Source organism: Meriones unguiculatus, chromosome 3, assembly GCF_030254825.1.
Source record: "Meriones unguiculatus strain TT.TT164.6M chromosome 3, Bangor_MerUng_6.1, whole genome shotgun sequence".
NCBI lineage: Eukaryota > Metazoa > Chordata > Mammalia > Rodentia > Muridae > Meriones > Meriones unguiculatus.
Genome location: NC_083351.1, coordinates 18,855,882 through 18,986,584, shown reverse-complemented (window position 1 = coordinate 18,986,584; position 130,703 = coordinate 18,855,882). Strand labels below are relative to the sequence as shown.

The window sequence follows — 130,703 nt, the reverse complement described above, 5'->3', positions numbered from 1 at the left end:
TGCCCTCTTCTGGTGTAAATGCAGCTAGAGCACTCCTCTATATTAATCAAGTTGTAGAACAGCCCGTGCTACACAGATACCCCGGTTCAAAGTAACAACAACAAAGTCAACAACGTATAATGTGCTGGGTTTCATTATGGCGTTTTCATAAACATATGTAATTTACTTTGCTCTTATTCATGGACCTTCCCATTTCTCTCTGTGTTTCTTTTCTGTTCTCCTATAATGCTGGGAACATATTTTGCACCCTCAAGCGTCTTTCCCACTTACACACATCCAGACCTCCCAGTCAGGAGTTCACAACTGCGCTCTGGATATGAACCTTAGCCATCATTTTTCTTTCTTTCTTAAAAATATTTTTTAAAAGATCTGAAACTGCCAGAGCAGTGGGGTTTTGTTTTGTTTTGATTTATTTATTTATTATTTATACAGTATTCTGCTTGCATGCCAGAAGAGGGCACCAGATTTCATTGTGGGTGGCTGTGAGCCATCATGTGGTTGTTGGGAATTGAACTCGGGACCTTTGGATGTACAGCCAGTGCCCTTAACCTCTGAGCCATCTGTTCAGCCCTCATCTTTCATTGTACATACTCCATCCTCTGGTCCAGCACATATACCCCAGGGGTCATGGTGCACATCCCTCAGGCAATGTGCTGGAAGCTTCCACCTTCTGTGAGGGGAAAAGGCGAAGTGTCATAAAGTAAGATGAATACCAACATGGAGTTTCTTTTGCTCTACTTCCCTAACATCAGTTCCCACCTGCCATATAACATGGCCCCTCCCCCCTGCCAGACAACGGTTCGCTTGTTGTGCTGTTTTTATTTTAGAAAGTCTCGCTATGTGGTTCTGGCTCTCCTGGAGCTCAGCCTGTATCAGGCCGACCTTGAATTCATAGAAATCCTCCTACCTTTGGCTTTGGAGTAGTGAGTGACATTAAGGACATGTACCACCTTGCCTCAGTAATTGCAAGGCTCTAAAAGTATAAAAATAGGGCTGGGGAAATGACTCAGAGGTTAAGCGAATTGGCTGCTCTTCCAGAGGTCCTGAGTTCAATTCTCACCAACCACACGGAGGCTCACAACCATCTGGTGCCCTCTTCTGGCCTGCAGGTGTACATGCAGACAGAAAAGGAAGAACATTGTATATATACATAAATAAATTTTTTAAAAGCATAAAAATAGCTGGAGCGTGTTTTAATCCCACACTTTGGGAGCAAGCAGAAGCAGGTAGATCTAGGCCAGCCTAGTCTATGCAGTGAGCTCTAGAACAGTCGGGGCTACACAGAGAAACCCTGTCTTTTAAAAAACAAGCAAACAGGGCTGGAGAGATGGATCAGTAAGCGTGCTTCTACTGGCTGCTCTTCCAGAGGTCCTGAGTTCAATTCCCAGCAACCACATGGTGACTCACAACTGTTTAGATGTGGTCTCCTCTTCTGGCACACACGAAGACAGAGTATTATATACATAATAAATAAACATTAAAAAACAAGCAAACAAAGCAACAACAAATATTAAACACAATGTATTCAAGCAAAGAGGGGCAGGCAGGGAGATACAGTCTTGGCTTCTTGAGTGGAGGTGCTTCAGATGTGAGCTCAGCACACAGCCCTAAGGATGTAAAATGAATAATGGGAGCCAAGGCTCATATGAATAGAAGAGCGGTGAGAGATTTCTAACCTGGAGGTTTGGAAATGTGTTAGTGCAGAGCCAGTGAGGGGTCCAACATGAAGCTTCCAGCGTTGTGGGAAAGTGGGAAACAAGTAGAAGAAGGGAAGTGGGGAGGTCATTGACTAAGATGACTTATATGTATGCAAATGCCGTAGTGAAACCATCAGTCTGTATGTGATTGCTCTTCTTGCAGTTGTTTTAAAGATTCATTTAGATTTAGTCCTATTTCCTGTAGATGAGTGTTTGCCTGCATGTATGGAATGGTGTGCTCAGAAGGGTTTTAATGCGCGTGGAGACCAGCAGAGGGCACTGGATGCCCTAGAACGGAACCTGGATCGTCTGGAACAGCACCAAGTGCTCTTAGCCACTGAGCTTCATTTCCAGCTCCTAAATCCAGACCGTTTAAAAATAAACACACAAGCAGAGGGTGGAGGAAGGGAGGGGTTGGGATGGGAGAAGGGAGGGAACCACAGGGGGGGTACAAAGTGAATAAAGTGTAATTAATAAAGAATTTAAAGAAAGAAAGAAAATAAAGACACATTGTTTTATTTATTGTTTTGGTGTGTGCCTGCATGTAAGGATGCCATGGCCCACACACAGAGGCCAGACCACAACTTTAGCGCTCTCCCTCCTGCCTCTGAAGTCACCATATGACAAAGGTGCAGGCAGTGACATCACCTGCTGAGCCATCTCAAAGGTGCTTCAAACTTTGCGTCTTTCAATCTTCTAATCCAGGTGTGAGATACACATTTGGGGTCCCAGGTAGCTGAGAGCATGAAGACGTTGGAGCCCACCAGGTACAGCGTCATGAGAACATGCCTCAAAACAGGAAAAGGCCGGTTGGTACAGTTCCTGTGCTGCAGGTACCAGGCCTGTGGATCAATGCCAAGCACCCCATAAAACTGGGTGCTGCTAACCCAGCACTGTGAGGCCTGGTGAACTGAAACAAAGAGATGAATCCTCGCCTGAGCAATGTTGTCGTTCAGGGCAACTAGGGATCTTGGGAAATGGGAAAAAGCGGGAGGAAAAGAGAGGGAGGAAAAAAGAAGGGCACGTTATAATGTGTGGGACATAGGCCTGTCAGTCCAGCACTTTTTTTTTTTTTTTTTGCAATTTTCATGATTTCCTTGTTTGTTTTCGGTCCAGCACTCTTGATTACTATATATATATATATATATATATATATATATATAGTAATATAGGCTGGCCTCGAACTCAGAGATCTGCCTGCCTCTGCCTCCTGAGCGCTGGGATTAAATGCATGCCACCACTGCCCCGACTTTAATTTCTTGTGGAAAGGAAACAATCCCACGAGGTTCTGCGCGACTGGTGCGGTGAGTCTTTCCGGGGTGCAAATGGCAGGTCACAACCTAGCGGCGACCTCGCAAGGCGACTCCCACCACAGCGCCCGCCGTTCGGCTTCGCCTGCAACCCCGCAGCTTGGCGGGAACGGGAAAAGCAACAGGCAACGGAAGTGACGTAAGAGCTGCGCCCCGGCGGCGGTGGCGGGCGGGAGGCACATGGCCCCGGAAGTGTTTTGATTGGCGGGTTTTAATGAAATTCCATCCGTCCGGGGTTCGGCTCTCGGGCAAGGGGGCCGCTCAGGCTTCCGTCCCTTCTCGGGACGAGCGTCTTTCCGAAGCTCGGCCTCGATTCCGGAACAAGCCTTCGCTTCGTGAGTTCTGATTGGCTGAGGCCAGGGCGGCCCCGCGCGCTGATTGGCCCGCTCTTCGCGGGAAGGCGTTCGTGGCGCCAGTGTTAAGCGTGTACAAGGCGGCCGCGCCGGAGCGGCGGACGGTCCCGGGGTTTCCGTGTCGCCGATCCGTGGGCCTCTCGGGAAGACCGCGACCAGGATGTGGAATAGTAATGGCGGGGGGGCCGGAGTGGGCGAGCCCCGCGGGGGAGGGCAGGGCCGCGGCGGCGGCGTGGTGGTGGGGGTCCCGGGCGGCCGGGGCGGCGGGGACCGGGCGCGCCGCGCTGGGTCGCTGATGGCCGCCCTTGACCTCCAGGCGGGCTCGACAGCTTCGGCAGCTCCACCTACGGCGGAGCGGGCGGCTACACGCAGTCCCCCGGCGGCTTCGGGTCGCCCACGGCCACGCAGAGCGAGAAGAAGTCGGTACGTGGGGCGGCTGTTCCGTCCTCGCCGGTCTCCCCCGCGGCCTGGGGTCCCGGCCGTGAGGGGGCGAGGTTTGGGGGGGAGGGTGGCACCCCGGAACTGGTCCGGATTGTCGTTGATCTACTCTGTCACTTGTGTATTTTTTTTTCCTTAATTGCTTGGCGGGCTCCGCTGCCCCGGTCCTACCGCGCGAAACTAGTTAGCGGTTTCGTGTCGCTGCCCTCGGGCCACGGTTGGGGCTGCAAAATCCCTCAATAGCAGGAGTCCTCTGTGTCCAGAGCAGAGTTTTGAGCTATTTCCTGTTGATATCTGGCAGGAAGAACACTGTGATCCTTCATCTGCTGGGTTTTTTGTTCTGTTTTGTTTGCCTGTGCATATTGCCTGTGTGAGGCCGAGTTTTAGGGGATTTTGTTTCAGACAGGTTCACAGTGAGCCCTGGCTGCCCTGGAACGCAGATAGCCACCTGTCCCGGCCTCGCTAGTACTGAGATTAAAGGCGCGAGCCACCAGTCTCATCCTAACGGGGCCTAGGGCGAGCAGTCCTTGGATGAGACTGAGTATTTGCCCTTTATCTGTAGTGACTGTTGACTGTTCGTTCGTTCTTTCTTTTCTTTTTTTTTAAGAGCTTGGTTGTGCCTCTGCTGAGGAGGCTGGCTTTGAACTGACAGGGCTGGAGTGATCCCACTGCCTTTCTGCCTCAGCTTCCCTGATAGCCGGAAAACATCCAGTCTGTGTGTTTTCTGATGTTTGAAATTGCCAGTAAATGTTCCTGGGATCCCAAAAAGCGCGTTTGTTCTATAATATTTCAGGACAAGGTCTGCTGTTTACATTAGTACTTCTGCTAAGGAAGAAATAATGAAGGCATGCGTTTTGTGATGTTTTGTTTTAGTTTTGAGGCAAGTTTTCACTATCCAGCTGTGGGGCGGCCTGGAACTTTTTACTCTGTGTAGACCATGAATTTGTGGGGATCCTGCTGCCTCTCTCTAGACTGACATTCGTTGTGAACCCACAGTATAATATAAACATCTATTCCCCTGGAGTTCTTGGATCAGAGCAGTGTGGTTGGTATCTGCCATGTGTAGTGACACATACTTTGCATCCTAGCGCTCAGGAGGCAGGTGAATCAATTGCAGCTTTTCTGGCCTTGTTTTCTGTCTTTCCGAAGCAAGGAGAATTTGGTTTTGAAAATTCAGTGTGTGGTATATCCAAAGTGCTTGGCATGTAGCAAATATTAAACGAATGGTTGTTATTCTCTTGTTGACTTCACGCATTGTCCTTTTCAGAGAGTCCGCGCCCAGCACATCGTGCCCTGTACCATATCTCAGCTGCTTTCTGCTACTCTGACTGATGAAGTGTTCAAAATTGGGAATGTTGAGATTTCACAGGTATGTGAGATTTTGTGGAAAAACACCTAAGGGGTTGGGGGAAAATGGTGTGCAGGCCTGAGGACCAGAGCTTAGAGCATAGTATTCATGTCCAAAGCCGGGCTTGATTACCCTTGTGGCTGTAACTGTGGGGGACAGAGACAGGAGGGTCTGATCCTTAAGGGGAGGCTGCTGCCTCCAGGTTCAGTGAGAGAGAGCCAATAGTGCTAGACCTGGACACACACTGTCCTCCAGCCTCCACAGGGGTTACACAGCTGTCTCTCACATGCATTCAAGCGAAGAAAAAGGAAAGATGAAGCTTGCTAAGTTAGAAAGTATAGCCAGTAATGTGCTCTGTCGGTAAAAGTGGGATTTTTGTACAAGCCAGTGACCTGAGTTTCAGATTCTATGTTAGAAAAATAACTAGCATCCTAAAATATCCTCTGACATCCGGGTCATGGCACATGTACACATAAAATTAATAACTATGTTTTTCTGAAAAATTAAAGTATATGAGGGTATTCTTCCCTCAGCACCTCTCTTGCTCTCGGGAGTTGTTGTGTTTTGTTGTTGTTAATGAATCTGTTTGCTCTGCTCAGATAAATAAACAAATAGAAATAGGTAAATTTTGGCCTGGGCTTGGTAGCTCACATCCATAGTCTCTGCACCCAGGAGGTCGGCGTGCATGATTACCGTAAGACCAGTTGGGCCCATGAAACAAGTTCTAAGCCCATTAGGGCTGCATAGCAAGATTTTTATAAAAAAAAAAAACTTACGTGAATTTTGTACATATGTACACCCTGCTTTGATTTCCAGGGAAATCAGACCTTTTTTGTTTTCTTTTTCTCATCTAGGTCACTATTGTGGGAATCATCAGACATGCAGAGAAAGCTCCAACCAATATTGTTTACAAAATAGACGACATGACTGCTGCGCCCATGGATGTTCGGCAGTGGGTTGACACAGACGTAAGAGTCTCCCGAAGCGAGTGGGGTTTGCTTTGGGGCTTTGCTGAGAATACATAAGACACCAAACATAAAAACCCATAAAGTCACAGTGTAACAGATTTGACCACATAAAAATTTAAAACCAGTTTTTTATCCTTTAAAACAGTATTTCGTACTGTGTAAGATTGAAAGGTGCGTGACAGAACAGAGTAGAAAGTAAATTCTATGAGAAAGAATTTTCTCTTGGTCACCACTGTCCCCAATACCCAGAATAGTGCCGGTCACACAGTGGGCCTTGAATAGATAATGTCTAAATGAATGAGAAGCATGCAGGCCCTAGTCAAACACCTCAGTAAAAAGCTCGGCAAGGTAAAACAAGTGACCTTATGGAAACGGACAAAGAAAGATATGTAGGTCATTTATAAATAACCAGATGAAAGTGGCAGCGGCGATACAGGTCAGACTTGGTAAGCATTGCAAACGAATGAGAGTTTGTAATTTCTGTGAGAGAGCACCTAACCCAGTGCTTGTGATATCTGGAAGACAACCGTTTGTTGGCTTGTTATTTTTTTAAATAAAGAAATGGCTGCTGGGGGCTGGAGAGATGGCTCAGTGGTTAAGTGCACTGTCTGCTCTTCCAAAGGACCTGGGTTCAGTTCCCAGCACCCACATGGCAGCTCACAACTGTCTGTAATGCCAATTTCAAGGGATCCGATACCTTCACACTAAACATACATAAAATAAAATTTTTAAAAAAAAAATTAAAAAAAAAAATGGCTGCTGGATACCCTTGATAGTATGAGTAGGAATAAATTCTGGTGTGCTTTCCCAAAATCATCATGTATTGAAATCATCAATTTAAAAATACTGGCTGGGGCTGGAGAGAGGAGTTGGCTGTTAGGAACACTGGCTGCTCTTCCAGAGGACCAGGTTCAATTCCCAGCACCTGCATGGTAGCTCCCTACTGTGTGTAACTACTTCCAGGGGAGCCAACACCCTCACATACACATACAGGCAAAACATTGAGTATGTAAAGATAGATAAATCTTTTTTTAAAAGATTGTCCTTGCTGGGCAGCCCTCAGAAGACAGGCATGTGGAGCTCTGATTTCCAGGCCAGGTTGATCGTGCAGAGCGAGTTCCAGAACCACCAGGGCTATACAAAAAGAAAAGGTTGATGTACAAATCCACTGCCAGGGGTTTACATTGAGGAAACAATTAAAGATGCGTACCAAGCTTTAGTTTAAGGGTATTGACCAGGCAGGCTGAGGAATAACTCGGCAGTTAAGAGCGTTGGTTGCTCTTCTAGGGGACCTGAGTTCCATTACCCACCATCCACCTGGCAGCTCACAGCTGTAACTTCAGTTCTAGTGGGTGCGAATCTTCTGGCTTCCATGGCCACCAAAACCACAACTGGTACGCAGACATACTCATATAACATAACACATAAAATGAAGGGAGAAAGAAGTATTGACCGGGGCCAGGAAGGTGGCTCAGTAGGTAAACTAACGGCACTTGATGCGGAGCCACGTAATAGGAGAAACGATCTGTCTTCTGACTTCCATACATCCACCGAGGCACATACATGCGCACACAAGCATAGGGGGAAAGTGATTGAAGACTGTTAACTAGCTGGGTGTGGTTGGCTCCTGTCTGTTATATCGCAGTCAGGTAGCAGGGAACCAAACCCTGAGCCCTCAGATTCAAGCTCAGAAGCCTTATCAGTTGCGCTATCCATGCCTTATACTGAATTCAGGAAGCTTAAAGCAGAAGGATTTTGGTGTAAGTTCCACACCATTCTGAGTTACATAGTTCTTGGACACCTGGGATGCATTTAGAAGTCTGTCAGGCTCAGTCTCTCTTTCTCTTTCTCAAATGCACACCTTTTTAAAAGCAAACAAACCAACAAAATAGGAGTTCTGTCTCCCACGCCAAATAAGGATTTTTTGTTTGTTTGTTTGTTTGTTTGTTTGTTTTGCCAAATAAGTTTTGCATGGTGACACAGGCCTGTAAATCCAGAACTTGGTAGATAGAAGCAGGAAGGTCAGAAGTTAAAAGTAATCCTTGGCTATGTATTAAGTTTGAAGATGAGCTTGTGTTACATGAAACCCTATCAAAGAAATAAAAAAAAAAAAACAACAGCGATATGTGTGTGTTTATATTTTATCTGTTAGGATGCCAGTGGTGAAAACACTGTGGTTCCTCCAGAAACGTACGTGAAAGTGGCTGGCCACCTCAGGTCTTTCCAGGTAATGTTAAGTACAATGGCAGCTTCAGAGCTGGGGGATGGCTTAGTTTGGATCTTTGTAACCAAAGTTAGCCAGCCTCACTAGACTTGGTATAACACCTTTAACCTCGGAGCTCCTATGGAGAGAAAGTTCCTGGAAGCTCACAGGCAGGCTGGCTTGACGTACACATTAGTGAACAAGAAGAGAACCTGTCTCAAGTTGTAGAAGGCTAGACCAACACTCAAGACTGTCCTCTGATTTCCACACTGAGCTGTGGCCCACAAACACCTACATACACAAACATACTTACTTGAGATTTTAACAGATGGTTGCCTTTGCATGAAGCAGGACATTGTGAAAACAGGCAGGTGAGTCTCTAGACCTGGTCTACAGGCCCCGGGCAGCCAGGACAACACAAAGAAACCCTGTCTTGAAAAAAAACTGAAGGGGAAAAAAAAGGAAGCAATTGCTGGATTTTTATATTTTATTAGAAGAATGAGTAATTCTTAATAATCAAGTCTGTATTTTAAATGGGAAAGCAATTTTGTTTTCTTTATTGAAAGGGAGTATCTAGGTTTTATCTTAAAACAGACATTGAAGCCATGTGTGGTGGTGGCACATATCTCTATTCCTGGGAAGCAGAGGTAGATAAATTTCTGAGGTGGAGGCCATCCTGGTAATGCAGCTCTGGGGAGCTGGGAGACAGGATCTCCAGAAACTCTGGGCTGCCTCATTGGGTATATATGGTAGAAAAACAGAGAACCTCTGTCTTAAGGTTGGAGGTGAGGACCAACACCCCAGGTCTACCCCCTGACTTCCACCATGTGTACATGTGCCCACATTTACATGTTCATTTTTTTTTTATTGTACTTTTTTCCATGCTGAAAATATAACCAAGGAAAAAGCCTTTATTTTACACAGAAAGTGAATTGACTATGTTTGTCTTTTACTTGCATTTTCCTCTTTACTAGAACAAGAAGAGCTTGGTGGCCTTTAAAATCATCCCCCTGGAAGATATGAATGAGTTCACCGCACATATTCTAGAAGTGGTCAATTCACACATGATGCTTAGCAAAGCCCACAACCAGGTGAGTAGCCGCCGTCAACTTTGAAGATTTGTGTTTATGTACCTGTGTTTGTGTAAATGCATGTATTGTGTGAGGGTACCTTCAGAGGACAGAAGACAGCGTGGGATTCCCTGGAGACTGGATTACAAACAGTTATATGCCACCTGCCATGCATTGGGAACCAAATTTGGGTCCTCTGGAAGAGCTGAAAGGGCTCTAACTGTGAGACATCTTTAGTTACCACTTAGGTCTTCAAATCATTTTCCTGAGCTTTGCAGTTGTGTTTTAGTCTAAGTGAAACACTAATGTTTCTCACAATTTTGAGTTTTTCTCACCCAGTACCAAGATGGCGGAATGAAAATTCCCAAGCCAGACAATATTTTGCTTCCAACTGTACATTCTAGAAGTATCTCAACAGTGGACATTTAATGAATGTTTGTTGACTGACGATATGCTAATGGGATAGACTTTCTCCCACTGTGTTTCCACGCTGCTTTAAGCCTTAGAGGGTATCTGTGCTCCTGCCATTCAGTACAGTAGATACAGCATTCACCGTGTAGGGTTCGTCGGGCATTGTGCAAAGATGAATGGTGCTGAGGAGGTGCGGTTTGAGGAAGCAGAAAACCAGAGGATGGTGTGAAGAGGCCTGGAAGGGGGCACATTTGAGGGGAGTGGCCATCGTCTGCTGCTGAGAGGTCAGGGGTTGTGCAGACTTGAGCAGCTGATTGAGAAGTCACTGACTGTAGTAGAACTCAGTTTAGAGGTGTATTTGAGATGATCCAGATTGTGGTGGGCAGAGAAAGAGTGCCTGAAAAAGGATGGAGCACCTGTGTTCCCTCTCGTCATAGTGTTGCAGATTGAACTGGTGGCCTCATCTATACTAGGCCTGCCTTCTTTTGGAGATCTGTACCTGCAGCAAGCCTATGCCTTTTTCTCTCCCAGAGTCCCAAGGAAACCATGATAGCGTGCACGTGAAGTCACAGTGCCAGAGCATCCTTCTCAGGGGACAGGAAATGTGTGCTTCAGGAGGCTATATTACTTTCCTCTCAGAAAACTTCACTGGTATAGCTTTCCTATAGAACAGTTACTAGGAAAACTGATTAAGTTGTTTCTTGCTGTTTACCTGCAAGTTGTTTGAAGTAGGCTTGACTTGGTGGCTTTTCTAATGTTCTGAACTTGTTCTTAACTCACTCAGGCCTCTGTAGGGAGACCATCTATCAGCAACTCAGGAATGGGTGAGCCAGGAAACTACAGTGGGAATAACTTCATGCCAGCAAATGGCCTCAATGTGGTCCAAAACCAGGTAAGCTGCCTATTTACAGATGCAAAGCACAGGCAGTCCTGTATTTTGTTACTTCCCAAATGATCTAAAGTAATCTTGGTGCCTGCTTCACACCAACCCCCCTTTAATATATGTGTGCCTGTTCATAAGCCTGATAGCAGTGGAGGCTGGAAAGCATGGAAACCCAGGTTTTCTGCGAGTGCTCTTCCTGAGCCATCTTTCCAACCCCCCCTTTTGCTTATAAAGTTCTCATAAGTAAACTGATCCAGAGTAGTTCCTAAAGTCTTTATGATTTGAACTGTCAGGTACTGAATTTGATCAAGGCTTGCCCAAGACCAGAAGGATTAAACTTTCAGGATCTCAGGAGCCAGCTCCAGCACATGCCTGTCGCCTCAGTCAAGTAAGTGGCCTAGAGGTCTAGATGTCAGCAATCTGTCCACAGTCTCCTCAAAGTGAGCAGTGAGTGTAAAAGGGAAAGCTGGATCTGGGTTTGGTAGTTCCTGTTTGTAATCTCAGCACTTGAAAGGTAGAAGCAGGAGGAGGCCCTACCAGGAGTTAAGAGCCACCCAGGACTGCATGAGACCCACACAAAAGAAAAAAAAGTTATTAGGTGCAGTCCACTTAGAGGGAAGTTGACCAGCTGTGAAGACAGGTGGCGCTCTTGCTCCACTTGCTGATCTGTTCAGGACCTGAAGGCATGGGGCCTTCTTACATCTGCGATGTGATTCTGTTTTAGGCAACAGACCCCTGATTTCATTGCAGTGAACTGAGATGGACTGTATAAGTAGATGGTACTCATGGTACTGTAAGTCGAGGCCAGTCTGGTCGACGTGGCAAGTTCCCGAACCACTATGTATAAAGATCGTGTCTCAAACAAAACAAAACAAAAAACATTTAGTAATTGTAGGCCTAGATAGAAAAAAATGCCCAGGTCAGCTTCCCATTCCTGTGCTATGAAATGGTGGTAGATAATGCCCAGCTTACTGGTGGTGAGGTATATATCATTGGGTAAATTCAAGCTGTTACTAAACATGTTACTGTCTCTGAGGACCTGAGGATTTGAAGGAGTCACACTTTCCCTTCCTGCTGCTCTACTACCCACAAGCAGAGCAAAAAGCATTTCAAGATGTGATTCTGGGGCCTGAATCCAGGGAAGGGAGACTTAAGATTCCTATATACAGTAGGAATTTCATGTGCAAGTTGATTGTGGTGTCAGGTTCTTAAGTCCTTTGTTTTTTCAAGACAGGGTTTCTCTGTGTAGTCTTGTCTGTCCTGGAACTCTTACCAGGCTGGCCTTGAATTCACAGAAATCCAACTGCCTCTGCCTCCTGAGTGTCCTGAGTGCTGGGATTACAAGCGTGTGCTGCCAGGCCTGGCTTAGATTGGCACTTTAAGTAAGGCCCTGTTCTTTTGAAAACAGGACCCAAAGCAGCCCTGGTAGCCCTGCTCTGCATGAATAACTCAATCCTTAGGTTTTGTTGGCATTTTTCTGTAAGAGACTTCAATTAACAAAATGACTGAATATTTCATGGCTAGGATAAGAAGTGCAGAAATGAGTGGTGTTTGCTTACTTGACTATATTTAAAAGACACTGTCCCCATCCCCCCACCCCTTTTTTTTCCTCCCTAGGCAAGCAGTGGATTTTCTGTGCAACGAGGGACATATTTATTCTACTGTGGATGATGATCACTTTAAGTCTACAGATGCAGAGTAACTGGATCTCGTTGGGTCCTGAAACTTTTCCAGCTGGACCTGTGTGCATCATCTGTCGTCTCCAGCTCTGCAGGTTTTGGCCAGTGGCTTCTAGGACAGAAGTTTCATATAGAAAATCTCAGCTGAATCCTCTTGAAACTCACTGCTGTTGTTTTGTTGTTGTTTAGAGCTTCAAAAGGAGATAGTTGAGAAGGAAGTAAACCAGGGTGGGATTTCAGAACAGAGATTTCGGGAAGTTAGTCAGGGACCCCAGGTTGGATGGTCAGAGTTTAAAAGAGGAACACCACCGAGAGAGGAGGGCAGAGCTGCCTCCTCCCGCTTCCTGTTGAGGTGATGGACAATATTAGGGCCAAAACAACCCACTACCTTCTGCCTGTTTTGTTTCCCATTCTGGGTCTGTGGTGTTACTTTCGAAATTGCACTTTTCCTTCCCCTTGTTTTGCTTGCAGCTGAGAGTAGGCTTAAGTGCGCGTGAGGTTCTAGTGTGGTCTCACAGGGCAGAGAGGAAGAAATGTTACCGCATTGTTTGTAATATAAATGTCCATATGTTTAATAAAACAGTTTAATTGTAACTTCTGAGATGTTCTTGGTTTTATTTTCACACTGTGTGAGTGTTTGGAAGTCAGGACAGCTGGCTAGAGTCTGGTTTCTCTTTCTACAGTATACAGTCAGTCATCTGCCGTCATGTGTATTCCAGGGATCCAGCCGAGGTCATCAGGCTTAGCTTATTTCCTTCAGGGCTTTGTTGTAATTGTACAAAGCATGCGGCATTGCCGTAAAGGATTCTGAATAGACCTCGGGCTGGGGTTATAGCTCACAGTGGTGGAGCATTTGTCTGCCACCCAAAAGGCTGGTTGAGGTACCGGCCTCCATACCAGGTACACGCCTGTAATCCCAGCCCTCAGGGAAGCAGAGGCAGGTGGATCTCTGAGTTCCAGGCCAGCCTGCTCTACAAAGGAAGGTCAGGACAGCTAAGGCTACACAGAGAAACCCTGTCTTGAAAGATCAAAAAGAAGAATGGGCCCTTTCATGTTGGTGCTGACAGTATGATCATGCAACTGAGTTGGCCACCTACCCAGAGACTTCACAGATGCTGTTTTTGTAGTAAAGGAAATAAGCTCACAGGTATCAAAGGTAGATGTCTTGAATGAAAACTAACTTGGGGTTAAAGTTCATAATGTGGATGGAACATGCAAATAAGAACAGCTTGCTTCTAAATGAGCCGATGCCCTGATTGCTGTTTTTAAACATCTGGCTGTTTGCTAGACAGAGTAGCTCTCTCTGAGGAACCACCTGCAGGTAAGGTTCGGCTAACCAGTTACATTATTAGTTATGTGTCCATTCTTAGACAAAGGAAATGGCTGAGAACTAGAAAAACTTGTTCCAGTATGGGTTGCATGATAGGGTACTTGCATAGGTTCCTGATTTCCTCTAGTTACAAGGTAAGCAAAACTGTGGTTTTATGTAAAAAATCTTCATAAAATTCAAATAACTGTTTCAGGAATCAGAGGCAGGTGGATTTTTGAGTTCTGAGGCCAACCTGGTCTACACACTAGGTTCTAGGCGCCAGGACTACAGAGTGAGACCTTTGTCTCCAAAAAGAGATGGCTCCGGGGCTTATGAGCACCTGCTGCTCCTCCTGATGGCCTGAGTTCAGCACCCATGTCAGGCAGCTCACAACTGTAACTCCAGTTCTAGGGGAACCAATGCCTCTGGCCTCCTGGCACCTGCATTTGCTTACACACACCCACACAAGGTGTTAATATCTACTGGATACCAAAACGGCTAGTTAGGTACTAGCAACAGGAGATTAGCATCAGGAGGCTTGCACCAGACCGCCTTGACTCCTTGTCCGGGCTCTCAGGGTTCACACAGTTCCTGTCCACTGTGGGAGGCTGAGGCTGAGCTCAGGCAAGAGTGCTGTACACTCGGTCCCTGGAACCGCTGCCCTGCAAGGTGGAAGAGCTTGTGTTTCGGCATCCAGGACACGGTGCTCAGCACGTGGGAACACTAACAATGACCCACGCTCTGAGAAACTCCTCAGTGTCACCTGGGTTCAACTTGCTCTCAGGAAAACTTAGTACTGCAGATGTGAAGTGGAGCATCATGAAAAAGAAAGACTAACTAGAGAAAGGGCACTATTCAGTCTAGTATTTAGTGTGGGTTAATGGCTTTGTTTTAATGCAGTTGATTTCATAAACCAAAAAGGAAGAAGATAATGTTGCTAGGAGGAACCTTACATTGGTAAAAGGTTTGAACACACACTCTATTTTGTTTAGCGATGTTTACAGAAGTTTACCCTATTAATATACCTAGCATTATAAAGCATGCAATAAAAATGAGCCAGGAGAAGTGACAAACACCTGTGATCCCAGCACTAGGGAGGCAGAGGCTGGCGGATCTCTGCAGTTTGAAACCAGCCTGGTCTACAGAGCAAGTTCCAAGTCAACCAAGGCTACACAGTGAGACTTTGTCTCAAAACAAAAAGTGCTGACACCTATTTTCTGTTCCCTCACTCACTGGTGTGCATTCATCCCTTGGAAGGCCACTGCTCAGGAGGCACCCCCAGCCCCACTGTAAGGTCCTTCCCACACCCAGCTTGTTCCAGAGAAAGCTGCAGTTGCCGAGCATACTTTGTGTGTGTGTGTGTGTGGTGTGTATGTGTGAGGTACTTCAGCTGCTTGAGGACACGGACCCACGTGGGCACGAACGGCCAGTGGGTTAACACCAGGTATCTCCAACAAACGTGGGGTTGAGATAAGGTCCCTCACTGAACTTAGAACTTGCTATTTCAGCTAGACCAGCCGCCCTGCAAGCCCCTGGGATCTGCCTGTCTCTGGCCCCATCTCCCAGTGCTGGGGTTACAGGTGTGTGCTAGGCCTGGCTTTTATGTGGGTGCTGTGGATCCAAACTCAGCTGCTTCCTTTTAACAAAGAAACACCGAGCTAAGAAACTGCTGCCTTTCCCTACACTGAAGCGTCTGATCACTCACAAATCCTTTGTTACTTGTTATGTGTCCCAGCACTTTGCCTACATGTATATGCACCATGCTCGTGCAGAGGCCACGGAAGCCAGAGGAGAGCCTCAGAATCCCAGGAACTGGATGACAGCTGTGCACAGCAGGGTGGGAACTGAATCTGGAACTGAACCTGGGCCCTCGTAACTGCTCAACCACCTCTCCAGCCCCAGAAATCCTATTTCACAGGAGCAGCAGAGTGCTCTTAACCACTGAGCCATTTCTCCCATCCCTCCAACTTTGTAACTTAGCTGCCTTAGTTCCACTAACAGATTTGGAGAACTAAATCCTACCTGAGATTTTGTTCTTGGAGGCAAATTTCCATATTTACTCATACAAGCCCATCTACCCGGTACTGGCCATGAGCTGGGTTCTCCCGATATGAGGACACTGTCTGTTTCCAGGTGCAGCCTGGACTGCAGACGTGGCAGAGCGGACAAAGGGGATGGCAAACACGTAGCGGTGCAGCAGGGACGGAGTTCCCTTTACTGACAGGCAGGTAACAGCGAAGCTAGCGGCCTTTGATTCTCTGAGCCCGGGAGTGACCAGCACCTGAATGGCTTCTCTGGACACCACAGCTCTAAGGCGGAGGGTGTCACGTGCAACCTTCTGGGACCAAGCAGAGGCAAGGAACCAAAGAGGCAGGAGGAATAGTGTTGGTTCTGTGCCTGTCTGAGCCTTAAGTCGCTTGAGGCTCTGCCCTTCGTCCCCCAGCGCTTAGCCGGCGCCCCAGTCTTTGTGCGGGAGCAGCGGGGAAGTGTGGCTTCCCTGAGACCTAGGTGCTCTTCTGAAAAGTGCTCAGATTTCTTCATAGTCGTGGTCATCTATGTCTGGGTCAGGCAGGACATGTGACTCGGGGGTAGGGTATATGTCGAGCACACTCGAGGATTTAGGTTTCACATCCAGCGCTGAAGAAGAAAAGAAAGTCCAGGTCATTCAGAATCTCTGTCTTTGGACAAGTTCTTTCCCATCATCAGTTTGGTGCCCTGAACAGGGGAGGGCCTGGCCTAACTCTATGGCCGGCCTAGAAACCACGATTCATTTTTTTTAAACACTGCAGCCATTTTACTGTTCTGTTTGTCATAGGAGGACATGGTGTCTGGGACAGGACTTAGGGTCTGGAGTCCAAGGAAAAAAAAAACTAGAGACCTCTCCACCTGATCCACTCCATACAAGCTTGGCTCTCAAACTAGGACCACAATAGTGTCCCCTGTACAGAGCCAGCAGGGGTGGAAGACGGCCTTTGGGCCAGACTCACCTGAATTCTGTGACTTGGCCTTGGACTTGTGGTCTTTCTTGTGGGTGAAGACCTTGCTATACAGGTTGGATTTGTTTTGGGGGAGGTCTTCCAAGCTCTTCACCTTGCGTTCAGGCTGTGGGCATGACTGCTTCGCTCCTATAACTTGAGGCTGAGCAGGAAAACAAACAAACAAACAAACCAGGAATCAGTAAAGGTACAAGAATCAGCTGCTGAGCCCACGAGACAGAGTTTCCCTGGCCATTTGCTTTTCTGGGTCAGGCTTCTCATGGGCAGGAGTCCCTCATGGGACTGAAACTATTTTTAACTTTCACTGCCACAAGACTACATGATAATAAATTTAGGCCTCCAGAGGTCCCCAAACAGTATGCCTGTTGAGTTCACAAAGCCATGTGTAGTCAGGCCTGATTTCAAACCCAGCCCTGCCATCCATCCTCCTAGCTGTGTGAACCCAGGTGACTTGCCTCTGTTAACTCAGCTGTAAGGACAATGCTGGTGTGTGTGTGTGTGTGTGTGTGTGTGTGTGTGTGTGTGTGTGTGTGTGTGCCTGTGCCTATGTGCATGTAGGGGAGGCCATGAAGAGTAGTGGGGGTCAGCCATCGAGTTACCATGCTATAGACAAACAAGAAGTAGCTAAGGAAGGGGCTTGTGGGTGAAGTCTTCTCCTGTGTAGCACTAAGACAGACAGATGCTTAAAGGGGGTAGTAGCCTGTGCAGTGGAAGTTTTGGGTTCTTTGTAAAGTCAGCTATGTTATGTATATATGTTTCTGTTTTAATCCCAAGTGTGGGGTTTTAGTTGGGCTACAGTTTGTCCACGCATGTTAATGGTCTTGTGAGGAGAGTGGCGTTTGCCAGCTGGTAATGGCCTTCCACGTGCAGCATGGAGAGGGGCGTGGTCTAAGGCCTGGAGAGTCTAAATATGAGAGCAGAAACAGCAAAGATGTGGCATGTAGTGGAGAGACCAGAGGCCAGAGAAGGCGGGGCAGTTTGGAGCAGACAGATGAAGAGAAACACTTTGGGGCACAGCCCATGGCGGAGCCTGCTGGCTGTGTCTGCTGTTGACGGAGATTGGTAGAGAGCCCTAAAAGAACCCCTGACCCTACCTAGAGGGAGAAGTAAAGGGGTCTGGGCCCTCTCTCCCCATTAACCTTTTCTCTCTCCTACTTTAAGGTTGGGTTAAAAAAAAAGAAAGAAAAGAAAAGGTTGGGTTGTTGGCAGAAGGGAGGTAATGGCCTAACCACCCCAAATAAAGTACAGTTTTTAAACAGAGCACCACCAGTGAGTGGCCTTCCGCTACAAGCCTCAGCCCGGATCCCCACTCTCCATCTCTGATTCCCCTTGGCTCATTCAGCCGTGCCCGCCAGTCTTGGAGAGGTGGAATTTCTGCTCTCCACACCCCCACCCCAACCCCATATCCTTCCCAACTCTGTTTTTAGGTAGAGAGACTACATGTCTCCTGGAAGATGACACGTCTCCAAGCCACGGACACAGCAATGAGATGACAACGAAAAGCAGGCTAGCTCTGCGAGGAGTCAGGGCCTCACGTCTCCCCAAGCCTGAAGGAGGGACAATGGTGCTGGCCATGGGTCTGGTAAGCTGCAACAGCCCAAACCAGAGCGTTTCTGTGGATGGAGTGGGGAATACAAAGTGACAGGAGGAGGTGGCCCAGCAATGCCAGACTGGAGCCAACTCATAAAGGACCCTGATGCCACGTAGAGTCACTGAAGGCTTTAACAGTGTCCAGCAGGTGACCACGGAAGGATGCGGGGCTATGCTGGCTGGCTTTACCTGTCAGCTTGACGCAAACATAGCATTACCTAGGAAGAGAGTCTTAATGAGGAATTATCTAAGTCAGGTAGGTATATGGGGGGCCGTCTTGGCTGCCAACCATTATGGGACAGCCATGTGGACAACACCATTCTCCACGCTGCGCTATGAACGGAGTCAAAGTAAGAGAGCCTGCAGGCGACATGCTTGCACCTGACTCTCTGTCCGCCCTTGGGGCGCTGTGGCCTGCTGTCTCAAGGCCCTGTCTGTCTCTGTGACTTCCCTGCAGTGAATGACTGTAACCCGGAATTGTGAACTAAAATCCTTCCTCCTTCAGGTTGCTTACGGCTTATCACAGCAGCATAAAACACAAGAGGACAGAGCTTGGGGGAGGACTGAAAAAGGTTGCGTGAGAGCAGATGACAATCCACTTAGAGGTGGAGTCAGAACATCCACGCTCAGGTTCAAGCCTTCCGTTTAGTAACGGATGCGGAAGCCTGCTAGAGTCTCAGTAACTACACCAACCTTAAGATCATGAGGCCCAAGTGCGAATAATGGGCACAAAGAGTAGAACTTAATGAGCTGCAACTGAAAGAGAGGGTCATGGCCAAAAGCAAGGGGAGGACGCAGGGTGAGCCCGGAAGGTGACCCGTCCATACCTTCACAACGTCCTCCACGTGGCTCTGTGTGCTTGGCTTCCGCTCGCAGAGACCCTGGCTCTTTGGGGGCCTGGGTGGTGGGGCTTGGCTCACAGAGGCTGGCAACTTCCGGAGGCTGTAGTAAAAGGACTCTGACAGTTCCTCCACTGCTTGGACAGAACTCGGCCTGGCCGCCTGGCCTGGCTCTCCCTCAGCCTCCATCACTGTCAGGTCCAGCCATCGGGGCGGAATCTCAAAGCACGTTTCTGGCTGGGAGTCCAGGCCTACCACCAGAAAGGGTTCTGAGAGCTTCTCCTCCAGCCGCAGGCTGGGGAAGGAGACCAGAGGGTCACTGGGGTGACGGGGATCCTTGGCCACCACCTTAACCTCAGAGGGCAGGGAGAACTGCGCAGTGAGATCCGCCAGGCTATAGCGTCGGCCATCGTTCACCTCCTCCACAAAGCCACCCGAGAGGTAGAGGGGTAACAGAATCTCTTCTTTGTCCTCCACCACTTCCTCTTCCTCCTCCTCTTCCTCTTCTTCCTCCCGGGCCTGCTCACTCAGCCGCTGGCATACCAAGACGTCTATGTCCTGGCCCTGGGACCCACAGACCTGGCCTGCCCTCAGCACTTCCAGCCGATCGCCCACGCCCAGGAAAGAAAACCCAGGATTCTCCTCTTCATTCCCGTCACAGTCTTTTGTGGCCACCACCCGGAGAGGCCTGCCCGGCTGGAGAGCACCCAAAAGGTCATAGGCTGTGGGGAAGTCCCGTGGCCTCCGCCTGAGCTTGCCCTGGTAGCCCCCAGAGAGTATGAAGTATCTGGGCGCCCTCCGGCTCTTGCTTGATGCCACCACTTGCCAGGGGGGTGAGGCTGGGCCGTAGATGCAGAGCCTCTGGCCTTTGCGTAGGGAGCCCACCCACGGGCTGAGGAAGATGGGTAGGCCTTCAGGAACCTGCAGGATCTCCGCGGACAGAGGGAAGGGGCCTCCCCGGGCCAGGATCTCGCTCAGCAGCAGCGGTTTGATGAAGTGGATGTGCTGGGAGGAGGCAGTAACATCTTCTACTTCCACCTCCAAGGTGGACGGGATCTTGACAAGGCTGCTGCGCACTGGAGGGAGAAGATCGGCTCAGAGGCCCGCACTCATCAGCCAGCGGCAGCCCCCACCCAGCTCTGACTCCTGGTCCATCTTTCCTTTCCCACCACACTAGATTTTTCGGCCCAACGTTTATTCAATTTCTTTTTTTTTTTTATTTGTAAATTTTAATTTGTTGATTTTAGATTTTATATTTGTTTTCATTAGCGTGAACTATGTGTAGGTATGTGTATGTGACCGCGAGTATGTGCGCGTGACCACGGAGGCCCAAGGAGTTGGATCTTGCAGGGGCTGGAGTTACAGGAACTTAAGAGCCACCTGATATGATAACTCCAGTTCCAGAACGCCCTCTTCTGGCCTCCACAGGCTCCAGGCATGCTGCACAGACACATGTGCAGCAAAAACACCCATTAGATTAAAATAATTTAAAAAAACTCCGTATTAAAATAAAAACAAAACCCACGAGCCAGGCGTGGTAGCGCACCATTACACAAGAGCTTGGGAGAGGGAGGCAGAATGGTCAGGAGTTCAAGGCCAGCCAGGCTGCATGAGATGCTGTCTCAAAAAAACAAAACAAAACAAAACAAAACACGGGGCTGGAGAGATGGCTCAGGGGTTAATGAGCACAGGCTGCTCTTCCAGAGATGACCCTGGTTTGATTCCCAGCACCCACACGGCAGCTTACAACTGTCTGTGACTCCAGTTCCAGGGGCTCCAACTCCCTCACACAGACACACATGCAGGCCAAACACCGAAGCACATAAAATAAGTTAACAAGAAAACAAAAGAACATGCTAAGGAGGCCATAGTACTGCAGAAGGGTGTGTGCTATGTTTGAGGGAAACACTGACACTAGGATGGAGAAGGTGACCATGGTAGGGATGCTGTGAATCCTGGCAGAGAAAACGCCTGTGGTGGGAAAACAAGACAGCTAGACCTCAAGTTTGCCTTTTCAAGAGTGAGCTGGAGGGCATTGCCTTTTCCTTTTCTTCTCCATGAAGAACACAAAAACCTACTCTTTCATGCCATGGATATGCATCTCCTAAAAAATGGGGAACTAATTTTAAAGGCGTCTTTTCTTAAACCACGTGTGGTGTCACATTCATCTGCTCCAGCATTTGGCTTGGGAGGTAGCAGCAGGAAGATCAGGAGTTGGAGAGCAGCCCAGGCTACATGAGGCCCTGTCTCAGGGGGGAAAAAGTTGCATTTAACAATTTTTTGTTGTTGTTGTTGTTTTATTTCTTTTTGGCAGTGCTGGGGATCAAGTGCTAGCATAGCAAACACTACCACTGAACAGACTGCAACCTTTTTTGTTTCTTTATTTTTGTTTTTTGAAACAGGGTCTCTCTGTGTAGCCCTGGCTGTCCTTGAACTCACTCTGTAGACCAGGCTGGCCTCAAACTCACAGGGATCCATCTGTCTCTGCCTCCCTGAGTGCTGGGATTAAGGTCTGTGCCACTCCTGCCCCTTTCCCCTTTTCTGATTTTACTTTTCTTTTTTTTTTTTTTAAAAAAAAGCTTTTGGTTTTTATACTCATTCGTGTGTGTGTGTCCAGCATATACATATGGGTGCGTGTTCATGCCATGGTGTGAGTGTGAAGGCAAAGGACAACCTGCAGAAGTCAGGTCTCTCTTCTACCATGTGGGTCCCAGGCGAGAAACATGGGTTTGCTGGTGGCAGTGCCTTTACCTGCTGAGCCATTTTACTCTCCCACCCTGCTTCTCAAAAAATAAAATAAAATAAAAATATATGTATGTATGTATATAATTTTATTATTTGCATGTGTGTGTGCACATGCCAAAGGGAACATGGAGGTCAGGGGAAAATTTTTGGAGCTGCCTTGCTGTTCCCCCCCCCCATTAATTAATTAATTGTGTTTTTCAATTTGGAGGCGGCGTCTATGTGGCCCTGGCTGTCATGGAACCTAACCTAGGTAAAGTGTGGGGACCTTGGGTGTGTTTATCCCATTTCCCTAACTCTTTTTGTATGGTATTTCCCGTTTCGTTGAAAATCTGTACTCTGTTCCACTGCAGACACTGGGTAAGCAGGCCGGAGCCCGCAGACCAGGCACAGAGTCAGGGAGCCGCCCAAACAGTGCTGCCCTCCCGCCTGCCCGGGTAACTCACTGTGCATGATGGCCTGGAGCACATACTGAGGCTCCAGGATCACGGAGGGCCAGGGTAGGTCTGGACAGGTGAGCTTAAAGTCCTTCATAGCCGGGTCCTGCAGGATCTGGAGCAGGGTTTGTGGGGCGCTGGGCTTCAACCTCCAGAAGGGCCCCTTCTGGGAAAGGGGCAGATGAAAGGTGACCTTTTGAGTCTTTGATTCCTGGACACAGCAGGCATAGTGGGTCCCGTGGTTCGTTTCCACAGCCTCGAGCCTCAGGGGCTGGTCCTCCCGCACGACACAGGCCTCTGTGACAATTCTTCGAGTTGACCTGAAGAAAATGGGCCACTGTGTAGGCTGGGGCATGGCAGAGATGAGGTCCTCCAGGGTTCTGTAGCTATGCAGGCTGGTGAGTGTGCTGAAGAGACCTGTGGGATTCCACAGAAGGAGGAAGAATGCAGGGGTCCAGCCTTTGCTGAGCCAGGCTCTGCTCCGGCCCTGCAAAGCCTGTCTCCGTCTTGAGGCAGCACCATCATCTCTTTCTCCCAAATTAAAGCCCCAGAAGCGGCTGGCCCAGGTGCCCTTTGACACCCACCCCTCAGTGGGTCTGCCAGGACTAACAGACTGCCCTCCTGCCATTCCTGTATCCTCCAGGCCAGCCCAATTGTCCAACTTCTGGAAACGATGGTTTCTTGTCCCAAAAGTCATGACCCGAATCTAATCATGGAAATACCACAAAGCCTGGACTGAAGGACATCCTCCAGCAATACTGGTCTGGGACTAGGGATATATATATATAGTTCCATGATAGACTGTTTGCTTAGCATGTGAGAGGCCCTGAGCTAGACCCCAGTGCTAGGAAAAAAAAAAAAAAAGTGTTGACAGTGCCCCAGTGCCCCAGTGCTAGGAAAAAAAAAAAGTGTTGATCTGTATTCTAAAAAAAAAAAGTCCTCCACCACCACAGGGCATGATGGCACACACCTGTAATCCCAGCACTCAAGGAGGCAGAAGCAGGTGAATCATTCTGAGTTTGAGGCCAGCCTGGTCTACAAATCAAATCCAGGACAACCAAGGCTACACAGAGACACTCTGTCTCAAAACAACAACAATAATAATAAAGTCCATTCAAAGACAAAGAAAGCCTAAGGCCACATTCCAGCCTGAAACAGACTAAGGACAAGAAAGCAGAACAGGACTGTTATCTGAGCTTGCACTAGGAGTGCAGGGGGCGCTTCGCTGGACGGCTGGTGGACTTTGGATATAAATACAGTGTGGGTTAGACAGCAGCACCGTATGGAAATTAAGGCCCCTGACTTTGAATGGTGGCCGATAAAGTGGTTCTGTGAGCAAATGTTCTCTAGGGGGCATGGTGGATGGAAAGAGGTCCCACAGCGCCAACCTACTGCCAAAACGCCCGGGGTAAACATGCCTGCACATGTATGTATGTGTATGTGTATGTAGTTGTTGGATCTATTTGCAGGTATTTCAGAATTCGAAGAAAAATCTTCTGTAGAAAATCATAAGCCCTCAAAACACAGGAGGAAACGCCTCATTTGAATATCTGAAAAGCCCCAGACCCCTCAACACTTTCACAAGAGAAACTTGAGGCAGTCCAGCCTCTGGAGGACCAACTTCTTGCCTCCCACCGCCCGCTGCAGGCATTACACCTGTGTGCGTATGTATGTGTCTGTGTGTGTTCGAAGCGTGCCTGCTCTGTGCCAGCCCCTTCTCCACTCTGTACATACATGCTACCTCTTCAAATCTCACATCGAGACCGAGGGCTCAAAACGGAGGAAGCTGAGGCCAGCAGATCGGGCTTTCCACCTAGGCTGCTCCCAGCCACACACAACAACACGCCCCCTGTTTTGCAAAAACCAAATCCCTTGGGCTTATTTTTTTCTGCGTGGCTTGCTTGCTTGCTTGTTTTTTGAGACAGGGTCTCACGGATCTCAGGCTGACACTAAAATCCAAAGAGATTATTGGAATTTATATTTTTTATTTCATGTGCATTGGTGTTTTGCTTTCATGTATGTCTGTGTGAGGGTGTTGAATCCCCAGCAACTGGAGGTACAGACAGTTGTGAGCTGCCATGTGGGTGCTGGGAATTGAACGTGGGTCCTCTGGAAGAACAGCCAGTGTTCTTAACCACTGAGCCATCTCTCCAGCCCTCCAAAGAGATCTTTAATTTTTTTTTTCTTTAAGTTTAAAAAAAAAAATCACATCTAGGGGCTGGAGAGATGGCTCAGCAGTTAAGAGCACTGGCTTGAAGTGGATGGCTGCTCTTCCAGAGGTCCTGAGTTCAATTCCCAGCAATCACACGGTGGCTCACAACCATCTATAGTGAGATCTGGTGCCCTCTTCTGACACGCAGGCAGAACACTGTATACATAATAAATAATAATTTTTAAATATTTAAAAAAAATCACATTTAAGCCAGGCGTAGTGGTATACACCTCTAGTCCCAGTACTCAGGAGGCAGATGACCGTGAGTCTGAGGCCAGCCTGATTTACATGGTGATCAACCAAGGCTATCCAGCAATACCTTGTCTCAAAAAAAAAAAATCCCACTTATCTAGTGTGTGTATGCCTGTGCATGCTACGGCATGTGTGTGGGGTCACCGCTCGTAGGAGTCACCTACCACGGAGGTGCCAGGACTTGGAACTCAGATCACCAGGCTTGGCAGCAAGCATCTGCTGCTGATATCTCCAGGGCATGAGACCTCCTCCTGCTCCTCCTGCTCCCACAACCTAACTTCAAGGATCACAAGCATGTGCCTCCACCACAGCTGGTTTATGTGGTGCTGGGGAACGGGCCCAGGACCTCGTGGACACCAAGGAAACAAGGAACCAACCGAGCTACATCTTTAGTCTCCCACACTTTCAGAGACAGTGTCTCACTAGACTGACTTCCTATGTAACTAAGGCTGGCCCGCTCTTCAGCCCCTACCTCTCCTGTGCTAGCATCCAGGCATGTGCCAACACACCTGTTTCCCTTGGCACCAAATGGGCATACGCCATGCCACACTTCCTTAGCCTGGGACCCCCTCATGCTTGCGGCTCTGCAGTCCCTGGTGGGCAGGCCGCTCCATCGTGAGCCAGTGCCTGCGTCACGGACCCTTGCCTTCTCTCACTGCCTCTCCAGGAGGGCCTAGCTCATCCTGAGTCCACACACCCGGCTCCCCATAGAGCCTGGCACACACGGGTGGCATGTGATGAATGAGTATGTGAGCAAACACAGGGACCAGAACCTGAAGACCCAGAGGCAGCTGCGATCAGGAGGGGGCAGGGAGAAGCCAGGATTGGGGCATCCTTGAGGACATACTCTGGATGTGCCCTTGGCCATTCGGCTACATGAAAGTAGATCTGTCACCCTTATATGCAGGGCCAGAGGGGCGGGAGTGACGCTGGGAGTGGCAAGGCCCCCACAATGGGGGGGGTGAGGTGTGCACGCCTTACCTGTGAAGTTGAGGCTGAGCTCCAAGGTCTGACCCGTCTCCGGGTTCTCACACAGCACCTTCTGGAGGTGGACATGTGTGACCTTGATCAGGTCCCCTGTGGAGAGGCAGCACTCATTTCCAAAGAGCTCATAGATGGAACCTGTGGAGACACAGACTCGGTTTCTCCTTTCGGCAGAGGCCTGGGTGGCCTATGCCCTGTTCCCTGCAAACTCTGCTCACTGCTCCTGAGACCTTGAGTGCCTTTCTTTCTTTTGAAGTACTGGGGACTGACACCCCCCCCAGCTGCAGCCTCAGGCTTCTTCCTTGACTCGCCCTGCTAAAGGGCAGCTGGCTCAGCCATCCATCCTCAGATAGCATCCAGTGTCTCCACCGACTATGGGAGGCAGCCACGGCGCCCACTCTTCCCTTTCCCCCAAGTCTCTTAGAGCAAATACAGTCAGGGCTGGCGCATTCCAACATCTCTGCAGCCTCTGCCGGTGTGTTCTGCCCATCGATACAGCTCCCCTGTTAGCTACAAAATCAGACTGTGGTGGGTGGTGGGTAGGAGGGCCAGGGGCATGCCTAGCTCTTCTGACACCCTGCTTTCTACTTCAGACAAGCAAGCTGCATGTCTGCTTTCTTCTCTCTCTCTCTCTCTCTTTCTTTTTTATTGCAACAGGTTCTCCTGTGTAGTTCAGGTTGGTCTGGAACTCTTTTTGTTTGTTTGTTTTACCGAGGATGACCTTGAACTGCTGACTCTTCTGCTTCTACCTACTGAGTGCTAAGATGACAGGTGTATGCCACCCTGCCAAGTTCTTTGCCCTGCTAGGAGTCAAAATCCAGGGTTCTAGGCGTACTAGCTGAGCGCCCTGCTGCTCCACTTGAGCTACGTCCCCGGCCCGGATGCGCTTTCAACCCTTTTTTTTTTTGTAAATCATGTTTATGTTGAGTGCATTCCACAGCGCGGGTGTAGAAGTCAGGAGACAAGAGTCAGTTCTTTCCTTCCACCACGGGGGTGGGGTGGGGGAGCCAGGGATTGAATTCAGGCTGTTAGGATTGGCGGCAACCACGCCCCCACCCTGTCGCCCACCAGCCAGCTCACCCCGCCCACTCCGCCCCCCAGCCCAGGGAGTTGTTTAGAAGTTGGGGAGGTTTGGAGTCTAGGCACCAACTCCCAAGTTCAGCAGCCCACTTGCCTGACGCAAAGTGCTGAAACCTTGGAGAACACGGGGAGAGAAACAGAAAAAAATAAAATAAAAACTCCCGGTGCAGTGTGCAGAGTCCGAAAGCAGCGGGCAGAGGCTGGGAAACGACAGCCGCCCGGAGCCCCTCCCCCGGGGAACGCTCTAGTGGGGCCTCCGGGCAGGGCCGTGAGAAACTGGTGTAAACCTCACTCTGACCAAAGAGCACACAGTTGCGGAACTTCTGGCAGAGGAGCTTGCTGGCCGCGGAGTTATATATACCTGGCCCGGTGCTAAGGGTGATGGATGCTTCACTGCCCTGAAGACACGTGTCTGTGCTTCCGGGAACAGGGGCCAGCACTTTCAAGTCAGCAAATAAATAGCGACAGCGGTTTCTCTTTCCTAAAAGTGACAGCTCAGAGGGGTGGTGTCAGCGCTCCCAAGGATCAGCAAAGAGGAAGAGCGGGAACTCAGGGTTCTCCTCGGCTAAATAGGGCGTTCCGGGCCAGTCTGGGGCTTCCTGAAACCCTGCCTCAAAAATACCGAGAAAGGGCCATCAAGATAAAGACCCTTTAATCCCCAACTGATTCCCAAATCACGTGCATATGGTGGCCCCTACTGGCTCCCCACCACACACAAAAAACAAAGAAATGGAAACAAAGTTCGGAAGGCCAGTTGTGGCGGCACACATCTGTGACCATAACCATTTAGGACGTTTAGTCCAGAGAAGTCTAGGCTGCCCAGGAACAACAGACTAAGGATGTCAGCTAAGTTCTAGAGTGCTGGTCTAGGATGTATGAAGGCCCAGGTTCCATCTTCAGCAGGGGTCAAGTCCCGGGTATTCACCTCCAGAGCTGGAATTCCTAGCCACTCCATCACACCCTGCCCTACACATCTGCCCTCTAGGTAACCTCATTTGCATACTGGCACCCTGTGACGTTAGTCTCCAGTCACGTCACCCCAAACATCTGCCACTTCACTGCAGGTCAGAGCAAATGAGGAAACTCGGGTGTTGTGACATCGGTGAGCAAGAGACGCTGGGAGGATGTTCTGGGTTAGAGGAAGAGCAAACGGAGCCAGGCCCTGCTTCCAATGGGCCCGTGGGACCCTCCTTAGTCTAGAATCCATTTGGCCATCAGAACACTTTGCTGGCAGCTGCTGTGGCGTAGGCAGCCAAGTCCCCTCACTCCAGGGAGCAGGATGAGGCAGGCGCCCCTGAGAAGCTTGCTCTCTGAGGAAGAAGCCCTGCACCCCAGGATCTCCCTCCACTCTCTCCTCTGCCCCCCTCTTTTCACTGGGGACTACGGTTCTTCCCTTCATAGATCCACTCCATCCTTTCTCCAACCTCCCTTACCCATGCAGCAGAGAGCCAGAGAGAAGGGAAAGCGAGGAGCACAGAGCGCAGTGGGAGGCTGATCTGGTGCTGAAATAATGAACTTGGGCTGCCTCTCAGAGGCTGGGGCTCCTCAGGGCCCTGGGTTGGATCCCCGGAGAAAGGGAGAGAAGATGAAAAAGGGGGGAAAGGGTCAGGAGAGAGAAAGAAAGAAAACGAAGCAACAGTGAGCCAGGTATGGCAATTTCAGGCAGAAGCACAAGAATCACTTCACGTTTGAGGCCAGCCTGGGTTATAAAACAAGAGCCTTTCTCTCTGGGGAAATAAATAAATAAATAAATAAATAGATAGATAAATAAATAAAAGCCGGGTCTGGTGGCGCACGCCTGTAATTCCAGCACTCAGGGAGCATTTACTCCGGATCTCTATTTCTTCTTTGCCCGCTCACTCTCATAACTGTTCTTGTTGCTTGAGACGGGATTTCCTAGGCGGTTCAGGTAGCCCTTGCCTCGCTCCCGCCAATTTCCGTTAGAATTACCTAGGAACCGCAGATGAGAAAACGTCTCTGTGCTAATCTCGCCGACTTCTCATCACCCATGGGAAAGAAGCTGAGGTGGAGGGAGGTGGCTTTTGGTGCTCCGGGCAAGGAGCAGCGTCCGAATCCAAACCCCAGATTCCTCGGGGTCTCCCTCGGTATCCCAGACTGACCTGGAACCGCTGGGTAAACCAGGCTAGCCTCCATCCTCCTGCACCAGCTCCCCAGGGTTGGGATTAGGGCACTAGCCACCATGCCTGGCTGCTTCCCCTCGTCCCCCGGTGCCTGCTCACCCTCAAGGTAGACTCCGGAGCAGACCCGCAGCACTCGCGGAAGGGAGGCAGGGTCCAGGCCTCTCACGAAGTCCTGCAGTGGTACCGGCTCCATAGTCCCGACTAGAGCTGCTCAGAACGGCTTGCCTCTTGCAGTAAGCGGAGCCGGAAAGCCACGCCCACTGAGACCACGCCCCTCGAGTCAGCCGGCCAGAGCCTGGCTGTGTTCACTGACACCCCAACTCTTGGATGAGGGTTCCCTCCTCCCAACCTGCTCTAAAATTGAAGCATTTCTTAGGGCTTCATGATAAAACCCCATGATCAAAAGCAACTTGGGGAGGGAAGGCTTTAATTTCGTCCTACGACTCTGGGACTACACTCCAATCACGGAGCAGGAACTCAAGACCAACACAGATACAGGGACTGGGACTGGGACTGGGACTGGGACAGAAGCCATTAACACACACACACACACACACACACACACACACACACACACACCACACACACACCACACACGCACAGCTCACCCGTTTGCTCAGCTTGCTTTCTTACACGAGCCAGGACCCCCCTCCCCCCACACCCTGTGGACCAGATCCACCATGGCAACCCTAAAGGTGAAAACGCATTCTGGACTGGACTTGCCTACAGGCACTCTGATGGATGTTTTTTTCTCAACTGGAGTTCCCAGGCAATTTGAGCTTGAGTCAAAGTGGCAAAAGAACAGCCGGGACAATTCCTCTACCTTCCCTTACTCTGGCTCCATGGGGTACAGCTCTAAGATCAAGACTCAGAAGACTGGTGAGTGTGTGTGTGTGTGTGTGTGTGGGTGTCCTGTAGCACAAATTGCACTCAAACTTACTGTGTAGCTGAGAATGACCTGCCTCCAGCACTAAAGTGTGTGTGGCCAAACACACTCACTTCATTAGGTGTTGAGGTTGGAACCCAGAGCTTCGTGCATTTAAAGTGAGCACTCTACCGAGTGAGCTGCATTTTCTCTGCCTTGTTTGGGGCTTCTGAGGCAGGATGTCACAAAGCCCAGACTGCCCTCAAACTCACTGGGTAGCTGAACTGATTCCCTTGCCGTCATGATGTAGAGCTGGCTACCCACCTCCGACTACCTAGCTAGGACAGCCATGTCCTCTGAATGTAAAAACACCTCCTTGGGCTGGGCACAGCGCAGGCTGTGATCCCAGCACCTAGGAAGATCAGGAGTTCAAGCCATCTCTGTGTCACAAGGGCCAGCATGGACAACACGAAGCCCTCTCTCAAAACCAAAACGAAATGCAATTTCTCCTAGCGCCCTGCCTCCTGTTTTAGAAAATAAGATGGAATGGAAACTGACTTCCTTGTGGCTGAAAAAAAAAAAACGTGTAAGTGGGAAAAGAGAAGTGCTCGCAGCTCCTGGGAACCCTGCTGGTGAAAGGCCACCGTCTGTCTCTTACCCGTTTTCTAGAGTTCCCCATAATGGGTTGAGTATTTTCATATTAACAGATACTATGAGCAGCTCCTCAACAAGGATTGTGGGACATGGAAGAGACCATGAGAAAGACCTCCATCAGCACAGTGTTAGCTGGGAGGAGCAAGAAGGAAGGGTGGAGGAAGGGAGGTGGGGAGATTGAGAAGGGGGGGTATAAGGGAGAGAAAAGGAGAGGAGGGGAGGAAGGTAAAACAAAGAAGGCAGAAAGGAAGGGAGGCTCCCCCACTCAGGGATGCTTAGGAGATGATGAAACTAAGAACGACAGACTCCTGATTGCTTATCTTTTTGCTTTTAGAGTCTTTGTGTGTGGCGTATGTGTGTGTGTGTGTGTGTGTGCGTGTGCATGCGTGACAGGGTTTCTCTGTGTAGGCTTGGCTGTCCTGGACTCGCTTTATAGACCAGGCTGGCCTCAAACTCAGAGCTTGTCACCCAGCTGGGATTAAATTATTTTATTATTTTTGAGAATTGCTTTGTAACTCAGGCTGGTCAAAAGTTCATGATTCTCCTGTTTCAGTCTTCCAAATGCTAGGATTACAGGCATGTGTCACCCCATTCAGCTTCCAGCTTTACTTAAAAAAATAAAATAAAATTTAGGAGCTGGAGAGATAGCCCAGTGGTTATGAGCACTGGCTTCCCTTCCAGAGGACCCAGGTTCAATTCCCAGCACCCAGGTAGCAGCTTACAACAGTCTGTGACTGGTTCCAAGGGATCTGACATCCTCACACAAACACACACGTGAGCAAAACACCAATGCACATGAAATAGAAATAAGTTAAAAATAAAATTATTTTCAGATTTACTTATTTTACTTTATGTGTACAAGTGTCTGGCCAGCATGTGTCTCTTGCATCATGTGTATACCTACAGAGGTTAAAAGAGGGCACCAGGCCCCTGGAACTGGAGTTACAGGCAATCGTGAGACATCATGTGGTGGCTAGGAACTCATCCTGGGTCCTCTGCAAGAGCAGCAAGGGCTCCTAACCACTGAGCCTTCTCTCCATCCTTCCCTGGCCACTGTTTATGCAAAGCAGAAGATTTAAGATTAATCTTTAATCCTAGCACTTGGAAGCAGAGGTACCTAGATCTCTATGAGTTCAAGGCCACCCTGGTCTATGTAGAGCTCCAGGCCAGCCTGAGCTACATAGTGAGACCAAGCTAACCTCAAACTCAGAAATCCTCCTGCTTCTGCCTCCTGAGCGTTGGGGTCAGAGTCATGTGCCACCACTGCCAGGATTTCAAACAAACAACACTGTCTCTCAAAACAAACAAACTCCAGCAAGTTCTTTTTGAAGATTTTGGAATGAAACCCAGAGCCTCATGCATGACAAGTGAAACTGGGATATGGTTCAAGGTGAAATGCTTGCTTAGCATTTCAGAGGTCTCCAGTCTGCTCCCCACTACTGCAAAAATAAACAACTAAACAGCATGTAAAGCTCTCACTTGAGACTACTTGCTTTTAGGTGATTTTTTTTTTTAAAGATTTATTTATGTACACGTGCTCTGGCTGCATGTACACCTGCAGGCCAGAAGAGGGCACCAGATCTCATTATAGCTGGTTGTGAGCCACCATGTGGTTGCTGGGAATTGAACTCAGGACTTCCGGAAGAGCAGCCAGGGCTCTTAACCATTGAGCCATCTCTGCAGCCTGCTTTTAGGGGATTTTAAAAACCACCAGGTTTAGGGGCTACAAAGATGGCTCAGCAGTTGATGTCTGTATGGTGTTCTTGCACAGAGGACTTGATTTCTGTTCCCAGCACCCGTGTTAAGGCTCAGCATGCATGCACACACACACACGCTCACAGACCCACACACATATACATAATTAAAAAGATACATCTTTTGAAGCCACCAAATTTGGAGACATAGAGAACACTTTCCATGGTGCCGAGAAGGGACGATGAGGCGTGTGCTCATACTAACCAATGACTTCCTGACCATCACCTTTCCCAGCCAATCCCCTCAGCGTCCCTGACTCTCCCCTCAGCTCTGCTGTGTTTCCACACTTAGCTGTCACCTGCCGTCTGCTTTTTTTCCAGAATGTCCTTTGGCTAATCAGCATACTGTAATGGTGGTGAAACATCAGTTGGGTATTTGAGTTGAGGGGGCCAGGCACATGGCTTTCGGGATGCCCAGCAAAAGCCTTAGGGAAGTGCAGAGCTGAAACCCCAAAGTGAAACCTATGATTGTGAGTCTGGGGAAGTGGGTCAGAGTGCAGAGAGTTTTTTTTTTTTTTTTGTTGCTGTTGTTTTTTTTCCCTTCTCTGTGCGGTGGTGCCTAGATGAGTGCCAGGCACTACACCCTCACCCGGCCCAGGGGCCTCCTTGCACCTGTCCCTTGGTAACTGGAAGAGGACGAAGCCACAGCCTGCTCAGCATGCCAGGTGCCTCTCCCAGGAAGGGGCCGCCAGCACCAGTCAGCGGGCCCCATTCTGGGAAACGGGGGTTAGACTTTATTTTTCCCTCCACCACAAACGTCTCTGTCATTTCTGAGGTTCAGGGAGACAGCTGTGGCTCTTGTTTCCTTTAGAGATTAAATTTAAAAATAATAACTTCTTGTGGTCGAAAAGATGGCTGAGTGGGTAAAGCGCTTCCCTGGCAAGCCCGACAGCCTGAGTTCAATGGACCCTGGACGAGGGCAAGAATCCGCTGAGCAAAGCTGCCCTCCACACATCACAACAGTGCTAGTGCCTCCTCTCCCACCTTACACACCTCACGGTTACACACCTTACACACGAGATTGCTATTGGTAAAGATGCCTCAGGAGCCAGAGTTGGCGGCACACGCCTTTAATCTCAGCATCCCGAAAGGCTGGGATAGGAGTGTTCGAGGCCAGTCCAGCTGCAGAGTAAAACCCTATCTTTAAACAACAGCAAAGGGACGACTGTGACTCGGTGATCCCATCCAGGTGGATTCCCAAAAGAATTAAAAGTAGGGAAGGATGGAGAGGAGGCTCAGTGGTTAAGAGCACTTGCTGCTCTTGCAGAGGACCTGGGTTCAGATCCCAGTACACACACGGTGGCTCACAACCATCTGTAACTCTGGTTTTAGGAGATTTGATGCCCTCTTCTGACCCCCTCTGGCATCAGGCACATTTGTGGTACGAAGCACACACACAAGCAAAAAGGTACACACATTAAGAATAGAATAAACACATCTAAAACGGAAGAATTGAAAGAGATTCTCCAGAGACCATTTGCATACCACGTTCACGGTGGCCCAGAGAAGAAGCCGGCACGTAATGGACGGGCCAAGAGCAAAACGTGGACTTCGCGTGCCGTGGTAAAGGGCCTGTTGAAAGGGAGACAAAGCTGTAGATTAGGTAAGCCTCACAGATAACTATCGTGGGATTCCACTCGCATGAGGAAGCCACAAGGCCCAAAGCCACAGACACCGAGAGTGGAGAGAAGATGAACAGGGGCCGAGCGGGGGCCGGGTGGAGCACCGCTCTGTGGGGAAGAATCTCAGTTGTGCAAGACCTGAAGGCCCTGGAGATGTGTCACACAGAGAGAGAGCACTGTCGCACAGAGAGCACTGTATTTTCTGCGCTGTTGCAGGAAATAGCTCAGCTGGAGTGCTCTGAAGCTCTGGGTTTCATCTTCAGCTCTGGAAAAAAAAAATCATACGTTTTGTCTTATGTGTAGTTTACCCTACTGAAAGAAATTAATAAAACTTTATAAAAGTCCCTTGAAAGCCTGGAGTGGTGGTGATGCCTTTAATCCCAGCCCTCAGGAGACAAGGACCGCCTGGTCTCCACAGCCTTGTCTCCACAGCAGCTTCCAGGTCAGCCAGGGAGGGATACCTAGGGGAACAAGTTAGCCGGGAGGAAGTTAGCCGGGGAGAGCTGGCTGCTGGCACGGAGGACTCAGGCTCAGTTCCCAGCACTCTCAACAGGAGGATCACAGCTGCCCAGAACCCCAGCCCCAGAGGCTCTGATGGCTTCTCCTGCCTCAGGAGACCCCTAACCCCTAACGAGGGCATCGCTCCCCTTCCCCCTCCCACCCCCACCCCACCCCACCCCTGCCTTTTCACTTTTTTCACCTTTATTTTTATTTCATGTGTACGGTGTTTTGCCTGTGTGCGGTTTGTGTACCATGTGCGTGAGGTGCCTTTGGGTCCCCTGGGACTCGAGTTACATACGGCTGTGGCCGACGTTGCAGAAATGACGCTACACCTACGGGCTGTGTTTAAGAACAGTCTGAACAGCGGGGTGTCCCAGCACTCAGGGCGGCAGAGGTGGCCGAATCCCTGTGAGTGTGAGGCCAGCCTGGTCTACAAAGTGAGTCTAGGACAGCCAAGGCTACACCGAGAAACCCTATCTGGAAAAACAAACAAACAAAACCAAACAACTTTAGTTAGTTTTGTTTGTTTGGTTTGGTTTGTGGTTTTGGTTTTTTGAGGCGAGGTTTCCCCTGTGTAACCCTGGCTGTCCTGGAACTTGCTCGGTAGACCAGGCTAGGCTTGAATCTTAGGCTCTACCTGCCTCTGCCTCCCAAGTGCTGGGACTAAAGGTGTGCGCCACCCTGCCAGCTTCGGTAGTTTTTAAATGGGTGGCTGAGGTGGGGGTGGGGCTCGCTGAAGAGATGACCCTTCAATTGAGAGCATTTTCGTTTTTTTTTTGCAGAAGTCCCAGGTTTGATTCCCAGCAATGGTGACTCACAGTTACGTTCAGCCTTATGTTAGCTGTATATTTAACCTTATGTCATACTGACTAATGTTGATCTTTTTAAATTTTTATTTATTTTTACGCATATGGGTATTTTGCCCATATATGGGCATGGGTATCTGGGTATCTGTGTGTGACATGGTACCTATAGAGGCCTGAGGAAAGCACCAGGTCCCCTGGGACTGTAGTCAGACAGTTCTGAGCCGCCATGTGGTTGCTAGGAATTGAACCCAGGTCCTCTGGAAGAGCAGCCAGTGCTCTTAACCTCAGACATCTCTCCAGCCCCCGTAATTATGTTTCTTAATGTTCCCCACAAATTTAGACAGCTATGACCTCCTATCTAAATGTACTGGATCTTTGCTAACTGTTAAGTTTTATCACAGTCCCTTGGATGAGCCCTCTTCTGAGGCATTGTAACTGCTGTAGCCCTTTTTGGCTTTCCGTTAGCCTCTAAAAGCAGTTTGGGTGACCACTAAAAGGGAACCAATGGGCCATTTGGCCACCAACTCATCCCTCTTCTTGCCACCGTGGACATTGCTTTTGGGGCTTGGGCTGAAACAGCTGTGCTGAAGCCTTTAGATATCAGTGAACCTCTGTGTCTCAACAGGTCTCCAAAGAACCGTGGCGGACGCTCAGATCAGCCTCCGCTCCCTGGCTGCTACAGGATGGCATCCGTGCCCTCCTCCGTGAACAATGCTGCTTCCACACCAACAAACTCTGACTGGTTTGAGATGGAGCCTAGAGACAGGGGCCAGAAAAAAAAAATTCAATCACAGGCCTCCTGTGTGTGGGCTTCTGGTTCTCTCTCCTCTGGCTCTCTCCTAGATCACTCTTTCCTCATTAATATCCTCATACTCATTTTATTAAATGTTTTACCTACTGAACTTCATCCTATACCCAAACGGAATGTTCCTTGTCAGCCCTGCCCACAGCTCTCACAGCGAGACAGCATTGTCATGATCACCTTGTTATGACCACTTTGCAACTGTCTCTCTATTTCAGGAGGTCTTTATGACCCCCTTGTGAGGCTTATGTTCAGTCAATAACCCTGACCATTTCCTCACCAACTCCCCCAGTTGGAAACCCTGTACCTCTGAACGATGAAAGCCCTTATCTTCCCCATATCCAGTTCTGATCTCTTGGACCCCACCTTAAAGCAGAGACAGCACCATGTAAACACATTTAAAAAGCTTGCTTTCTCTGCGGGGCAGAGGCAGGCGGAGCTCTGGGAGTTCGAGGCCAGCCTGGTCTACAAAGGGAGTCCAGGACAGCCAAGGCTACACAGAGAAACCCTGTCTCAAAAAACTGGGAAAAAAAAAAGCTTGCTTTAATAAATTAGGGTGTAATGATTTGGGTCAGTAATTTTTCTCCAAGTACCTGGTATCTGCGTGATTAACCAAAGCCACACAGGGCCAAGCCAGAAGGGTTCCTATCTCTAACCAAAATGCTATCTCCAATTGACATCTGCTGGCAAAGGACACTTTAGTTTTCTCCAATGGACTGTCACCAGCCAGGAGTTAATGGCCAATATAAAATGGTTTTGTTTTGTTTTGCTTTGCTTTGTTTTGTTTTTTTAAGCCTGAGTTGGATTCCTGGAACTCACGTGGTAGAAGGAGAGAAGTGATTCTTGCAAGTTGTCCTCTGATGACCTGCCCCACCCCCAGCAAATAAATAAATAAAGAAATAAATAAAGAAATAGATGCACTAGGAAACATCTTCCTCGAGCTGGCAAGACGGCTTAGCGGGTAAATCTCGACCCTGAGTTTGATGCCTGGATTCTCCGTGGTAGAACTGATCCCTACAAGTTGTTCCCTGACCTCCACATACCTGTTGCGATACGCATGTGCACATACACACAAAGCAAATAAGTGTCAAAAAAATTTTGGGTGGGGCTGGAGAGATGGCTCAGCAGTTAAGAGCGCCCTCGTGGCAGCTCACCCTGTCTGTAACTCCGGTTCCAGGGGCTCCAACACCCTCACACAGACATACATACATACACGCAAAACACCAATGCACACAAAATAAAGATTCTTTAAATTAATGTGTGTGTGTGTGTGTATGTGGGTGGGTGTTTTCCCTGCATTTAAGTTTGTGTACCTGGTGCCCCAGGATTCCAGAAGACCCGCTGGGACCGAAGTTACAACTGGTGGTTTTAAGCCACTACGTAGATGCTGCGAGCCAAACCCGGGTCCTCCGGAAGAGCAGCCAGTGCTCTCAACCACTGAGCCATCTCTCCAGTCCTTTAAAAAAATGTTCTTTTAAAAAGAAATATCTTGTTCCCAGCACTTGGGAGGCAGAAGCAGGTGGATCTCTGACTCTGCAGCCAGCAGCCTGTTTACATAGCAAGCTCCAGGACAGACAGGGCTACACAGAGAAACCCTGTCTCAAAAAATGAGAGAAAGAAAGAAAAGAAAGAGAGAGAGAGAGAGAGAGAGAGAGAGAGAGAGAAAGATCTTCATTGCCAGGTATGTTTCTATAGTCCAAGTGCTTGCAAGGATTACTTGAGCCCATTTTTTTTTTTTTATCCACCTGGCATTGTGGCAGAACTGGGGAGGCAGAGGCAAGTGGCTCTTTTCACCAGTTTGAGAACAGACTGGTCTACACAGTGAGTTCCAGGACAGCCAGGGCTATGTAGACAGATTCCGTCCAAAAATGGAGTCTCATTTTGAGACAAAGCAACAACAAAAAAGATTTGTTCTATTTTTAATTGTGTGTGGGGTGTGTGTGTGTGTGTTATGTGTGTGTCTGTATTTGGGTATGTGCGCGTAACTGCAGGTGTCCACATTAGCTAAAAGCGTTTTCTTTTATAGGCTGCTTGACCTAGCTGCTGGGAACCAAAGTTGGATCCCGTAGCAAGAACAATACGGAGTCTTATCAGGAGTCATGGCTCCAGCCTCAAGGCCAGGAGTTCAAAGCCAGCCTCAACACAGTGAGCTCATGTCTTAAAAACAAAAAACAAACAAACAAAAAAACCCCCAACAAACTCACAAAACAAGACCGAAAGTTTCCCTAGATAGAAGATGCAGTTCCTGTTTCTCGTTCTCACTTGGGACTGGGGGTGGGGGTGGTGGAGGAAGGGGTGATTTTGGAGAAAGAAAGGAAATGTCCTCCAAGCTCCTTCTTGAAGGCAAGCTTGAGGTCTAGGTGGCCTGTTTTCCCAGCATGGGACTTACGCATCGTCTTTGCTGGAATTCATACCCTTTTTTATCCTTACAGTTTCGACTTGAGCATCATGCTCTGACTTCCCTGACCCTCCAAGCAGAGACACCCCTTCTCTCGGCCCTGCCCAGCATTTTAACGTCTCTCCCACGATCTCCTCAGTCAGCATGTGTGTCTGTGGGTTCTCTTTCCACTCCACTGCGGGCCACTGAGGACTGCACTTTGTTTACCCTGAGGCCCGCAGAGCCTGGTGTTTCTGAATAGTGGATGGGAAGATTCTAGAAGACGAGGTTCCCATCACTCCTCCATACCACACTCTTGGGGCACCTGTCCTGTCTCCCACCATCCCTTTCCCAGAGGCCCAAACCAGGCCCCAAGCAATGCTTAGGTCCAGTAACAGCCACGGTTCCCTCTCAGACTCAGTTTCCCCAGCAGCACACAAAAGGTTTGCTGAAAATCAAAGGTCCCTTTTGCTCTGTTCTTTAGGACTTCCCGGTATAAGTGAAGGTATAGCAAACCCATCAAAACAGGCCACTCCAGAGGTGCAAAGAAGGTTTATAGGGGGAAGTTCCAAGTTTCCATGGCCACCTCTGCGGGGCAGAGAGAACAGCTAAAAAGTGGGGGGTTGGGGGGGAGACCTTGACAGGTGGAAAGAAAACAGGCTGAGACGGAATTGACCCTGTCAACTGGAACAGATTAGAGCCTGGGTGTATTACAGGTGCAGTAGAGATGGCCCCCACTTGCCTAAGGGAAGGGAAGACAGGGAAGGGTGGTTCTTTCAAACAGAGGGATCTCTAAGGATGGCTGGGTGTGAGATTTGTCTGTCCACCAGCAGTCCATCTGTTTACCCTGCCAAAGTCTATCCGGAGCTCATTCAGGACATGGTGAGTGGCTCTGCCACCATATTGAGGGTTTGAAGAGGGTTCTTTAGACTTAACACACAGTGTTGGGCTTCCCCTTTCTCTGCTGGGGCACCCCCCCACCCCGTCTCGGTCTCTCTGTCTCTCTCTAGCTCTGCCCCCAGGGCTCACTCAGGCCCAGCTTCCACTCTTTCCTATAAGGTCTGTTGTGTGCGTGTGTCATCATTTTGAAATCCTGACATCCTCCACCCCCACCCCCTCCCAGGAGCAGGGGCTTCCCCTTCCCAGAAGCTCAGCACTGTATAATCCAGACATTTTGGTTTCCCTCTCTTTCTGCGCTCTTCTCTCTCTGCTTTTCTTCTTCTTCCTGCCCCCCTCTCTCTGTGCATGGACTTTCTCTCTTAACAACTTTCTCCCACCGCCTGGCTTTTCTGTCTCCTCCTGACCCTATTCTCTGGGACCAGGGAGCCAGCTGAAACTGGAGGGCTGCCCCAAATAAGCCTGCATTTATAAGCTCTAACTTGGCTTGAATTGGCTCATTTCACCAGTGGAGGAATGCTTGTCACCCTGTGCCAGGACCAACTCCACGGGCAGCACATCTGTTCAGATGTCCTGTGTTCCTGTCTCAGGCAGCGTTGCCTGGGTATCACACACATTTGAATCTTTTTTGCTCATTTTGCTCCTGGCAATCCTTGGACATCCTGCCTGATCAGAAAAACCTTACTGCAGAGTCTCATAGCTGGCGTTGGAGAGGCCCACACAGAATTCCACAGGTCCTGGCTGTGCCTGGGAGTGGAAAGGCCTCTGTCAAGTTCCCTTTTCCAGACCGAGAATGCCTCCAACAACCCTTTTCTCTATTTCCTGATTATTCTTACTTCTCCCAAGGGCCCAAGTTTGGTTGAAATGAATCTTCATGTGTCTGTGTCTCCTCCAGCGTAGCCTGGATCACCAAGATCACGGTTGAGACTGTGGGTAGCACAGATAAAGGCCTCTCATTAGGTCCAAAGGGGCTGGTTCCCTACACTCCAAAAGGCAGGCCAATGAACTCAACCTGGACTACAGGAGGACTTCTGTAGATAAAAGCCAGTATACCTCAGGAACTTGAGAAACTGGTTCTCATCTACCAAAAGGAGTCATTTACTTAAATCTGGCAGATGGGACACATGGCCACCTGCGGATCCTATAACTACACCAAAGCTCATGCCGGCCTCCAGGTCCCCTCGGTCCTCACAAGTACCTGTTACACATCTCAGAGTCCATGCTAGCATCCTAGCTCTTCTCACATCTTCCCCTTCATGAACAATCCCGCTTCCATTTTAGGCCTAAAAGACATCTGATAGTAAAGGCAGAAATAGGGGCATGTATGATTAGATCTGTTTCTTAAGGACTGGGCTACGCCACACCTGTAAGCTTAGCTACAAATGGTTCTACACTGCCTGTTTCGGGAAATAGCAACCATGTCTTTGTTCCAAAAAGCTGTTTATAACCATTCTGAATCACTGCCTTTGTTTCAAAAGGTTGTTATCACTACCTGCTGTTATGACCACCTTGTTATAACCACCCTGCAATCATACCTTTGTTTCAGGAGGTTGTTATGACTATCCTGTTATGTTTATGTTTTGCTCCTATAACCCCATCTATTTTGCCTCCCAAATCCCCCATTTGGAAACGCCCTACTCCTGAGCTATAACAGCCTGGTCTTTCTTGCATCCAAGGCTGACCTGTTTAAGCTCACCTCAGGAGAAGGCAGCCCGTGTACACAAATAAAAAAGCTTGCTTTAACTGATTATTTGCCTTAATTAATCGCCCGTGATGATCTGGGCTAGTGGCCTTTCTCCTGCCATTTTTGGGATTAAGACCCATAACCCAAATTCAAAATTTCAAAAGCCAGACCCTTCTTCCTTCTGGCCCTCTGGGACTGAAGAGCTGCTCTGCAGGGGTGCATGCCTTGGAGACATTCCAAGGTCCCAAGGCACCCCTTTGGGTCTGCAGACTGCCTGAGTGAGTGGCCACACTGAAAAAAGGAAGATAGCAAGCCTTTTTTTAGCATTTGTTTGTTTATTATGTATACAATGTTCTGCCTACATGTACGCCTGCACACCAGAAGAGGGCGCCATGTATCATTATAGATGGTTGTGAGCCACCATGTGATTGCTGGGAATTGAACTCAGGGCCTTTGGAAGAACAGCCAGTGTTCTTAACCTCTGAGCCATCTCTCCAGCCTTTTTTTTTTTTTTGAGACAGGGTTTCTTTGTGTAGCCCTGGCTATCCTGAAACTGTAGAACAAGCTGGCCTCACAGAGATCCACCTGCCTCTGCCTTCCAAGTGCTGGAATTAAAGGCTGCATCACCACCACCCAGCCACAGAAATTTTTACCTCTTTCTGTAACATCTTTCTGTGGTATTCCATTTTGGGGGACATGAAGTTGGTTGTCTGATGAGATCCAATATTCTCCTGTCCAGGGCAATAAGCAAGCAGTCATGTAGCCCATTTGTTTATTTCCAGTTATTTGGGAGTTCAGCGAGAGCCACCTATTGGGTTTTTTGTTTGTTTGTTGTTTTTTGTTTTGGTTTATTTTTGGTTGTTTGAGACAGGGTTTCTCTGTGTAGCCTTGGCTGTCCTGGACTCACTTTGTAGACCAGGCTGGCCTCGACCTGCCTGCCTCTGCCTCCCTGAGTACACCACCACACCCAGCCATTCTGACCTGTCTTAGGACCTTGGGGACACCCTGGTGAGACTGAGGACTGAGAATTCAGAAGGGCTTGGCACCTAAGTGCCCACTGGCAGGATTTCAACACTTAGACTGTACAGCAGAACTGAGGAATCCCGAGGACCTTCCATGATATGGGTGGAGAGTAAGAGAGAAGAAGAAGAAGAAGAAGAAGAAGAAGAAGAAGAAGAAGAAGAAGAGGAAGAAGAAAAAAAAAAACACCTTTGGTCAAACTGGTGAACCTCTGAATGACCCCAATTGTCATTGTTCTGTTATTACACTGGTTTCATTTTCAATGCCTCTACTGTCTGTGCTGAGTTCTGTCTTTTGGTTTGTTCTTGCCGTCTCCATTCCTTGTGTGTGTTTCTATGACTCAATCTCCAGTTACAGGCACATTTGGGAGCGGGAGCAATCTCTAGCTGCCATCACGTCGGAATCAATGTCTTTTGCTACACCCACTCTAGCTCTCAAATAAAAAGACAGAGACCCGGTAGCTTTATTATTAAGCCTCAAGCACGTAACTATTGATCTATTCTAACCCACCTATGCTGTCTAGTTACTTCTCAGCCTGTGCCCCATCCTATTCGCCAACTACTTTCATCCTGGCTGTTCCTGCTCCATCTTTGTCCTCATGGCCCCATGTTCCTCATGACCCAGCTACCTTCTCCTCTCACTACCCACCTCTCTCCCCACCCCTCTTTACCTGGGACACCCATACAAGGAATGGAAGTCCCGCCTACTGTCTCCTCTGCCCAGTCACAGGCCCTTCAGCTTCTTTATTAACCAATCTGAGATAACTGGAGCATAATTTTTAACACAACATCGAGACAGTAGATTCCTCAATAGCAATGATGACAATAGACTCTGTTAGCATGTGGCTCACTGCAGGGTCAGCAATTAACAATCAAAAATACAAAGGCACACCTTAATTCAATGTGAATGAAGGTCAGCTCTACACCATCGCTCCCACTCAGCCAGGCTGGGGGAATGTGGACTCCTGCTCCACCCACCTCCACCTCACCCCTGCCCAAATCCACCACTGCTGCTTGCCACGGCTACTTCAATAGCTAAAGCTCAAAATTTCTTTCTGGTCACCGGATTCAGTTTAGCAGGGATTCAAATGTCTTTTGGGTTTTGGGTTTGTACACTACCAGGCTGGACCCTGGGAAGGAGAGCAGTTCACAGGGGATGTAGGACCTAGGGACCAAGAGGGGAGAAAGAAGGAGCCCCTGAGGCAGGGCCTGTTTAAGGCCCAAAGTGTACTTCCCAGGGAAACAGTTGTCACAATAGACAAGACAGTTTCAGTGTGTAAAGGTTACTCAAGTGGCCTTCCTGCTACAGCCTGGGGACCAGAGAAGACTGGCCAGAGGAAGTACCATGGCAGCAGAGGGTGGGGCAGGCAGCCCAACAGGAAGCAAGGCAAGAGGACAGTGAGGAACCAAAAAGAACTGTCTTTCAAGTGGAAGCAGAGGTTGTTCGTAAAAAGTTTTGGGGATGAGCCCCATTTTGGCTTGAGTGAGAAGTTGCAGAAAGCACGTAAGATTTTTTTTAATTAATTAATTTTTTTATGTATATGAGTGCTCTACCTGCATGTATACCTGCATGCCAGAAGAGGGCATCAGATCCCAGTATAGATGGTTGTGAGCCACCATGTGGTCGTTGGGAATTGAACTTGGGACCTCTGGAAGAGCAGAAATTGCTCTTAACCTCTGAGCCATCTCTCCAGCCCAGCACATGGAATTTGAAACAGAGCCTGGTGTGGAAAGTGGCTTGACAGGCAGGGAGAAGCAGGGCAGAGGCTGGGGAAGTCCCTCATAGGAGGCACCACACAGGACCAACCTGGGGGTGGGTCAGATGGGAGCAGAGTGACGAGGAGACCTTGGGTCTGAAGTAGGTGCTCACCCTTCCTGTCCCGCCAGGCTGCTTCCTGCCCTGTCACAGTCTGAGGGTAGGAGGCTTTTGGCTATTGTGACAGATCTTCCTGCTTTGCCTATCTGTAGTGCTGCTGTCTCCACAGCCTTGCTGTGAGCATTCAAGGGTAGTCATGCCTGGGACTTCCTTCGATGACTATTCAGTGCAGCGTCATCTCTATGTTCTCCCAGAATGATGGGGCCTGAGTCCTCCAGAAAACCTGGGTTTCCAGTGGTCACTGTCTGCTCTGGGCCTCCACCCAATTTTGGCTCTCGGGGAGGCAGAGGCAGGTGAATCTCTGAGTTTGAGGCGAGCCTGGTCTACAAAGTGAGTCCAGGACAGCCAAGGCTATACAGAGAAACCCTGTCTGGAGAAACCAAAACCAAAAAAAAAAAAAAGAAAGAAAGAAGAAAGGAAGGAAGGAAGGAAGGAAAGAAAGAAAGAAAGAAAGAAAGAAAGAAGGAAGGAAGGAAGGAAGGAAGGAAGGAAGGAAGGAAGGAAAGAAAGAAAGAAAGAAAGAAAGAAAGAAAGAAAGAAAGAAAGAAAGAAAGAGATGTCCTGGGACAGAGATCTTCCAGGAGATAAGCAAGCGTGGGCCCAGGGACTGACTTGAGCTAGAGAGCTACAGGGGACACAGAGTCAGAGCAAAGATGTGATTGGTATGGGGTGGGAGGTATGACAGGGCGGGTAGGAGTGGGGGACAATGACTCTGCTCCTCCCTGCACCCCGAGCCTCCTGGCTGTAGCTTCACTTTACACCAGTCAGGAATCCTTCTCTCTGTGCCCATTATCAAGCCCACGTCTCCAGCCTGGGCCCCAGGGAAATGTCCTATGGCACAGAGCACATCAAGCTCAGTGTCTTCTCCTTTGATGAAGGACACCTCTGAAGATCCAGTGTCTGGACCAGCAGGCCCCAGGTCCCGGATTCTCCTCCTCCCTGAACTTGCAAGCCACATTCCTACCACAGTGGAGCAAGCTGCTGCTCCCCTCTCCCTCTAGCTTCCCACCCTGTCATGGCTTTTTTAAAGATTTATTTATTTATTTTTTAATGTATACAGGGTTCTGTCTGCATAATGTATACAGGTGCCTGCAGGCCAGGAGAGGGCACCAGATTTCATTATAGATGGTTGTGAGCCAACCAGTGGTTGGAATTGAACTCAGGACCTCTGGAAGAGGAGTCAGTGCTTTTAACCTCTGAGCCATCTCTCCAGTCCCCCCTCCCCCATCATGGCTTTTTAAAATACGACTCTGGATTTGGTAAACTATTCATGACTCCCCATGGCTCTGAGGCTCAATTTTGAGACCCTGATTGTGGTGACAATTTTGTAACTTTGGTTTCTTTAAAAGCCACAAACTGCATGTGCAAGCTTTTAATCCCAGCACTCAGAGGGCGGTCTAGAAAGTGAGTCTAAGGCTACACAGTGAAACCCTGTCTTGAAAAAAACAAAACAGACAAAACCAACCAACCAAACAAACAAACAAAATACCGACAGAAATACTGTAAGAGTGTTTTCATTTTAACCCCAGGAATTGGGGATATGGGGCTGCTTTGCAGCTGCTGAAGCACTATGATCTGCCTTGTGCTCTAGCAGAGGCGTGATTCTGCCAGCAGCAGGTAGTTCCTGTGGTGGTGTGATGTTTGGAATTCTGGGAACTTTTCAGAGAGTGTATAAATGCTAGGGCCCAGAGGGCTGCTGGACTGTTGGTTGGTTATTGTTGGTTGGCTGGTTGCTGCCTGTTATTGGTTGCCGTCACAGTTTGTTAAATACTCATGCACAAGGAAGAAATAATAAGAAATTAGATATCCCAATGGTGAAGATCAAACTTGCCCCAAGGTGCTTGATGCCCTTAATTAGCAGAAAAAAAGTCTAATGATAATGTCGTCCCCTTTCTGACCCCTGACTTTTTTCAGGAACCTCTTTCCTTTCCTCTCTATCAGTTTTTCTCTCTTATGTAGTGTTAGAGGGTTGACAAAGTGGAAGAAAAGGGGCATGGAAGGGTGGAAGAAAGAAGAATCCACAAAGCAGCTAACACCAGTTACACCTGATTGTAGAAATATGTGTTATAATGGGGGGGGGGGGGCTCTGCTGGTTAAGGTTGAAGTCTGAAGATTCCAGACAGCCTCTGGGCTCGGTCTGTAATGACAGACTCCCTTTCTCAGCGCGGTGGCCTCTCTACCTCAACCCTAAAGCCTCTAAGGAGCATCACATAGCCCTCATAAGGGCTCATATCCCTTTCCTGATAAGAAACCTGCTCAGCAATCACCTGGGGATTCCTGGAAATACTCTACCCTAAGCTAGGAGATCTTAGCTTTAAGCAAATGACTTTCAATTGTACCTGGACATTTCACCCCACAATAGGATAATTAAGAACTATGTTCTCCTTCTTGTGATAGATGTATTGCATGTCAGTGAGGTTCTGAACCTCTACCTGTAAGTCAAGTACCCTTAGCACCACTAGTCCCAGAGAATGAAACACATTTACCATCAAAACCCCTCCCACTGCCCAAGGTTTAGAAATTCCTGATTTCATGAAAAAAAGCGTCATCCCATCAACTTCCCACCAGGGCTGCCTGAGGCTTATTTATTGTGGGGAAGGAAGGGTTCCCCTCCTCCTTGACTTGGCTGCCAACCAGGCTGGCTGCTATCGGATAGCCATGAACTCCATGTTGACTGCTGGGGCAGCACTCGCCAGGCCTGGACCAGCCTTCTGGCCCACCAGGCCTGTGCCTTACCTGCTGGAGGACCTGCCTTCTGGCCTGCTGGGACTCATCTTTGCCAGGCCTTTGTTTCTGGCTGAAAGCAGAGGCATGGGCTTTTGCCTGCACCTCTGATGGTAATACAGTGGCTTAGCCAAAGGGCTGTAACACGTTGGCATCATCTGATACCAACAGTCTCACTTAAAAGAGCTAACTGTAACACTGGGGTGGGAAATTCACTTCCCCCTCCCCCAGCGAGACCAGGAGCCTGCTACTGCACAGGCCTCACCCTGATCACTCTGGCTGTTCCTGAGAGAACAGAAGCTCTGACCTCGGGTCCCCTCTATTCTTTGTCTAGAAGCTAATGCATCCTAACTACCACTGGGCAGAGTGACAGGGGGCCTTTTCTAATCACTTGCTCATGCTTCACAAATGATTGATGCAGAGACCTATGAGATCATTCAACAAGCCTCCAGCTCTGTAACCGAGCAGATACTCATCTGTTCTAACCCTCTATGCTAGTCTGGCTACTTCCCAGCCACACGCCCTGAATTACTTGCCATAACTGGTCCTGCCTATTCTGCTTTTGCTCTATCAGGTCAGTCCTCATGGCCAGCTCCTCGTGGCTACGGTCCTTTCTCTACCTCTTCCTCCTTCCCTCTCTACTTTCTTCTCCTCCTCCTCGTGGTCCCTACCTGAGACTCCTAGACTGGCAATGGAAGTCCAACCTTCCTGTCCTCTGTCACCCAGCTATAGGTTGCTCAGCTTTTTTATTAACCATCCAGCGAAAATCGGGAGTAATGTTCACACAGCACTGATCAACAATCACGGCAATGCCCATGTCAGGACTGCAACCAGATCTGGGGCACAGAAATCAGCATCTGACCGACCCCTAACACCTGATAGCATGGCTCCATGGGGGCTGGCCCTGGCTGCAGGCAGCACTGTAGTTTCATTTCCTGCTTTCTTCCAGAATAATCTCTTTAGGCCCTTTGACAGGCTTCCATGTTTTTTTTTTTCCTCTCTTTCTATCTTAAAGGCACGTGTGTGTGTGTGTATGTGTGTGTGTGTGTGTGTGTGTGTGTCTGCAGAGGCCAGAGGCAGCAGATCCCCTTGAGCTGTGGTTATAGGCAGTTGTGAGCTGCCTGATGGGTCTGCCGGAAGTCAGATTGAGTCCTCTGATAACGCAGTACATGCTCTTAACTGCTGAGCCGTTTCTCCAACCCTCTTCACCGTAGTATTTGAGACACTTTCTCAGTGAAGGGTTTGGAGTAGACTAGCTGACAAGTGAGCCCCCGAGATCCACCTGTCTCCACATGAGGCACTCGGGCTATCGTGTGGATTTTGACATGGGTGATGGGGATTTAAACTCAGGTCCTCATGCTTGAACTATAAGCCCTTTACCCACTAATCCACCTCTTCAGTTTGAAGCACATGCTTTTTGTACTGGGGAAGGGGGTTCGATACAGGGTTTCTCTGTGTAGCCTTGGCTGTCCTGGACTAGCTTTGGAGACCAGGTTGGCCTTGAACTCACAGTGATCCGACTGCTTGTATCTCCCTGAGTGCTGGGATTAAAGGCTTGTGCCACCATGTCCGACTGAAGCATATGTTCTTAATCCTGGAATACTTTCTTGCTGCCCTTGAACCATAGGCTCATGGGCTACTTTTCACTCTTGGACCTGGATGCCCTTCAAATCTCAGCCTTAGCTGGACACAGTGGCACACCTGGAGTCCCCTTTACTCAGGAGATCAGGGAAAGAGGATGACTGAAGCCAGCTTAGGTAATACAGTAAAACAAACAAAATGACAATAGAATGACAGTCTTTCTCCAAGGAAGCCATCTTTGTGGGCAGGTTAGTGTTATGGGGTATTCACCAGTGAAGACTGCTCAGATATGAGTTTAAACCAATAGGAAGTATCAGCTGGCCAGTGACTAGTTTGAGTGTTAGAGATTCCAATGTACCCTGAGCCTTTTTCAGACTACGGCATTTATTTATTTATTTATTTAATATACACTGGCGTTTTGCATGCATATGTCTATGTGGGGAGGGGGATTGGGACCACCTGGAACTGGAGTTATAGATGGCTGTGAGCTGCCATGTTCTGGGAATTGAACTCAGAGATCTTCTTGAAGAGGAATCAGTGCTTTTAACTTCTGAGCCACTTCTCCAGGCCTCAGGGTGAACTTTTATTTTAGCATAAAAACCATGTCCTGTTTCCCTGATGGATCAGGTCTTTGTTTTCATTTTTGGCAGGCAGTGCTGACTACATGCTGAGTTTCACAACCTGAGGGACACTTCCATTATGGAGTCAGTTGCATTAAGGTCTGGGCCCTGTTACAATTAGGAGCTCCTAAGTTTGCTTGGGTGTCATGGCCAGTACAGCCACAGGCACGACAGACACCTGGAAAGGAGGGTAACAGGAGACACAGACATGACAATCTGGGTTCACGTTAAAAGTGAACCATTTTGGCTAGGTGTGGTTTTGGTGAGGCATGGTAGTGCATGCCTATAATCCCAGCGCTCGTTTGGGAAGCAGAGGCAGGAGTATCCCTGAGTTTGAGGCCAGCCTGGTTTTCATAGCCAGTTCCAGCTCAGCTAGTGGTATATAGTAAGAGCCTGCCTTAAAAAATACATATAAATATAAATATATATTTTTCCACGGTACTTTTTATGTAGTTTAGCTAGCCACTAGAATGTCATCACCAGCAGAGCTTGGGCAAACAGGCTCTCTGTTCCCTTATTTATGAGTTCTTCCATCTGAATGTCTCTGCTGTCGCTGTGGCCTTACCTCACCCTGTAGGGCATTCCTCATAGACATCATCCAAGAGAGCAACTGCAAATCATCTGGGCCCAAACAGACTCTGTTCCCGTCTTGCCTGTGCTCAGACGGCCCAGAGCGGCCCTGTTTGTATGGGGACCCATCATGGTCAGAGCGGACTCGCCTGCGGTGTTAATGACTTTTCTGTTGCTGTGACAGAATAACTGGGACCAAAAGCAACCTGAGGAGAAAAGGGTGATGGGTGAAAGTCTGAGGAACACTAGGCTGGCTGTCACTCAGGAAGATGAGCGGCCTTAGAACACATCATTGTCTGTTGCCCCCAACAAACCTGCAGGAGGGAAAAGCATCCCCACTTTGCCGATGGATCCCTTGAGACTTAGCCACACAGGCCAAGGTGGTACCATGGCACAGGGCAGTTCCTGGCTGCCGCTACTACCCTTTCTATTCCCAGGACAGGAGACAGTCTTAGAATGCTGCTCTCAAAACAAAAACAAAACTTACAATGCAGGAAAACAAAGCAAAACCACCTGGACTCTACATCCTTAGGGGCTACCTTAGTCCGTGCCCACGTCTCTGCTCTGCTGTGCCCGCTGGGTCTTTCCCCATTCCCTAGGGAATCTGCTTTAGTCAGTCCCGTTTGCCCTCAGCTGGTCTGGTTGGGTCTCTGCTCAGAGAACTCCGAAGGCCTCTCATCTTCCTCAGTGACAGCCAGCCTAGTAGACTACGAACTTCACGTGTTCCTCAGGCCTTCACCTGTCACCTCCCTGTCTCCTGTTCTCCCCTCCGGCTCACTCTCCTGCGGGTTACCTGGATTCAGCCGGCCCTCCAACCCTGAGCCCGGCTCCTCCCCACACCCCATGGACACACCTCTCTTCAAGATGTCAAGGTGGTCCTTGGCTTTCTGACTTCAGGGTCAGAGAGAAGCAGCCCCCATTTCCAGAGCACACTGGGCAGGGTGCTCGCCAGTCCTTTCTTTCCTTCCTGTGTCCTTGTCCTGTAGTTGCCATAGGAACCGCAATGCTCGGGGAATCATTCCGACGGTGGAGGCAGGGCCCCGCCTGCTGGTGACATCTGGCACTGCATGCCCTGCGCGGGTATAAGCTCCCTTCAGGGCACACAGGCTGTTTGTCACCCATCACATGGCAGGGTTCTCTGGTCGTGGGGGTGATCTAGAACATGTTTGTCCCCTACTTGGGAAGACAGAGGCCAGGACTTACCCATTTCTAGGGTGTTATTTCAGCACCACTGGTCAGTCACTACTGCCCAACTTGAAACCTCCCCCAGGAAGCTGTCCCCTGGTCTGGGTGAGGTGACACATGTACATCTTTTTCTGGATTTTCCAAAATATCTGAGTAAGTCGTTTATACTTTAACAAAAAACTACAGGGGCTGGAGAGATGGCTCAGAGGTTAAGAGCACTATCACCTCTTCCAGAGTTTAATTCCCAGCAACCACATGGTGGCTCACAACCATCTAAAATGAGATCCGGTCCCCTCTTCTGGTGTGCAGGCAGAAGAGTGTATACATAATATTTAAATAAATCTAAAGCAAAAACAAAAAGAAACAATATTTGAGCTAGGCGGTGGTGTTACATGCCTTTAATCTCAGCACTTGGGAGGCAGAGGAAAAAGGATCTATGAGTTTGAGGCCAACCAGGACTACCCAGAGAAACCCTGGGTAAAAAAAAAAAAAAACAAATTCTGAGACAGGGTGTTAACAGCTTTGAGGTGTCTGGAGCATATTATATAGACTAGGCTGGCCTTGAATTCTGTCTCCCAAACTTGGCCTTAAATTTTTTACTTATTTGTGCTTATGTGCACATGCCCAAATGCTCACAGCATTGTGTGCATTTCAGAGGACAAGTGCTGCTCTGGGTTTCAGGGATCAAACTCCCACCATCAGGCTTGGACAAGCGCCTTGTCCACTGAACCATCTCAAGTGGCCCCACTAGATGTCTTTATAACACTCACTGCCCTTGCCCAAGCAGCCTCCTAAGTCTGTACTGAGAATTTCACTTCCCCATGAGGATCACAGACAAGCTTATCTCTGAGCTGGTCCTCCTTGGGAAAGAAGGCAAAGCACAACGAATGGCTGCAAAAAGGTATTTTCCTGAGGTGAACACTTACCCGGCATAGACTGGAGATCCAGCCATCCCTGCTACGGTTTTATAGATCTACACTCTTCAGAAGGCTAATTCTCTTAACCCTGGGTTTTGTTGTGGAGGGCTTGTGTTGACCAGGCTGGCCTGAACTGGTAACCAATGATGACTCTAAGCCTCAGACCCTTCCTAGAAAGCACAGTGAATGAGACTCCAGGACATACTAGCCTTAAATGTTGCCACTATCTCTGAAAAAGGGCAGCAGGCACCTCTTCAAGCCTGGACCTTGGGGGTCTCAGTCTGGGGATTAGAATGTCTTATGAGAATTTTGCATTCTTAGGGGCTACTTTTATTTGTGTTAATTCACAGGAGGCAGAGCGGTGACTCCCAGGACAACAGTCATTTCCCTGACAAGTGTCCTCTGGCAACAAGACTCAAGACCGCACCCAAATGACAAAAGTTACATTTAATTTACAATGTAATAAAGGTTACAGGTAAAAAGCTACACTTAAAGCAGAAAAGGCCTATTACACAAATGTACAAATCTGTACAAAGCTCATACAATGGTTCCTACCTTGTCTCCTGTTAGCCAGGTCCTAGGGCTCTGAATAACCAGAACTTTCCGTGGGGGTTTCAGGAGAGCCTCCACACCAACACCTGAGCATGTCCTCCTACCACAAAGCTGGTCCTTGCAAAGTCTCCCTGTTCAATGGGAACTGCCCAGCTGGTCACTCCGTAAGAAACTGCCTCACGGCACACACAAAAGGCGTGCCACAGCGGGGAGGGCAGTACTTGAACTAAATGAGAACTAGGCAAGTGGAGTATCCAGTGTGGACAAGGATAAGAGCTCAAGTCCAACAATATGGTAAAACCCATAAATCTGTGCCCGTGACACTGGCCACAGACGAAGGGAACTCAAAATGGTCTCACTCTAGCAGAAAGGACAGAGGAGAACGGCCTAACTATTGGACCTCAAAACCAGGGAACCACTTAAGTTTACACCTTGGTTTAAATGAACAACGTCAAAGAACCTGGAATCCACGGCAACAGCTTTGCTGAGACTCACAAGGGAGGGAAGTGAATGCAAACGAGGCTCCAGCCTTCCATAGCTCTGATTCCACCTGTGAGCCACTTCACACACAACAGAGGCGGCACAGGGAGAGCAGCAGGACAGCCTTCTCAGGAGGACCCAGGAAGCCTTTCTCTGACGATTCAAGTGTTCTGACTCAGGTCTTTACTGGTACTTTAGGCCCACCCCTAGCCTTAGTATTATATGTTAGGACCCCAGGAGACTTTCTGAAAGACGATACTGCACACATGGAAAGTTTTCTCCCTAGTTCATTAGCTCCCCTTGTCACCCCTCCACCCACTCCCACCCATCCCCACCCTCTCCATAACCAAAAATATCAAATCAGTAAGGAAGGTGTGGGCTTCTTGCCCGGCCAAGCCTCCTTCGCATATTTCTTCTTCTTGGGTTCATTTACAGCTTCAGGGTTATAGACTGCAGGGTTTGGTGTGGGGTTTATGGTCACTGCTGATGGCACAACAGGAGTCAAGTCCACGTCCGGGGCGAGGTTGGGATACGGCATGGGCAGGCCGCCGATGAGTGCTGTCCCGTGGATGCCGTGAGGCTGGGAGCCTGTCTCACTGTGTGTTGGGGGCAGGCCCCCGTAGAGTCCTCCACTGAAGGCAAAGTTCTGTATGCGCCTGCTCCCCGACTCCTCCAGGCCCAGGGAGCCGGAGCCCTCCATCCGCTTCTTCTGTGGTTTGCCATAGGGAGGGGAAAAACAAGAGAGATGAGGTGAGGCCCTGGTTTCTTTCCATTCTAGCCACAGAAAACTAACATTCGGGAGAAGTCCCACTGAGTAGCCCAGCCCATTTCAGAAATCTCAGGGTCTGATGCCATCTGAACAATGGTTCTTCTTTTGAGACAGAGTCTCTTATGTGGCCCTAGGTTATCCTGGAACTTGTACTAATATATTTAAAAACAGCCTATGTGCTAACAATACTGTAGACCAGGTTGGCCTCAAATTCTCACATGAACATTCTCACACACAGATACATACACAGATGCACATAACTAAAAAGAAAACGAGGAAGTGACCATTCTTCATTTACAGGGCAAACCCCATCCTCTCTTAGACTAATGCCGAGTAGGAAATTAAAGTGGTAAGTGATGAGTCCAAGTTGGGTGCCAAGTTCTTTGTAAACTCTTTCTTTTTTGATTACCTCCCAAACAAAGTTTCTCTGTGTAACAGCACTGGCTGCCCTGGAAGTCAGTCTGTAGAATAGGCTGTCTCAAACGCCTAGAGACCCGCCTGCTTCTACCTCCTAGGCGCTGGGATTAAAGGTGTACACCACCATGCCCTGCTTTTGGAAACTTAGCTCAGCGTACTGCGGAGGCCACTCGCAGCACCATCTCATTGCTAATCAGTGTTGACCTCCAGCTGGGACGTCATCGCTGCTGACTTAGTCTCTGCCCAAGAAGTTACCATATTCACTCAGCACCATGTGCTACAGCCGTGACTTCTGAACCAAAGCCATCTTCCTGTCTCAGCTTTGTAGCTAGCTGGAACAACAAGCAGGCATCTCCACTATGCCACCCCCTCGCCCCCTTGACAGGGTCTCTCTACGTATCTCTGGCTACTGTGAAGCTCATTATGTAGACCAGGTTGGTCTTGAACTCACAGAGATTCACCTGTCTCTGCCTTCTAAAGTTGTGGGCCACCACATTTGCCTGGCCTTCGGTGTGCAATTTTTAAACAACCCAGGAGTAATCAAATCTGTGTCAGGGATCTGTATCAGTAGTGCCTGAGCTGAGTAGATTAGCTTTGAAGAGTTGGGGAGTGCCTGGCCTGTCTCACTGGCGTGGTGGCTAAACATAGCCAACCAGATGCTAAAACTGAACTGATACACATAAAACCTGCATGTTTTATTATGCATGTATATATAATAACATGGTAAGGCTGACACGAACCTACCTGCTGATTTTGTATGTTAACAGAACATTACAGAAGAATGGACAGAAAGGAGCTCAGAAGGAAAGCATCTGGATTGTGGAGTCCCGCAGAACGTAATCTCACTCTACTTTCTCAACCAAGCCACAGATATGAACAGAGCTGGTCTGTATGGGACTCTTTCTTGGTACACCCAGAAATTTATTTATTATGTGTGCACACATACTGGGTTTGAACTCAGGTTGCCAAGTTTGTCAAGACGCCCTTTCCCCACTGGACCATCTTGCCTGCCATTTTTGAGAAAGAGTAAATGCAGCCAAGCTGGTCTTGAATTAAAGTATGCAGTTGAGGATGACCTTGAACTCTGATCCCCCTGCCTCCATCTCCCATGTATTGAGAGTATAAGCACCACCATGCTCTAGAGTTTTATTTTTATAAAAATATAAAAAAATCCTAGAATTTTATTTTATTTTTTTAACTTAAAGATGAAGCCAGCACTCTAACATACCTTGTCCTTTTACTTTAAGGTAAATGGGTTCCACATGTGTGGATTCAAAACATTATGAATGGAAGACAGTTGAATAAAGAAACCTCTGTCCTGGGACGACACAGTTTTTTCTTTTCTTTCTCCTTATTACTTACACAAAAGGAGAATAACATGTTGACTTATTTTTGCACTGCTGGACTGAGCCCAGACACTTTAGGAGCTACACCCCTCGCCTAGCAACGCTTACAGAGACTTAACATGTGGTAAGCATTAAGAGTAATTGTATGCCCTTAATCCCAGAACCGGGGGAGGCAGAGGCAGGTGGGTCTCTTTGAATTCTAGGTCAGCCTGGTGTACAAAGTCAGTCTAGAACAGCCCAGGCTACACAGAGAACCTGTCTCAAAAAAACAAAAACAAAACAAAACAAAACCGTAAGAGATAGTAAAGTGTGAAGAAGAGCTGGGGGACGGTAAACATGGAGGAGATTTTGTTTAGAGAACACAGGCTCGGAGCGTGTCTGGGAGGAGCAGGTCAGAAGCGAGCATGGGCGTGTGGAGCTGCTTCGGGCGTCTGGGGATTCTGGAAGCTGGCTGTGAGTGTCTAGAACTTACTTCTTTTAGTATCAGAGGCAACTGCCTGCTAACGACTAAAACCAAACTCCCTCCAGCGCCGCTTAGCCTCTTGCAACCACTCTGGGCACCCCGGAACAGGTGTCTAGCCGCTATCAGAGGCAATGTGCATCCTTTGAACGGTTCTACCCACCAGGAAGCTCAATATGCTGAGAATCAGGGCATCTTGGCAACTTCTACTTCTTTCCTAACACACCTGACCCTTAAACCCAACCTGAGAGCAAGGCAGGATCCTCAGTTTGTGCCACTCCTATGCATAAAGTAAGGGCACGAACAAGAGAGACCTTAATAGTTAAGAGCACCTGTTGTTAAAGGACCCAGGTTCGGTTCCCAGCACCCCCATGGCAGCCCATAACCACCTGTAAACTCCAGTTCCAAAGGCTCAGACTCCCTCTTCTGACATCTGACAGCACCAGGCACACACATCAAGCATACAAACACATGCAGGGAAACACTCACACACGAAACAAGTAAATGAACCTTTAAAAACGTACATAACAATTTTTAAAAGGACACGGAAATGCCACATGCTAATGTTTCCATGTTTCCTTTCACCCTGAGCTGGGCCAGCAGAGAGGACAAGAGGAAGGTGGGCCTCTTTGCAGCCTCGGGGAAGCTGACAGCATCCCAGAGCAAGTGCTGGGTGTACTGCATCCTGTCCGGCCGCCTGAAGTCCTTCTGTGCTACCCCAGGGTTTCTGAGACACAGGTGTGACAGCGAGGGTATTCCCAGATAACGGGAATCCCAGATAACGGGAAATGGCAGAGAAGGGCTGGAGAAATGCGCCAGCAGTTGAGGGCACTGGCTGTTCTTCCAGAGGACCTGGGATCAGTTCCCAATACTGACACTTTCCAGTTCCTACATGGCAGTTCCAGGTAATCCAATGGCCCCTCAAGCCTCCCAGGGTGCCAGGCATGTATGTGGTGCACAGCATACATTCAGTTAAAGCACTCATACAGAAAAACAAATTAAAAAGAATTTTTTTTTAAAGGGAGAGAAGCACAGAATATGTTGTAACATTATGCACTGATTGAAACTCATTTCACATAACTGGATTTTTTTTGTAGTGCTAAGGATCAAAGCCAGGACTTTGCTAATAAGTACATGTACTACAACTGAGTGGATTCTCGAGCCCAGACTATCAGGCACTGCAAAGACTCTCAAAAGGTGCTTCCTACCTTGACTGGGACCACTGCAGTCTGCACCATGTTCCGGAAGCGACCAACAGAGGGATCCACGTCCTCTGTAAAAGGAGATGAGAACAGTGTTGGGAGAACAGGGATCAAGCTGCACACCAAACAACCAGCTTGTTCAAATGGGAAATACAGCTAATACTGAGATTTTCTGTGCTACGCCATCCCAACACCCCACGAGGCAGGGGCCGCTACACGTAGATTGGGCAGATGAGGAACAGACCATGTCTCGGAAGAGGGACAGCTCTGGGCCAGTCTATCTGCTGGAGGGGAGGAGCCAAGCAACCAGGGACAGGCCTGCACTCTAGAGCACAGAGATGAATTTGCCTTCCCAGGGTCTGTTTGTTTCCCCCATTTTCTCTTCTATTCCAGGCATTTCTGATTGGAGGGCAGATAAAACAGCAGACATTATTATTTTAGTGATAAAAATAAACGACAAGTGGCCATAACCACATATATTGCTGTACGTTCACCAGCAAGGCTAGATTTAGGTTTCAGAGCCAGGGTCTGAGTCTCTCACTGGAGAGTCTGTCCAGCTCACCAAAGTGGCTTCTTCTCATGATTTGTGACACACACCACTACCCTAGAGAGCATCTGGCTCCACTCTGCAAGGATGGACTGTCAAGGTAGATAGGGACCTACTTTCATCATCCTTTCCAGCCTCAAGCACTGGCTGTCAATGCAAAAGAGCATGATACCACTCTGCCTTTGAGGAATCCATAGCAATAAGCCAAACAGGCTACAACACATCACAGCACTTGGGATGCAGAGGCAGGCGGAGCTCTGAGTTCAAGGCTGATCTACATGCATATTTGTATGTAAGTGTGAGTACGCGCAAGTGTGAGTCCAAGTGTCCAGAGTCCGTAAGACAATGTCAGGCCCCTAGAGCTGAAGTCACAGCTGGGTTTGGGCTGCTAGGAAAGGAACGTGGGTCCTCTGCAAGAGCTTAACTACTGAGCCATCTCTCTAGGCCTCACGTCAGAGTTGTCAAACATTTTCTAAGCAGAGGTGACTGCACTGCTCCACACTGAATATTAAGAGTCACACCACCAAAGACTGAGTGACAGCAATCATTAGCTTAGAGTCACAGCCAAGTAGCTGCTTCCCTAAAAGATGTGATACATCATTGCTCTGTTGTTTGTTTGAGACACAGTCATGCTTTATAGCTCTTAGCTGGCCTAGAACTTGCTATATGGACCATCTGTAAGTACAGTTCCTAGGGGCCTGTCTCCCTTTTCTGGCCCCTGCAGGCATACATGTGGTACAGACACATGCTGGTAAAATAACCATACACATTAAGTTAGGATAAAGAAATCTATCCGAATCCAAGTTAAAAGAAAGGAGGAAAGCACACAAGGAGCATTGGAGATGGCTCAGGGGTTAAGAGCATGTGCTGCTCTCGCAGAGGACATGGGTTCAGTTCCCAGCACCCACGTCAGGCAGCTCACAACCACCTGTAACTCAGATCCAGGAGATCCAATGACCTCTTCTGGCCTCTGCAGGTACTTGCACATAATGCACATACAGCATAAATGCATTTTACACGTGTACACACACACACAAACAAACACACTTAAAAGCCATTGTGGTATATGAGCTGGATAGCCTAGCTACTCAGCTTCTAGGCTAATGAGGGGCCTTGTCTCAAAAACAAACTCCTTGGGGCTGCAGAGACGGCTCAATAGGCAGTTCATCATGTTCACTGTTGTTGCAGAGGTCCAGCTCCCTTCTGTCCCTGTCAGTTCCAGGCCTCCATGGCTGCTACATGTGTCTACATGCAGCATGCAGTGTGTAGATATTAAAAAAAAACGCACGCCTGCTTCAGGGTCCTCAGGGCTGGGGCTACGGCAGCACACTTGATTGGTTTCTATATGCCCCGAAGACCCAGGCTGTCTTAAATTAAGTAAAATCCCCCACGTCACTGGTCCTTCCCAGCCCCTACCCTCCGTGGGCCGTCAGTAGAGCAGATCTCTCATTTAAGTAACTGGTATTGTGACTCGAACATAGAACTTAAAAGCTGCAGTGTCTGTCCACCCTGAGCATGGCTGCCACTCTGCATCACCCATCTATCAGAACACTTGAAATGTATCGTGAGCTCAAATATGAGCACAGTGACCCAACAAACTGGCCCCAACGGCCTGGGGGCTGTACCTGCCTCTGAGACCGTAACCTTCCATCACTAGACATAGGGAGACCTCTCACCTGGGTTGATGATCTCATCATCGTCACTGAAAGTCACCCGGGAGTTCTTCCTCTTCCTCTTTGGTCTCTGAATGTCCAGATTTCCCTCCTCAATAGTGAGGGTTGAAATCCGCTTGTTGTGGGCAGTGTTGAACTCTGTCAGGTTCTAGACCAAAGTTCACACAGTAAAGATGAGAATTAGTACATAGGGAGTTTCATGGAGAAAATACTAAACAAAGGAGAAAAGGGCATTTGGAGCTATGCTGATCTCCCAAGGCCAGCGAGACGGCCTTCTGCATTCAGAGGACTCATAATGTCCTAATTAGTCTATGAATAGAGAGAACAGGTAACTGCTCACTGATTGTGAGAGTGCTGTGTAAAGGACATGAAAGGCTGTGAGAACAGGACACCCTTGAAATGAGGGTATGTTATTGACTTTCCGGTCTTGAAGGAACGCTCTCTCACAACTCTATGCCAAGAATGAAAGAAAATTTAACAGGGAAGAACAATAACATTTATTTTAAAGTAACAAAACAGATGAAAAAGACAACTGAATGTTTCTCAGTAGCTGGTATGTCTGTGTGTGGGTGTATGTATGTATGATGTGTGTGGTGGAGGGGGCAAAGACAGACAAAGATCTACACAAACTAGAATGGTTTCCAATTTATATCGCTCCTCCTGCTTCAACTTCTGCAATCACAACAATAAGCCAGCATACCGACTTTCTCCTTTAGAATTCTTAAGGACACTGGCAGTGCACTTAATCTTTGGCATTAATATTTTGCTAGAGTCTCCTTCCTGCATCAGGCCCCAGTTCCATTCACATCACCATTAATTTTATGATTAATTTGGCCTTAGTGCTGCTTTCTGCTTCTTTCCAATTCACTGGACTTGTTCCAACCTGCACTGCAGCTTGACATATTCCAAAACCCAGACAAGACCTAACACACTGAACTGAAACACAGGGAAGCACAATGGCCTGGAGGGAAAATGACAAGTGACTATCAACAAGGCCCATAGATGTGAGGCTACCCTTGAGAAAATGAGTTCCACATTGTTAATTCCTGTTGTTTTTCTTCCTGAAGCCTGGGAAGCTGCTGCTGTGTATAGGAATAGCAAAGGCACAGGGCTGGTTAAGAACATACTTGCAAGGCGGGCACAGTGGTGTATACCTGTAATCCCAGATCTATGGGAGGCAGAGGCAAGTGGATCTTTGTGAGTTTGAGTCTAGCCTGGTCTTCAAAGTGAGTCTAGAACAGACAAGGCTACACAGAGAAACCCATCTCGAAGAAAAAAAAACAAAAAACAAAAAAAAACCTTACTTGCATTTTGTCTACATGAACAGACATACTACACCATCACAATTTTGTTTGTTTGTTCGGTAGTCTTAAATTTGTAAAATGTATGACCATGTAGGCATCCATATCTATAAGAAAAAAGTAGCCTAGTTTTTTATGTATTTTACTCTTCATTTCTATTTTAAGTATGTGGATGTTTTACCTGCATGCATGTCTGTGTGGCATGTGCATACCCACAACTCTAACTGGAGTGACAGAAATGTGAGCCACCATGTGTGTGCTGGGAAATGCCCAGCGTCCTCCGCAACAGCAGCCTGCTAACCACTAGGTTGTCTCTCCAGCCCAAAAGCAGCCTAGTTCTCCAGATTCCTGGGTTGTCCGGTCAGTATCAAAGAGGCTAAATGGATGAAATGTTGCTTGCTAAGCTAGAGTCAGTCAACAGAACTTTCAGTGATGAGAGAAATTATGGTCTGCCACGGGTCTCCAAGGTGTGTGTCTGTACACATTCAAGGACTGCCCACGGATACCAAAATTATGCAGATCCGCAGGTGCCTAGGCGGCCTCCCACAGACAACCCTAGAACCTACCTAACGAGAACATCTAACAACCACTCCCGTGTGACTGCTGTATGAAGTTATACTGTTTAGAGACTCTCCCGACACAGCTGATCTGATTCTCCACGTTATCCACCAGAAGACATGGGATGTCGTTAGTGACTCCTGCACTGGACCAAAAGGCAAATAAAGCCCCAAGAACAGAGAAAACAGGGGCTGCAGAGATGGCTCAGCAGTTATGAGCACTGGCTGCTCTTCCAGAGGACCTGTGTGTGATTCCCAGAGCCACATGGTAGCTCCTAACTGTAACTACAGTTTCAGGGGATCAATGCCATATTCTGACTGGCACATACATATATGCAGGCAAAACATTCAAGTACATAAAACCCAAAAACTAAAACAGGAAAACACCTCCATAGCCAGTGAAGCAGCACACCACCCTTGGAGGAGCAGGAGTGGGAAGCCTGTCCCAGCTGGCCATACGTATTGTCCAGGGCTCACCACTAGACTCAGAGTCTCCTGCTACTACAGTACTGTAATTTCTTTTCTTTTATGTATACAAGTGCTCTGTTTTCATGCACAGAAGAAGAGGGCATCAGATTTCATTATAGATGGTTATGAGCCACCATGTGGTTGCGGAGAACTGAACTCAGGACCTCCAGAAGAGCAGCCAGTGCGCCTAACCACCGAACCCTCTCCCCAGCCCACAGTATTGTAATTTCAAACTAGGAAGAACAGCTCCACACTGCAACAACAAGGGTCCCGACAGACAAAAATGACAGGAAATTACATCAAGTTCGGTCTCCTCTTCTGGAAGTCCCAACAAGCCCTTGAGTTCATCATCCTCTCCACCCATCTTCTCATCTCCTTTCACAGCCGATGGCAATGTCTGAGGCTTCTCTCGCAGAGTGTATGCCCTTGTGGATGCACCAAACGAGACCGTGGAGTCAATGGGAATCTGCTGAGGCTTGTGAGGTTCCAACCGAATGTGACCCAAGAAAGTGCCATGCGCTGGGAAGAACCAAATCAGAACAGTGAGGAAAGAAATCAAAAGCCGCAAGTGCTCTCCGAAGGGAAAGCACCGCCGCTGGCTCTGAGGACATCAGCTCCCAGAGCACAGCAAGTTTGTTTTCTGATGGTTAGATCTAAATGATAATGGCATATTCAGAATATCCACAAATAAGCTTTCTTGTTTTGTTTTTTATAGTACAAGGTCAAACCTAGGGTTTTGCCCACCCTAGGCAAAGACTCTACCATTGAGCTACAACCTCAGCCCTTGGTTTCTGAGACAGGGTCTCATTATGTAGCTGGCTTTCAACTTACTATGTAGGCAGTTTGGACTCAGACAAACTATGTCAACCAGACTGACTTTGAACTCCCAATTCTCCCGCCTCATCCTCCCAAGTGCTGGAAATACAGACATGTGCCACTACGTCTGTAGAAAAAAAAAGAAAAAAAAAAAAAAACAAAACTTTTAACGATGAACATGTCACTGGGTCCACTGCATCCTGTCTTGTATGAAATCAAGGAAGCTTTGCATTTCTTCAGTTGCTCTCACACACCTTCAAATGTGCTGATCTCACATGAAAACCTTTGCCTGTTCTCTGCGGCCAGAAAAGAAAGCCTTGGCTCCATTCTGGGTCCAGCAGGGATGGCTCCAACCTAGCAGAATCCATGCTCTCCAAGGTACGAGGCAAACCTCGGTGTGGTCTACCCTCTCTAGCTCCAACTCTAAGGAACATGAAACTGCTGGTCTGCTGGCTGTTTTAGCTTTAGCTTTCCCCAGGACAGGAGACAAGATTGGCCAATACAGATGCTATGTCAATGCAAGGCAAGCCAAAATTCTACGAGAGATTCTGAAATTTTCCATGTCAGCATTCTGCATGTTATGAAATGAGGAAAAAAAAAAGATGAAATAAGTGTATCTGTAAGACAAGGCAGACGGAGTCCTTATGCAAACAAGCTGGGAGGTGTGTGTCTGTGTGTGCTAGGTTGATTGGGAGGATCAAACATGAATATATATGCGCCTGCCTCTGCCTCCCAAGTGCTGGGATTAAAGACGTATGCCACCACTGCCTACCATAAGACTGTACATATATATATATATATATATATATATATATATATATTCTATTTATCATGGGAAAAAAATAAACTTAGGCGGTCCACACAGTCCAGTCTCAGTTGCATTTTTGAAGACTATTTAAAGCAAAGTTTAAAATCTTAATAATCTCAGTGTACTTATGAAGCTAAAATTGTTGTAATTCAGTTAAAGCAAAGTATATCAGGGATAAGTAACTTACTGTAAATAATGAATGCTCAAAATAAGCATTTTGGAAGCATCCTGTATTACTGCATACCAATGATGCTAGTCACAATTTCAAAATAAACTGAGTCACATTTCACCAGGGTCTTATGAACACCAGTATCTGGGTTCCTATATGCCATTTTTATTCTCTCTCTATACAACCCCAAAGAACCTGTTCTCCTTAGTCAATTATTTCAGGAAAATAACAGAATCTCAGAAATAAAGAAGAGCTGATTTAAAAGTTTCCCAAAGCAAGAGCCCAAACAGCATTTCTCTCCCCCCCCACCTCCCGGAGCAAAAAATGGGAGGCAGGCACTTACTGCTGTTGAGATCTATCAAGAAAACTCTCTTCAGGTGCTTGTGGTAAACCAGTGCCGCGTGGACTCGAGAGCAAGACTGGTGGTCGATGGTGAAGTCACACAGATCAGGGTTCCTCCCGAATAAGTAATACTTCTTCTCGTCAATAATCAGCTTCTAAACATGAAATTAAATATTACTTCACTTTTACTGTAAGCAAGCTCAGCAAAAACTTCCAATCATGTAAGTAGAGGATCTTGAGTAGGTAAAATGCTTGGTATCTCCCATTGTTCTGTGAAGTTCTAGGGTCTAGTAAGATCAGTGCAAGGGCTTTCCGCAGCAGCTGCCCCAGTCAAGCTCCTGACCATGGTAAGATCCACACTGGGAACAGCTTTCACATGGGATGCTCACTGGCTCCTAAGCAGCCAGCATATACTCTTCTCATGTCCAGTTAAAGATAAAAGCGTGCTGTGCCATTAGTTCACCCCTGGCTCCCAGAGGACATTATTCACCACTGAAATGCTGAAAGACAGACCTCTCCCCCAGGACAATGGCCTCATCCAACTTCAGCAAGAATGTCTTCGGGGTAGGACTGTCAGCTGAAGAACTGGGATCTGGACTACCGAGCAGGGGAAAAAAAAATGTCTTGCATTTCTAAGTACTCCTTTCAAGTGAGCAGCATAAACTTACTCTGAGAATGCTCTTTGTACAGGCCTGCTTCTATGTATCCAGAGCAGTTTGCTAAGCTAACACTTTTTGATGGAGAATTACATTTTATCTATCCAAACACAACCTTCTACCAGCACTGTGTAGAGCTGGTAAAGGTGCATGCCTTTAAGCCCAGCACTCAGGAAGACAGAGGCAGGCACATCACTGTGGGTGTGAGGCCAACCTGGTCTACAACGTGAGTCCAGGACAACCAAGGCTACACGAGAAGCCCTGTCTTGAAAAACCAAAAACAAAACAAACCAAATCCCAAAGTGTTCTTCGTTCTATCACCTGTCAAGTAGCCTCTCCTTGTGAGATAAGAATTCTTGTACCCTTTTTCTTTTAATGTAACTCTGGTTGTCCTGGAACTCTATATAGACTAGGCTAGGCTCAAATTCAGAGATCTATTTGCCACTGCTCCTAAGTGCTAGGATTAAAGGGGTGGGCCACCATTACTTGATGAAATAAGAATTCTATCAAGGGCCGGAGTGATAGGTGAATACCTTTAATTCCAGCACTCAGGAGGCAGAGGCAATGGACAGCTCAGACTTGGAGGCCAGCCTGGTCTATACAGTGAGTTCCAGTATAGTTCAAGGCTATACAGTAAGACCCTTTTTCAAAGAAAGAGGACTACAGAGATGGCACAGACTAAGAGCACTGGCTGATTTCACAGAAGACTCAAGTTACAATCCTCAAAACCCACACGAAGGCTCATAACTGTCTCTAACTCCAGTTTGCACCTGGAAGATGTGACTTTTGGCCTACACATATATCAGATATGCACACAGCACACGTAAATGTAGGCCAAACGCCTGTATAAATGAAAAGAAAGACTAAAAAAGACCATCTGATTAGCAAATGCAGGAAGGGCAGAAAAGGAAAGCGCACATTCTTTGAGCTGAATTATATTCTATAAAAAGCTCAACTCTTGTCATAGACGGTTATAAACTACAGTTATAGGTGAGGGACACTGAGGAAATTATTTTGCCAATTCTAGCCCAATACTAGAGATGTAATAGTCTAGCGTGAGCACCTGATGACCTCCATTTAATATGCTGGGTTTTCTTTTTCCCCCTTTAAACACAAGGTCTCAGCCATGCACAGTGACGCCTGTAATCCCAGCACTCAGGGAGGCAGAGGCAGGCCAATCTTTGAGTTCAAGGCCAGCATGATCTATAAAGTGAGTCTAGGACAGCCAAGGCTACACAGAGAAACCCAGCTTTGAAAAACAAAACAAAACTAACACAGGGTCTCATTAAGCTCTTGCTCACATTCCACTCTATATTCCTAAAATCCTTAAGAAGCCAGGAATGTTGGCACTATTATCTTAGAAGTTCAAGGCAGGCATGGTGATGCGAACCTTTAATCCCTGGCTGGTGGATCCCTGAGTTTGAGGCCAGCCTGGTTAACAGAGCAAGTTCCAGAACAGCCAAGACTACACAGAGAAACCCCGCCTTGACTAAAACAAAACAAACAAAAAAAGAACTTCAGACGTTAAGGCAAGATGGTTCCAAGTTGGGGCTGAAGAGATGGCTTAGAGGTTAAGAGTACTGGCTGCTCTTCCAGAAGTGCCGAGTTCAGTTCCCAGAAACCAGATGGTAGCTCACAACCATCTATAATGAGATCTGGTGCCCTCTTCTAGTGTGCAGGTGTACATACAGGCAGAACACTGCATACATAATAAATAAATTTAAAAAAGCTGGTTCAAGGCTTACACACAGCAAGGGTTACACACAGCAAGGTCCTGTTCTAACACACACACACACACACACACACACACACCAAACTCCTGAGAAAAGCTAGCACAAAAGCTCAGAAATATGTAAAATGAAATTAGTATAAGGATAGAAATCAAGAGTTTATTGACCCCTGGTTAAGTCCTTGAACTCACAGGAGGTTGTATCTCAGGGAGGAGACTCATCACTCAGGACATGTGCATCAGTGTCCTCACACCTCACCAAGAGAACTTCTGGCCCTGTTAGCAGCCACAGCTGTGTGTACTTACCTGCAACACAGTGGCCGAGAGTTTTATATTGTATCTATCACTGGTAAGGACAATCTCCCAGAACTGACATCCTTTCCATTCTTAGAGATGCATATTAAAACATACCACCCTCACCGTAATATTTTTTTAAAGTAAAATGATTTTAAAATATTCAAATTTATTTGATTTTACAGTTTAAATTTTTTTCTTTCCTTTTTAAAAAACAAGATTCCATAGCTAGGCACAATGGCACAAGGCTGTGATCCCAGCACTCAAGGAGGCAGATCTCTATGATTTTGAGGCCAGCCTGGTCTACAAAGCGAGTCCAGGACAGCCAAGGCTACACAGAGAAACCCTGTCTTGAAAACCAAAACCAAAACAACCCCCCAAAAAAACACAACCAAAAAAATAAGATTCCATTTATTCCAGGCTAGCCTCAAACTTTATATATATGACCTTGAACTTCTGATCCTTCTGCCTCACCTCCTATGTGCTGACGATTACATGTATGTACTACAAAGCCTAGTTAAATTAGAGCATTTAAGAATGCCAGGCAGTGTTGAATGCCTTTAATTATAGGCAGAGGCAGGCAGACCTGTGAGTTGAAGGCTACGGAGGTCTACAAAGTAAATTCCAGGTCAGAGCCACATAGTGGGACCCAGTCTCAAAAAAAAAAAAAAAAGGAAAAGGAAAAGTTTATTTTAATTTTAAGTGCTTCTGTGCAATTATGCTATTTGAGTAGGTACCTGTGGAGACCAAAAGACGGCATCTGATTCCCTGATGGAGTTATAGATTGTTGAAAGCTGCCCAACCTGGGTGCCAGGACTGAACTCGGGTTCTCTGGAAGGGCAGGATGGGCTCTCAACTACTGGCCCATCTCTCTAGACCTTCCCAGTTTGAGCATTTTTAACCTCTACAATATAATTTCCTTAATCCACTATTACTAAAAGGTAAGCCACCTGAGGATAAATATTTTTAGTAAATATGTATGTACCATGGGGTCATAGTCTTAAACAAAACAACAACAAAAAAGAACCCAGCCATTTTCTCCTGTTAAGCACTTACACACTTTCTGCCAAGCTTCTAAGAGTCAGTCACTTCAGGCAGCTTGGTAAGTGCATCATCTCTGTGAGCTCCTATCCAGCAATGCCTACTTGCCACTGCTACAGCTCATTTCAGGACCATGCTACTATGGAGACCTAGATTTAAAATGGCTTGACAGCCAACCAGTCATGTTATGTTTAAAGCACGGATTAAGGTAGGCTATGGTTGTGCACACTTGTCATGCTAGCATTCAGGAAGCAGAGGCAGGAGGATCACAATAAACTGAAGGCCAGTCTGGTCTACACAGTGAATTTCAGGTCAGCCAAAGGGTAGTTTCTGGGGCCTTGTCTTAAAAAAACAAACCTCCCCGACCCCCAAATACCGAAACCAGAACAGAAATAGATTCATATTACTAATAAAACATTGGAAGCCTGGTATAGTAGCTGCTGCCTATAATACCAGCACTTTGGAGGCCAAGACAGGGGGATCACTGCACATTCAAGCTCTGCCTGGGCTACATATTAAGTTCCAGAACAGGCTAAAGACCCTATCTCAAAACAGTGATTGGGGAATGCACTCAGCACTTAGAAGGCCGAGACAGAGCTCTGTGAGTGTGAGGTTAGCCTGGTCTATAAACAGTGAATTACAGGCCAGTCAGGGCTACATGATGAGACCTTGTCTCGAAAACCAAAATGCCCAGTTGTTAAAAGCCAACATTACTTTAGGATTAGCAGAGAGGCCTGCAACATTAACCGTGTCTTCTAAGGCAGCATGTACACAGGTTGATCTCAATGCATTTTCCACTCATATTTTCATTTATAAAGATAAAAGTTCCTCAGTGCTCATGGTGGGTCACAAGCAACGATTCTAGAGTGCAAAAGACGTATCAGATAAAAAAAAAAAAAAAGAGGGAGGATTCTCATACTATAGGCACACATTCACTGTCAACAGCATCCCAACCACCGAATATGAAAAGAATTTTAATGGAAAACCATGCCTCTTAGAATTAAGGAAGTGCATTAAAAGTGAACAAAGCATGCACTATTCTTTCTGGTTACCAAAGCTGTGATTTTTGGCTACCTACAGCTGGTCACTATCCAGATGTGCCTCTGAGTTATAACTCAGGGTGTATCTTTACACTCTGGGCCTAAAAGACTCATGGCTTTTACTTTAATATCGCACTTCTTCAACCCAACTATCACAACATATCACAAGCCTTTGAAAAGGACGAGGATATAGATAGCTCGGTTAGTATCAAGTGCTGGTCAAATCTAAGTCCTTAAAACAAATATACCTAGGCTACTGGCTAGAGCTGAGCAGTACGACACTTGCCTAGAAGCAGGAGACACTTGTCTGATCGCTAGCAAGGCAAGATAAAGACACACATACAAGGACACACATCTCAGACGTATTTCTTTAAGAGCCATATAGTGATATCTAAGAACTATCAACTTTGACGATGGTATGCAACTCAGCACACTGGAAGATAAAAACATCACCAGCAGATGGAGAGCAGCAGGCAGAGAGTGCTGAACTAGGTAAAGGGTCGTCGAGAATGGACATCTTCCACAAAGGAATGGATGATATCACTGGGCCTCTTTGCCTGTTTATTCTTGTTGCAAAAAAAGATTTACTAAGTTCTAATAACAAATTAGACTTTGTCTTTTAATTTATTATTATTATTTCTCTGCGAGTCTGGACACAAAAAAAATTGTAGATGGTTCTTTTCTTCCATGTTTACCTGAGTTCCAGGGATCCAATATAAGTGGTCAGGCTTGTATAGCAAGTTACATGTTGAGACATCTCGCCAGCCCACAAAATAGAATTTCTCTAAGTCTTCAAATTTCACACTATTCTATGTAGCAACAATTTTCCCCCCATGTATAGAACTACCAGAAGTAAAAGAGGTTTTTCAGGTATTTTTAATTAAATTTTAAATTATTTTCTTGAACAACCATTTGAGGTTTTTTTTTTTTTTTTTTTTTTTTTTGGTCTTGTTTTTCATAAAGGAACTCATGACAAAGGGGCTGTATGAGACTGGCCAATTCCCTTGCCACCACCCCAAAACAACCCCTCACTTTTCAAGCTAACATCTGCAAAATGTCATGTTTTTTATTATATACACCAAGAAGAAAATAATTACACTCACTAATAAAGCTTTGAACTGAATCTTTCTTTCTCTCTCTTTCTTGTTTTTTTTCGAGACAGGGTTTCTCTGTGCAACAGCCCTAGCTGGCCTCAAACTCACAGAGTTCTGCCTGCCCCTGCCTCCCAAGTGATGGGATTAAATGTGTGTGCCATCACCACCCTAATTTCTAACTATGAAGCCAGGGGGCTTATTCTCTAGTTCTTAGAAATAACTATATATCTTAGCATCAATAATCCAGATATGGTGACTCAAATAATTCCAGCACTTGGGAGACCAGGTTAGGACTACCATGAGTCAGAAATCAGCCAGGGCTATATAGTGAGTTCCAGGCCACAGCAGAACTTTATCTCAAATATAAAAGAACTCCTGGCCCTTGGGAGGCAGAGGCAGGTGGACGTCTGTGAGGTCCAGGCCAACCAAGGCTTTAAAATGAGACCCAGTTGAACAAAACCCTAACATAATCTAACAGCTAGTCACTGTACTCTAAAATCTGACGTGACTCTAGAAACTCTGAAGCTGTAATTCCACTAAACTTCCCTTTTTAATACTTAACTGTAATTATATATTTTGTGTGATTCTGTTTGTTTGTTTTTCAGCTAGGGCCCCAACATGTAAACAGCCCTTACGGACTCCAATCTGTTGCCTCTGACTCCAAAGTGCTAGGATGAAAAGTATGTGGCACCATATCTGGCCTCTCTCTTAGTTTTAAATGAATGAACTCTAGTTGTATTTCATTTTCTTTTTTGGCAAGTGCCCTACCTTACCATACTACTCTGAAGGAACTAATCCTGTATCTCATAGAAGCAGCTTAAATGCTAAACTCAATCTATCTCATAAATGTCTTTAGTTGTTATAAACTATGCATTCCAAATTAGTGGGTTTCTAGTTTATCCGGGCCCCTGAGGCTCATGACCTGTTAAAAATATCTTCATTTAAGTCCAACATTGTGGCACACACCTTTAGCTCCAGGCCTCGGGAGGCAGAGGTAGGTGGATCTCTGTGAGTTTGAGGCCAGCCTGATCTACACAGAGTTTCAGGATAGCCCAGAGCTGTTACACACAGAAATCCTGCCTTGAAGAACAAAACAAAACAAAAAAAAACAACAACAAAACTTCATTTGTAAGGTGAGAGTAATAATGAAAAACAGAGTATCTGTGGTAGAGACGTGTTCAGTGCTGGAGACTGAATCCAAAAGGGTTTTTTCAATGCTAAACTACTCTATCACAGAGCTCACAGGGACTGGGACAAAAACAAACAAACAAACAAACAAACAGAATCAAGAACAAGCTGGGTGCAGTGATCTGGTACTGGGAGGCAGAGACAGGGAGGTCAAGGCCAGCTGGGTCTACATAGTGAATTCTGGAACAGCCAAGACTGACCCTATCTTAAAGACATAAAAACAAAAAAGAAAAGTAATAGTACTGAAAACAAAGCTAAGGAAAGGGGGTGGAAAAGTGAGCCACTTGCAATTTCAATACCTCAATTAGTTTGTCTCCTTTCACTACATCCAGATGTAAGCCAGGTGGAGGTTTACCTGCCCTGAAAAAGAAGAGTGAAAGAAGCATTTTTAGATTTTTAGAATGAGCCCATAAACGTCCTTTACAATCTCTGTCCCATTCAACATTAAGGCTCTCCTACCAGCCTATAATTAGTTCATGTTCAAAATGAAATGTCATGCTTTTCACTTAGATCTTCTTTCTCCGATCAACACTTTCTTCCCAAGTGATTCAATTATTCCAGAGGGAATTTTTTTTTGTGGAACTGTATTTAGAGCAGGGGAGGAAAAAAAAAAAAAAAAAAGCAAGCCTGCATTTTAACACTGGCTATGCACGTCAGAGAAAAAACAGCTCAGTGTATAAGTATGTCTTGTCACCTGAAGAGGATTTTTCTTCTTGCTTGTTTTTTGAGACAGGGTCTCATGTATCTCAGGCTAGGCTCAAACCTTAGGGGTTTGAATCTGAGGGTGACCTTGACTATCTGAACCTCCTACCTCCATCTTCCCTGTGCTGAATTACACTGTGGTGTGTGCCACCATGCCTGATCTAACCTGGGGTTTTAATATAAGATTTACTACTCCTGATGTAACATAAACACAGAATGAAACAGTTGTTTTGCTGGGTACAGAAGTACACATGTGAATTTTCACCAGAAGGATCACTGCCAAGTTCCAGGCCATCTAGTTTTTATTGCAAGTTCTAGACCAGCCAGAATTACACATGGAGACAAATAAACAAATGTTAACACAAACAAACAATAAAAATAGTTGTTTGGGGACTGATTAATATTAGTCTCATCACAAAATAAGCAGAAACTATTACCCAGATGAACTCTTTTTTGTGTGTGTGTGTTAATTTAATCATACAAATGTTCATTTACATGGTAAGGAAAACCTCATCTTCATTTCTTAGGCCCCACCAGACACCCACCACTGTCCAGATGAGAGGAGCAGCAGGCTGCCCCCCCAGATGAACTTTTGATACCAAACTAGAGATTCATAATTAGGGAACCATCGCAAATCAAAATCATGTCCACAAAACCCAGTTTCAAACAAACAGGTGTGGTGGTACCCTGCAGAAATATAATTAATCAAACTTTTCTCTGTACTTTGCTTTATCAATCAAGGAGGATGTGTGCATGTCAAGTCATCTGTCAACAAGTCTTGGTATAGACCAGATTTTGAGGTAATAGCAGGTGATCTCAAAGAGTCTCTATTTGGCTGGCCCAAATATGAAATAAGTGCAGCCAGGGAGCAGTGTGGATAAAGAATTTGTAGGCTGAAGCAAATGGATATGTTAAATCCAGAAAACAGCCAAACATGCATTTGCTTCCTAGGCTTGCTCGTTTGAACCTCCCAGGGCCCTTACATTTGCACAAAAGAAATATATCCTGTCTATCTAATTGAAGATTCAACACAACCATCTCACAGTTCTGCTCCAATCTTTTATAGCAGTAGGTAAAAGGACAATGCACTGGATAAAAGCCCATTTGTGCCAGAAACAGGTTAAAATGAACATTAAAGCCAAATATATTTTCTGAATATCCTCTCGTGTGCCGGACGAGGGCCTAGGAGCTGAGAATGATGCAAGGGTTTTTGCCCTTGAAGATCTCAATGTAACAGAAGACTGAGAAGTAACATGTTAACAACCATGAAGAGACACAACAGCAGAAAGGGCTCTGACTCGAATAAATGCCCGTGCAAAGCAGCTCGCATTTATTCATCTCGTACCCCACTCAAAGCCTAAATCATCCTACTGCTCCTATGAACTTCCCAAGGGATGAAAATGATGTATTCTAATAACTTCTGGTATCTTTTGTACAGGGCTTCGCGCTGGTCTGGTCTCCGCGAACAAGGGGGATGGTTCCGCGCCATCCCTGCCCTCAGGAAGCTCCCAGTCCGCGGGGGACGGGTAAGCACTGGAGGATGCAGCAGTCACGGAGGGATGCAGCATCAGGTTGGGCTGGGGTAGGGAAGCTAGCTCGTGCCGCGCTCGGGACGTTCAACACCGGGGGCAGGTTACGATGCTCTCAATGAGGAGTTGGGGCAAGTTAGGGGCCAAGGCCTGAAGCACCCTGGCGAGCGGCTGACCTCTCCAGAGCTGTCTAAAGTGAACGCCTTCGAGCCCCCAAACCTCGGGTTTCCGGAGAGCCTGGGCCCCGGCTCCAGGCTCCTCCACACGTCGTCCGGCCCCTCACAGCGGACAGTTTTCCCTCAATCATTCCAGGATCTTTTAAAGCCGTCCACTTCATCGCAAAAAAAAAAAAAAGGAAGGCGGGGGAAACAGCCTCCCCTCCTCCCCTGGCTACCTCACGCCAGGCCGCTCCAGCCCCAGCAGCCTCGCTACTCACCAGGTCGGGCAGTCGAACAGCGGGAGGCTGGAGCCGGAGTTCGCGGCTGCCGCCATCTTGCGTCTCCCCCTCCCATTTGGCGGGCCTGAAGCACGCCGGGAAACTGGGAGGTCGGGAGGGAAGAGGCGGCATCCCAGCAGCCTGTGCGCGCGAGCGCGCGTGCGCACGCGTAGCGCAAGCGCGCTAGCCTGGGAGCGCCTCCGGTGGAGGGCGGGGCCTAGGGGTTCAGTCCGCAGCGTTTAGGTTGTTTGCTGGGAGACCCTAGCCTAAGGGCTCTTTTTGGTTGCGGGGTCGGAAGCAACGCTTACCGAGGTGTCGGTTTCCCGCCCGAGTCTCCTCTAAAAGCTCTTGAACTGTGTAATCCGCATTAACTCCCAGCACTCCAGCGCTTCATCTAGCGATAAGCAAGTGATCGCTAGAGACAGAAGTGATTGCTCATTCCTTATTTCTTCCAGCCCTTCCCTGGAAAGCTGCATCCGAAAGCAGCATTCTTTCCCAACTGTCCTTTCTTTTCTCTTTCTTTCGTTTTTTTTTTCCAGATAGGGTTTCTCTGTGTATCAAGCCCCGGCTGTCCTGCACTTGCTTTGTAGACCAGGCTGGCCCCGATACTCACAGAGGTCCCACCGCATACAGCTCAATGATAGTGAGTGCGCTCAGCATGCACGAGTGAGGTCCATGAACCAGTAATTTTCTGAGGCTTGAGGGCTTCTATAGATTAGGAAGGAGTGTGCGTGTCAAAAATCATGTAGTTTGATTATGAGAACTTTGCGCAAACTGCAGCCAGGCACAGGCTCAAACAGAAAAAAGGCATCCAACTTTTCACTGGTTCACCAATTTTCAAGGGGGCTAAGAGGTTAAAAGCACTGACTGTTCTTCCAGAGGTCCTGAGTTCAATTCCCATCAACCACACGGTGGCTCACCAATTTTCAAATGGTTAATAACTGTCCTCTTAGGATTTTTCTACTTGAGTCACAGAGGCTGTATTGTACACGGAAGCATTAGGGTTGCCATCTTCGGCATGCCACTAGCTTGCTGGTTGTAAGGGCCTTGTCTATTGAGTGCTTACTGGGAGGTATGCCCCCATATGGATCATCTCAGATGGTATTCCCAACACTCGAGACAGGTGCTCAGAGTGAGTTGTCCAGCCCCACCCTAAAACAAGGAGCGGGATCCAAACCTGAGTCTATATAAAGCCAAAGGTCAGGCTCCACTTGTCTCTGACAACGCACCCTTAGTTTGGTATGCAGCTGATGTTCCTTTTTCACTTTTGCAGAAAACCTGCAGTGGTCTGGCAGTGATTTTTTTTTCTCCTACGAATCAAATTGTGGAAGGGTGTGGTAGCACATGCCTGAAATCCCAGCTCTAAGGAGGTACAGGTAAAAGGATCAGAAATTCCTGAAGACAGCCTTAGCTACACAGTGATTTGATCAGTCTGATCCTATCTCAAAAATTCTAATTATTGTTCATTAAGAAAAGCACTGTTAGGGCCATGGAAATATTTCAGCAGGTGAGCTGTTCCAGCGCAGGGACTTGAATTCAGATCCTCAGTACCCATGTTAAAAAATCGAGGTACAGCTGTACATCTATAAGCGAGGTACATCTCTGGGACTTGCTGGTCAACTAGCATAGATGTCTGAACATGATGTCTGGTCTTCACATACATGCATGCATACACATCAGCATCCACACATGTACATACACTCACACAACACACACATACACAGTTCAGTAATGAAGGACTCTGATGGAAGTAATTCTTTTTGTGAATCACTACTCCTGGGCCCTATACTGTTATTTTTATTTTTGCGAGGAGGAGGTTGCAGTAGGTAGCCTTGGCTGGCCTGTCAGTCTGTAGACCAGGAGGGAATCAAACTCAGGAAACCTACCTGCCTCTGCTTCCTGGGATCTGGGATTAAAGGCATGTAACACCAAGCCCGGCTAGACAGTAAAATAAATAAGGAAACAAATAAACCCACCCATTCAAGAGACTGTTCTCTGGATGAGTCTCCAGGTATCAAGATGTAACTGAAATGTATCATGAAGCTTGATTTTTATTTTTAAAAATGGCTTGGTGGTTTTTTTGTTTTGAGACACTGTCCTCCTATGTAGCCCTGGCTAGTCTGAAACTCACTAAGTAGATCAAGCAGGCCTTGAATTCACAAGAGATACATCTGTTTCTGCTTCCAGTGCTGGGATTAAAGGCATGTGCCATGACACCCAGCTCCAAACTGGATTTTTAAATTATCAACTATTATGTAGAAAACAAAATCTCCTTGGGCTTTCAAAGTACAACCAATTCATCCAGAAAGAATGGGAACTAATCAGGTCACTTATCAAAGTAATTTTTAAGGGCTGAGAATATAGCTCAGTTGGAAGAATATTTGCCCAGAATGTACAAAGCTAGATCCAGTACACAGCACTACACAAAACAGGGTGTGATGACATAGACCTATGACCTGGGCTTGACCAGGTATCATTCTCCACTGGGCAGACAGGGGCTTCTCTACCTGCCACCTGACAGGCCAGGACTAAATTCCAAGAGACATTCAGGGGTAGGGGTGTGTGTGTATGTGTGTGTGTGTGTGTATTCAAGTAGTTTCTTGAGTTTTTTTCAGAATTAAACACAAGCTTTATCCACCTCGTCAGGTTTGGTCTGTGCAGGAACAAACCACACCACCACCTTGGGAAGAAATCAAGTTCCAGCCAGAAGTTCAGGGTTACTGTCATCCCCATAGCAAGTTGGAGGCCAGCCTGGACTACAGACAGCTCTGTCTCAATGAAATAAAACATTAAGCATGATGTGGTGGCGCACACCTTTAGCTGAGGTGTGTGGGAGGCAGAGGCAGGTTCCAGGCAGACAAGTTCCAGGGCAGCCAAGGCTACACAGAGAGACCCTATCTCAAAAATTAAGATAAAATAAAATACAAAAGTACTATTAATATCCCCCTTTCAGCTGTGATCCTAAAGGCCAAGATAATAGGATAAAAAAAAATTCCAATTCTAAACTTGACTTCAAGGAAGCAAATAATCCTATGACTCCTTTTTTGGAGCACAGTGTATGATTTCTGAGAAGTAATCAAAGAATTGCAAAGTGTTTTGAATGTAAAACAGTAAACTATATTTTTAAAGATTTTTTTTCCTTGGGTTTTTCGAGACAGGGTTTCTCTGTGTGCTATCCTGGACTTGCTTTGTAAGACCAGGCTGGCCCCCAACTCATAGTGATCCGCCTGCCTCTGCCTCCGAGTGCTGGGATTAAAGGAGTGTGCTACCATGCCCGACTTAAAGATTGTTTAAAAATGCTGTGTGGCTCTCTGTGATTTTGAGACCAGGTTGTATGTATGTGTACCATATGCATCTCTGACAGCCTCAGAGGCCAGAAGAGGGCGTCAGAGTTCCTGGAGCTGGCATTACAGTTATGATTTCCTTCCTGGGTGGTAGAAAGAGAACCTAGGTCATATGCAAGATCAACAAGTACTCTTAACTGCTGAGGCATCTCTCCAAGCTCTACAACATGGAATACTGTTGACTGAGACTGTGGTTGGTTGGGGGAAAGGTGCTTACCTGGCTTATGCAAGGCATTGTATTCTACAGCCTCACACACACATACAAAAATACTTTTATCTGGCAGCTTTTATGGGCTTTTGAGGTTTGAATCCCCTTTCAGGCATGAGTGTTGAAGTCATTTCTAGCTATCAATGACTAGATAAAATCTCTTCAACTTCCAAATCTATGATTTACCTAGTATCATCCATAAGAAATCTAAGAAGTCAGACTCAGTGGCACACACCTGTAATCCCAGCACTCAGGAGGCAGAGGCTGGCGGATCTCTGTGAATTTGAGAACAGCCTAGTCTACAAAGTGAGTCCTGGACAGCCAAGGCTATATAGAGAAACCCTGTCTCAAAAAAACAACCAACCAAACAAACAAAAGAAATCTAAGAGGTGTATTCTTAGCCTTATAACTCTCTACTCCACTGTGATGGCCCCATAGCCACCACAGCTTCTGGTATGTCAGCACTTTACATCTAACAAGGTCGTTACAAAGCAAAATGTTCTTTGGGTGCCAGTGGTGTCAGTGTAGACCAGCAAACTGGAGGACAGTAATAAAGTTAACCTTTTGAAATAAGGACTGAAAGGTCAGCTGTCATGGCATCTGGCCAAAGAGAAGTTAATTTCTTCAGTCTCTAACAGACTTCTCTAGACTAGAATCTAAAGACAGTAATGTTTTAAAACTCTGCTAGATTTCTCTAAAATAAAATCTAAAGACTTTTTTTTTCTTAAAGTTAAAAAAAAAAAAAAGCTGGGCAGAGGGGCTGGAGGGATGCTTAGTGGTTAAGGGTCTGTTCTTCCAGAGGTCCTGAGTTCAATTCCCAGCAATCACATGGTGGCTCACCACCGACTATACTGGGGGACCTGAGGTCCTCTTCCGGCCTGCAGGTCTACATGAAGACTGAGCACTCATATATATAAAATAAATAAATAAAAATTTATAAATAAATCTTTAAAAAAAAGCTAGGCGGTGGTGCCACATGCCTTTAATCCCAGCACTCTGGAAGTAGAGGCAGAGGCAAGCATTTCTCTGTCAGTTCAAGGCCAGCCTGCTCACCTGTGTGTGTGTGTGGGGGGGGACAACAAAACAACTACAACAACAAAAAACACACTAAAAATTAAAAGCTAAGAGAATAAAAACACCTTAAAATGGTCAGATGGCATTACTTGTAAGCCTGGCACCTGAAGGCACAGGCAGGAGTGTCAGTTTTGTTACAGTGAGTTAGAAGCCTGAATGGCCTACATAAGACCCTGTAATCAAAGGGAAAAAAACGACTTGGAGCTCGAAAGATGGTTCAACAGTTAGAAATGCTTGCTGCTCTTCCAGGGGACCTGAATTTGGTTCCCAAAATTCATATCAAGAACACACAACCATCTGTGTGTCTCTTGCTCAAGGGATCTAATATTTCTGGTCTTCATTTGCACACGCACGTGGCATACATATACACATAAATAAAAATAAATCTTAAAACATCTTGCCAGGTGGTGGTGGTGCACATCTTTGATCCCAGCACTTGGCAGGCAGAGACAGGCGATCTCTGAGTTTGAAGTCAGCCTGGTCCACAGAGTAAGTTCCAGGACAGCCAGGGCTACACAGAGGAACCCTGTCACAAACAGACAAACAAATCTTTGGTATGATCAAATGAAGACAATGAAAACCTGTATGGCTAGATATTATAAGCAGTGACAGATGAAAAGTGCACAAGGTGTCATGAAGGCACTGATCCTGTGAAGACTCAAATAGAAACTGCCGTTTCTCCAGACATCTTGGAGAAAGCACTCTGAGGAGGAGGTGAGCAGAGCAGCTGCCGTCAGTGATGCAGAGTGTATATGCCGTGTAATGGTGGTTTGAAGCAGGAGCACTCAAGATGACCACCCTTACAAGCGGTCTGAGCACGGGCAGGCTACCTTTGTCTGAGCTTCCTGATTCATTGAAAAAGCACACAAAACGGCTGTGGTGGTGCACGCCTTTGATCCCAGCAGACGCAGAGGCAGGTGCAGCCTGGTCTACAAATTGAGTCCAGGACAGCCAGAGAAATGCTGTCTTGGGAAAGGAAAAGAGAGAGACAGAGAGAGAGAGAGAGAGAGAGAGAGAGAGAGAGAGAGAGAGAGAAAGGCAAGCAAGCAAGCTCAGGTGTTTGCCTCCAACTTTGACAACCTGAGTTGAAATCCCTAGAACCATATATTAGAAGGAGAGTACAGACTCCGTTAATTTGTCCTCTGATTTCTATATGCATTCTATGACAGGTGCATGTTCTTCCCAAACAAATGTAGTAAAAAAAAAAAAAAAAAAGAGAAAGAAAGAAAAAGAAAAAAAAATCAAGGGCATCTAGTGATGACTCAGCCATAAAAAGCACTTGTTGCTCTTGCAGAAGACTTGGGTTTATTCCCAGCACCTACACGGCAGCTCACAATCATTTGTAACTAATTCCAGGGGATCCAACTCCCTCTTCTATGACTCCCCAGCACCAGCCATGCATATGGTGTATAGACATGCATTTAGGCAAAATATCAATACACATAAAATAAAAACAAATAAAAAAGGGGGACTACAATAAATCTCCCAGAGAGCTTTCTGGGTATAATACATTAAGTGTAGAGGCTGAAGAGATGACTCAGTGGTTACAAACACTGGCTGCTCTTCCAGAGGACCTGAGTTCAATTCCCAGCACCCACATGGCAATTCAAAACAGTCTGTAAACCCAGTTCCAGGGGATCTAACACTATCATCCTGACATACTTGCAGGCAAAGACACAAATAAATATACATAAAAATATATTAATTGTAAAAAAAAAAAAGTCTAGCATAATAGCTTGCCGGCATTAACTGATCAAATATTCCACAAATGACATCAACATTCGAGTACGTCAAGCCTTTAAATTCCTATTTCAGGCTACCATTCCTGCCTTGGGCTTTTGGGGTGTGTGTCTGTGTGTGGGGGGGGATGATAGGTGTGTCAATCTTTATTTTGTCAACCGAGGCAACTGAGTCCCAAATAAAGTTACTGTGTAACATCACCTTTCCCCACCAATACTTGGCCCTGAATCCAGGGTTCCACCCATCTGTAGCCCAAGCTTCATCTTCTCATTTTAATAGTATTTAAACACCCTTCAAAAAAAAATGGTTTTGTAGCACAGAGGCTTCAATCCAGACTCCAGGTCCTTGACATGACATGTATGAAGTCTCAGGTTTGTTTCCCAGCATCACCAAAAATGTGGCTGGGGACTCAAGAGAGGGTTTAGTTGGTTAAGCACTTGCCTTGCAAACCTGAGGACCCAAGTTTAGGTCCCCCAAACCCAGTAAAAAGCCAGGAATGATACTGAGTGACTCTAAGAATAGGAGGCAGATCCAGGGCGTTGAGGTGGCCCATTCCACACCTACCCCATCTGTGAACTGCTGGAGTGTGTGAAGGGGCCGGTCCTGCACATCCAAAGCTGCAAGGTCTCCATGACACAGGGCAACAACAGGGTGTCTGAGGGAAGCCGCAGTGAGGATCCAGTATTGAGAGTGCAGCAGAAGCCACGGCCTTGAAGCAGACCAACGACTCTTTGCAATGAACATTTGCAAGTAAAGCTGTCTGGACAGAGGGGTACAGTGTGTGTCATCTTACACCATAGCTTCCACGTAAGACTTTCTTAACTTTTATTTTCTACTTTCTCTTGAAGGGTGGACATGGAAGGACTGAAAAATGAGTAGGATGGGGGTCATGATGTGGAATGCACACACACACAAATCAATAAAAAAATCATGGGTGTGTGTGTGGGGGGGAAGGAATGGGAGGCCGAGACAGGCAAAGCCCTGGAAGCTCCCTGGCCACCTCGTCTACTTATTTGGCAAATATGTTTGCACGAGACTCAAACAAAAATAAGACACTCGAGGAACAACACCCAAGGTTCTCTGGAGAGCGCTTTCTGATGCTTATACCTCTACAGAAATGCATGTGCTCACCTACACATACATGAGCTTCTCTCATCACACACAATTTGGAAAGAGCATTCTCTCAGATACAACTAAAAGTCTGAAAGAAAACCTCACGATAGCATTATTCTCATTTCTCCACAAGTTAAAAACCTGGTCTTTAAGCATAATCCAACTCTAAAACTTGTATCATTACATATCTATTCCTCTTGTTACATCAGGCTTGACATCAAATGTCTTTAGCTGCTAAGGCATTTTGCCAGCTCACAAATTTTTCTTTCCTTTCTCATTTCTAGAAAGGATCTCAGTATGTTGTTAACCAGGCTGGCCTTAAACTTAGAGATCCACCTGCCTCTGGCTCACAAGTACTGGGATTAATGAGGGTATGTGCCACCACGCCCCACCTAAGTTTGTTAAAAATGAAATGCTTTTTTAAATCTAGAATTCCAGTTTCCGGGGACTTGATGCCTTCCTCTGACTTCCTTTGGCAACAGGTGCACAAGGTACACAGACATACATGTGAGCCAAACACACATACAGACACATAAAAATCTTCTAAACTATATCCTAGTTAGATGGAGATTTTAAAGTAGTTGAACACTGAAGCCTAGAGCTACCATGTCTGAAAAAGCAGGGAAGAAAACAGAACTCCTAGCATTAGGAAACAGAATGGATTGAGATATGACTTGAGTTGTGTAGTCTGAACTTAGTGACCAAAAAGCAAAAGCTTCATTCCCATGACTAAAGATAAAGTCTCTGAACAGAAAAGTCTCTGAACAGAAAATACAAAACAAACCAAATAATGCAATGTGAAGGACTCAGTGTTTAATTTTGCAAAGGTTGAACAGAATTTATTTTCCTTCCTTTGTTAAAAAAAAAAAAAAAAACAGAAACAAAAACAGGGTCTTACTATTGCACAGGACAACCCTGAATTCGAGGAGATTCACCTGCCTCTACCTCTGGAGTGCTAGCATCTATGGTGTGCTACCACACCTGCCCGGTAATTTCAGTTCAATGTCTCTCCCCAACAGTACAAAGCAGTGTAAGTTTAGTTCGAATGTAAGACTGCACACTGAGTGGATAAGCACTCCCTTAGTAAAAATTAAAAAACGTTCCATGCACATGGGCACACATATGCACACAGCCCTGCACTGAGAGCGCCAATCTAACGCCTACCCAGTTCTTACTGTGAAGCAATACCAGTGAAGTGGCAGGAATACTTTTATTCACTCTGGTTTCTCTGTGTAGCCCTGGTTGTCCTGCCTCTGCCTCCCAAGTACTAGGATTAAAAATGTGGGTCACCATGCCCTGCAGCACTAATTCATTTTAAGAGGCTGCCAGAGACAGCTCAGAAGTTAAGAGCATTTTTGGTTGTGCAGAGACTCAAGGTTCAGTTCCCAGCATCCACACAGTAGCTTCTAATCGTCTCTAGTGTCAGTTCCAGGGATCTGAGCCGCTCTGAACTCTGAGGGCACCAGGCATGCATGTGGTAGACAGCCATACATGCAGGCAAAACATTCACACACATAATAGCTGGGCATGGTGGCACACAACTTTAATCCCAGCACTAAGGGAGGCAGAGGTAGGTGGATCAATATGAGTTCAAGGCCAGCCTGGTCTACAATGTGAGTCCAGGATACACAGAGAAACCCTGTCTTGGGGAAAAAAAAAAAAAAAAAAAAAGAGTGCCCAGCAGTAGAGAGTACCCATTACTCCTACAACATTTCAACTTCAATACAGGAAGCTGAACAGGAGATGCAAAATGGAAAGGAATACAGAAACATATTTATAATATGTATGTTCAAACTAAACATCTGTTAGAAATTTTAAAGTTAAAAAAAAAAATAACTGAGAAAAAAAAAACTAAACATCTGTTAGAAATTTTAAAGTTAAAAAAAAAAGCCTAACTGAGTTAGGCTTATGGGCTAAAGCAACTTGTCCAAATACCTTCAGCAAATCACTGGTGGGCTAGGATTCTACAGGTCTTTTATACTCCAGTCTAGTCTTTGACTGCAAACAATGTTCTCAGCTGTAGCTGCATACAGTATTCATGTGGAACTGTAATAGATTCTTATGTCCAGGAAATACACCAGACTAATGGATCTCTTGCTAGGGAGACTACAACTTCAGCACTTTTTTTTTTTTTAAAGATGTATTTATTTACTATGTAGACAACGTTCTGCCTGCATGTACACCTGCACGTCAGAAGAGAACACCAGATCTCATTAGATGGTTGTGAGCCACCATGTGGTTGCTGGGAATTGTACTCAGGACTATGGAGGAACAGCCAGTGCTCTTAACCTCTGAGCCATCGCTCCAGCCTCACTTCAGCACTTTTTAAAACATTTCTAACATAAAGGCAAGAGTCATTGTTCCAGACCATGGTGCCTCCAAGATAATCAGGCACAAAGCAGGGTTCTAGGAGTAAGTTTATTGGAGCTTCCTGAGAACTGCCAAAAATTCTAGACCAGCTTCCTATTTGTTCCCATAGCCATTGTGATAATCACCACTGTATCAATGACACAGTATTATGAAATTACAGACACTTTGTTGTTCCCAATAGCTTGCCACAAAAGATTCCTTTTAGATTTCTTGGACTGTCACAAATGACGTATCCAAGTCCAGCTACAATCTGAGAACAAGGGTTTCTCTCTGAACACATGTGGCCCCATGTGGGCCACTGTGTCATGCAGACAGCTTTCTTCTCTTCCTCTCCTTCTCTATCCTAAACAGTTTGATCTCAAACCTGTTACGTATCCCAGTCTGGCCTTGAACTCACAACCTGCCTGTCTTGTCTTTTCAGGCACTGGGATTAGAAGTTTGAGCTCTGTCCTGTTTTTTGTTTTAAATAATTTATTATTTTTATTTTATGTGTATTGGTGTTTTGCCTGCATGTATATCTGTATGAGGATGTCAGATCTTGGAGTTATTGACAGTTGTAAGCTGCTACGTGGGTGATGGAATTGAACCCAGGTCCTCTGGAAGACAGTGCTCTTAACCACTGAGCCATCTGTCCAGCCCTATCCTGTTTTTCAAAGAAAGACAGCAATGTCTATTCCACTGCGAAGCCAGCCCTTACCTGCTCTCCAGTCTTCTTGCAGGTCTGTTCTTCTCATGGCAGTAAGGTACCTAATACCTATGTCATTAGGATGTTAACACATAAAAATAACTACAAGTGCTTTTAAATGTTTATTGGTATTAAGTAGGTGGGATGGTGCAAAAGTGCAAAGAAACTTATGCATTTGGGCCCTTCTTTCCCTACTGATCACATTAGTGTAGAACAAGATTAAGTAACATTAAGAGGAATAGAAGAAACAAACATAAATATACCCACAGTAGCCAAATCCTCTAACTCAGTGAAGGATGAGCTGACATTTTCAGCCTCAATTCACATTTATCTGAGAGCCTAAACCAATTACATGCTCTCTACCTGTTCTCGGCCTGTGAAAAAGGGCAGTGGACAACATTTATATTACAAGACAGCAACCTTTTATTAAAACTGTTTTTGTCTAAAACTACAGAGTTTGCTCTCTTGTTCATAAATTAGGTAAGTCTAACATCACTAAATCAATATTATATACAAACAAGAACCTTCTCTTCGCTTTATCAGTAGGTTCACAGACCCTAAACTTTAAACACCACTTCAGTCTAAATGTTTTAAGTCTTGCCATCAAAGCCAGGCAACCCTTATAAGGGTCGGGAACAGCTTTTGACAGTAACATTTATCATTCACCAGAATGTAAGCCACGAATGAACAGGATGGACACATTCCAAACAATTCCTATTTGCTTTCCAAAATCATGCTGTGCCTAGCTCATTTCTACGCAGACAAACCTCTTTTAAACCAGGAGTGGGATGGCTTAGTGTGTGAGGATGGACTCTGTAAACGACGCCAGCAGACAAAAAGTCAATTGAACTTGAACCCAGACCTCCACACGCCCTGACGACGGGCCCACTCTGGCAGGTTGTTCTCACTTCATCTGAAGTCACAGGTGCAGGGTTCTTACTCCCCAAAACAGAGAAGAGACTCCTCAGAAACTCAAATCAAAATAATAAAAATTGCTGGCATATTGTACAGTTTCTTGGACTCCAACAGGCTGGCCCCAGAAGGAAATTTATCTTAGCTACTCATAGAAAGGTAAAGTTTGTGTATATACAAAAAGACAGTATTATGAGACTGTAGTGTCACTGTCAAAAAGAATATCCACAATGAAACTGTCAATAAACACTTGAGATAAAGGGCAATCAAAATACAAGGGAAAGGAAAATACACATAAGTTAATTCCTTATTGGGAAATCAATAGAATGTATGCATAAATTGATAAATACTGTCTCCATGGTCACTAATTCCAAGGACTAGTTAGTAGTTAGTTTCTAGCTAAATAATCACAGGACACTCTGGTACAGGCTCTCTTCTGTGGTCAGTTTGTTCTGGCAACTCCATCAAGCACTTGCCCTCGAAAACAACTCAGCAGGAGAAGGCTCTGAGGCAGCCACACTTCATTTAGAAGCAACCCAGATAACAACTACCAAGACTGTAATAATCACTGACAGGACAAGCACGAGGATACACATCTTCTTGCGAGATTTTTTCTGAGGAAAGAAATATTTAAAGACACTCATGAAACAAGTAAAAATTTACACCTGAGGTTCAGAGTGCGTCATAATCTGCCTCCTTGAAATTCTAACAACATTCTTCTATTTCTCTGCTGAGATTCAGCCCGGGTCCCTGCACATGCTAGGTAATCTGCTGCTGAGTTACCTCCCGGCCTATATTTAACTTTTTGTTTGGTCAGTTTGTTGTTTTTTGTTGTTTGTTTGTTTTTTTTTTTCAAGACAGGATTTCTCTGTATAGCTCTGGCCATCCTGGAGTTGCTTTATATACCAGGCTGGCCTCAAACTCAGAGATCTGCCTGCCTCTGCCTCCCCAAGTGCTGGGATTACAGGCATGTACCATCACGCCTGGCTTTATAATTAACTCTTACCATGCACAAAGATGCAAACATCTCAAAATTCTCAAGCCACCAGTTCAAAGTACTAGTGCAAGGTTTTTATTTGTTTGTTTTTTGGGACAGGGTTTCTCTATGTAGCCTGGGCTGTCCCAAACTGGCTTTGTAAACCAGGCTGGCCTCGAACTCAGAGTTCAACCTGCCTCTGCCTTCCCAAGTGCTGGGACATTTTAATTGTCCCCAAATACAATTTTGCAAAGGAGCTATGCCTTTGTCTTGGGTGTTTATGACTTGTCTCACACTAGCCAGCTTCTTCCTGGATCTCCATCTACCCCCTTGCCCTCCATGGCTAGAATTACAAGCAGCTGCCATATCTACCTGTGGGATCTGAGGATTTGGAAGCCAGGCCTCCTGTTTACTTTAACCACTGAGCCTTCTCCCTAAGCCCTTGTGTGTATGTTTTAATAATCACTTCACTTCTATCACAAATTGCACATTCACTGTAAAACTGTAGAAAAAAACCAATCACCCATTGATAAGACTGCTAACATCTGATTCTGTTTATTTCTGTTCACTTGGGTTTGTTTGTTTGTTTGTTTGAGATCAGGTCTCACTATGTAGGCTTGGCTAGCCTGGAACTTTCTCTATAGACCAGGTTAGCTTAATCTACAGAGATCTACCACCTTGGCCTCCTGAATGCTGGGTTAGAGGCCTGTGCTAGCATGCAAGATTCCTTCTGCTCTCTCATCTATGGATATTCCTGTTTGGCATAACTGGATTATACTGTATTTTGATGTTTTTCTCATTTAACATTTAGCGCAAACTCTTCTTTTTCTGCTATAATCTCATTAACATCTTTTAGTTCCCACATAATACAACATTGAGTAGATGGAATTTTTACTGCTGTAAACTAAGGAAATACTGTTATGAAGCATGACTTCCTCAAGTGTACTCCCAGTTAAAATACAGCTACCCCAGGAAGAGAAAATGACTAAAATGCTAGCTACTTCTAAAGAGCTGCGCAATACCAACTGAGGGAAAACGAGGACCTCATTTTCATTATCTAAAACCTGAGTTGTAGGATCAGAGAAACAGCAGGGTGGTATGGTGGCATACCTTTAATCCCAACACTTGGGAGGCAGAGGCAGGAGGACCTCTCTGAGTTCAAAGCCAACCTGCTCTACAAAGTGAGTTCCCAGCTAGTCGGGACTACACAGTGAGTCCCTGTCTCAAAAAACCAAAATAAAACAAAGACTCATAAAAGTCATAAAGGCAGAAGAATCCCCATCATGGCACAGCTTCATAACAGTTAAGCACCGTGTACATACAGCTGTCATAGTTGACTCTAGGGGCCCATGCTCTGGGTCAACAGTCCATATAAGGTGTCTCGGAAACTCCAACCTCCCTGAAGCTCTTACTCTCCCAACAGCCCTGCCATTTAGGATATAAGATTAGCAACATGCCAGATTTAGGCGTCAAGCTAGCTCATGAAATTAGTTTTGCATCCACACAACTTCTGTGTAAGTTATTCAAGATCTGATGGTGTTAGAGATCTGGCTGCAAAGATAAATACTAAAAATGGGACTGGAGCTGCAAATGATGCCTGCCCCCAGCTTAACCCAGGCAAAGGCTGCAGCAGTCTGCAATGTGTCAGCACCGCCTGGGGGCTCACTGCATCTCCAGCAGAGAGTGACTTTCTGTGTTTGGCTTTTTTCTTTGTATTTACCTGATAGTAAGCAGCTCTTTGTAGCTGATCAGTGGCTCTCTCCACATGCACCTCTGAGCTTTCCACATTGGCTTCTATGCTATCTGTGAAAAATACAATGCACATTTCAGCACATTCAGGCATTCAATATTTAAGGGAAAAAAAACTAATTTCTTTCTTTCCTTTTTTAATATAAATGGGTGTTTTGTCTAAATGTATGTCTATGAACCATGTGCATTCCTAGAGTCCAGAAGAGGGTGTTAGGTCCCTTAGAACTGGAGTTACAGATGGCTGTGAGCTGGTATGTAGGTGCTGGGAATTGAACCATAGTCTTCTGGAAGAGTAGCCACTGTTCTTTTTTTTTTTTTTTTTTAAGATTTATTTATTTATTTATCTATCATCTATCTATCTACTTATTTATTTATTTATTTATTTATACACAGTTCTGCCTGCATGTGTGCCTACAAGTCAGAAGAGGGCACCATCATTATAGATGGTTGTGAGCCACCATGTGGTTGCTGGGAATTGAACCTGGGTCCTCTGGAACAGGAGCCAGTGCTCTTAGCCTCTGAGCCATCTCTCCAGCAGCCACTATTCTTAGCTGCTGTGCCATCTCCACACATCCCCTGAACAGATTTGACGTCACAGGCCTTAGTTTCACTATGACCATCTAAACTAGCCAGTCATGAAATCAAAATTTACCTCTTTCCGTTTAGTTTTTTGAGGTAAAGGTCTCATGTAGTCTAAGATGGCCTTAACATCTTCAGTAATATGCTATGTAGCTGATGCTACATAGGTCTTGAACTCCTGATCCTCATAACTCCAACTGAGTGCCAAGGTTACCAGCATCACTATCATTCCTAACTACAAGTTTCTAACTTGACAAGAGAACAGCACCATTGTTCAGAAATAAATACTGAAATATTTAATAGCAAAGGGTTACTACTTTGCAGTTCACCTATACGGGGTTCAAGGAAAAAAACTGCGTATGAGGGCATGTATATCATGTATTTATGTATCTACACACACAGATGAGAATACATCACAAAACAAATGGGGCAAAATGTTATTAACCAGAAAAATTCTGGGGAGGGATTTAAAGACTCTCTCTGTTGTTTTTATTTTACAGCTTTTTATGAGATCATGAAGCCCTCAATCCTGCAAGATCTGGAGCTGAAAGCTGGGGCACTGACAACTCGCATGCTGTTACCAGAGAACAGGCCTGACCACAGAGTACCCCTCAGGACTCAACAGTATATGAATTCAGCTGGGTGTGATGGTGCTCGCCTTTAATCCCAGCACTCAGGGAGGCAGAGGCAGGCGAATTGCTGTGAGTTCAAAGCCAGCCTGGTCTACAAAGCGAATCCAGGACAGAAAAGGCTACACAGAAAAACCCTGTCTAGAAAAACAAAACAAAACAAAACAAAACAAAAAAAAAAAAAAGAAAAGAAAGAAAACAAATAAATTCAGCGCCAGGCAGTTGTGGTGTGTGCTTTTAATCCCAGCACTAGGAAGGGAAGAGGCAGGTGGATCTCTATAAGTTATAGGCCACCCTGCTCCACACAGAAAGTTCCAAGTTAGCAGGGCTACAGGGATTAAAAAAAAAACAAACAAACCCAGTAATTTAAAAAAGATATTCCTAAATTTTAAGTCTCTAGGTGACCCATCTGTTGTAGATGGTAAACATGTTTCTGTTTCAATCCGAGGTGTAGAATATGGGGCTGATTCAGATTGTTCACAGCAGCAGACTATTTCCCTCATGAGAGCTCTGAGAGGGGCTGTAGATAGTTTAATTCTGAGGACTCTGGTGCGGGAATAAAGGCCAGGGCCCAGACAGTGTTGGGGGCTCCAGGGAAGAGGCTGCTGCTGCTTCTCCCTGCTGCTCATGGTTGCTTCTGATGCAGCTTAACAAGAAGAAGTTGGAGATCTCCTGAAATGAAGACTCGACTTGCCCCAAGGAACCCAACAACCCTAACCAGCAGGAACTCACTAAAGAGAACTCTGGCCCCTCTCCTTACTAACTTTCCTGTTCTCCTACCCAGTGTTGGGGTATTGGAAGGGATTGGGGTGAAGAAGAGAGGAAGAGAATTAAGAGACGTGAATAAAATAGAGTTAAAAAGTAGCACCTACACCCATCTTATTCAGTTCTCTGTACTCACCCCAAGGTTAGAGGTATTAATAGTACATACCAATCAGATCACCTTGGTCATGGATCATCATAGCTAAATCTTTAAATATCTGATTGACATCCAATATGTCAGCCTAAGGGAGATAAAACAAAAGAAAACAATTAACTCACATTAAGCAACATGTTAGAAGATTTCTTTCCTGCCCTTCCCTAAAGATTAACTTTCTCTATGAACAGAAAACTATCTATTGCTACTTACCTAATATTATAGAACAGAAGACATGAAATGCCCCCATCAACTGCACATGTTACCTGGAAACCAGTAAGATCTTTAAATCTAAACTTTATTCAGCAGAACCTGGGGTGCCATGATGGACACATGCTCCCCGTGATGGTTCTAGGTGGAGCACACCAATGTTAGTGACTACAGAACTTTGGACCACGAATTCAAATGGCTTCTATAGGACTGTGCCGCCTGGGGAACACATGCAACACCAACAACCAAGGAGCTGGCTCTCTCCAGGACTGACTCTAGGTCTCGGTGAGGAACTGCTGGACTCTACTGGCACTTGGATGATGCCCTATAAACAACTCTCAACCACAAGGAGTTTAGATGGTGGAGAACAGTGGGCACGGTGAAGGGACAGCCTCATGTGCCGGTCTGCTGTTCTGACTGAAAAAGTTTAGTAACAAGTCAACTTGGTGGGCCAAACTGCACAGTGTTCCTGGCAGTGATGAAGACTTCTTTCATTTGTTTGTTTTGTTTTAGATTTGTTTATTTGTTTATTATATAGTGTTCTGTCTGCATATACATCTGCATAGCCAGAGGAGGGCACCAGATCTCATTACAGATGGTTGTGAGCCACCATGTGGTTGCTGGGAATTGAACTCAGGACCCTTAGGAAGAATAGCTAATGCTCTTAACTTGTGAGTCATCTCTCCAGCCCTGGTTTTGCTTTTTTTTTTTTTTGAGACAAGGTTTCTCTATGAAGCCTTGACTGTCCTGGACTTGCTTTGGCCTCAGACCAGGCTGGCCTCAAACTCCCAGAGATCCGCCTGCCTCTGCCTCTCTGAGTGCTGGGATTACAGGCGTGTGCCACCTCCCCTGACAGGAAGTAAGATTCTTTATGTTCAGGTTTTTACGTACTCAATAGGTAATAAGGCCTGGCTGACACATGTCAGGCAGAAGAGCAATGGACTGGCTATTAAAGGTATGGTCATATGGTGTGGTGGACCAGTTAGGATGAGGAGGTGTGGCCTTGTTAGAGGAGGTGTGTCGCTGGGTGTGGGCTTTAAAGTTCCAAAAGTCAATGACAGGCCCAGTCTCACTCTATCTCTGCCTCCAATTTATGAATCAGATGTAAGCTCCTAGCAACTGGCACAATGCCATGCCTGCCTAAACCGTAAGCAAGCCCCCTATTAAATGCTTTCTTTTAGAGGCTAGAGAGACATGGCTCAGAAGTTAAGAGGAACTGTTGCTCTTATGGAGGTCCCAGGTTCAGTTCCCAGCACCTACATGGCAGCCCATAACCACCCAGAACTCTAGATCCAGGGAACCTGACTCCTTCTGATCCCTAGGGGCACTCATAAACGAAAAAATAAAAAATAAACTAAAATTTAAAAATGTCCAAGTTTAAGCCACACCTCCCAATTCCTACTCAGTAGTCCACCGACTGGGGCGATACTCACTCTACCAACTATGGTCACACCTTTAACAGCATTTTTAATGGTCCTTCAAAAATACATTGCCGTGGTCACAATGGGCTTCTAGGAGCCAAAGGCAGTCTATACAACTCTCCTTCAACCCCACATCAAAAATGGTTCCAACTCTGACCCACTGAGGAACTGGACTTTAAAATTTACAAAAATAGAGCCAGTGCTTTGGCCCACCCTTTTTTTTTTTCCCTTTTCTACTGTGCATGGGTGTTTTGGTCTGTATGCAAGTCTGTGTGAAGCTGTTGGGTACCCTGGAACTTGAGTTATAAACTATGAGCTGCCATGTGGGTCCTGGGAATTGAACCCAGATCCTCTGGAAGAATAGCAAGTGCTCTTAACCACTGAGCCATCTCTCCAGGCTTTCTGATTGCTATTCAGACTATGAAAGGAGCTTTCTACAGAACCCTGCTTAACCTGGAAACTGCCATTGAGATGGGGAAAGTTCTAGAAAGTAACACAGTATCATCTGCCTTGCTGTTTTCCATGCATGTTCTTTTCCCAGACATCATATGCTACGTGGAGTTTGAGAAAAAATCTGGGTGCTCTTAAGTGCCAAGGCCAGCAGCACAGAGCAGTAGTTCAATTTTACGTAACTTAAATTGATCAGCACATAGCAGTAGTTCAGTTTTGCCATAACTAAATTAATAGATGATATAAAATACACAAAGACTCAATCCAGCCCTTTTCATGTTAATCTGGCAAAATAAATCTCCAGAAATCTGTGGACCCCTGAGCCAACCAAGAGCAATAGCCTGCCTCTTACCTCCAGCTGCCGGATCGCCGTTTCCCTCTCTTTAATAAGTTCCAGGTCTTGCTCAGTGATGGGCGCCTCATCCTCCTGTCTCTGCATCTGGTTCCATTCCTCATGGCTACAGGGAGACAAGCACTCCAATTTATTTCTTTTCTCTAAGGTACAGGGAGCCACAGCTACATGCCTACTGACCACCAAACCTAGGCAGATGTCTCTCAGAACCCAACTTGGCTGCTATCAAAACCCCTGAAGGCCATATATCCTAAACAAAGGAAAAGACGTGATACCAAGAAAATACAATTTCAGCCAAAGGCAAACTGCGATGATACAAATTATAGAGGATAGGCCTCTTTGCCTTTTCCACTTAGGGGTATATTTGCAGTCTTACTAGGGCTTGCTAGAGAAGAGAAGTATCCAGAGGTTTAAACTCAATGAATTGCACTGACCCAGCTCTCCAGGGCACTCTCAAAGTACAAGTAATGTTGGTATCAGGAGCACTAAATGAATGGAGAAAAGCAGACCAAGCTGTCAGAACCATGCCTGGTTCCTAGGAATTTCCATGAGACTGTGTTTTGGGATTGATTCTTCCACTTAACAGAAAACCAAACTGAAAGCTAATGCTTGTAACATGATTTGTTTTGGGTACTTACAAGAAAAGTGTGGGGGCTGGAGAGATAGCTCAGAGCACTGGCTGTTCTTTCAAAGGTCCTGAGTTCAATTCCCAGCAACCACATGGTGGCTTACAACCATCTATAAAAAGATCTGGTGTTCTCTTCTGGCCTGCTGGCTCACATGCAGGCAGAATACTGTATAAATAATTAATAAGTAAATCTTTTTTAAAAGCTGTGCTATTTATTAAGCAGCTGGGCATGGAGCCTGCTAGTCAGAAGACAGGACTGGGTCCTCTGGAACTGGACTACAAACAGTTGTAACCACCATTTGAGTACTAGGCACTGAAACCCATTCCTCTGCAGAAGCAGCCTGTGTTCTTAACCACTGAGTCATCTCTCCAACTCTAATTACTTAGTCATTTACTTACTTATTTGACAATGAAGCTATGTAGCTTAGGCTATCCACCAACTTTCTTGATCCTCTTGCCTCATTCCCCTTATTTATTTATTTTTCTCTTTTTTGTTTTTGTTTTTGTTTTCGAAGCAGGATCTCACAACATAGCTCTGGCTGTTCTAGAATTCACTGTTGTAGACCAGGCTGACCTGACTCACAGAAATCCACCTAATTCTGCCTACCAAGTGCTAGGATTAAAGGTGTGTGCCATTATGCCCAGCCCTTTTTTAAAAAAAGATTTTATTTATTTATTTTATGTATGAGTACTCTATCTGCATGTAGGCCTGCATGCCAAAGAAAAAAGGACATCAGATTCCACTATAGATGGTTGTGAGCCACCAGGTAGTTGCTGGGAATTGAACTTAGGACCTCTGGAAGAGAGAAGAGCGGTCAATGCTCTTATCTGCTGAGCCACCTTTCCAGCTCCTGTTTTGTTGTGGTTGTTGTCTGTTTATTTGTTTTGAAGTAAAAAAACAGACGAAAAGAGACTAGAGAGATGGTTCAATGTTAATGGTCAAGGGCACTGAGTGCTTTTACAGAGGATCGAGGTGTGATTCCCAGCGCCAACACAAAAGCTCACAACCATCTGAAACTCCAGTTTCAAGGGCTCCAAAGCTCTCTTCTGGCCTCTGTGGGCACCAGACATTCACATGGTGTACAGAATTAAATGTAAACAAAACCCCCACAAACATGAAGAAGAGTAAAAATAATAGGCACAAAGGTATGGATTTGTAGTAACTATCCAGCAGGCTGGATGAGTGATTCTTTACCTGTCAAATGAGACGAGCTGCTCTTCTCTTTGCCTGTCTTCTGCCTAGAAAGCAGATGGCATTATCACTGCTGTGATCCAAAACCATGCCAGAAACACACAGAATAAGAGCTGCCTTAGCTACAGTACCACAGAGTGGTATCCCCCAACTCTGACCACATCTGTAAGATGACACAGGGTTCTGGCAATTTGCCTTGAGTAAGAAACAAGTATGGAATGGGTGAGAATGGATCTGCCTTTCCAGTTTAGACCCAAGAACATAAAGTATTCTGCACAGGACGATGCTGATGACTGTTATCTGGTGGACAGTGAACAAGGCCAGTGGTTGGAAATGGAAAATAATGGGTAAACTCTCTGGGATTGTAAAGGCCTTCTCATGGGAATGAACTCACAGAAAGACGAGATCCAGCCCTTGCTCTGGCGATACTTTCTTTTTCCTTTTCAGATACCCTTCTCTGCACAACCTGGAAATTGTTTAAGGCTGACGAGAAGTCATTCATGAGGCGTTCCTTCTGAAGTTTCTGTTGGCGCTGAAGAAATTAAACAAGAACTTGAAATTTCAAATCAACTCAGAATCATTTGGCTTTAATACCCATTAAAACCACAACTGTATACTTAAGAAATTTCTAAAGTACAAATATTACTACAAAATAGACTCTTCCTTAAATTAGTAAGTTTGTTCCTTCCTAAATCAGATCTCTGGTTAACCCTATGGACCAGGTAAAAGCACACTAATGAACCTGAGAATTAGGTGTCATTTATCACATAACTCAAAAGAAATTGCAATTTGGAATATTTGTTGCTTGGAGAACCTAAATGTATGGTAAAGGCCTTTGAGCTCAGACTGTCTAAATAGGTTACTTTTTTTTTTTTTTTCCTGGAAACACTGAAACTCTATTTCTCTATATTGAGTGTAGTAAGAATTTTGGATTCTTTAAAAACACAGTTTTGTTATGTGAATATGTTTTTGTTTTAATCCCAGGTGTGGGATATTGGGCTGCTTCAGACTGTCCACGGCCATTAGCTATGATTGTCTTGTGCTCTAGGAGGAGTGTGCTTTTTGCCTGCTGTTGAGTGTTTAATCCTGGGGACCCTGGAGAGAGTATAAATGGGAGAAACCAGAGGGGGCTGGTGTGCTCTGAAGAGGTGGCTGCTGTGCTTGCTATTGGTGAATTGCTGGTTTGCTGGGTATTCTGACAGTGAAGACTGGACGTGCCCCTAGGAACCTGACACCTTTAATCAGCAGGAAGTAGTCTAAAGAAGTTACAACCATTTTTCCCTCTAACTTTTTTCTCTTCTACCTAGTATTGGAGAATTGAAAGAAATTAGGGTGAAATAAGGATTGGAAGAGTGGTAGATATAAGAATGAAGTAGCTGAAGCCAGATGTGATGGTGTACAGGGAGGCAGAGGTGGGTGGATCTCTATGAGTTTGAGGCCAACCTGGTCTTCAGAGAGTACAAGACAGCCAAGGCTACACAGAGAAACCCTGTCTGGGGGGGAAAAAAAAGAGTAAAGTAGCCAAAAAGCCCACTTATAATTGAGTTATTAGCTTTCCTGAAATCTATAATTTATTTTATTATACAGTTTTTCTTTTTTCATTTTAAATTCTCAAGAACTTAAAAACTACTTTATTTATTTACCACTAGGTTTCATCTTTCCCAAAACCTACAAACTGAGAGACCCCACCCTGGGATAAACACAGACAGGGAAAGGCACCCCAGTCTCAGCAACTCACCATCCATTTTTTCAGCAACTCACCATCCATTTGTTCATGGACTGTACAGAACACCATGACAGTGACAGAGTTACCGCCATACCTAATTTATTAAGTACTGTATGTGGTTTGGTTTGGTTTTTTGAGACAGGGTTTCTGTGTAGCCTTGGCTATCCTGGACTCATTTTGTAGACCAGGCTGGCCTCAAATTCAAAGACCCCCCTGCCTCTGCCTCCCAAGTGCTGGGAGGGCCACCACCACACCTAGCCTGTACTTATAAAATAGCTTATTCTCCCACATCCTAGAAAGCTAGAAAGTACCAAAACTTGTAAGAAAGGAAGGAAGGAAGGTAGTTTGGTTGGATCCAAAGGTGTATTCATAAGAGAATCAAAACTGGAAAGCAGGGAAGGGCTAACCAGCCAGTTCCCAGCATCAGACTAGTGAACTCAGGGGTCACCCCTGAGGAACAGAGCAATGGCCACTGAGTGGGGACACAGCCTGACAAGCACAACCTACTAACAGAAAAATTAGCCTGTGACGGCATACCAGCTGGAATGAGAAGTTAAAAAAAAATTACCACAACAATCTAGATTTAATGGGTAGGAGGACATAATGGCAGTAATTGGGTCACAAAAGGGAGTTCCCTTGGGGAGGCACAGGCAGGTGGCCCTCTGTGAGTGCAAGGATAGCCTGGTAAAGTCAGTTCTAGGCTAGCCAGACCCACAGTAAGACTCTGTCTCAACAAAGAAACAGACAACAGCCCCCAAAGAAACTTTTGTAAGCTGCAACCCCAGTGCTCAGGAGAATCCCTCCCAACCTTGCCCTCTAAAATTACTGGAGCCAGGCATGGTAGTATACACCTTTATCCCAGTACTCAGGAAAGAGGCAAGAGGGTTTCTGTGAATTTGAGGCCAGCCTGGTCTACATAGTGATTTCTAGGACAGCCAGGGCTACACAGAGAGACCAACCAACCAACCAACTAATAAATAAATAAATAGTACTCACTGGGTCAAACACATACATGCCAAGAAACCACTGAGTTACCTTCAGCCCCAAAATGCTATTTTTAAAATATATCATAAATAACTTCTGCTTTACTATACTCTTTACAATTTTTAAATTATTTTTTTCTTAAAAATTTATTTTTATTTATACAGTGTTCTGCCTGCATGTGTGCCTGCAGGCCAGAAGAGGGCACCAGATCTCACCCTAGATGGTTTTGACCCACCATTTGGTTACTGGGACTTGAACTCAGAACCTTTGGAAAAACAGCCAATGCTCTTAACCTCTGAGCCATCTCTCCAGCCTATAGTCTTTATAATTATTAATACTAATTATTACATAATTATTACATAAAATTTTGTTTTTAGTATATTTCATGTAAATATTTCTTTCACTGTTGCCACTTTTACACTCAGATCACACTATAGATGGTTGTGAGCCACCAGGTGGTTGCTGGGAATTGAACTCATGACCTTTGGAAGAGCAGACAGTGCCCTTAACCACTGAGCCATCTCTCCAGCCCTTGTTGCCACTTTTAAATCACTATAAAGCTAAAGTGAGTCCCACTGTAATAGTAATTTACACTGAAGTCCTTACGACAAATTTATATGAATGGCAATAGATCAAAAGGCATGCATATTTTTCCTCCCTGTGCTTCATATGGAACCAAAGACCTTGCATATGGTCTACCATTGAGCTATATATACCCAGCCTGTATGTGCAAATTTCTATGATGATAAGTATAGTCAATGATTTCATAGATTTAAATGAGGAATTCAGAATAAGACCTTATTACTATACTTTATAGGGAGGTAGTATATTCAAGAGGAGATGGCAAGGAGATACAGTTCACTGGTAGATCACATATCTAGCGTATACAAGGCTCTGGATTCCATTTCCAGCACCACAAATAAGTTGGAGAGAACAGAACAGGGACTGGCAACAGCAGCTGTGAGCACAATCAAATACCTGAAGCTTTGGGGCTAAAGTTGGGAAAATATCTGGGTGCCATCATTATAAAGATGATACTGAAGTCATTAAAAAAGTCGGGCTCCTGAGAAACAAAGGATGAATTGAGAAAATAAAAAGATCAATAGCAGAACTTTGGGACATGCCAACTTTGAGGAAGAAACAGCAAAGAAGGCTGAAACTCATCTTGGGCACCATCAGAGTCGGAGGTAGAACTGAAAAGCATCATAGAAGAGCACCTTTCAGAAGAGATAGGGCAAGCAAGAAGTTCAACGAAAACAAAGAAGCGGGGTGTGGTGGTACCTCTGTAGGAGCTGGCAGTGGGGAGGCAGAGAACTGCCACAAACTCAAGAGCAAACCGGGCTGCACAGTGAAATACTGTCTCAAAAGAAGGAGATCGTAGGAGTTGGCGGCTGAGAGAGCTCTAATAGTATGTACACATGGGAAATGGAAAGCAGGACATGCCTTAACACAGTGGTTCTCAACCTTCCTAATGCTGTGACCCTTTAATACCGTTCTTCATGTTGTGGTGACCCCCAACATAAAATTACATTTGTTGCTTCATAATTGTAATTTTGCTACTATTATGAATAGTAATGTAAATATCTGACAGGCAGGATATCTACATTTGACCGCTGTGGAAGGGTCATTTGACTCCAAAGGGGTCGAAACCTACAGGTTGAGAGCTGCTGGTTTAACATACAGGGCACAGGGGAAAAGATGAGTAATGGGGATGAGCCCAGTTAGATATGGAAAAGGCAAAGGGAAGTCAGCAAACAGGAGAGAAAGGGAGTTGTATTTCACTGAGGAGAGCATGTTTGCAGCTCGATTTTGTGTTCTTAATGATTCAGGCTAATGGAAGGGAACAATAGCATGCATAATCCAAAAATACACTTGTCTTTAGAGCACATTAGATGAAACTTTTGGTAGGAGACCTGACTTTCTATTTATACTTTGCTTGGGCTAATATTTCTTTTCTGTTTTTCTTTTTTAAGGATTTATTTATTTATTATTTATACAGTATTCTGCCTGTATGCATGACAGAAGAGGGCATCAGATCTCATTATAGATGGTTATGAGCCACTATGTGGTAGCTGGGAATTGAACTCAGGACCTTTGGAAGAATAGCTAGTGCTCTTAACCTCTGAGCCATCTCTCCAGCCCTAATATTTCATCCTTAAGCACTTACAATACTCTGCCTGCATTAGGCCGTTAGACTCCTTTGTCATTACTATGAAAACTGTTGGTAAATGTGTACTCTTTCAGCACACAGCTAGAAGAAAGAAAGGGATGATTTAGAAGCAAGCTGGAGAAACTGGATGGAGGGAAAACAGGCCCATCACTGAAGTATCAGCACGAGTAAAAACCAAAGCAGCCACCTAAAGATGACCAGAGGACGTGTGCACTAGGATATTTTTGTCAGTGATGCTGGGGACCAAACCAAAGGCTGTACACAGGCCAGATAAGCACTTAATGACAGAGTATCTCCAACTGGAAAAAAAGTCTTACCTAAGCATTCCCTTATCCTAAGACCAATAGGTGACCTTTGGTAAGACACAGAAGTCACAGAAAGTATGAAAGATGTTTAATTGAAATGTACAGATATGAGTGAGGCGTAAAACAAAGGACCCAGCCTGCAAGCCAAGCTGATACCAAACCGCAGAGAGAGGCAAACACCGAGATTCCTCCTTGGCTAAATATACTGTAATGTGTTATTAAATAAGAGCAGCAGCCATCACACACTCAGCACATGCTGGACCCCGGGCCGGGCTACATCTGGTACGTACATTATTGCCCCAATAGTCATGCTGTGCCTCTCTGTACAGGTAGTGTGACTAACTTGAACGGTCATCTTTACACAACCTATAATTATTTGGGAAGAGAGTCTCAGTGAAGGATTGTTTACGCTGGCTTGCGTTGTCATCATGTCCATGGGAGACTGTCTTAGGTTGATTAGTGTGGAAGAATCCAACCCATGGTGGTCAGCAACATTCCCCAGGTAGGAGATCAAGAACCATGCAAGAGTAACGGAGCTACGCACAGCAAGCGAGGAAAAGAACAAGCGTGCAGGCTTTCACCTCTGTCCCCCTGACTGTGGGTGAGATGCGACTGGCTGCTTTGCTTTAAGTTCCTACTAGCTTGGCCTTCCCACAGTAATAGACTAACCTAGGACTGTGAGCTCAAACACAACAAACCACCTTCTTCTCTAGATTGCATTTTGTTGTGGTATTTTATCACAGCTACAGAAATGAAACTAGGGCACATGGTAAAGAAATTAAGGTTCAAAAAGAAAGAAAGAAAGAAAGGTTCAGAGACTATCAAGAACCAGACGAAAGCCCTACTTGCTGTTGTTCCACAGACTGCCACTGTGTCAGCACAAAGCCCTTCTCTGCTAATAAACGAAACAGGCCGGGGGTGGTGGCTCACGCCTGTGATTCCCAGCACTTGGGACGCAGAGGCAGGCGGATCTTTGTGAGTTTGAGGCCAGCCTGGTCTACAAAGCCAGTCCAGGACAGCTACAGCTTGATACACAGAGAAACCCTGTCTCAAAAAACAAACCAACAAACAATAATAACAAATAAACAAAACAGAAAATACCAACCTGCTCTGATGCAGACAAAGGCAAGGGCAAGGACCCCAATTCCTTTAGCAACTCATTTGTTTCCTTGGCAAGCTGATTTGTGGAGTGTTGTAACTGTTGCCTAAGAGAGAAAAGACAGGTGTTAGGATGTTGTGGTTTCTTGAGAGCTCTCTCAGGGATTCTCAGTGCAAAGAACGAAGGCCCATTAGAACAGGAGCTTCACTGCTGTGCTCACAAACCCACTGCAAGGCCTTCCCATTACTGAAGCAGTCCCACTGAGCAGAAAGATGCTCACTCAATGATACCTGCTGAAGAAAGCACAGACCAGGAATTTCAACTGTTTGAGAAGAATGTCAGCATTCTGCTAGAAACTGAGGAGTAATTACTACCTATACCCAAACCTAATGACTTTAACACACTGAGCTCACTCTAAAATGCTCACTGATTTCCAAGGAGCTCTGCAAGGTCAGTACCTACCACAGTACACTGACCAGGATGGTTAGATATAACATGTGTTAAAAGAGTATGTACCTATGTACCATGGAAAAACTCCAAAGATCCATTCCCGAGCTCCTGCTTAGAAGTTGATTCTTTTTGAGGACTTATCCTTCGCTTCCATATCTTGATTGTTATGCCTGACTTTCTGGCCTTATGCTGTTCTGAACACTTACCTCTTGTGCAAGATACTGGGTTCAGATCTCTAGCACTATAAACATTAACAAACCAAAAGGCACATATAAAGAAGCTGGGTAATGGGCACAAAGGCCTCCACCATTGTCCCAGCTGCTCTGAGGCTGATACAGAAGGAACATTTGAGTCTACCAGGTTGAGACTAGCCTCTCCAACATAGTGAGATGGATGGATGGAAACAAGAAAAGAGAAATTCAACAAAGGAAAACATGAATATAAAGGTGATGTGATGGAAATAAAAATAAATAAATAAGGGCCGGAGAGATGGCTCAGAGGTTAAGAGCACTGGCTGCTCTTCCATAGGTCCTGAGTTCAATTCCCAGCAACCACATGGTGGCTCACAACCATCTATAATGAGATCTGGTGCCCTCTTCTGGCCGGCAGGTGTACATGCAGGCAGAACACTGCATACAAAATAAATAAATAAGTTTCTAAGAATAAATGAATAGATTGATGAATGAATGAATGAATGAATGGTTCTTCCCATCATGGTTTCCTCTCTTCTCTGGCCATCTCTACGAAGGTTTTAAGGGGTGACAGAAAAGCCACATGCTGTGGTCTGAACTTATGTTGAATGCCTAGCCCCCAAGTGATGTTATTAGGAGGTAGGTGTACAAAGTGATTAGTTTGTGATGGGCCTTATGCATGCATTAATGCCCCATCCGAGGCACCAGAGAACTAACTGCTTTGCCTCTTCCACAGAGTGAGAACCCAGTAGGAAAGCGTCATCTGCTGCACCCTCCTTTAATCCCTGCACTCAAGAGGCAGAGGCAGGTAGAGCTCGAAGAGCCTTAGGCTACCATGGTCTACACAGTAAGTTCCTGGACAGCCAGGGCTACAAAGTGAGACCATTTCAAAAGCAAAACAAAAACCAAACATTATCCATGAAAAAGAGGACCCTCATCAGACACTGTTTCTATTAGAGACTTGTTCTTCAACCTCTTAGGCCTCAGAACTGTGAGAAATAAATACCTAGTCTATGATCTAGTGTTGCAGCAGCCTCCATGGTTAAGACACCACATTGCTTTATCACTGCAAACAGACTTCTAGGATTAGGAAGTAAGAGAGACAACAGGAGCCAATGAGGAGGCAGAGCATCCTAGAGTCACTAACAAATGCAGACACGTCACTCTCCCTAGAGGAGCTCCCTATGCTGACAGTCACCTGCTCACTTCACAACCTTTAAAAGAGGAAACAAATATTAAAGATAAAGAACGGAGAGCTGTGGTGGCACACACCTTTAATCCCAGCACGTGGGAGGCAGGGGCAGAGGAATCTGTGAGTTTGAGGACAGCCTGAGACTCTGTCTCAGGAAAGAAAAAAAAAAAGGATAAAGAACAGAACTTTAAAAAAATATATTTGTTTACTGTATGTGTGTATTTGTATTATACGTATGCATGTGGGTGGGCCGATATACCAAGATATATGTAAACACAGATGAGCCGGTATGCAAGTGAGACACGCTGACATTAGAACAAATTTCCAGAGTTAGCTCTCCCCTTCCACCATGTGGGTTCCGAAGATCAAACACAGATCCCTAGTTGGACGGCAAGCATTTTTCTTTACTTGCTGAGCCATCTTGCAGGCCCCAAAGAATAAAATGTTTACTTTATTAATTTATGTGTATGGGTGATTTGCCTTCAGTGTATGTCTGTGCATTCCACATGTGCAGTGCCCACAGACGCCAGAAAACAGAGCTAAATTTCATAGAAATGGAGTGATAGACAGTAGGGAACCACCATGTCAGTACTGGAAATGAACCTGGGACTTCTGGAAGAGCAGCCAGTGCTCTTAAATACTAAACCATATCTCTAGCCCCAAGAATAGAACTTTTAAAGAAAAAAAAAATGACATATATTTATATATACCGGAGAGCTAGCTCTGTGGTTAAGAGCACTCACTGTTCTTCCAAAGGACCCCAGTTCAATTCCCAGGACAGCTCACAATTGTTTGTAATTCCAGTTCCAGAGTATCTGACACTCTCACATAAACTCAAGTGCAGGCAGAACACATGTGGTAGGTGTGACTAAGGCTCTCTGGCTTTGGAAGACAGCGAGGATCACGAGGTAGATGGATGGAAAAAGAGGAGGAAAGAGGATGCCATGATGGGTTAGTGTGTAGAAAAAACGACATGAACCAAGAGGAAGGACTCCAATAATGGTGTGAAAAGGCCCAGATGAAGAATACAAGCAAGTACCATGGGATTATGGATGGAAGGGAGACCAGACAGGAAGGATTAGGATAGATGGCATTGGATGGGGGCTAGGAGATGGATGGTGAGGATATTGAGATAGTGTAAGTCAATTATCGGCCTGGCCCAAGGTAAGTAAGGCAATTTGTACAGGTGTCTTGTTATTTGTGATAGCAGGTTAAATAATACCATGATAATCTTAGGGTTAATAATAATAATAACAATATACAGCCCAACAGCTCATTTATTTATGATTTACTACATCTATCTCCCTAAATTACTCTGCAAAACAGACAAAGGGAAGAAAAGAGACAGTTCAAGGCAAGAGAAATCTGAATCCATTAATATACTTTGTTCCCCTCTTCCAGGTCCAGCTATTACCACCTAACCACTGCCTCCCATTCTGACTCCACAGACCTGAATTGGAAGAATACCACGCCCTCAAAGGGCCCTCAAAAAAAACAACCTTGTCTGGAAGCTACTCACAAATTTTCCTGGAGCTTGCTTGAGTCCTGCTTAGTTCCAAGTTGGCTCATCAAATTCTTTATCTGAGCAGCTAGAAAGAAAGGGAAAGGCTTTATTTTAAAAAGTAACACATTCAGGGGGCTGGAGAGCTGGCTCAGTGGTTAAGAGTACCAGCTGCTCTCCAGAGACCGGGGTTCAATCTCCAGCATCCTATGGCAGCTCACAGCTGTCAGTTCCAGGGGATCCCACACCAATGCAAATAAAATAAAAACTAAAAAAAAAGTAACACATTCATCATGAGCACTCTACTTCATGGAGCACTGGTTGCCTGTATCTTCCATACATGCAACTAACAGGAATCACACTGAGACCCAAATCTTGACACATTCTTCCACAGTACTTTTACAAGGTTCACTAAACAGAAGGTGGTTCTGTTTATCATCTCCAAAGAACTGAATAATTCTTCTGGATATTCCACAACACTAAACATTTCATCCTCTTGAGGACTAGGAAGACAGTAAATTAATAGTGCATGCACCCAAGGCCTGGGGTTCCATCCCAGTAGTGTAAAAAAAGGGAAGGAAACACACACTACCTTTGGAAGAGTCTCAAAGCTATAACAATCTACAACAATACCTTTGGACTTGCTTTTCTGAGACAGTCTCAATCTGTAGCCTAGGCTAGCCTCCTATCTATCTTCCTGCCTCAACATCTTATCAGTTAGACTCTTGATGATTTTGTCTAGTTGGATTTCAACCATAAATATATAAATATATGAATATATTTTAATATATATTACATGTTACATGTAATATATATCACATATATTACATATATATACATATATATATATATATATATATATATATATATATATTCTCAGCGACCCAAAGAGATCATAAAGGAGAGGATAAATGGTCTGGTAGGAGAACTCCTGATTTTTTTTTTTTAATCACATTTCTCTTGACATTAAAAGTATGAGTCACTCCACCAGCTTTCAGCAAACAAATTAAGTCCATAGGGGCTGGGAATGTTGTTTACTTGGTAGCAAGCTTGCCTAGCATGCATGCAGCCCTGGGTTCAGTCCCCAGCATTGCATAAAAAAAACACGGTGGTGCATGCCTTTAGTTCAAAGGTATGCTCAGGTATATAGAAAGTTCAAAGCCAGCCTAGAATACATGAGATCCTGCCTGTCTCAAAAGTAACAACAAAAACTTACCCAGGAAATCAAACTAGCTTTTGTACAGCAAATGCTTTTAGAAAGACAGTCAACACTGACTTTCAGAAACAGGGAAACACCGGCTAAGCCCCGCTAGTGTCAAGCACTGTTACGTCATGCACATGCCGTCCAACTTTCACAGCAAAGGTCTGAACTGGTCACATGTGGCAACACATGCACCTCATCTATGCATACCCAGTAAAGAATTTAATCCCGGGCATATAGACTCCAACAGAGAGCATTCTTTCCTGCATGGCACCGCAGCCAAACACAGTTTTGTACACTCCTGTTCTTTTCCTAGATACCTGGTAGCCTGGGAATGCTCATGTTTGACTCCTTGACATCTAAACCCTTGCCTGACCCAGAAGACCTTCCCTTGCTTTCTAGTTTCCTTCCCTGGCTGTCAGAGAAGGGAAGGGAAGGTTTACTAAGTTGGGGGGTAGTTGCACAAGGTGCATATGTGTGTGTCTGTCCATCTCTCTTCTTGTAAATTGAACCCAGGACCTCACACATGCTAATTCATGATACCTAAGAACAGAACTCATTAGCAGACTATTCTTGATCCAACTGAAGTGATGTTTACCACTAATTTTGCTTGTTTTGGTTTTTCAAGGCAAGGTATCTTTGGGAGCTCTGGCTGTCCTGGAATTCGCTCCATAGGCCAGGCTAGCCTTGAACTCAGAGATCCACCTGCCTCTGCCTCCAAGTGCTAAGATTAAAGGTTTGCACTCCTCATGCCTAGCTGGTGTTTAAAATTGATTAATCATACCTGGTTACAGATATTTTTGCTCTTTCTCCACTCTCACTGCTTCAAGTTGCAGCAGAATTTCAACAGATAACATAGCACAGACAAAAGATTGTTCCTCTGCAGGCGAGCACCTTTGCTACTCCCTCTGGATTAATGTCAAAGCTTCATGCATGCTATCAGACTACAAAAGGACAGGTGAGCTTAGGTGAGCAAGTGAGGAAGCCAGTATTGTTATCAATATCATATAGGTAACACACATTTTGTGCTTCTAGAGCTAACCAAAAAGGATGTCCAGTTACTGCAAGTTTGAAATTTTAAAATCTATATTTCTAGGTCTAGTTGAAGGCTCAGTGGGTAAAGGTACCTACTAGAAAGTCTAACACCTGAGTTTGTATTTAAAGATTTATTTTGTTTATATAGTATTCTGCCTGCATGTATGCCTGCAGGCCAGAAGAGGGCACCAGATCTCATTACAATGGCTATGAGCCACCATGCAGTCTCTGGTAATTGAACTCAGGACCTTTGGAAGAACAGCCTCTGAGCCATCTCTCCAGCCCCTGATACCTGAGTTTGAGCCCAGAAACCCACATAGGAAAAAGAAACAACTTCCATCCTCTGACTTCCAAACAGGTAGCACACATGTGCCCCTACACCTAAGTGAATGTATTTAAAAAAACAAAAATATCAATCAGGCTGTAAAGTGATTAAATAAATTAATTAATGGAAAGAAAAAAAAAAAAACTTAGCCAGGTATGATGGAGCATACCTTTAGTCCCACCATTTGGATGGCAGTACTCAGATTCTCTGTGAGTTCAAGGCCAGCCTGGTCTATACAGTGAGTTCTATTGACAGCTGGAGCTACACAGTGAGGCCCTATCTCAATAAATTAAACAAACAAACAAACAAACGAATGAATGCCCCTATGCACATTTCAATAATGGTGCCCTTTAAAATAAAATATTAATCCCAGTGTGGTGACCTGTACTTCAAATCCCAGCAGTCGAAAGGGTGAGGCAAGAAGGTTACTGTGAGCTCAAGGCCAGCCTGGTCTATATATTGTGAGTAAGGATAGCCTGGGTTATATAACAAGACACACACCCCTATAAAAAGAAAAAGAAACAGAAAAAACAACAAAACAAACACACAAACAAACAAAGCTAAGCTGTGGCACATGCCTGCATCCTAGCAGTGAGAGGGGGATACAGGAGGATTATGAATTCAAGATCCGCGATCAGTTTTGGCTATGTGTCAAATCTGAGGACATTCTAGGCTACATGAAATCCTATCTCCCCAAAACCAAGACCAAACAATTTACTTTTTGACAAGACTCCTAAGAAAATTCTATTCTCTTTAGTAGAGATTAGTTATACCTCAATAATTCCATAAGAAAACATCAGCTATATTCTACTAAAATACAAATAACTATTTTTCATCTCTAACATAACATCCTTAATCAAGTTAAGTTAAAGCTATCAACCGGATGCTGTGACGATGATTTACGAGAGACAGGCATTAGAGACGGAGATTCACTCAGGTGGTAGAGTTCTTGCTCAGCCTGCAACGAAGCCCTGGATTCAACTGCCGGCACCATATCAAGCAAGGCAGGTGGCACACTCTGGTACTGTCAGTGCTTGAGAAACAGAAGGAGTTCAGGGTCATCCTCTCTGGAGCCAGCCTGTCACATGAAACTGTTTCAAAAGGAGGAAAGGGGCAGACACGAGCCCTGAGCGCTCACTGAGCAGACACTGGGCTAGTTAGCTGGCATTCCCTATGTGACCCTAACCAACACTAAAGCATCAGCATCGCCCTGCTTTATGTGAGCGAAAGAAGCCCACGAGTGACAGCACTGACTTGCCCATTCAGAGGACAGCATCTACTCTACATTGTTCTACACACTTGCTGGCACTTGCTGAAGGAAGGTTACATCCTCGAGGGTGAATAAGAAAAACATACCAGGCAGTAACAGGCCTACCAAAAAAAAAATCAAGTTACATCCTCGAGGGTGAATAAGAAAAACATACCAGGCAGTAACAGGCCTACCAAAAAAAAAATTCAAGTGAGGGCAAAGGAGTAGGCAAAGGCCCCATGAGGGGCCAGATAAGGAGACAATGAGCACAGATCTAAAGAAAAACAAGGAAAAGCAATACACCTATGGGGAGGCGGATATTTCAGGCAGAGAGGAACTAACTAGGACAAAGTCCTCAAAACAAGAACCAGCAGTGAGTACAGCCAGGGTGCTAGAGCTAAGTGAGTAAGAGATAAAAGTGTAGGCCAAAGAGGTAGTGGGAAGTCAGATTATGGAGACCTTGCACAATTATAACGAGACTTTAATTAACTGGCAAGCCACTGACTGGGCTATGAACAGCATACCGAAGCTAGAATTCAAACGCAGGGCTGGCTGCAAAGGCTGTATGTTGAGTCACATCGTGCTGCTCTCAAGGGGCTGAGTCTTCAAGGAAATAGAATGCAGTCTTACAGGGCTGGTCTGGATTTCCCAGGGTTCCACTTGGCCCCACCCTGCTTATCTGACAGTGCCTTAACCTAACTCCAGATAGATATCCTTGTTCTAACCTGCTCCCCTCCTCAGTGCCTGCCCATTTTTGGGAGTGTGCCTCTGTACTCACTGGAGTCCAGCAGACTGCCAGGCATTCAGTAGGTACAAGGATACTGACTGAGTCAGCCTCTTCCCTTCAACTTCACGGCATTCACATTAAGGCAAAAGATGTTAATCAAGGTAGATTATGAATAAGAAGACTTAACCATTTACTAGATGTAGGGAACTGGGCACGCTGTTTATCTTGATGGACCTCTTTCACCACTTGCAGATTATATCCAGATTTAACTAATATTTGCTGAGCACTTAGCATATGCGTGGGGTTTTCACTTTTTCTCATAAATCTTGGTAGTTGGTTGAGACAGGTTCTACTTAGCCAAGGCTGGCCTCCCTACATAACTGAGGATGACCTCGAACTTCTGTTCTTCCTGCCTCCACCTCTACCTCCAATGCCCAAGTTTCTGCAGTGCTGGAGATTAAACTTGAGGATGTGTGTGTCTGTGCTATGAAAGTACTGTGCCGACTGAGTTACATCCCGAACCCTCTCATTACACACTGCTACTACTGAGGACTAAACGATCTCCAAGTACTCGCACACTGCTGAAGCCAGTCAGTCACAGTCAAACAGCTCTAGTCCCAGAAGGACGGAGGTTTTTGGTAACCTAAATGTGTGGCTCAGAGATGGTCTACCTGTGACTTTATTCTTGTAAATGCAAGGTGCAAGGTGGGCATAGTGGCACATGTCTTAATCCCAGCACTCAGGAGGCCAAGGTAATCAGATCTCTATGTGTTCAAGGCCAGCCTGGTCTACGTAGTGAATTCCAGGCCAGTGAGGGCCACATACGCAAGACTGTCTCAAAACACTAAATAAACTAAATAAAAAGCAGAACAGCAAGCATGGCGGCATACACTTGTACTCAGGATGAGGAAGAACTGAACCTCAAGGCCAACATGAACTATAGAGTGAGACTGTTTTGAAAGTAAGCTGATGCTGGGAGGTGGTGGCAGGCACCTTTGATCTCAGCACTTAGAGGGCATAGGCAGGCAGATCTCTGAGTTCAAGGCCAGCCTGGTCTATAGAGTGAGTTCCAAGGTATGAGTGGGGTAAAGCTGCAAATATCTAAATGTGTATCAAAGTATGTAGCTTGCTATTCATTGGCTATCAAAACATTAAATACTCTAGAAAACTGTGGAGATTTGATAGAATATGGAAAAAGTCAATAATCAACTGTTTTCTGTACACTTTCAGATGACATGGAACTTTTTTTCCCATCTAGACTTCTTGGTTTCCTTTGTTGAGATCGCGTGAACTTCTGTGTGAAGGAGTTTGGGGAAGTAGGGCTGGGAACTTTGGGGTCATTTGCTTACTAAGCAGTGGAATGAATGTAAACCTTCATTGGTTCTTTCTATATTTCCAAATACCAAAATATTTTCCTACAAGTTTCCATTCAGACTGATCAGATGCCCTAAAATCCAAAGCATAACAATGACAGGGTCTTCCATTTACCTGACACTAATGCAGAGCTTTTTGCAGACTGTCCTCTGTAAGCACAGCATGAGGAACTACAACTAATGACTATGGACCACTGGCCCACACAGCTCACACCCAAGAGCTGCAGCCTTCCCAAAACTTAAAGCACAAAACAGGAATGCTTACACAACATTTATTTTCATTTGCGTGTGCTTAAAATATCAAAATGCCACATTTTGAAATTATTTTTATTATAATAAGCTAAATATTAAAAGATCTGATGTCCACCTGGTTAATGTGGACACTCCTTTTTTCTTCTACTCTTACATGTGTGGGTATTTTGCCTGCATGTATGTCTGTGCATCACTTATGGCCTTGGTATTTGAGGAGATCAGAAGATCATCAATCCTGGACTTGGACTCATGGGTGGTTGTGGGTGAGCCACCTTGTGAGTTCTGGGAATTGAACCCAGGTCCTCTACAAGAGCAAGCAGCCAATGCTCTTAACCCCTGAGCCAACTATCTAAACACCCCTCTTCCAAGAATTCTAACAAATGAAAGCTTTATTCTGAGGGTGGGGAGAATGGAGTGGCAGTGCGTTGGCCAGAGGACAACCTGGGTGTCATTCCTCAGGGGCTATACACCTTGGCTGGCCTTTGATCTCCAAGGATCCACTTGTCTCAGTCTCCCTGGCACTTGAAGTACCACATCTACATTCTGGAGATCAAACTTAGATCCTCAAATAAGCCATCTCCTCAGCCCCTTTTGATTCACATGTTATTGTTAGGGATATGGTTCGGTGGTAGACATTTGCCTACCATGTATATGTAAAGCCCTGGGCTCAGTCCCCAGCGCATGAAGTATACCAGCATTTATAATGTTTTAATAACATTTCTTTGCATGTTTAGATCATCTGGGCAGTGAACCAAGGATCTCACATATGCTAGGCATGTGCTCTTCCACTGAGCTACATCCCCAACCCTTGTTAAAATGCTCAGTAGAGCACAGCATTTGCTGCTCTTTAGAGGACTCAGGGTCAGTTCCCAGCAGCTACATGGCAGCTCAAAACTGTCTGTAATTCCAGTTCCAGGGAACCCAACACCCTACCTTCTTTGGTCTCTTCAGGTATGATACATATACATACAGCCAAATGCTCATACACATAAAATAAATAAAATTTTAAAAATATTTTAGATAGGGGCTGGAGAGATGGCTCAGCGGTTAAGAGCACTGTCTGCTCTTCCAGAGGTCCTGAGTTCAATTCCTAGCAACCACATGGTGGCTCACAGCCATCTATACCCTCTACTGCCCTCTAAGAGCACTGATATGCATAAAATAAATAAATAAAATCTTAAAAAAATATTTTAGATAAAGACAATTGAGTATCTCCTATGAAATGTTACCTAATATTAGTACCTAGATGTTTATGCCAAATATAAAGACAAACCCTTCTGTTCTGTGTTTTCAATTTTGTCACTTTTATAACTATGCCTAGGTCTAGCATGGTGGCACAAGCATGTCATCCCAGAACTTGGTACATAAAAGGATCAGTTCAAGGCCAATCTCAGATAACTATAGAGTTTTGGGGGGGCGGGGAGGGGACGAACAAAACAAAACACTAGACCTTAACCTCTCCTGACACTGACCTCTCATTTTTAAAAGTGTGTCCTGGCTAAAAATCTTTAAAAAAAAAAAAAAAAAAGAACATGAAGTAAATCAACTTATTATACCTTATCACTAACATCAACACCAAGAATAATTCTAATTTGAACACTTCTTATGCACTTTTTAGCAGATATCAGCAAAATCTAAATGTCCCCATGAACCACAGTCCAAACCTATTTAATCATATTAAAAGCAATTTTCCATCATACAGAAGGGGTAAAAATTCTCTTTATTTGAGACAATCTAATGCTCTGATTCAATATACTAAAAACATTCAGGGGATGGAAAGGTGACTCAGCAGTTAAGAACATTTGTTGTTCTTGCGGAGGACCCGGGTTCGGTTCTTAGCACACATATGTCAGCTCACAACCAGTACAACTCCAGTTCCAGGACAACCTGACTCCCCTCTTCTGATCCATGAGGGCACCAGGCACACACATGAAACACATACATACATGCAGGCAAACACTCATAAACAAACATATTCAATGTAAAAAGCATTACTTACACTAAAACATGAAACAAGGCCAGGTGTGGTAGCACATGCCTTTAATCCCAGCACTCAAGAGGCAGAGGCAGGCAAAATTCTGAGTTCCAGGCCAACCCACGATAAATAGTGAAACTGTCTCACAAAGCTAAAAATAAATAGTTAGATGGATAGATGGATGGACGGACACACAGACAAATAGACAGACAGATAGACAGAAAATAAAAGAAATCCAAACCTAAAAAACTATCTGTACTAAAGAAAAGGCCTTTGCACTGATTATAAAAATGAAATCAACTTAGCATTCTATGCACAAAATTAGGCTTTTTGTTACTACAGAACAGTGAAAAATAACTACCATACACACACACACACACACACACACACAGTTATTGAGATTTAGCTACATCCCCAATTCTCATCATAAAGACAGGGTCTCTCTAAATGGAACAAATTACTTACTCTCAGAGTAGACTCAAACCCCTGATCTTACCTCAACCTCGTGAAGGCTGGAATTTACCCTCTAAAAAAAATAGCTTATCAGGAGTAGTGGTGCCTTCCTACAATCCTAGCACTTGACAGGCAGAGGCAAGAAGGTCAGGAGTTAAAAAGCTAGCCTAGGCTACATGAGACCTTGTATCCAGCCACACACACACACACACACACACACACACACACCAGAAATTCAGTCACTAAACTAAATAGCAAATCTTTAACTAAACTGAGAATGAGTACTAACAATCAAAGGTGTAACACTCCTTTTGCACAAGAGTGACAACCAGTGTGGTTGTTAAGAGCACAGGCTCTGAACTAAGACTGTGTTCTTGTTTGTAAGACAGGCTCTTGATATGTAGCCCTGTATGGCCCGGACCTAGCTATGCTGCCCTGGGCCGGGTGCTTGCTAGTTAGCCCCAGGTAGCCTTGACCTCTATGTGGTGATCATCCGGACTCTGCCTCTCAAGTGGTAGAATTACAGGTGTAGACCACTATGACCAGCAAGACTGCCTATGCTTGATTTTTTTTTTCTTGTTTTTTTGATTGAGACAGGGTTTCTCTGTGTAGCCCTGGCTGTTCTGGACCTGCTGTGTAGACCAGGCTGGACTCAAACTCACAGGCTTTGCCTGCCTCTGCCTTCCTGGGTGCTGGGATTACAGGCATGCACCACTGTGCCAGGCTCCATGCTTGATTCTTGATCCCAGCACCTCCTAGCTGAGGGATCTAGAATAAATGATGACAGTCTTCTCCGCTTGTTTCCTCACCTGGGAAATGGGAGGCACAAGAGAAGCTTCATATGGTTGATGTGAGGATGAAATGAGATAATACGAGGCTAAGTTTAGAATGCTGTCTGGCACATAAAAGCACTCAGCTAAGGAGAGCTATTATTATCAAACTCAAGACCAAGAAAAATGTACTTAGCAATGATAAAAATCAATTAAGTACATATTGAATGCCAACATACCTACTGTTGTGCCAGGCACTGTCTAAAGAGAAATGTATAATGCATAGTCCTTCATCCCATAAAACCAGTTTTCTTCTAATGACAAGGTCAAAAAGCTTGGCTTAATTAACGAACATAGAATATAAGTAAATATTAAACTGTGAGGAAAATTTGCTTGTTACATTTAAGGAAAAGGAACCAAATGACAGCTGCCATATTTTATGTATTCACTTGGTAGGTAGCTGGCACTTTTCTCTTTTTGAGACATAGCTAAACTGGTCTCAAACTTACTATGTAGCTGATGTTGGTCTTGAACTCCTGCCTCTATCTCACAAGGGTGAGGATTACAGGAACCCACTTTGTAGCAGGCACTGTTTTAGCACTTCACATAAGTTATTTCAGTCCACAAAACCCTAGAAGTAATTACAACTATAGATGAGGAAACTGAGCAGGAGAGAAAAAGCAACACCCACCAAGACACTTACAAAACCAGTAAGAGCCAAGGGAAAATCCAAACTTAGTTAACAAACATTTAAAAGCTCAAAGATTTCTCTTCAGCAAACGATGCAGAGCCTGACATGGTGGCACACACCTACCTCTCTGAAGGCCAAGGGAGGTGGATCTCTGAGTTCCAGACCAGCCTGGTCTCATAGGCAGTTCTGAGCTACATAATGAGTTCCTGTCTCAAAAAAAAGAAAAAGAAAAGAAAAAAGAAAAGCACCAGGTGGTGGTGCACACCTTTAATTCCAGCACTCAGGAGGCAGAAGCAGGTGGATCTCTGAGTTCAAGGCCAGCCTTGTCTACATAGCAAGTTCCGGGACAGCCAGGGCTACACAGAGAAACCCTGTCTTGAAAAAACAAAGGAGAAAAAAAGTTAGCTCTCAAAGAACAGCATTAATTTTCTTATGTAGCTGATTTATTTTATTATTTCCTGAACTCACTTTGTAGACCAGGCTGGCCTGGAACTCACAGATATCCACTTGCCTCTGCCTCCCTGAGCGCTAAAATTACAGGCATGTGCCACTGTACCCAGCTACAAGAGTTAACTTTAAAGCTATTAGGTTTTCTTCCTTCATTTGCATCAGAAACATGTTTAAACCCTTTAGTTTAGTTAACATGTTTAGACCCAGGAAACAGAGTCAAGAATTCTTCCTTTGCATCCAACTTGTAGAACTGTCTGGACCAGGCAGCCAACCTGAGGTCCACCTTTGACCCACAAAGGTGGCCCTGTATCAGGCTGATGTGCTCCACAACCCCAAACCCATATCTGTGGTTGAACTGTTTAAAAAAAAAAAAAAAAAGAGCAATGTTCATGGGTGAGTGGATATATGTTTCTGGCATCTAGTCTCAGAGAACACTAGGATGTGTTGGCCATGACATGTAGGAGCCTGGTCACAGGCACTGGTGTGACATCTTGGTAGACACAATGCCATCTACCAATTTCAAATTCCCAATTCCTCACCAGCAGTCCCAAGAGAAGACTTTTAACTTATACTGCCTAGGATGGTATGATATGGTAGATACCATACTATTCAAGAAGAAAGAGGCAAGATGAGTTCAGAATGACAGAGAGGCCTCGTTCACTCAAATAACTGAGTACAATTAGTAAGTCTCAAGCTTCCATGTGGCCTGACCCATGGACCCATGGCTACCTCTCTTCTTTTCCTACTTTGCTCCCTACCTTTAATCCAGCCACACCTGCTTCCCTGATATTCTTTGTCATATGAAAGTCCTTGCGTTTGTCCTCAGCACACACTGCCTTTCTCCACCACTCACAAAGCTCCCTCCATTCTGTTATCTGCTCATTCAAAGATCACCCTCTCCAGGCGGCGGTGGCACACACCTTTAATCAAAGCAGTCGGGAGGGAGAGGCAGGTGGATCTCTGTGAGTCTGAGGCCAGCCTGGGCTACAGAGCTAGTCCCAGAGGGCCAAGGCCATGTAAAGAAACCCTGTATTGGGGAAAAAAATAATCTCCTCTGAGAGACAGGTCTTCCTCACCAAGGGGGGATAATTCACTCCTTTTCCATTCCTTCTTTTCACTCCATTACCCTGTACGCGTGCACACACACAAATGCAAACATACACACACAGTACCAGCCAGCAATCTGTTCACTGCTCTATCCCCAATGAACAGCAGTACTCAAAGAATGCTGTTGAATGAATGAATGAATGAATGAATGAATGAACGAACGAACCCATCGTATGCTTGAGACTGAGGTAAACAGCAGAAAAATAAAGATGAGTAAGCCATGTCTACTGCCCCAAAGGAGCTAACAATCTAGCAGGGAACGTAAGCGTGAAACCATAGCTTCCCGTAAACACATACAGGGACACACAGTCAGCTAGGCGAGTCTTTAACCTTTCTCAGTCTGTTTCCTAGCCCACACACTGGGGATATTTGTAATTATTCCACAGACTTGTTATGAATTAAAATATCACACACAAAGCACTTTTCATCCTGCCTAGCACACTATGCACCCATCGAAACTGTCTTGCCTCGGCCTTCTGAGCACCGGAATTATAGGCTTGACTCATCACGCCTAGCTGTTGGCTTTAAACTCATTCTCTGTGTCTCCTTCCCTGTCTCCCTTTTTCCTTTTGAGAAGGGTCTCATTATGTGGCCCAGGCTTGCCTTAAACTCACTATACAGTCCATGTTTGACTCTAAATCATGATAATCTCCTGCCTCAGGCTCTCAAATGCAATAATTATAAGCCTGTACCATTATGCCCAGCTCCAGCCTCAACTCTAATTTTAATTTCAGTAAACACAGATTTGCTGTTAAAATAACCTATTATCAGTTTCTATGCTTACCACACAACTTAATACTCAAATATAAAAGATTCCACATATTGGCATTCAAATTAGGTTTAATCTCAATGAAAACACTTCAGCCTTGCAATAAAATTTTCTTCCCCACCCTCCCCCAAGACAAGGTTTCTCTGTGTAGTTCTGGCTACTCTCTCAACTCAGAGTTCTACCTGCCTCTGCCTCCTGAGTGCTGGGATTAAAGGTGTGTGCCACCAACACATGGGACATGAGACAAAATTTTTTTTGTTTTTAAGACAAGGTTTCTCTGTACAGCCTTGGCTCTCTGTACAGCCTTGGCTTTCCTGGCCTCACTTTGTAGACCAGGCTGGCCTAGAACTCACAGTGATCCACCTGCCTCTGCTGACAAATCTTTTTTATTTATTTATTTATTTGTTTTGTGTATGATATGTAAAACATACATATAAACTAATGTAAACACATACATTGTACATGCCAGGGAATGAGTGTAAATGAGTGTGGAGGTTGGAGTACAGCTTTGTGGAGTTAATTTGCTCCTTCCACCTTCACCTGGGTTCTGGGTCTCAAACCAGGGCTTTCAGGCCTGCATAGCAAGCACTTTACCTGAGCCATCTTGCCAGCCCCTTGAATAAGAATTTTCTGATTTAACCTGCTCCTTAACAAAAGGAAAGTGGACACAAAGTACCATACTTTGTGATCATCAATTACATTATAGTGTTTTTAATATCTGGGCTTAACAAACTGGATACTCTTCCTACCTCCAAACACCCAGTCCTAACCCTTCCCACCAGAAACCTTCTACCTCTCAAATCCCACAATATACATTTATACTTAAAAGCAAAGTGGCAAGTGGGGGGTGGTGGTGCACAGCTTTAATCCCAGGACTTGGGAAGCAGAGGCAGGTAGATCTCTGAGTTTGAGACCAGCCTGGTCTACAGAGTAAGTTGCAGGACAGCCAGAGCTACAGACAAAATGGTCTTAAAAATAAAATAAGAGCGATAGCTTATGCTTTAAAGTTTAGAACATAATTGTAATTTAGAACTGACTCTACCTTTTAACCGCGTGTAGCTATGCAAACAAAAACACAATAATAAACAACAAGGATGATTGTCACCATTTTTAAAGTAAAGCTGTCTCTGTTGTTCTGTTTACAAGGCTCTGGGCTGAATCTGAAGGCCAAGAAACAGCCTGTATTTGACTGTCAGCTACAACCTTGGACTACAACCTTGGGAAGGAGGGAGTTTTAAGGCAAGCGGTTACAGGCTGACTTGTACCACCTCCACCATCTCTTACTTGGTAGGTACTTGTGTCCAAGGGTAGCCCAACAGAGGCAGAAAATGAAATCTTCATGCTCAAAATTTTAAAAACTTCTTTGCTACAAAAGACAACCTACATTAAAATGTTCCCCGTGCGTTCTCTGTAATAAAACAGGGACCCTCCCACCCCTCAAATACCAGTCATTGCCTGACTTCCAAATTAATTACAGGAAGCAGTGTATGAAGTCACCCAAACACACGCACACACCACTTCCCTTAATTGAAAGTTGCTGATGTCCGAGGACCCAACCGCGGAGCAGAATGTGAACCCTGAGTCGCAAGCAGTAAGCTACCCCTGATGTGAACGGAGCAAAACGAGGTGGGTGGGGAGGCGGCGATGACAGGAAAAACTCGGCTGACCACTGCGCCAAGTCAAGGCTGCCCACAGTCCTGGGGATGACACACGCTCCCTCCCGCCCTCCGGCCGTCGGCTCTGTTGACCCCAACACTGCGAACTCACGACAAAATAGGGGTGTGGACCTAAAGGGCCCAAGCCTGGCGGACCCGGGGAAGACAGCTCGCCGCGCCCGGAGTGGCGGCTCGCGGCGGCCTCCGCTGTGGCCCTGGCTGCGACAGGGACCGGCCTCCGTGTCTTGACTGCTTCACCCAGGCCTGTCCCTCGGGTCGCCCCCCGCGCCCAGCTGGGTCCCCTCGCTCACTGGCTTGGCTGATCCGCTGGATGTTGCCGCTGCACGTCTGGATGATGCTGTTGAAGTCCCGGGGCTGGGGCCCCGAGGGCCCGGGGTTCCGATACATGTCCAAAGGACCATAGGACATGACGGCGAGCAGACACCGGGTCGCGCTTCGCGGCGCTCCTACCGGAAGCTGCCACTGGCCGGGCCCCCGCAGCTGAGAGGAAAACCGGGAAGAGAAAGGGCGGGGAAGGGGCCGCGACTGCGTGCGCACCGGCCACGCCCACGGCCCGCGCGCACGCGCACCCTGCCCGCCCGCAGCGCGCGTGCGCCGCTGGGAGCGGCGGCCGACAGTCGCTTGAGAGTTTTTCTAACTTCTGGCGCACGGAGTCCGCGCGGGACCCGGTTCCCTCAGCCCAGCAGCCTGCGCTCGGCAGTCTGCCGGCCGCCGACATGCTGCTCCGCCTCCTGCGGCTCGGCGCGTTGTGGCTGCCCAACCACCCTGCAAATTCTTGCTTTTTCAACCCATGCCAAAACAGAGGTCAATGCATAAGCGTGGGGTTGGACCGGGACGAGCAGGTGCAGTTGGACCCGGACAGGGTTCTATGGTGAAAACTGTTCAGCACCTGAATTTCTTTTTTTTTTTTTTTTCTTTTTCTTTTGTTTTTTCGAGACAGGGTTTTTCTGTGTAGCCTTGGCTGTCCTGGACTCGTAGGCCAGGCTGGCCTCGAACTCACAGACATCCGCCTACCTCTGCCTCCTCGAGCCCTGGGATTACAGGCGTGCGCAGCCACACCCGGCTAACAACCTAAATTTCTAACAAGAATAAAGTTTGCTCCTAAAACCCACCGCCAAACGATGTACTCCATGCTTACTCGATTCAAGGGACTCTAGAACATTACCAACAACATTCCCTTCTTTCGAGGCTGACCTCCACTTCAGGGTGAATTCCAGGACAGCTGACGCTACACAGAGAAACCCGGTCTCAGAAAAAAACAAACAACAAAAACACTGCCTTCCTGCGGAATTCTGTCATGAGATATGTGTTGCCAGCCAGGTCGTATTTGATTGACAGCTCACCAACTTACAGTGTGCACTGTACCTAAAACCTGGGAGGCCTTCCCCGACCTCTCTCCTATTACATCAGAGCCCTTCCTCCTGGAGCAGATGCTTGCCTGACTCCAATGGTGTGAAAGGGAAGAAAGGTTATGAAAAAAGTTGTCAGAAAAAAGTTCATCCCTGGTCCCCAGGGTACGAATATGGTGTTTTACATTCTTCGCCTAGCACTTCACCCACCAGTATTTGAAGACAGACCAGAAACAGGGACCTACATTCACCAGAGGAGTAGGCCACGGAACGTGGCACAAGCCAAGTTTATGGCAAAACTCTAGAAAGACGACATAAACTGCTCCTCTTTTTTCTTTTTTTTTTCTTCTTTTTAAATATATAATTTCTATTTATTTTTATATTTATTGGTGCTTTGCCCGCATGTATGTGTGAGGGTGTCAGAAGCCCTGGAACTGGAATTACAGACAGTTGTGAGCTGCCATGTGGATGCTGGGAATTGAACCTGGGTTCTCCGGAAGAGCAGCCAGTGCTCTATAACCGCTGAACCATCTCTCCAGCCCCAAACTGGATGGAAAATTGAACGCTGCGGTAATTGACGAAGAGGCATCTCTTCCCCTGAGAGGGGTCAGAGACGCTCTAGTGGGATGCGCTACTCACTTCCCACCCCTGAACCTGCCGTTGGCTGTAGGGTGGGAGAGCTTTGGTTTGGCGGCTGGTCTGACGGTGCAAGCCACGACATGGCTGTGGGAACACAGCCTCTGAAGGAGTGTCGCACTCGAGGCTCGCAGAAGCCCGACCAATCATTTGAAGAATTGAGTTGGAAGCTCTCTGTGGAGACGCTGATGACGAAGCTGTATCCCGCCCTGCTGACAGAGGAGTCTCTTTCACACACTGTCTTTGGGAAGACCTAGTGGAATTTAGGGCACCGTTCTTCTCATCTTCTCTGTTGTCACGACTAGAGGCCAAGGGGTCTTGGAGATGTAGGTTTTAAGATCATCAATGCTTGCCTCAATTCAGTGTCTCATCTACGGGAAGGTGAAGGGCCGTTCCTTCGCGTCATCCAGCGTCCCCGGAGTCCCCAAACAGTCACCATTAGCGGAACAACTCAGCAATCTGGAGATTCAGATCTGTAGCCAATCTGTGACTCTCATGGGTTTCAAGCGGCTTTTATTTCTCCCTCCACTCCTAATCTAAGCAGTAAAGTAATAATCATATTTATTGGGCACACGCTGTGTGTAAATCCGCACTTTAGGGCGCTGGTTCATAAACACTTCCCAGCAAGGAAACATCCCAATTTTATCTTTAAAGGTTTCCGGGGACAAGGGTTGTTTTGTTTTGTCTCATCTTGTTTGTTTTTGAGACAGGGTTTCTCTGTGTAGCCTTGGCTATCCTGGAACTCGCTTTGTAGACCAGGCTTGCCTGGAATGAGATCTGCCTGCCTCTGCCTCTGCCTGAGTGCTGGGGTTAATGGCATGTGCCACCAGGCTTTTAAAGTAGATTTTTTTTTAATGTAACATAAGTTAGGACAGAAAAGTAAACATTATTTTCCCTTTTACAGATGACAAAATGAAGACCAAAGAATAGTAATCACCTTGGTGTTTGGAAGACCCAAACACTAGGCTATCTAACTCTATCCCCATCTCACTATTTCCCTAAAACCTGTTCCCAGAGCTGGAGAAATGGCTCAACAGGTAAACACTTACTATCAAGCCTGAAGACCTGAGTTCAATCCCAAGGATCTACCTGGTGGAAAGAAAGAACCAGAAAATTGTCCTCTGATCTCCTGTACCCCTGTGGCAAGCAGACACACTTGATAAAATGTAATTAAAATGTTGATACACGCTAGATAAAATGTAATTGTGGTGGTTTTTGTTTTTAAAAACCTCATTCCCATTTTTACAAATTCATTATCTATGGAATTTCCTTCTTAATAGTCTGCTTATCTATATCAAACTTGTAGCCTTGGCTGGCCTGGAACTCCAAATGTAGACCAGGCTGCCCTCAAACTCATAGAGATCTGCCTGCCACTGCCTCCTGGGTCCCAATCAAGAATTTCTTAGATAACTCCTGAAATTTTGAGCAGTTTGGGATCTAACTGCAAAATGACTTCACATAACTTGCGTTTTGTGGTAAATGGGAACACACTGGCGGGATTTTGCACGGGAGGGCTGCTGAGGACCAGGCATGATAGGAGCTGTAGTTGCCTGCATTCTCCACTCCTCCAGCTCCATCCTTCTGTAGTCACTCTGAAATGGGAAGAGAGGAAGCAGCTTGTGGGTGTCAGAGGAAACTCTGAACATGTGAATGAGCCTGTGTGCACCCTAGAGAGCTGTTTAAATCTTATCGCCCCTCTGTGGAGACCTGCTTTGGTTCTTAGCATGACTGCAGCTCCTCTGTTAACACCCACTGTAGCCTTTAGCGTTTCAGAAGCCATTTTGCCTCCCTGTCTCCATGTTGATCATAAAGTGAAATTAAGTTCAAGTTCTCAAACCTCTACGTGCCTGAGACCAGGATTCAATTCAATAGTTTGGTTTGATACTTGCTGCTTAGAATAAAACAATAGATGATACATGTATGTTCTGTTAGATTTAAGACTACAACATCCTGTGTGTTTTTTACTCCCAGAAGGCTGGAAAGCCCCCAAGAGCTCCCCTACCCTAAATCCCAGCCAATCAGCTTAAAGTGCTTTGTCTAGCTACCTAGATATAACACAATACACTTGGGGAAAAAAATCAATTATATGTTTAGCTAATCAAAATGATGTAATGCTTCCCTCTTCCCCACCAGCTTCCCACACCTGATTCCCTGGGTTGTTACCTGGTTAGGTTTTTCATATAAAAAACCTGCCTTAGACTGTTGTCTGGTTCCCTAGTCCAGATTATATCCCTGACCCTGCGACATAATCTTTATTCAGCGTTCAATAAACTTCCATTAGTGTGAGTCTGGTGTTTGAGTGACCAGTGTGAGGCTATCCCTGAACCCGTAGCACCACGTGCTGGGATTAAAAGCAAAGCTATCTCTATTTTTGGTTAGAATTCACTGATTGAAGTATTTTTTCCCTTGTATAGAAAGGGGTAGGCTCAGGCTGGGAATGTAAATACCGTGGTAGAACACTTACTCAGCATGTACAAGACCTTGGATTTTCTGGGAGGCTGAGAGTTCTAGGCCAGCCTGGACTGCATAGCAAGACCCTGTCTCAAAATTAAATAAATAAATAAATAAATAAATAATATTTTTTTTTAAGAGGAGGAAGATAAAGGAAAGGAGGAGGGGAAAAAAAAAAGACCCTGAGTTCAGCTTCTAGCAGCACAAAAACAAATCTGGTGTGGGGATTCATCCCACCACTTGGAAGGTAAAGGCTGGAGGATCAAGAGTTTCAAAGTCATTCTTAGCTCCACAGCAAGTTAGAGGCCAGGATGGGCCACATGAGGCCCTGTCTGAAAACAAACAAACTTATCATGCTAAACAAGGGCTCTTCCATGCCTATATAACCCCAGCTCCTCCCCAACCCTGTGGAGACATGATCTCAATAAACTGCCCAAGATGGCTTTGAACTCAGTCGGCTTAGGGGGGCCTTGAACTTTTCATCTTCCTGCCTCAGTTTTGTGAGTGATGGGATTCTAATAAAATCCAGCGTGGTGACATGCATCTTTAACCCCAGCACCTGGGAGGTACAGGCAGGTGGGTCTCTGTGAGTTCAAGGTTAACTGGGTCTCCATAGAAAGTTCTGGGCTGGGGCTAGGGAGATGGCTCAGAGGTTAAGAGCACTGACTGCTCTTCTAGAGGTTCTGAGTTCAATTCCCAGCAATCACATGGTGGCTCACAACCATCTGCAATGGAATCTGATTTCCTTTTCTGGTGTGCATGAAACCAGTGTTCATACCCATAAAACAAAACAAAACAAAAAACAAACAAACAAACAAACAAAAAAAATATATATATATGAAAGTTCTGGGCCAGCCAAGAATATGCAGTGAGACCCTGTATCAAAAAAGCAAAAACAAAGGGCCAAAAGCGGTGGCCCACACCTTTGATCCCAGCACGGGGAGGCAGAGGTAGGCAGATCTCTGAGTTGTAGGCCAGCCTGGACTACAGAGTGAGTTCCAGGACAGTCAAGGCTACACAGAGACACCCTGACTGAAAAACAAAAACAACAAAACAAGTAAGAGCTAAGGAGATGGCCCAGTAGGTAAGGGCCTTGCTCTGCTAGCACGAAGACGGGAGTTTGAATCCCAGCAACACCAGATAAAAAGAGCTGAGCGTGGTGGCTGGAGAGACGGCTTAGCAGTCAAGCGTGAGGTCCTTGCAGACAGGCTGGGTTTGGTTGGTTCCCAGCACCCTTGTGGTGGTTCACAACCCACTATAACTCTACTATCTGGTGCCCAATAGTCACACCCATGGTGTACATACGGTGTGAGCAAAACACCCATATTCATAAAATGAATAAATCTTTTATAAAAAAAGCTGAACACAGCTGCACATGCCTGCAAAGAGATATTGGGGAGCAGATTCAGGTGGGACCCACCAGTTTAGACAGGCTCAGTGAAAGAGCCTGTCTCAAAGGATTAACATGGAGAGCAAGAGGAGATGAGATTCTGCATCCTCTGAATATGCACACACAGGCCCACACACCTGGACATTTCTGTGTGCACACCATTCGCACATATAACACAACAGAAAGAAAAAAAAACCTAGTAATTATCATGAGCCACAGTTTCATGTCAAGTCCTATGTTTTACTGACCAGCTTTAACATACTAAAGGTTCGTCCCATGAGGCACTAAAATGTGTCTGTTTGGATGCATTGATAAACAAACCCCGAGTCACCAAAACTGTATTGACGTCACATTAAGGACAGAAGTCACTTTCCGTCCGTGTCATTTAGCCAAGAGTAAGCTGAGGCTGAGTTCTCTACCTCACTGTCCCTGGTCATCCATTGTCCTGTCACAAAGGGGTTCTGCCCTGTATTCACTGAACTGCATAGAAAGCATGGGGAGAAGGAATGAGGGGCACGCTACAGAAGTCTTTAACAGAGTTTTACAAGGGATTAAATCACTGACTCCAGCTGACCTCAACTGACCAGATAACAAACTCACTATCAGGCTATGTCCAAATGCTGCTTCCAGCACTGACGGTGGATATTCACTTTCTGAGGCCGCTTTCGGCCTATTTTTCTGTTTCCAGCTAAGAATTAGCATAACATATGCATTATTCTGGGCCAGGGGCATGGGAGAGTACATCATTTAAGATTGCAGGTATATATTAGCTTAGATTTCAAAAGTTGATTACCTGGAAAATCCAGGGCAAATAAGGGGGTTATTGTCTCTTCCCTGACTACTTATTCTTGGCAGAGCAAACAGCTTTTAGCTTGCTTGTGCAGATATTCAAGGTCATCTTGTGGTTTTTCTCTTTAAAAGTTGTTCCCTCCCGGGAGATAGCTCTAGAGGTTAAGAGCACTGGCTCTTCTTCCAAAGATCCTGAGTTCAATTTCCAGCCACCACCTAGTGGCTCATAAGCATCTATAATGAGATCTGGTGCCCTCTTCTGGCCTGTAGGCATACATGCAGGCAGAATACTGTATAAATAAGTAGATAAATAAATAAATGATTCTTCCTTCGAAGGCTCAGCTGTTTAGATCACTGACTGCTCTTCCAGAGGACCCAGGTTCAATTCCCAGCACGCACATGGCAGCTCACAACTGTCTATAACTTCAAGATCTGACACCCTCAAATGGACATGGATGCAGGCAAAACCACATAAAACATAAATTATTTTTTAAAAATTGTTCCCTCACTGTCTTTGCACAGCAACCTCAGGTCTGTCTTAGATATTGTTGTCCTGCTAGCAATAATCAATAAATATTTTACTTAAAATTGGGTTGCGCTTACAGTAATTTCCCAGGGATGAAGACCAGAACGCTAAGATTCAAGCATGCTCCATTACCACCAGTAAGATTTATTTATCTTATGTATTAGGCATGCTCTATCTGCATCTACACCTACATGATGGAAGAGGACGTCAGATCACATTACAGATGGTTGTGAGCCACCATGTGGTTGCCAGGAATTGAACTCAGGTGCTCTGGGAGAGCAGGCAGTGCTCTTTTTTATTTTATTTTTCCAGACAGGGTTTCTCTGTGTAGCCTTGGCTGTCCTTGACTCCATTTGTAGACCAGGCTGGCCTCGAACTCACAAAGACCCGCCTGCCTCTGCCTCCCTGAGAGCTGGGATTAAAGCCTTGAGCCGCCACGCCCAGCTGCAGGCAATGCTCTAAACTTCTCTCCAGCCACCAGCAGCACTCTTAGGTGTATTAGTAACTTTGGCTGTGAGGTCCAGTAACAGTCCCGCTCTCTTAGCAGGTAACAGTTCTTTTCATCCTAACGCATCGCCACCGCTTATTATAGTGGACTGTATCTTTTTTCTTCCTTTATTTTCATGTGTGCATGTGCGGTGTGCATATGTGAGCACGCATGGCTGTGTGTGTGGGTGGGTGCACACGTGCATTCCTGCACGTGGAGGCCCGAAGCTGATGTCAGGGGTCATCCTCACTCTCTCTTCCACCTTGAGGCGTTGCAGTGGGTGGTGCCCCACTGCAGTGGAAGTTGTGGTTTCTTTAAAAACTCAGTTATGTTATGTAAATAGTTTTTTGTTTTAATCCCAAGTGTGAGATTTTAGTTTGGGGTGAAGTTTGTGCACAGATGATAACTGCCTCCCGTGCCTCATGGTCTTTGTCAGCTGTTAACAGCCCTGCCTCGTGCAGCACGGAGAAGGGCCTGGTCTAGGACTCTGAAGACTAGAAAGACAAGAGCCCAGAAAGAGCAAGGGCGGCAGCTTGAGAGATGGACGGAGGTGGACGGTGTGGGGGCTGGAAGGAGACAGACAGAAAGAAAGGGCTCAGTGCAGCACGGTGGCTTGGAGGAGACCGTTTGCTGTGGTGATGGACATTGGAGTAGCCCCAAAAGAACCCATCAATCCTGAACAGCCCGGAGTGCGCCCTCTCTCCCCACTAACCTTCTCCCTCTTATCTAAGGTTAAGTTGTTGGTGGAAGGGAAGTAAAGGCTTAGCGACCCCAAATAAAAGAGTTTAAAAAACAAGCACAACAGGTCACCATGCCCACCCCATATTTAAATGGATTTCTGAGGATCCAAACTCCACTCCTCCGCTCAGCTCATTTACATTTGATTCTATTTGAACTTGATGGCACATGCCCATAATCCCAGCACTCAGGGAGGCAGAGGCAGGCTGATTTCTGTGAGTTTGAGGACAGCCTGGGCTACAGGCTAGAAACCCTGTCTCGAAACCAAACAAACAAAACCTCAGAAACTCAGCAAACATCATTTTCTCCCAGAAGCTGAAGACATAAGACATACTTGCTGTTTTCTTTTCTTTTTTTTTTTTTTTTTTTTTTACTTGCTGTTTTCTTAGACACGGTAAAGTTGAGAGTGTTTCCACCTGTGAATCCCTCACAGAAGCAAATCTGCCCCTTACAAATACTAAGTATCCAATGAATGTTTGTCAAATGAGGAAGGGAGGTTGTGGTTCTCACAATGGGATGGAGCAGCTGACACAGGTCTAGAAGATGTCCTGTCCAGTATACCTGCCTGTTGAGGTATTTTCAATTTCCTCGAGTCTCCTGGCACTCCAGATCTACCCAGAGAGCATCTTGAACAAGCTTCAGAATAATGAGGTAAAGGACAGGACCGGAGTTCCTGACCAGATCCTTTAACAAGAGATAAAGAATCCAGCCAGAACAGCCTCCTGGAGCTGGAGAGATGGCTCAGTGGTTAAAAGCACTGGCTGCTCTTTTGATGATCCCAGGTTTAATTCCCAACACCCACACAGTGGTTTATAAGAGGCTTTAAGGGATCTGAGGCCCTCTAGTGGGCTCCAAGTGCACCAGGAACACACATAGTGCACAAATATACATGCAAGCAAAACACACACATACACATACATAAACAGCCAGTCATGGTAGGGGATGGATTTGATCCCAGCACTCAGGAAGTCAGAGGCAGGTAGAACCCTGAATTCAAGGCCAGCCTGGTCCAGGACAGCCAGAGCTCTATTATAGAGAAGCTCTGTCTTGAAGAAAAAACAACAAACAAACAAAAAAAAAAAAAAAAAAAAAAGAAAGAAAAGAAAAAGGAAATGAAGAAAAAGAATTTAAAAAGAGAAAAACAATCTTTCCTAACTCAGCCACAAAATTCCAGCCTGCTGGTGATTCCGCACTACAAAACAAGCAGCAAAAGACCGTAACACTGACCTCATCCTGCACAGCATCAGTGATTTCCTGTTGCTCAGCCTAAAACTATTTAGAAAGTCTGTCTAAGGTCATTAATGAACAGACCTGCATTCCTTCCTGGGGTGGGAGAAGACAGCATGGAGAAGAAAGAGCTTTTAGCTCAAACTCTGGCTTTAGCTTAGGCTTCAGTTCCTCAGCTCCCTGGCTTTTTGGGCTCTGAGCTAGCAAATCTTTGGCCTTGGATTATTTTGGCCTTTTGCTCCTGAGCTGTCAGCTGAGCTAAGTGAGTCTTTTGGGTTTTTTCCATCTGGACCTGAGCTGAGAAGGAAGGTCAGCTGGTTACTTTCTCTGCCTCTCTAAGCTAGCAGGTTTTCACCCCAGCATCTGGCTCCTGAGTCTTCACTGGTAAAATAGAATGGTTGGGATTTTCTTTCATTTAAACAACATTTGGCGCCCATTGTGGGTCTTAAAATAATGGCTAATGCTGTAGAGGAGACAGAAGGGTATGAAGAGATGAATATATCTTTCCAGATACGAGCATAAGATTTACTGTGGCTGCTACCATTGGTTTTATTCCTGCTTTACTCCCAGAGGGGATTCTCTGGTTTTGTTTGATTGTCTACATGCATTCATTTTAAAGAAGGTTAGGTGGATGGTTGTGTAAGACCTGGGGTCTCACAGCTCAGGAGTTCAAGATCGCGCCCTTCCCAGAAACTCCCCCAGACCACGACTCGTTGCAAAAGCAAGAGGTTTATTAACCATTGCACAATGGGGTCACTCCTGCCGGTCAGCAAAGAGTGGCACCGGGAGACAAAGGCCTTTAGGTTTTTAAAAGAAAAATTGTGGGAAATTTGAAGTTGCAGTTTTGGCAACTTAGGATTGGATGAGGAAGCTATAAAGTAAGATAATGGGTTAGTCTTAGGTGCTCAAGCTTGGCCAGTCCTGCCAAGTGTGGTTGCAGCTGCAATTTAAGGTGGGGGTGGTTAGCCCATCCTTGAAGATTAGGGGCTACAGACTTTTGGCTGGAGGTCAAAAGCTACTCAGAAGAAGTCTAGGTTCGTTGCTAAGAAATGCTATCTCAAAGACAAGGGTCTGGTCCTTCTTTTGCTGAGTGAAGGTCATTGCTTGCTTGCCTTTTTTTTATATCTGTCCTCACAGATAGCGTCACATTCCTTCACTCTCTGGAAAGGTACTAAGAGGCTTTAGCTTAACCTGGACCTAAAACTCAAAGCTATAGTCTTTAGAAGACATATAGGTTACAAAGTTAGCCAAACCCTTTCAGTTGAACACTTGGAAAGGATTGCAGAGTTGGCATTGAAACTAGAAAATTTGTGGGTAGAGGCTGAAATGCTTAGAAAGCAAAAAGTGTCATTGGCAAAGGGAGAATACCCGGTAATCAAGAGCCGGAATTCTCCACATCACGCCCAGCCCTGCTCCGCACACTTTCGGTGTCAAGTTCCCACAGTCTCTGGGAGGCTGGGAGCCAGGAGGACCAGAGGGCTGGCTGTACAGGCCGAAAAGGTTAAGGACAAAAAGCCTGTTTTGAGAAAAAAGGTTAATCTTGAGCAAACTGAGCTGTCAGAGAAGCAGCCTCAGGTTAAGAGATTAACACCATTAGCTTTCCCGGTAGCTGCCGAAAGTTCTAGATACTGAAATGTTCAGTGCAGCCTCAGAGCTTAATACGGTGGTGCGCTATCTCAGAAACAGGGTAGATTCTGCCAGAGAAGCGAATGTAGCCATTCCTGGCAGCACGGGGTTCTCTGTAAGAATGTCTGGGTAACCTCCGGCTCTTAGGAACTTAGCTTGAGACTCAACGGCAAAAAAAAATATGAATCAACGCAGAAGAGAGCAGCCAAAAGTCATCAGGTTGTAAAAGAAATTATTGATCCAAAAGGATTCAGTTGCTTGATTATCTCCTTTTAGGAAAGCAACGGCAAGTTTCATTTATAGTAAAAGAAAAGCCACTTTTTTAAACAGAAAGGGGGGAAATGTAGTGGGTGTAAACATGTTTTTGTTTGGGTCCCAGGTGTGGGATGTGGGACTGATTCATGCTGTCCACAGCCGCATTTGCCTCTGCAGGCTCTGAGAGGAGCTCTTTGCCAGTTTCTACAGACAGTTTAAATCTGAGGATTCTAGAGAGGGAACAAATGTCAGAGCCCAGAGAGTGAGGATCAGAGAAAGAACAAGGTGCTCCTGGTTGCTGTTTTGAGACAAGAAGTTGGACAAGAAGTTGAAATGAGGACTGGACTGGCTCCAAGAAACCCAACAATGGTAACTAGCAGAAAGCAGCTGAGAGAACTGTGACCCCTCTCCCACTAATGCTTTCTCTCTCTACCTGGTGTTGGGGTGCTGGAAGGGACTGGGATGGAGTAGGGAGAAAAGATAAAAGAAATGCAAATAAAAGAGGGTTTTTTTGTTGTTGTTTTGTTTTGTTTTTTTAAGTACTCCAACAAGACCTGCGGGCCAGAAGGGGGCATACAGATCACACTATAGATGGTTGTGAGCCACCATGTGGTTGCTGGGAATTGAACTCAGAACCTCCAGAAGAGCAGGAGGTTAACCGCTGTGCCATCTTAACCGCTTAATCTCTTAACCGCTGTGCCATCTCTCCAACCCATCTTGATTTTTCTATTGTGTGCAAGTGTGTATACAATTGTGCACTCACGAGACCATGTGTGTATGTGTGTGAGTGAGTGCGGAGGCTGGAGGCCAACATCAAGGCTCTTCTTCACTTACTCTCCACCAGCTGTTTTGGAGACAGGGTCTCTCTCTCTGAACCTGGAGCCACTGATTCAGGCTAAACAAGCCAGCTCCCGGGATCCTGACTCCGAGCACTGGAATTGCAGGCTGGTGGGCCGCTCCCAACTTTTACGTGGGTATTTGAACAGCACTCTGCAACGGAAGAGGGAACGCCCTAGCCTCCACCCTCTTTGCAATTTGTTCTGAGTCAGGATCTTTTTCACTGACCTGGAACTTGCCATGGAGGCTGACCTGGCTGCGGGTCAGCGCCGAAGTTCTGCCTGTCTCCGCCTCCAGGCTGTGTGGCTGTGTGCGCCAGTATACCTGGTTCTTTAAAGGAAGGTTCTGAGGATCAAACTCCTGCTCTCCTTACTTGCAAGGCAGGCACTTTACCAGCTGAACAATTCTCCCACCACCACCCTAACTTCATCATTTCTCGAGTGCTTTTTAGATACCAGGCGTTGGGAATACATTTTGTATACACAACCATTGATCCCCGGGATAACACGCACCTAATGAAGACTACCAGTGGGTCTGACAAATCACAATCCTTGGCTTGATACTGCAAGGGAAATTACCTAATGTAGGAACCCCATGGGCTGTGTCACCGAACACCGGATGAGGGGAAATTATTTGTGTCTAGGGGGAAGAGGGAGTGTAGGTTAAAGCAGAAAGAAATAGTGGCGAGCTTCGCCTCTTTGTTTCCGTTTGGATCAGCCCTTAGGGTGAGCCTGCCAGGTGAGCGCAGGGCCGCTGCGCTCCTCTCCAGTCCGGAAGCCGTGTTCTGACGGCTTCAAAGCACTCCAGGCTGTGTAAAGGGATTATCATGGGGCCTGAGCTATCGAGAGAGCTCAGGATCCTGTTTCCTTGGAAACTACCATGTGAAGATGAATGTTGGATGCTGCGGTTGGAAATTTCTTATCTGAAGCTTTACACCTGGCTTAGAAAGCCAGGGTGCTCCTCTGTCCAAGTCACCCAAGCCTTCCAGATAAAGCATTCCGTTCTTGCAGACATTTCAAACAAAATTTCTGACCGTCCGGGACTTTAAAGACTGAGATCTCTCAGCACTAGTCCTTTTGTTAATTACAAACACAATGTTCTCAGGATTCCCCATTAAGGTTAGATCTGCTTTTCTTGGTAGGGATAAGAGAATTGGCATGT

At 45.9% G+C, this 130,703-nt stretch overlaps 4 protein-coding genes, 1 non-coding gene and 1 pseudogene across 6 annotated transcripts; 2 read left to right on the top strand and 4 right to left on the bottom strand.

Annotated features, from left to right (window-relative positions):
* Nucleotides 1–3,223: 3,223 nt before the first annotated feature.
* Nucleotides 3,224–12,954, top strand: Rpa2 (replication protein A2). Its single transcript, XM_021644038.2, has 9 exons — nucleotides 3,224–3,530; nucleotides 3,677–3,783; nucleotides 5,066–5,167; nucleotides 6,001–6,114; nucleotides 8,267–8,341; nucleotides 9,292–9,408; nucleotides 10,583–10,690; nucleotides 10,975–11,069; nucleotides 12,299–12,954. Exons 1-9 carry the CDS (start codon nucleotides 3,521–3,523, stop codon nucleotides 12,381–12,383), a joined length of 813 nt encoding a protein of 270 aa, XP_021499713.1. The 5' UTR covers nucleotides 3,224–3,520; the 3' UTR covers nucleotides 12,384–12,954.
* Nucleotides 12,955–14,535: 1,581 nt separating this feature from the next.
* Nucleotides 14,536–29,194, bottom strand: Themis2 (thymocyte selection associated family member 2). Of its 2 annotated transcripts, XM_060379375.1 has the most exons (7): nucleotides 29,042–29,111; nucleotides 27,163–27,408; nucleotides 25,719–25,859; nucleotides 22,283–22,690; nucleotides 19,083–20,170; nucleotides 16,657–16,807; nucleotides 14,536–16,306 (listed from the first exon to the last, which is right to left on the bottom strand). In XM_060379375.1, the coding sequence occupies exons 4-7, from the start codon at nucleotides 22,626–22,628 to the stop codon at nucleotides 16,197–16,199; spliced, it is 1,695 nt and encodes a 564-aa protein (XP_060235358.1). In that variant the 5' UTR covers nucleotides 22,629–22,690; nucleotides 25,719–25,859; nucleotides 27,163–27,408; nucleotides 29,042–29,111; the 3' UTR covers nucleotides 14,536–16,196. The 2 variants fall into 2 exon arrangements, with proteins under 2 accessions (XP_060235358.1, XP_021499700.1); XM_021644025.2 differs by lacking the exon at nucleotides 27,163–27,408 and having other exon boundaries at nucleotides 29,042–29,194.
* Nucleotides 29,195–51,828: 22,634 nt separating this feature from the next.
* Nucleotides 51,829–73,162, bottom strand: Ppp1r8 (protein phosphatase 1 regulatory subunit 8). Its single transcript, XM_021644004.2, has 7 exons — nucleotides 73,013–73,162; nucleotides 70,645–70,705; nucleotides 63,305–63,458; nucleotides 61,467–61,687; nucleotides 58,846–58,990; nucleotides 56,629–56,693; nucleotides 51,829–53,137 (listed from the first exon to the last, which is right to left on the bottom strand). Exons 1-7 carry the CDS (start codon nucleotides 73,066–73,068, stop codon nucleotides 52,784–52,786), a joined length of 1,056 nt encoding a protein of 351 aa, XP_021499679.1. The 5' UTR covers nucleotides 73,069–73,162; the 3' UTR covers nucleotides 51,829–52,783.
* Nucleotides 68,117–68,281, bottom strand: LOC132653328 (small Cajal body-specific RNA 1). The gene has a single exon (XR_009591096.1). It is a non-coding gene; the product is annotated as a small Cajal body-specific RNA 1 (non-coding RNA).
* Nucleotides 73,163–83,655: 10,493 nt separating the features above from the next.
* On the bottom strand, nucleotides 83,656–117,779 carry Stx12 (syntaxin 12). Its single transcript, XM_021643994.2, has 9 exons — nucleotides 117,522–117,779; nucleotides 103,197–103,266; nucleotides 99,851–99,950; nucleotides 93,955–94,092; nucleotides 93,564–93,607; nucleotides 91,741–91,846; nucleotides 89,323–89,395; nucleotides 87,155–87,237; nucleotides 83,656–85,072 (listed from the first exon to the last, which is right to left on the bottom strand). Exons 1-9 carry the CDS (start codon nucleotides 117,637–117,639, stop codon nucleotides 84,980–84,982), a joined length of 825 nt encoding a protein of 274 aa, XP_021499669.1. The 5' UTR covers nucleotides 117,640–117,779; the 3' UTR covers nucleotides 83,656–84,979.
* Nucleotides 117,780–117,865: 86 nt separating this feature from the next.
* Nucleotides 117,866–119,473, top strand: LOC110552699 (prostaglandin G/H synthase 2-like; annotated as a pseudogene).
* The last annotated feature ends 11,230 nt before the right edge of the window (nucleotides 119,474–130,703 follow it).

Excerpts from the sequence above, each read along its gene's own strand:
- Ppp1r8 (XM_021644004.2), bottom strand. The coding sequence starts at position 73,068 with ATGGCGGCAGCCGCGAACTCCGGCTCCAGCCTCCCGCTGTTCGACTGC. Across the intron at positions 61,688-63,304 it reads CTTGATAGATCTCAACAGCA|CGCATGGCACTTTCTTGGGT; the intron begins GTAAGTGCCTGC and ends GGTTCTTCCCAG. Across the intron at positions 56,694-58,845 it reads TGATGAGATCATCAACCCAG|AGGACGTGGATCCCTCTGTT; the intron begins GTGAGAGGTCTC and ends CTCCTTTTACAG.
- Rpa2 (XM_021644038.2), top strand. Across the intron at positions 3,784-5,065 it reads CGCAGAGCGAGAAGAAGTCG|AGAGTCCGCGCCCAGCACAT; the intron begins GTACGTGGGGCG and ends TGTCCTTTTCAG. Across the intron at positions 9,409-10,582 it reads TTAGCAAAGCCCACAACCAG|GCCTCTGTAGGGAGACCATC; the intron begins GTGAGTAGCCGC and ends TAACTCACTCAG.
- Themis2 (XM_021644025.2), bottom strand. The coding sequence starts at position 29,135 with ATGGAGCCGGTACCACTGCAGGACTTCGTGAGAGGCCTGGACCCTGCC. Across the intron at positions 25,860-29,041 it reads CTCCGGAGTCTACCTTGAGG|GTTCCATCTATGAGCTCTTT; the intron begins GTGAGCAGGCAC and ends GTGTCTCCACAG. Across the intron at positions 16,808-19,082 it reads ACGTGGAGGACGTTGTGAAG|CCTCAAGTTATAGGAGCGAA; the intron begins GTATGGACGGGT and ends TTTCCTGCTCAG.
- Stx12 (XM_021643994.2), bottom strand. The coding sequence starts at position 117,639 with ATGTCCTATGGTCCTTTGGACATGTATCGGAACCCCGGGCCCTCGGGG. Across the intron at positions 91,847-93,563 it reads CAGCTCGTCTCATTTGACAG|CCATGAGGAATGGAACCAGA; the intron begins GTAAAGAATCAC and ends GTCTCCCTGTAG. Across the intron at positions 87,238-89,322 it reads TGACCAAGGTGATCTGATTG|ATAGCATAGAAGCCAATGTG; the intron begins GTATGTACTATT and ends TATTTTTCACAG.